The sequence below is a fragment of the Chenopodium album genome, chromosome 12 (assembly GCF_948465745.1).
Source record: "Chenopodium album chromosome 12, dcCheAlbu1.1, whole genome shotgun sequence".
Lineage (NCBI taxonomy): Eukaryota > Viridiplantae > Streptophyta > Magnoliopsida > Caryophyllales > Amaranthaceae > Chenopodium > Chenopodium album.
In genome coordinates this window covers 15,844,545-15,970,554 of record NC_137845.1, presented here as the reverse complement: position 1 = coordinate 15,970,554, position 126,010 = coordinate 15,844,545, and the positions used below count along the sequence as shown (strand labels likewise).

At 35.7% G+C, this 126,010-nt stretch overlaps 6 protein-coding genes, 1 long non-coding RNA gene and 1 pseudogene across 8 annotated transcripts; 2 read left to right on the top strand and 6 right to left on the bottom strand.

The window, feature by feature from the left end:
- The first annotated feature begins 4,617 nt into the window (after positions 1-4,617).
- Positions 4,618-6,341, top strand: LOC145570977 (uncharacterized). Its single transcript, XM_081630090.1, has 3 exons — positions 4,618-4,843; positions 4,953-5,113; positions 5,388-6,341. The coding sequence occupies exons 1-3, from the start codon at positions 4,618-4,620 to the stop codon at positions 6,339-6,341; spliced, it is 1,341 nt and encodes a 446-aa protein (XP_081486216.1).
- A 10,395-nt stretch (positions 6,342-16,736) lies between these two features.
- LOC145570415 (uncharacterized) lies at positions 16,737-18,752 on the bottom strand. The gene is made up of 3 exons (XR_014096458.1): positions 18,648-18,752; positions 17,879-18,055; positions 16,737-17,293 (listed from the first exon to the last, which is right to left on the bottom strand). It is a non-coding gene; the product is annotated as an uncharacterized LOC145570415 (long non-coding RNA).
- A 22,513-nt stretch (positions 18,753-41,265) lies between these two features.
- LOC145570976 (uncharacterized) lies at positions 41,266-42,421 on the top strand. Its single transcript, XM_081630089.1, has 2 exons — positions 41,266-41,850; positions 42,212-42,421. The coding sequence occupies exons 1-2, from the start codon at positions 41,266-41,268 to the stop codon at positions 42,419-42,421; spliced, it is 795 nt and encodes a 264-aa protein (XP_081486215.1).
- Positions 42,422-45,257: 2,836 nt separating this feature from the next.
- LOC145570414 (CBS domain-containing protein CBSX3, mitochondrial-like) lies at positions 45,258-50,598 on the bottom strand. Its single transcript, XM_081629490.1, has 6 exons — positions 50,479-50,598; positions 47,593-47,848; positions 47,405-47,486; positions 45,891-45,964; positions 45,719-45,779; positions 45,258-45,616 (listed from the first exon to the last, which is right to left on the bottom strand). The coding sequence occupies exons 2-6, from the start codon at positions 47,839-47,841 to the stop codon at positions 45,474-45,476; spliced, it is 609 nt and encodes a 202-aa protein (XP_081485616.1). The 5' UTR covers positions 47,842-47,848; positions 50,479-50,598; the 3' UTR covers positions 45,258-45,473.
- Positions 50,599-52,201: 1,603 nt separating this feature from the next.
- On the bottom strand, positions 52,202-57,995 carry LOC145572131 (uncharacterized). The gene is made up of 2 exons (XM_081631149.1): positions 57,060-57,995; positions 52,202-52,783 (listed from the first exon to the last, which is right to left on the bottom strand). The coding sequence occupies exons 1-2, from the start codon at positions 57,835-57,837 to the stop codon at positions 52,677-52,679; spliced, it is 885 nt and encodes a 294-aa protein (XP_081487275.1). The 5' UTR covers positions 57,838-57,995; the 3' UTR covers positions 52,202-52,676.
- Positions 57,996-81,236: 23,241 nt separating this feature from the next.
- On the bottom strand, positions 81,237-94,105 carry LOC145572129 (DExH-box ATP-dependent RNA helicase DExH8-like; annotated as a pseudogene). Its single transcript, XR_014096692.1, has 13 exons — positions 93,670-94,105; positions 92,075-92,273; positions 90,524-90,697; positions 89,880-90,027; positions 88,862-89,185; positions 86,571-86,717; positions 86,310-86,490; positions 84,346-84,626; positions 84,103-84,225; positions 83,863-84,007; positions 83,249-83,775; positions 82,147-82,676; positions 81,237-81,607 (listed from the first exon to the last, which is right to left on the bottom strand). The product of XR_014096692.1 is annotated as a DExH-box ATP-dependent RNA helicase DExH8-like (transcript).
- A 6,191-nt stretch (positions 94,106-100,296) lies between these two features.
- Positions 100,297-102,385, bottom strand: LOC145570975 (uncharacterized). Its single transcript, XM_081630088.1, has 4 exons — positions 102,156-102,385; positions 101,669-101,891; positions 100,434-100,444; positions 100,297-100,318 (listed from the first exon to the last, which is right to left on the bottom strand). The coding sequence occupies exons 1-4, from the start codon at positions 102,383-102,385 to the stop codon at positions 100,297-100,299; spliced, it is 486 nt and encodes a 161-aa protein (XP_081486214.1).
- A 10,684-nt stretch (positions 102,386-113,069) lies between these two features.
- Positions 113,070-113,771, bottom strand: LOC145570974 (uncharacterized). The gene has a single exon (XM_081630087.1). The coding sequence runs from the start codon at positions 113,769-113,771 to the stop codon at positions 113,070-113,072; it is 702 nt and encodes a 233-aa protein (XP_081486213.1).
- Between the last annotated feature and the right edge of the window lie 12,239 nt (positions 113,772-126,010).

The following is a 126,010-nucleotide window of genomic DNA, read 5'->3' as shown; positions in this document are numbered from 1 at the left end:
CTAGGGCGAAGGCAACTTCGAACTTGGCTAGGTGTGTCTAGAATTAATATATGAGGAATTTTGTAAGAGGGAAGGTTTAGAAAAAGAATAGAGAGAGGAAAGCTTCTAGCTTTTTAGCGAGAGAATAGAGAGAGATTATGGTTGTGAACTGATGATTATTGAATGATGATTCCAAACAGAGGAGATACGACCCCTATTTATAAGAAAAATATCACGGAATCAAATCAAGTCCTATTCGGAATAAAATTGGAATATGTCGCCAGGTGATAGACATCAGCGCCAGGCGACAGATGTTAGCGCCAGGCGACAAACTTTGTTGTTTGGCTCTAATTAAAAGATAAAACGCGCTTTTTACGGAATCCTCTTCTTAATATGATTAAGCAGCAAATTCCGCGTTAAGCAGATTAAAATCATATTTGTGCTAAATCACATATTTTATTCAAAATAAAACTCTTTAAAATATAATTATTAATCCTAATCTCACTAGAATTAAAAAGGAACCTTATAAATATTCTAGAATATTAAAATCAACCCTAATAACTTTAGGAATAATAATTAATAGGCCCTCCTCTAGATCATTGGGCCACATTTAAAATCACTGCGAGCCAATTTAATTTAATCCATAACTTCCTCATCATTCATCGGAATTGGGCTTATAATATATCGTTGGAAAGCTCTTTTCGAGCCCAATCCAACTACACTATTATTGGACCCTTACCATGGACCAAACCAAATTGGACTGGCTATTTTTCATAAATAGAGTAAGAGAAGAAATATTTTTGAAAACAGAAAGAGAAATATTTTAATAAAAACATCCTCATCACTAGACTTTTTGCACTTACTTTGTTTGATAATCAAATGACATGAAAGGTATTCATCACTGGGTTTGGTTTTGGGGAGACACTTTTGGGTGTCTACAGCTACCAACAACAATATATATATATAGCCACTTTTGTGTGTAACGGCTGGTTTTTTTTAACTATTTTGGAATTTGGTTATTTTTTGTTGTTACAGTCCTTTAGAATTAAATGCAGATCCCTTAAACTTCAAACTGCCATTTTTTTTTTCAAATGAAAATGTTCATGTAAGCATGCAGGTCCTTAATCTTTTGGCAAAAAAGAAGTGCAGTCCCTAAACTAATGCTGACTCAACGAGAGAAGTCCCAAAACTTTGGCTTAGTTGGCAATAAACATCCCTCAACTTTGCTGACTCAGATTTTCCTCCACTAGAAATGGTGAGCCAAGGGTGGCAGAGGGACTAATTTGCCTCATTTAAAAAATGAGGGACCAAAACTGCAACTAATGGTATAGTTTAGGGATCATATTTTAGCTTATCTCAACTATATACTATTTAGATATGGGTAATTTGGTAATTTTATGGGAAAAATAATTAACCCATATAACTTCACGAATTCAAGGCGATAATTAGGGGTGAGCATAACAGGGTACTGATGCGGTGTCGAAACGCACACAAATTAATAATAATTACCCTAAGACTACTAACTTGTAATTAGTGGAAGTAGGGGTCGATCCCACGAAGAATGTGCTTGCAAATAACTAAGAATAACAAAGACTCAAAACAGTAAAAGAATGATTGGGGGGTGTTAAGGATAAAGATAAACTAACAACTAGGAACTTAAACTAATAAGAACAAGAACAGATAAGGAACTTGAGATACTCAGCAACTACATATAGAAATCCACCATGCAAATGTATAATCACGGACTTATTACTTAACCCTTTAGAATAGCTTGACTTATGGAACAAGTTCCTCTGTTTTCCCTTAGTAATGGTTAGATCCCGTACGACTTTCACTAACCCTAACCAACAGATAACCCCTATACTACGAACAAGGAATTTAACCTGATGACAGCATTAAGAACTAGGAAAACATCAGGCCAAGACAACCACAACACTCCGGAACTTACGTGATTTGGCCTCGATCAAGAATTACTTTTCAATTAATAGAGTGGAACGTCCTCCTCTACAATTGTTTGCTACTCGATTAATGTTCCCAAGCAATTACGGACTTAGTAGTATTAATTAGCAAAAAAAATCAGACCCAAACAAATAGTTGTACACCTACTTATAAGAAATCATCATTCGTATGAACAAAACAATAATTCAAGAATACTCTAAAGCATTAATCATTAAAACCAACAATACTCGTCTCAAATACTTAATACATGGCTTCAAACTAATAGTTACTGAGCATAACAAGCTAAGGACTCATAATACAAAGATAATAAAAGAAAACGAAACAAGAACCCATCAAGTTTCTCATATTCGGATCTGAGTTCCTCTCAGGCAACTCCGAATTCCTTCGCTGCAATGTATCACGAACAATGACCAACAACTCCAAACCCTAGAAGGGTTTTGGAGTGAAGCCTCCCTTCTCTCTCGTGTCTTTTTCAGTGTCTGGCTTGTTTTCTCTATGATTTCGTGGCTTTAAATAGGCTAAGAGATAATTGGGAATCTTTCAAAGATAAGGAAAGTAATTAGATAAAATTGTGAAAAATATATCTCTTCCATATCTTAACCAATTGATAAGATCTTCTTTTCATTCATATTTATCTTTTCCAACAGCTGTAGATCTTGTGAATTATTCCCCAAGATTTCCCAAATTCGTGGATTCAATGAACCTAGACGAACAAAACGTGCCCAACAAGCTGTTTTCATCTCCGTCAGTTTCTCAAGTTCCTCGGCAGGAACTTCCAATTGTGCTCCGCATTGACTCCTTCATTTGGTTGATCTTTTTACCTTCTAAAACCACTCAATAACCTATCAAAACACACAAATGAGAAATAAGCCACAAAATATCAAAAACCTAAATAAAAACACTAAAATGCTAAAGGAACTTATCCAAAATCTAAGGAACATATATATAAAATAGTGTCAGAAATGACACTCATCAGGTACCCTGTTAAAATTCCTAGAACCGGAACCGGAACCGTAACCTATTGCAACAGGTTTTCCAAAATTCCAGTTTCGATTCAAGGTGCCCTGTCTTGTAATATACTTACTAACTTTTTGCAGATTTTTTTTAATAAAACTGGTTGATCACTAATTTATAATATTTACAACTCGCAAATAAAACAAACTAATGGTAGTTGTCTAACAAATTTAATACATATATTTATAATTGTAATTTATTATTTAAAAATTAAGTTAGAATTGGTGTATAATTTGAAATTATGTGATACTTTTATCAAGTTACAAGGTACCCTACAGGTTCCGGTTCCAAAAAATTGAGAACCTAAACCGGAACCTATTACAACAGGTTCTCCATTTTGCTACCCGGAACAGATTTCGGTTCCGATTCAGGATACCCTGATTTTTTGCTCACCCCTGGCAATAATGAAATATAGAAAAGCTTTAATGATTTGGAGAGAGAAGTGCTAGATTTGGGCCAAATAACAAGTTTGGGTAATGTTAAAATTTGAATTTGCATTGGGTTGAAATCCAGCCCTTAAAGAATTATACCCATTTTTTATCAAAATTTTAAATTCCATCCCAAAGCCAATCATTTTAAATTCTTACTTTTTTTTAGGAAAATTTTTAAATTACCACCCAAAAATGTATCAATTTTCGAAATAACCACGCGTTTAATTTTTTTATTTTTTTATTTTACCACCTATTAAATTATATAACTACTCAGATTACCACCCATTTCAAAATTTCGGCTGGAATTCTCTTTAGTGGGCCCCACCTACGTTATTTCAATGATAATAACTTTTTTTCCATTTAACCTTTGAGAAAAATAAAAAAAATTGAGTGTTATTAAAGAGAATTTCCCAAAAGTAAAACAAAATTTAAAAAATAACGATAAGTGATAGAGCTTGGATACGTGCTCTCTTCGTGACCTTGGTGTTAAGGGGAATATTTTCACTTGGGAAAGGGGCAATACTTTGGAGACGTTTGTTAGGGAGAGATTGGACATATTTCTTGCTGATGAGGAATAGTGTCTATTATTTCCGAATTATGAAGTGACTAATATGCCGATTTTCAAGATTAATTCGGATCATGCTCCCATAATTATGTCTTCTGTGAAAAAGAGTCCGGACTCATATAGTGGAAATGCTTTCAAGTTCGAATTGTTGTGGCTCTCCAATGAAAATTCTAGGTCGGTGATTGCGAAGGGATGGAGTGAGGGTGCGGGTTTGAGTATTATGCAGAGGCTGGCGGTTTGTAGTGGGGAGTTAGCATCATGGGCTGCCCTTACTTTCAGAGTTGCGAAAAAAGAATTAAAACCGTGGAGAAGAAAATTCGTGAACTAAAGAAGGGCCCTATGGATGGTGGGAAGCTCGAAAGGTGTAACGAGTTGGTAGTGGAACTTGAATCGTTACATAAGTTGGAAATGTCCTATTGGCATGCCAGAGCTCCTGCAAATGAGCTTAGAGATAGGGACAAAAATACAAAATACCTTCATCATAAGGCAAGCGAAAGAAAATCTCAAAACAGAATTGCTGGGTTACGAGGTGATGATGGGGTATGGTTTGAGCAGAGAGTTGATTTGGAGCGCCTTATATCAGCTTATTTCGAGAATCTTTTTGCTACAAGCTCTCCGACGGGTTTCATGGATGCATTGGAAGGGATAAATTGTGTTGTTACGTAGGATATGAATGCGGTGCTGGATTGTGAGCCGACAGATGAGGAGATTAAATCTGCACTTTTTCAGATGCACCCGAACAAGGCTCCAGGTCCCGATTGTATGAATGCTTTATTTTTTCAGAAATTTTGGCATATTGTTTTCCCTGATATTATTGCTTTTGTGAAGAGTTGGTGGAGAGATTATGTGGACTTGAGGGATATGAATAAAACTTGTATTGTTCTTATCCCAAAATGTACGTCTCCGTCACAGATTTCGGAATTTAGGCCGATTAGCTGTTGTAATGTGATATATAAAATTGTTTTGAAAACAATGGCTAATAAATTGAAGGGGTTTCTAGACAGGTGCATTTATACCAGGACGCCTCATCTCTGATAACGCACTTGTAGCATTTGAAAATTTTCATTCTATGAAGCGTGGAGGGGAAGGTAAGGAGGGTAACATTGCGATGAAGTTGGACATGAGTAAGGCCTATGATCGGGTGGAATTGGTGTTTTTGCAAAAGGTGATGGATAGAATGGGTTTCTAGAGTGCTTGGATTGGAAGAATCATGAGTTGTTTGCGGAGTGTAAATTTTGCTTGGGTTAAGTGAATCCTGCTAGGGGGCTCCGACAGGGGGATCCTATATCTCCGTATCTATTTTTGTTGTGTGCTGATGTATTCTCTACTATGCTTAGGAAGGCGGCTAGAGATAATCGTATCCATGGTGCTAGAATCTGTAAGGGTGTGCCTCGGGTGTCACATTTGTTTTTTGCTGATGACAGTATACTTTTTGTTAGGGAAAACATTCAAGAATGCTCGGTATACCTAATATTATTAGCCAATATGAGAGAGCTTCGGGCCAAAAAGTCAATCTCAATAAAACTGAAGTTGCTTTTAGTAAAAAAGTGTGCACTAACCGACGGAATGAAATTATTGATACTTTTGGGGTTCGTGAAGTTGCTAGACATGAGAAGTACCTTGGGTTACCGACAATCATTGGGAGTTCTAAGAGGGCAATTTTTGCGGGAGTTAAGGAGAGAATCTGGAACAAGTTGCAGGGGTGGAAGGAGAAACTGTTGTCACAACCGGGGAAGGAAGTCTTGATCAAAGCAGTAACTCAGGCTATCACGACTTATATGATGTATATTTTTAAAATTCCATATGGAATCATTGATGACATTCATATATTACTAGCTCAATTTTGGTGGGGTTCTACGGAGGAGGCAAGGAAATTACATTGGCAAAAATGGGAGGAATTGTGCAAACCGAAAAATCAAAGTGGTATGGGGTTCCGTGACTTGCGTGTTTTTAGTCAAGAATTGTTGGCAAAACAATGTTGGAGACTCCATCACAACCATGGTACACTTCTATACTCTATTTTGAAAGCAAAATATTTTAAGAATTGTGATGTGCTAGAGGCGAACAGAGGACATGACCTGAGCTACACATGGAGAAGCATGTGGGGCGCCAAATCACTCCTTTTGGAGGGGTTGAAGTGGCGAGTGGGGAATGGATGTGATATTTCAGTTTGGGACAATGCATGGTTGCCGAGGAACTCTGATGTATGTGTGCCTACTCCGCTACCCCATAGTAATCTGGAATTGAGAGTATCGGATTTAATCGATCATGTTAGTCGATCATGGCGTGTGGATGTGCTTCAGGATAATTTTTCTGCTGCTGATCAGGCTGCAATCTTATTACTTCCATTGTCTTACTGTTCTCCAAGGGATGTGATGTATTGGTGGCCTTAAAAAAATGGTGAATTCAATGTTCAATCGGCTTATTGACTTGGCAAACAAGGTCCTTCAATGTCGAATCCTTCTGATGATATTTGGAAGATTATATGGAGCATGAAAGGACCCCCTAAGCTAGCTCACTTCTTGTGGAGAGCTAGCAAAGGCATCTTGGCTATGCGTGAAAGACTCCACTATCTACATTTAATTAATGATAAAACTTGTGCGATTTGTGGGTTGGGAGAGGAGTCAATTATCCATGCTACTTTTGAGTGTATGGCAGCGAAGGAAATATGGGCAGCAAGCAGTTTTAATTCTGTGATTTCGCAGGCTCCATCTTCTGACTTTGGGACGAGACTGGCATGGCTAGCATCAAATGTGTCAAGTGGGGAATTGAGAGCAATGGCCACTCTAATGGGGGCAGCTTAGTGGTGTTGCAATAAGGCTATCTTTGAGAATGAAAATCTTTGTGCTGTTAGTGTGGCATCTAATTTGTCAAGATCAGTATGTGAATATGGTGAATATGCTACAAGAGTGTTTATGGGGAAAAATAATCAGAGCGTTACCTCAGTGAGTTCTTGGCAGCGTCCAATTGAAGGTGTGACTAAAATAAATTGTGATGCATATATTGGAAGGATGACTGGTTTGGGTGTGGTGCTGCGCAATGATGAGGGGCAAGTGTTGGTAGCTGCTATGCGGCGGGAGCAAGCTGGCTGGTCACCGGAGCTAGCGGAAGCGGCTGCGTGCAGATTCGGGCTCCAAGTTGCTCTTATGCTAGGGTATTCTAATGTGCAGTTGGAAAGCGATGTGTCGAACATTGTTCAAGGAATCAAAAAGAAGGCAGGAGGTTTTAATCCCTTATGTATGATTTTAGATGATATCTATAATACCCCGTATTTTGATATGTATTTTTCTAATTAATTATTATTTCCTAAAAAGGGTATTTTAGTAATTTATTTTACTATTTGAATTTTGGAGCCAAAATGATATTTGAATTTTGGCGCCAAAAATATTTTAAAACTTAATTATTATTTTGGATTTTGGATAAGATTTATTATCCATTTATTTTATTTAAAAACCTGATTATTTATATATATATTTCGGATATTTTAATTAAACAAAATTATATTTTATTATTTAATTAAAAGAGCCGAATTTCCTAAATAATTAAGTAGGAATTTTTGGATTTTCTTGGTAAAGAAAATCTGATTTTCTTAGTGAAATTAAATAGTGAATAATTGGTATTTTCCTAATTAATTATTTTATACAAAATATATTATTTACGCAATCATTTTTCATCCTTAAAATCCAGCAAATATTTCCCTAAAACTATAAGTGGAGGTCCGAAAATGTGATCATAGATATGCTCAATATTTTCGGCCACCATATGCTAATTTTGGGTTAATTATTTTGTTAGTTTTGTATTTTAATTATTTTCCTCAAATTCTTTATTTCCTTAATTTCTATTTCCATCTCTTAAAGATTTGATCATTTTATTTTCCTACATTATATCTTCCTTGATTATTCTCCAAGTAATCTCTTTTTCCATATTATATTTCATGACAACATACCTTCCTTAAATTAATTATTCTTAGTCACCTTAATATTAAACTTTCCATAATTCTTTAACTCTTTTCTCCAAGTAATTTCCTTAATTCTTTTTACCATAATTCTTTCTACATTCTCCTACCATAATTCTTTCATTCATGAGCCTATAAATACCCCCTTCATACCTCTCATATTCTTCACACCAAAACTCAATTCTCTTCTTCTCTCTTATTCTTCTTTTCCCTAAACCTTTTCATACTTTTCTTCTCCTCTTTTCATACAAATATTATCCCGTATACCTTTGAAGCCAGTTTTCGGGCACTTTTGGTCAGTTTTTGGGGTTTTGATGTTTCACGGAAGATTGTTTCTATCGGAAAATCCTTGAGGTTAGGCTTAAGAATCACCCAATTCGGTGTTATATTGAAGGAGTTATGGCCTCTGCAAGTTCTGCCTATTCTTTCCAACGAAAATTCAGTTCTCTTTAATCATATTCTTTTATCTTTTTCATGTTTAGTTTTCTAAAATACAAATACCTATTTCAAAGCTACAACTTTATATTAAAGTATTATTTTAAAAGAGTTTTATAGTCCATGCACATTAGATTTGAATTTATGTTGTAATAACCTTATGGTTACCTTATTTGCAAGGTGTATTCGTGATTGAACTTTGAAAGTGCGAAGTGTTGATTGATATTCGGAATCAAGGTACGTTTAGGTGGCTAGATCCTTTCGAAAGTGATTGATTTGAATAGCATGTTTCATATGATTTTATTAGTGATTGAATTGAATTGATTTGAGTTATGATTTATGAAATAAAGTATGGTTGGAGGAATTGATTTTAATATTTTTTTTAATAAAAGGATTTATTTTAAATATCATGTTTTGAATGGTTTGAAATTATTTATTATGTTCAAAGGAATTTGGATTTTTTAAAAGTATGTTGGATTTATTAAAGAGTTTTTAAAAAAGGGTTTTTGAAAGCTTGATTGAGTTAAATACAAAAGGAGTTTTGATTTAAACTATAATAAAGGTTGATTTTATTCAAAGAGGAATTTCATGAGAATTATTGAATTATTATTATAAAAGCTTTAAAAGCATGATTATTATATTAACCCCACTATGCGGATTCATTGAAGACTATGGACTTTGTATGACCTAGTCTTTCTCTTAGAATAGCCTTGAAATAGTAGGAGACTAGATTGAGGGGTGTGCACACTTAGAGATGAAATTGGGTTTTTGGAAAGAATTGATTTTAATAATCACTATTATTGAATTATTGAGTTATTGGTAATATTTTTGAGTATCTTGAGATCATTAGTTTTTAAAAAAAGAGAAATTGGTTTTATAAATCATTTCTATTGACTTATTGAGTTATTGGAATTATTTTGAGATTATTGAGGATTGGTTTTGAATCATGAGTTTTGGAATTATTGGATTAATCATTGAAATTGGTTTTAAAAGCATGTTTGCAAATGAATTGAGTTTACATTATCTTGCACTTATCGTACTTAGCATATTTTGCTAATCTGTATTTCCTATTTGTTTTGGTTCGCCCTGTTTATCGTAATGGTAAGCAGTATTGACTATTTTCAGGTGGAGTCATGAATGAGCATATGGGAGTCCTGGGATTGGCTTCACCTAGTTTAGGAATGTTGGTCTCGTCTTTATTTTAAGTACTCATAATAATGTTACTATTTTTATAAGTATTAATAAAAGAAAGTTGAGTTTTCCGCTGCAAGTTATGTTATTGAGTTAAGTATTTGAGTAGCCGTGCGTAATCACGTGGCGGTAATACTCCTAAGTCTATCTCTACGATATAATTATACTAGTATTTTCGTAGAGGGAGATTTGGGGGTGTTACAATATCTGTTCTCTCTCTCAATATTTTGCTAGTTGTTATGTTTCTCATGTTAAGCGTACGGGTAATACTCTAGCCCACAATATTGCTCGGTGGGACTCAAGAGGTTGTAATGAATTTGTCTGTTTTGGCCCGTTTCCGCAAAGTCTCTTAACTTTAGCAGAAATCATCCTCCTTTAATGAAATTTTCCCGCAGGTATTTCCTCAAAAAAAATAAATAAAAAATAAATAAAAAATAAATCTTGGGCACTAAGGAATTTAAGTAAGGAAAACTTGGAAAAAAATCAATCGAGAAAGAAATTGGAATTGGGTTTTTACAATTAAGTTGTTAGGACTAGAGCTGTCAATTCGGGTAAATGGGTCGGGTAAGAGTGGATCGGGTCAATTTGGGTTAATGCCGTAGCCTATGTGGGTTAGGTTCGGGTTGGGTCATGCTTGAGTCGGGTCACGTCGGGTCATACATCTTATCGGGGTTGGGTCGGGTTTAGGTCAGGTTAATAACAGGTCGGGTTATATTTGGGTCGGGTGAATAATAGGTCAGGTTTAATTCGGGTCTTCACCGGTTAAAATGGGTTAGGGTAATTCTCGGGTTCGGTTCAAGTCAATAATTTGCGGGTTAGAATTAGGTCAGGTCATTTCCATGTCGGGTCATTCTCGGGTTCAAGTCGGGTTCGGTTCAAGTCAATAATTTGTGGGTTAGAATCAAGTCGGGTCATTTCCAAGTCGAGTCATTCTCGGGTTTAAGTCGGGTTCGGTTCAAGTCAATAATTTGCGGGTTGCAATCAGGTCGGGTAATTTCCAAGTCGGGTCATGTTCAAGTCTTAAATCTGGGGCTAAACTCTAACTAACTATAAATAGATAATTATCATTTTTATCAAGCTAATTCCTTTGACTATACAACAATATATATGGCAACATACTAGGGAACTATAGCCTATAATTTAGGAAGATAATTATCTCCTTTAACCATACAACAAATATATACTATATTTAACTCTTAAATTTGGGGATGATGCTTATTTCTTTTGCTAGCCTGGACTGACTTGGTCTTCCTAGACAAAATGTTTTGATCAATAATAATAAAGGTGGTCTAAATTGAATTTAAGGTGATTTGAAATCGGGTCAGAAACAACTTGGGTTGAATTTAGGTTAAGTCAATAACAAGTCGTGTTGATTTCGGGTCGGGTTAGTAACAGATCGGGTTGAATTTTGAGTCGTGTTAGTAATAGGTCGGGTAAAATTCAGGTCGGGTCAATAACAAGTCGGGTTGAATTTGGGTCGGGTCAATAACAAGTCGGTTTGATTTCGGGTCGGGTTTGTAACAGGTCGGGTTGAATTTCGAGTCGGGTTAGTAATAGGTCGGGTTAAATTCGGGTTGGGTTAGTAACAGGTCGGGTTAAATTCAGGTTTTGACGGGTTAAAACGGGTTTGGGTCAATTTCGATTCAGGTCGGGTTCGGTTTAGGTCAATAATTTACGGGTTACATTCGGGTCGGGTAATCAGGTCGGTTCATGTTCGGGTTCGGGTCTCAAATACTCGGGTCAACTCGGGTCTAAGGTTGGTTTCAGGTCGGGTCAAGTCGAGTTCGGGTCACCATTTTTCCGAGTTCAGACGGGTCGGTTAATAATCGGGTTCGGGTCGGGTCAGATTTTGACAGCTCTAGTTAATAATTAGCTAATAATTTTTTTATTATTTTTTAATTTTTTTTTTTTGGTAAAATATGAATACAATCCTATTAAATACTATTTCCGTCTCATAATACTTAGAACGTTGGGGTGGATACATGTTTTAAGAAAAGTACAAATGAATTTAAAATATTTTTTTATTGTATAAAAGATTATCTTTTGTATTTTTATATTGTAAGAAAATAATAAAGTGGGGTGGAAGTAGGGTAAGTGAGGAGAGAGAAAATGTAGGGAAATATTTTTTTATTAATGGTCTCATTCCATTTTTAGTAACATGTCAAGTACTGTGAGACGGACAAAAATGAAAATTGTGTCAAGTATTAAGGGACGAAGGGAGTAGTACCTTACATAGTCAAAATGGGACTATAAAAAAGAAATGAAAGAAGTATTCAGTATTAAGAACATAGACAAGTATTTTGGGACAAGGGGAGTTACTTAGTTTGATAGTTTCAACTTAAACCTTTACAAAGTAGTTGATGATCTTTTGTCATAAGCATCTAATCCATTATCCGTCCCTAGATGTTGCAGATAGCCAGAAACTGGTTAATTTTATATAGCAAAGCATTTGGATTTGCTCACTTTTGTACTTTGCTCTAGTTAATGAAAATAGGTTTCCTTGTGTAGGAGGGTTAACTAATAAATATCCCACATAAAAAATTGTTGAATAAGGCCTACAGCTATAAATACAACAATTCTGAAATAATTTTCCAATATCAGAATTGAGAAGTTAACGAAATACAGCAAACAAATTAACAAAAATAATCGAGCAAGAGAGAGAGGGGGGGTGGTGGATTTTGGAGTTACGAGTAGAATACCCAGCTGGAAAGCCAAGGGTTGGGCAAGATACCTTCGTTGCTAGGAAGATTGAGCGGAGTTGGAGATGGACTTGGTATAAATGTCTTGACAAGTATCCATGTGGGAACTACAAGGTAGCTTTTTTTGTTGGCAATAAGGAACTATCCAACCCAGAGTGTAAGTTCTATGTAGAAATCTATTCTGTGCAGTGGTGGTTTCTCCACCAAGAGATCATCAGAACTACGGTCTTTCAAATTAGTGAGGACACCCCAGTCAATGCTACCTTCCACCAAGAACTACACTGTACGGGACTCGGCCAACCTCAAGTGCGGATCAAATTCAGACGGATCAAGGATTCCGGAGGAGGGCTAGCACACAATAAACGAAAGGCTAAATATTCTAATATATATATATATATATATATATATATATATATATATATAAAGGGGAGTTTTTCCCAGAGATTTTAGAGAGCCATGTAGGATTTTGTTATTTTAAAAAAAAAAAATAGAGTGCCACATAGGATGAAAACTATTCAATTATTAAATTATAAAAGTCAAGATGAAATAAAATAATAAAATGAAAAATTAAAATTATCATACTAATCTAATGATTTATCTAATTACTTCAAATAAAATATGTAGTATAATCTATGATTAAACACAAAAAATAAATTGATCCTACGTGTATATTAATGTTTATCATAATATTAAAAAACTTAAAAAAATTTGCACCAAAAAAAAAAAAAAAAGAATCTTAAAAAATTAATCCTTTTGAAAATTATTAATTCTATCCTACCATTATCTTTCTATGGTTCAAAGAACTATACAAATGCATTTTTTTTTTTTTTGAAAAATATATAAATGCATATTTTGAAACCTCCATAAATTGTTTATTTTTTTATTTTTATTTTTATAACTTCAAAAAATTAATCCTTTAAAAAAAATTCCTTATCATTATTCTTTAGACCGTTAGGAATTTTTAATGGTTACAATTTTAATAATGATAAAATTTAAGTTAGGAAAAAGATATGAATTGTTTTAATTAGCTTATGATTTGTTATTCTTATAAATAGGCATTAATTTAATTCACACACCACTAAAAAATCACACAATACTTCATACAAAGCAATTTAGGATTTTATATTGTGGTTTATTTAGGATTTTATATTGTGGTTTAAGAAAATGTACGTCTAATTCCTTAAATTCAATTTTTTTTTTTCAAATTGTAGTTACGGGTAATATTATTTTAACACCTTTTTTTCATTGCATTGTTTTCTTAGGTCTACTTCGTCGCTTCGATAACTTAATTCTTCCAAAGTTGATTGGAAAATTAAAGTACGCGTATCAAGGCTTTTTGATGTTTTGAACTTTCGGAAACATAATAGTTTGATTAGTTTGGACATGATTTTAATTGACGAAGAGTTATGCCTTTAACTTTATTTTTTTAATTTGATCATACTTTTCGATCTAAATTCATTGAATAATATATAATATTTTTTAAAAAATTTATTGTGTAACTTACAATATTATTTTAACTTATAATATTTTTTGCATATGTAGGGTGATTATGTACATGCTTCAATCAAAGAAAAATTTGTCCAACAATTTCGTTACACAATTCGATATTTTTCTGTTGTACCTAACAAGAATGAATATCGTGTTGTGAGCGATAACAAGATAATGATACAATTTTTTCAAAATACAATTGTCAAGGGCGTTGCAGATAATAATAAAATTCCGTTGCATAGATTAGATTTTGTTCAATTGCAACATTTAGATAAGTTCCGTAGTAATACAACACTCCCCGGCATATATTTTACATATTTTCAATTTTTATTTTAAAAAATATTCTATAGTGTTATCATTTGTTTAACTAATTTTTTTAATTTTTTATTTATTTTTTATTTTTTCGTATATCACTCTGTCCTACAAGATGTGGTTGGCATGGTTGTAAACGAAGTTGGAGATTCAATTGAAATAGAAGATAAATGGTAATAATTATTTTAATATATTTGTATAAATTATTATTATCAATTACGATAAACTAAGATTTATATTTGATTAATTTTATATTTATTACTAAATTATTTGTATTTTGATATCATGGTTAGGGGACAACGAATCCAATTAAAGATTTGTGATAATGTATTTCCTGATTATTCAAGACAAAAAGACCTACTTGCTGATTCTACTAAGCCTTTTGGTATAGTTGTTACATCAACAATGGTCAAATATTTTAATGGTAAGTATCATATATTAGTCATTATAATAACCTTTTTGTTAACCACCCTACAACGAATAACCTAATTTGCCATTGTCATTTTGTTTACAGGAAAAATTAATCTAAATACTTCTGCATCAACCAAAATTTATATTGATCTTCAAATTTCTAAGGTTGATGAATTGAAATCTTTATGGAGGTATGTTATTTCAATAATTTTAATTTTTATACTATTCTTTCTACATAAATATATCTCTTATATATGATCATTATAATGCAGTGAGAAGTTAGATAAGGCTACCATTGGAAAACATGAAATTCAGAGTATCAAGATTGGACTCGAAGAAATCAAATCTAAAAAAGTTGATATTTTAACGCTTATGAATCATGTACAAAAAACTTTAGAAAAGGTATTTTAATACATCACTTTATTATTCCTTCAAAAAAAAAAAAAACATCATTTTATTATACTTAATACAAAATATATGATAAATCTTAAATTCAAACCTATTTTTTTTTTAAAAAATCATATAGGATTTGATCTTTTATTGCATGGCTAAAGTGGATGCAATTATGAGTGAAAATAGTTGGTATTATATCTCATGCCCAGCATGTCAAAAACGCATCACTCCAAGAAAAACAGATTTTGGTGCATTCTTTGTGAAAAGCAAATTGAAAGGCCCATCCCAAGGTTTGTTTCAAATATCGATTCAACGAAAAAGGATCATGATTCATCCGACCAAATCACATCAAAGAAGATAAAGGTATATATTTTTTAGAATATATATAATTCATTTAAATATTTCTTACTAATTCTAATTTTATCTCATAGATTATTTAATAGTAACTAATATTAACACTTAATTTGTATACTTTGTGTATGATGCAGGTTTAGTTTTATGAATCAAGGATTCTCTCGAAACATAATAAAACTCCATGTTCAAGAAATAGAAATTTAGATGATAGTAACAAATAATACTAATGTTAGCTTTTTAATTTTTTATAATTATGTAACAACTTTCGAGATTCTAGATGATAGTTTTTCTTTTATATATGTTTTATTATTAACATCAAATCATATACTTAATACTTTTGTTTACCTTATTTTTGAATTGTTATATCAATTTTAATATTATTAAATACCCTTGATTTACTTATTTATAATTGCTTTTAATACAAATAGCTATTCCACACAGATTTACGTGTGCTAATAACTTGTCTTCCATTTGACAAGTTCTGAGATCAAAGCTTAATAATAAATACTCCTACGCAAAGATAACCAAGTTTACACATTTATCATCCAGAATAACAATATATAAAACAAATAGAAGTAACATTCTTCAATATGTAGCGTCTTTCATGCCCACATAGAATTATTCAATTATGAAAAGCAATAAAGTCAAGATCATGGGTGTCATTTATAAATAAAATTATCATTAATTATTTCGTTTAAAAGAAAAAAATAGGTAAAAAGAGATTTTTAGCATGCAGTGGGGTGGTGGAATTACAATATGGCAATACATAATTTTTTTTACCACGTGATTTCTACCCCACCATTATCTTTCTATGGTGCAAAGAATAAAGAACTAAACAAACGCATATTTTGAAACCTCCATAAATTGTTTTTTTAATTATTTTTTATTTTATTTTTAACAAAAAGATTAAAACAACAGTAATAATAACTCTAACAACAGTTTATCATAAGCTAAGTTAATTATAAACATACTTATTTATATTTTTTATAACATAAACTTATTGAATATAAGATAAAGTTTAGAAATTTACAAAGTTAGTCTTTATCCTTTTAATTTTGTTATGATAAATTCTACATACTTATTTATATTTTTATTATCATAATCTTATTGAATATAAGATAAACTTGAGAAATTTACAAAGTTAGTCTTCATCCTTTTAATTTTGTTATGATAAATTCTACAATTTGAGATAAGACTTTGATATTTCCACTTGCGTATATGAATTCATATAGCTAATAAGGTAATTTGGAATTTTTACTTCTTTATATTTTTAAATAAGCAAAACTTTGATACACAAAATACAAAACTTGCAACTTATTTACAAGAAACTCACAATGAACCCAGAAATCAACAAAATAGTTTGTCAAAGAGAAAGAAGAAAAAGGAGACGGATGATAATCAATGAAAAAAGACAACAAAGACGATTGGAAACAACATCAATTAACTTGCAATTTAATCACGGGACCTCCACAATGAACCAAGAAATTAATAGGAAAGATCCAGAAATCGACAAAAAAGATTTGCAAAGAGAAAGAAGAAAACGGAGACGGATGATAATCAATGAAAAAAGACAACGAAGACGGTTGGAAACAACATCAGGTTTTTCATCTAAAATCTAGCTAATTTCTAAACGTACGCATTGAACCAATCAAACAAATTTAATCAAGTATATGGAATTTTACATTAAAAGCAATAACATAATTAATATGCTACTAAATAAGAATCAAATACTCTCTACATATGCACTTGATTATAAATAGATTAGCAGAACATCACTACCTCAATTTAGGTCCACTATAAGGGTTAAGTAGCACCTTAGACTGTTGACACACAAAAAGTTTAGAGATTGCCATTGTGTCAGGCCAAGCATATCAGACGAACTCAAGGACTTGATTAGAGTTGTTCTTTAAGATACTAACTATCATCGATATATGCAATTGAACATCCTGCGAGGCAGACCAGCTTATACATCCTGGTTAGGAACAGGGACTGAACTGATAGTGACTTAGAGTTTAATCACTTTAATCTCTCCAAATTGTTTTTCCAAGCTAATCCAGTGCTCAACAGGCTGCTCCACGACCTTGAATCCATTGATCCCAGAAGGTAACTGTGTAAAGAAACATGAGAAAATCCATACAACAACAGAGAATATAAGGTGGTTGTGAAGTGTAAAAATGACTAATAAAAATGACTTAATTACTTTGAGGAAGCGATGCACAGTCAAACAAAAATTATTTGGTTTCAATAATGTGAGAAATAAAATGAAAGTTAACATAATAGGACAAAATAAGAGAGAAATATGACACAATAGTAGAAGAAAAGAATTGTTTCTGTATGCCAAACAATAGCAAAACTTATTGTGTGTATCAATACTTTTAATATCTATCTTAGCAATTAGACTATGCATGATACTTATTTAACATTTTTGCAGACTAGAAAAACTTATAATCTAATTTAATTTGCAAGATATCTGATTGTTTTTAACATGCAGGAACTAAAAACGAGAATAAGAAATACGTGAGTTTAGGACCACCTGAGTATGAATGCCTAGATTGTAAAGCACTAATGTGGTATGAAGAGAGGGTAAAGAAAGAGAGTAGCAAGAATTGCCCAACCTTTAACATGTGTTGTCGAGAAGGGAAAATACAATTGCCAAAATTAAAAGAACCTCCAAAGCTCTTAGCAAACTTACTAAATTACAAGGGAGATAGAAGCACTACAATGTTTAGACAGCTTATTCATCCTTACAATTCATGTTTTGCCTTCACTTCAATGGGGGCTAAGATCGATGCTTCAATAAACTCAACTCCAGGGCCGTATGTTTTCAGAGTAAGCGGCCAGAATTATCACCGCATAGGATCGCTGCTCCCTAATGATGACAAACAACCATCATTTGCTCAACTATATATATACGATGGAGCTGCTCTAGAGATCAATATGAGAACAAATGTTGTCTGCAAAAATGACAATAGCCCGGAATTAGATTCAAATTTACTTTCCAAATTGAAAATCATGCTAGACAAAGTGAACCCTCTAGCTCAAATCTTTCGTAAGGCACAAGAAAGAATAAAACAAATGACAGGAGAAAATTGGATCATCAAGCTATTAGGAACAAGGGACAACAAAAATAAGGTATACAATGCACCAACGTCATCTGAGATAGCCGCTCTAATAGTCGGAGATATTGGACACAACACTTGTGGAAGGGATAATAATTGAGCACAAATATGAAGGATTACAAAGAATCAGTGAACTGCATCCAAGTTTCATGGCTCTACAATACCCTCTACTTTTCCCATATGATGAAGATAGCTATCATCTTGGGATATTTTACAACAATAAAAAAGGATCCGAAAAAGGCAAAAGAGAGTGTGTAACAATGAGAGTGTATTATGCATATAGGCTGCAAACTAGAAAAACAGAAGCACAAACTCTAATTCGAGGAGGTCGACTATCCTCACAATTTATAGTTGACTGCCAATGCACAATCGAAGAAGAAAGGTTGTCATATATCTGAAACCACCAGCCACAACTTAGGTGTGAAATTTACAATAACCTTAGAGATGCAATGGTGAATGGAGATACAACCGGGGCCGGAGTGGGGAAAAGAATAATCCTGCCCGCATCATTCACGGGAGGCCCAAGATATATGTATCAAAACTACCAAGATGCAATGGCAATTTGTAGATAGTATGGTAGCCCATATTTGTTTATAACATTCACTGCAAACCCAAAATGGCCTGAAGTAGAAGAAATGATGAATCACATAGAAGGACAAAAGGACAAAAGGCAAAAGATCACCCCGATATCATGGCAAGAGTTTTTAAGCTCAAGTTGAAGCAACTAATGAAGTGTCTGAAGGAAGACCACTACTTTGGACCTGATGTGGCAGGTACATAATTAATGTTAAAAAAAACCATACAGAATATATATATATATCGAAATCTGTTGTTGATTATTTTATAACTACATTACATTAGTTTGACAATACATTTTTTTTTTTATCAAAATAGATGTCTGCACAATTGAGTTCCAAAAGAGGGGTTTGCCACATGCCGATATACTTCTATGGCTACAGCAAGACAGAGCACACATAACGCCACAGTACATAGATAACATCATTCAAGCATAAATCCCCGACAAAGAAACAAATCCAGATTTGTTTGAGACTGTATCTCGTTACATGGTTCATGGCCCTTGCGGTAATGCAAATCCAAATTGTGCATGCATGATAGATACGAAATGCAGCAAAAATTTCCCAAAATCATTTAATCAAGAGACTACTATCGACAGTAATGGTCAGCCCATATATAGAAGGAGGGAGAACGAGAGGTAACTACACATGATTGGTTTTTAATACTATTTAAAGCTATAATAATAATACATTAATGAAAATAGGACAAGTAAAAGTGGAAAAAGAATTAAAAGTGAATAGACTTACAATATACAGTGTAAATTACCAACTTGTAAAAAGAATATATATATATATATATATATATATATATATATATATATATATATATATATATATATATATATATATATTATTGATTAGTGTCCTAATCAGCTTATATACCAAAGATCAAATTTACCTCTGAAAAAATGTCATCTGAAAGTTCAGCTATGCTAATGACATCTGTCATGCCTAAAATTTGCACAAGCATAGAGGGCTTTGTTTCAGCAGCTGAAGTACCATCCTTGACACCTGTAACTTAATAAGTAAATCTATCTAATATACGAAATTTAAGCAATTCATCAACAAACCATGGCTTAGAGTCATGCCTTAATAATATAAAAGCTTTATATATAGCTTGACATCAACAGGAAAATAAACAACTCAAGCATTCATACATTATATGAAACTAATATTATCAGAATTTATAGCAGCTAAGCAGCTTTTCGAGTCTTCTGGAGTCTTTTTCTTAGACTGACCTGTATTATCAGAGGTCAAAATTTTTAGACTTTTAGGGACAAAATAACCATTTTCATCATGATTGGTTTTTATTTTTATTTAAAGCAATAAGATTTATACATGCTTATATACCAACATACATGACTGATGCTTATACAAATACAAATTATTGAAAACAGGTTTATAAAAAAGGTGATCATCTCATGGACAATCGGTCAATAGTGCCCTACAATGCAGGACTGTTAATGATGTTTAATTAGGGATGTCAACGGGGCGGGGCGGGGCGGGTTTTGGCATTTCCATCCCCATCCCCGCCTCCCATTTTCATCCCCATCCCCACCCCCATCCCCGCAGCGGGTCTGGAAACTTTCCCCATCCCCGCCCCGGCGGGTCTAACTTCAAAACCACCCCCGCCCCATCCCCATGTGGATATCCATCCCCGTTTTAGCCCCACATAATCCCCGCCCCATACCCACCAAATCCCCACCTGAAATCCACCACAAATAATATATTTAAATCAATTCCAAAAAAAAAAAAAAAAAAAAAAAATTCTATACTACAGCAGCGTACAACTCAAATACAAAGAATGCAGTACATACTTCACATATTGAAAAAAAAAAATAACAGTAACTCAAATTGTCCAAAGTCCAAAATTAAAAATACTACAAGTTTACAAATATTAAAATACATAATAAGAAATCCATTATTCGGTGCAAACTCCACTTGTTCCGGAATCGATATCCCATGTTTCAAATTCTTCCTCTAATTCACCCACTAATTTGGCATACTCATCATTCCTGAATTCTCCACAATCTGCAAATACAACAATGTGACTTAATTAAAAAATAATAATAATAATAATAATAATAATAATAATAATAATAATAATAATAATAATAATAATAATAATAATAATAGTAATAGTAGTAATTAAATAAAATGTTATTTTAGCTATCTACCTTTAAGAGTAGCCCATATCCAATTTTGAGTACACATTAAAGCTTCGACTGCTTCCGGTAAAAGCCGACTACGATAAGGATTAAGAACCCGACCACTTGTGCTAAATGCGGACTCCGATGCAACAGTAGAAACAGGAATGCTCAATATATCTCGTGCTATTTGCTGAAGAATGGGATATGTGCCTCCATTTGTCTTCCACCAATTAAGAATATCAAAATCTTGGACTAGAGGCACATTAGCAGCATCTAAATACTTATCCAATTCAGAAATTTCATTACTTGGATCCTTATCTTGTTGCAAAAATTCTGCAAATTCTTGCATAAAGGCCTCTTCATTGGCTTTGCTACTACTACCCAAATCAAAAGGTTGTTGGCTACTACTACCTTGAGTTTTACCGATCTTAGAGCCATATTCTTCAACCAATCTTCGTAGAAGATCACTAATTCTACCAACCTCAATTTCAAAGTCATGCTCATCAAAAATTTTTGCAAAATAAAACCGAATAAGAGCCATTTTGTATCTAGGATCTAGTATTGTTGCCACTCCCATTAAACCATTCACATTAGCCCAATATTTGTTATATTTCAGCAACATAATGTCAGCCATTTTCCTTACATAATCATGAGGAGATAAAAGCCAACCAGAAATAGCAATTCTCAAAGCACAAATTTTAGGAAAATAAAGATTGGCAGTGGGGTAATTTGTTCCTGAAAAGTTAAGGGTAGTTTTACTAAACACTTCTAAATGTTCACATATTTTCTCAACTTTTTCCCAATCTTCAGGTGTCGGTGGATTCTTATATAAATTATTTCTTGCACTTAAAACAACAAACACTTCTCTATAACAAATAGCAATAGAAAGCATTTCATAAGTAGAATTCCACCGAGTTTTGCAATCAAGTGCTAACTTTCTAGTACACTCAGGAGCTATTTGCTTAGCAACTTGTTCAAACTTTTGTACTCTCTTATCAGAAGCAGTCCAAAACACAACACTATCCCTAATCCTTTGAACACCATTTGATACCACAGCACTTAAACCATCTTGAACAATCAAATTTAAAATGTGAGCACAACAACGCATATGAAAAAAATCACCTCGCAATAAAAGTGAGCTATATGGAAACACTCCTTTCAAAATTTCCATCATTGCATCATTAGTCGAACAATTATCCACAGTTATAGAAGACAACCTAAGATCAAGATTCCATGATTGAATGCTTTCTTTCAATGCATCAGCAAGGACTTCGGCAGTATGAGGGGCAGGGACATATAAAAACCTATCAACACCATTGAAATTGACAAATAAAAACCTATCATCATCACTTATAATTACTATGATATTTTCCAGGGAACATCAGTATAAAGGTATGTTTTCATTTTAAATCTCACACAAAAAACTATAACAATACAAAGGCAACCAAAAAAATAAACAAGTTATAAGTAACTAGAAAACAATACCTTATGATCCGACTTTGCAACTTCCATGTATTATCAATGAAATGTGAGGTGACCGCCATATAACCTTTTCTCTGGTTGTCAGCAGTCCACATGTCAGTAGTTAAGGCAATCTTGCCCTTTGCTTTCCTCAACAAGGTTGCAACATTCTCCTTCTCAAGCTCATATCTTTTCATAATATCTTTTCTTGTTGTGTTGCGAGATGGCACTTTAAATCCAGGTTGGAGTGTCTTGCTATACTTTCTAAAACCCATATGTTCAACCATGCTAATTGGATACTCATGCAAAATAATCATCTCCGCCAAGTCTCTTCTTCCATCTTCTTGGTGGAATTCATAAGGGGCCAATGTCATCGTTTCATTCTTATCATTCAAGTTTTTTTGTGTACCAAACAATCTTGATTGTCGAATATCTTGACATACTCTCTTTGGACATATTTTTAAATGATCTTTCAAATGCGTAGTTCCTGCTTTCGACCCACCAGCAAGTAGCTTAGAGCAATGGTTGCACTCAGCTTTTACTGCATCACCAACCCTCTTTCTCTTAAAGTCAGACCACACTGCTGAAGTATGCCTACTAGTTATTGGTAGGACAGAAGGATCGGAATTAGTCTCCATGGGACTTTCATCGTCATCCAATGTAATTGGAGTATTACTAGCTGAAGTGGGAACACTAGCATTATTGTCATTCTTTGATGTCATTCTCCCCTAAAAACAAATTGCAGTAATTTAATGGTCAATTCATGAACAAATTAAACTACTACTTTCAACAAGTCAACACAAAACTTTTGTAAAAAAAAAAAAAAAAAAAAAAAAAAAAAAAAAAAAAAAAATTGACAATCACGCATCATCAAGTTAATCTTTTTTAATATCTATCCTATAATATCCATCCTAATATCTATATGACTTTCCTTTTTTACCAAGTTAATCTTGCATATAAATAAGACCATCACGCATCATCAAGGACATCAACCCCACAATTTTATTTTATTTTTTTTTAAATAATCTCCAAATTTTTTATTTTTAAAAAAATTGACAATCTCAATTCTCTTTCTCTTCTACAATGAAGAAGGACGCAGAGTTGAGTGTTTCCTGTAAAATTTCTGGTGCAAATGAAGAGAATGAAAGGGAAGATGATGATTGGAGTATCTAACCCTTGAACCTCCCAATTTCCCATACAAATACAAATTATCAACATATACTTTGAAATTATCAACATCTATGGTTAACAGTAGACATAATTGAACATACAAGTACAAATTATTCTATATCATGCAACTAGAAATACAAATTATCGTCATACAAATACAAATACAAAATAAAATGCAAATAGACACATGCAACTCAAAAAACAAGTAATCAAACATAATAGCAAATTATTCAAATTATTTTTCATAAAAAAAAAAATGTTTTTGTTACCTAGGAGTCTAGGACATACTCACAGACGCAAATCAATTTAATGAACTCATACATAATCAAACTAATGGCTTCTTAATTAATTTCTTAGTTGATTATTTAATTTATTTTTCATATGATAAAATGATAAGGGAAAAAATAATTGGGGGAAAAAAAAGAGAAAGAGTTAGAGAGATTACCTGGAAGAAATTCTGGTCAGATTCTTCGTTTACCGGCGACGAGATTCACAGCCTCAAAGGTGGAAGTAAGGTGACAGCCTGAGAGGAGTAGATCTGTTTTTTTTTTTTTTGACGGAAAGGAGTAGATCTGTAGATGATGGAGGAGAAAGTGAGAAATGGAGGAGAAAGTGAGCCTGAGTGTGTGACGGCTAGGGTTGAAAGTTTGAGAATGAGAAATTGAGAGTGTGTGGGCTTTTTCCAGAAACTTCATTAATTAGTTTTTTTTTTTTTTTTTATATACATAATAAATAAATTAATGATATATGTACATATGGGTCGGGTATAATGCGGGTATGGGGCGGGTATGAGATGGGTCAGGCGGGGCTGGGCCGGGTATGGGGTGGGTCAGGCGGGGCGGGGCGGGGATGGGGTGGGTCAGGCGGGGCGGGGCGGGGATGGGGCGGGTATTGCCTAAAATCCACCCCCGCCCCATCACCCATGGCGGGTATGGATTTTAGACCCATCCCCGCCCCGCGACCCGCCAAAGCTATACCCATCCCCGCCCCATCGGGGCGGGGATGGGGCGGGTCTCCTACTAGACCCGCCCCACTGACATCCCTATGTTTAATGCACATATCAATGTAGAATGGTGCAACACTGCAAGAGCAATCAAGTACCTTTTCAAGTATGTGTGTAAAGGACCAGATAGGACAACCATGATCATAACTGGTGAACAACAAGATGAGATAAAAACATACCTTGACTGTAGATACATCTCAGCATGTGAAGCTGCATGGAGAATCTTCGAGTTCGAAATTCAGGAAAGAAATCCAGCGGTAATGCGCCTGCCGGTACACTTAGAAGGAGAACAAGCAATAGTGATAAGAGACAGCGATAGTTTGAGCTTTGTGATAAATAAAGAAGACATTAATGACACTGTAGACACCCAAATGTGTCTCCCCAAAACCAAACCCAGTAATGAATACCTTTCACGTTATTTGATTATCGAACGAAGTGAAAGTGTGGAAAGTCTAGTGATGAGGATGTTTTTATCAAAATATTTCTCTTTCTGTTTTCAAAAATATTTCTTTTTTTACTCTATTTATATAAAAATAGCCAGTCCAATTTGGTTTGATCCATGATAAGGGTCCAATAATAGTGTAGTTGGATTGGGCTTGAAAAGAGCTTTCCAATGATATATTATAAGCCCAATTCCGATGAATTATGAGGAAGTTATGGATTAAATTAAATTAGGCCCAATGATTTTAAATGTGGCCCAATGATCTAGAGGAAGGCCTATTAATTATTATTCCTAAAGTAATTAGGATTGATTTTGATCTTCTAGGAATATCTAGAAGGTTCTTTTTGATTTTAATAAGGTTAGGATTGATAATTATATTTTTAAAAAGATGTTTTATTTTGAATAAAATATATTAAATCTAATTTTAAATCTGCTTGGACGCAGAATTACCTGTAACCGGTAAAAGGTGATTCCGCGTGTAAAAGCGCGTTGTACTTTTGAACCAGCGTGAGACGACAGAGTCGTCGCCTGGCGCTGACTCCTGTCGTTGGCGACATGAGGTATTTTATTCCGAATATGATTTTCTTTGATCCCGTGCTATTTTTCCTATAAATAAGGGACGAATTTCCCAGTTTTCGATCATCTACAATACACAATCATCAATCTCTTTCTCTTTCTAAAAGCTAGAAGCTTCTCTCCCTCTCTCAAAATTCCTCATACATTATATCTAGACGCACTTAGCCAAGTTCGAAGTTGCCTTCGCCCTAAACGTGAAAGGTTTATAATTTCTGAGGGTTTGGTCCCAAATCCCTGTTTCAATTTTTTAGTTTAATTGTTTGATTTATTATTTTTCCTTGAAGTTACTAACGTGTGTATTTTGTTATTAGAAAGAGATACGAGGCATCGAAGTAAGTACTTTAATGGCTTTATTGATATAGAAATCATGCATAGATTATTTTGTTGATTCCTAGTATCATGTTAGGATGTTTTATTGCTTCCTAGTATCATGTTTAGGGTTAATTAATATTTCTAATATCATGTATGACGCTTCATATTTATTTCCTAATATCATGTTAGTGTCATGTTAGGGCTTTGATCTTTATTGCTTAGTGACATGCTAGGGTTTGTTATTAATCTTGTTAGTATCATGCCTAGGGTCTTGCTATTAGTATTATGCTTTGAGATTGAGATTATCATGATTACGATGATGATTGTTGCTTGATAATATTTATTGTTATTGTTATTGCTTGATCACGCCCTCTCTTACAGGTTTAAAGGGAATTTGTACTTGTAATCACGCTTAATAAGATAATTAATAATCTTGTTTAGGCTAATATGATTATAATTCAAGTGATCACCAATAATAGTTTTGTTTGTGCATTAATATTCAATCAACATAGATAAACAGGTTTAGGGTAAACCTATTGATTGCATGTTAGTCAGAAAGCGCACATGAATACGAGAAGAATAAAGTAGAGGCCTATCTAGGGCAGGTTCAATCTCTTTTAGGTTGGATTTGTACCTTCATCCCCGAACTTCCAGTCACGGTTCCAGACCTATTGGAGTTAACGATCTCCTGAATCGTTAAGGGATGTAACCTTCACCCTGTGAACGTTTTACAAGTTCCTAAAACTTGTTGGCGACTCTTTTACTCTAGCTTCCTTCCCTTTGGACGCCACCATGCTTAAGTGTATGATCACAGTGGGGATCAAGTGTGGGATCCTTGAAACATTCCCTACAGTACTTCAAATTGCGCGTTCTTGCTCGTTTGTCCACCAAATGCGCTCAAACTTGTTGCAAATCAAAGCTTATCTCATCTATTTTCCCGATCCATGTAAGTTTTTTTCTCAAACTTATCTCGGTTTTTGCTGAATTCGGAGATGTTTATGCGCGGGTGTTCGAAAAAATCGAACCCAATTATGCTTAATTCGCTTCGTTCGTTGAATTTTATGCCTTGAAATTGCTTGATTATGTTTATATATCATGTTTAGAGCATTTTGAGACTTGTTTTACTCAATTTGGTGAAGAAATGAACAAATTGCCATTGTTGAACCCCTTGAGTTCGTGAGAACAATGTGACTTGTTCTTCGTGTTTTTGCTAGCCATTCTTGTCAAATTTGTCACAATACTTGCCATAGTATTGCAAGAAATTGTTTGATTGTTGAAAATTGCCATTTATGCTTGAATTGAAATCATGCTATGTTTTAGTACTACGTACTCTGTTTTTTTTTTTTCTTGCGAACATAGTATCATGCGGCTAGGCGAATCTTAGATACCATAGAACCTTAATTTTCTATTATCTTGCATAACATAGCATGGCTAGACGACGAGGTTCGAGTTCTCGTTCTAGGGAGGCTCATCGGGAGGACGATCCCGTTGACGCCGGCTAGGGGCCTCCTCTTCTCTAGGGAGGTTTCCAGAGTGGGACGAGCGCACTCTATATTTCGCGCCTGAGTTTCACATTTCAGAGCGCGTTTGTCGAGGGATTCACAGCGGGCGAGTCCGCAGCCATGGTTCTGGCAACATGACCATTGGCTCTTTATACGATAGATACTTCCGCGACCATAACGGTCTGTGCCTTCTATGGGAGTCATGTGGCTTGACACCTTTGTTGCGAGCCACTCAGGCTATGTACTCTTTCGGACAGAGCCACTACGTAGTCCGAGCTTTGGTGGAGTTCTTTTGGGACACCACCAACACCTTCCATTTTCCCTGGGGTGAGATGACTATTACCCCTACTGAATTCAGTCTTATCACGGGATTGGAGTTCACCTCGGTCCCGTTTCCTTTCGATAGCGAGATCTCTGTCTTTTCTCCGGAGGTACTGGAGCTGTTGGGCCCTATCACTATTCGGGCTCGTCCTGACGCTGATCCGACGCAGCTTAGCACTAGATGCATTCACCAGACCACGCTTGCGGCGGCCTTTCAGAACAATGCTACCACCCAAGAACAGCTGGTGCGCATCTTCGCACTCATCCTGTTGTCAGGGACCCTTTTCACTTGCCTGCTCTTCGTGACCTTCCTACGGTCGGGTCGTATGATTGGGCCAGCCTGGCCTACGCGGACTTCCTAGTCGGATTGCGATTTTCCAGTCGTCATAGTTCCTTCGAGGGAGATATCGCGCTTTCCAGCTTTTGGAGACTCGTAGAGGTATACTTTATTTCCCTTACTAAAGTTAGCTCTAGATCTGCATTAGCATTTATTGACACTTCTTTATCCCCGTAGATCTGGTTCTACGAGTACTTTCCGTCTCTTGCGCCGGCGAGACCTTCACCTCGTGAGCTTCCCGTTGCTGCTTGTTGGGGAGGCCGTCTCAATGACTAGGCTACTACTAGGCGCGTTTGAGAGTTGATCCTCTCGGTATGTCCCTCAAATAATTTCCTTCTTATACCTTTAGTAGGATTTTATCTTATGAGCATGCATTTTGTAGGAGCCGGCCGTAGTGTTTCGGCCGTGGGCCGATTTTGACATTCTTGCGCTTGCTGCGCAATACACCGCTCAGCGTCGGTACTTCCAAGGGACGTATGATGTTGCGGTGTATCTAGGCGAGAAAGTGGCTATTCAGCACTCCTCGGAGGCTTTTGTTGTCCCTGCTCGCCCTCCTCGGCAAATATTCGATAAGGCAAGGTTGAGGACCTTGGCGAGTAGGGCGCCAGAGGGCACACCTTGGCAGACTCACGCTCGTCCGGAGCTATGCTACATAGAGGCACTGTTGCAGCTCTTGGCTCCACCACCTGCTTTGCTAGAGGGAGTAGAGGAGGTATTCTTTATCTTGTGCATTTATCCCTTGTATAGCCCCCAAGTAGATACTAATAATTTGGATTTGTTTTTCCAGGATACTCGTGCAGAGTTCGTTCCTCCACCGGTATCCATTACCTATCAGGGGATGTATGGTCCGGTCGAGTAGATGATTCCACTGGCTCCTCTGGAACATCGTTTCATCGAGCAGTCTATACCTCGGCATCAGACTTGGGTGAGTCATTTGTTCATTGCGTACTAATATATCTTTGACTGTTACTGACTTTGTTCTCTTGATAGTTTACTCGCGAGGTGGTAACGAGGATGGCGAGGGGTTTGGACGCCTTTCGCTACCAGCTGGTGAGATTGCGGGACCGAGCCTCCTGTCGTCATGACGACACTGCTACAGAGGTATTTCTCTTATCCTTTTCACATGTTTTATTTGTTTATTTTTGCATCTGATTTGATTTATCTTTGCAGGGGCAGCCTATTCCTCCGCCACATACTCGGACGAGACCCGAAGCTAGTAGAGAGAGATCCAGGTCTGGCTCGAGACGTCATCGTACCTCTTTTGGTGGCCAGGGTGGCCGATCGGAGAAGGCTTCCACCGAGAGATCGGAGGGTTCAGGCTCTTCTTCTGAGGGTGCACCTGTTAGGCCGACAGGCCAAGGAGGCATGACATCGACTCCTATAGGGGGTGGTGGAACACACGAGGTTGGCTCGTCGTCGCAGCAGCCGTTAGCGATTCAGCGTCAGGGTGAGCCTGGATCTAGTGAGGAGCACACCCCACGATCTACATTGTTTTTTTATGCTTTGGGAATTCCTCCCCATTTGCGTCCTCCGGCACCGTAACTGTACCTGTGTTTATTTTATTTGACTTGTAGGACTTTGCCAATTTGTATTATATGACTTCTATATTAGACATATTGTATATACAAATTTATTATGTTTATTTTATATTTTATTTTTTATTTTATGTGCATGTGAGTGTGTGAAAAAAAAAATGGTGACTGATTTTTGCGCAAAAAATTTCCGTCATTTTTATTATTAATGGAGGGTATCCGACTTTCTCCCCTAAAAAGAAAAATGAAAAATAAAATTTTGAGTACCATAAGCCTAAAATTAATCAAGCTTAAATTAGTCGAAAAGCGTTTGAAAGGGATAAAAAGCGTAAAGTCAATGCAAAGAATTGAGTCTTAATAAAAAAACATATGATTTGCATAACGTGAGAAAGCTGTCGTCGAACCGACTCTCTGTGGCCAAACACTGACGTCGTCGCCAAATGTTGATCTAGTCGCCAGGCGACAGGCCTCGTCGCCAGACGCTGTCCTTGTCATCTAGCGACGCACTTTTTTCTCCGAATCCTTTCGGAAAACAAACTGTACTAGTTTTGTGCATAAATAGCCCCCAAATCTACCGAATTTTGTATATTTCGAACAGATTAAAATAATAGTTATAGCTTTAATTCTCTTTAAGCAATCATGTCTAAAAGTTTTAGTGATTTTACTCGTGAGTGGTGCCGATCTTTGACTGCTAAGGAGAGAAAAGAGCTTGATTTCTTTCATCTGGGAGGTATTTATCGTATCAAGGGGGTAGACATGGATATAGATTTTATTCATACCGCCTTAGAATATTGGGATCCAGACACTCATTGCTTTAGATTAGGCTGTGATGAAATTAGTCCTTTACCGGAAGAATTTAGTGCTATTCTAGGCTTTCCTTCCATGGATCTTGCGGTAATTCCTAATATGAGTGAATATTATTATAAACATTTTGAGCGTTTATTTAATCTTAAAGACAGGGATCTAACAAATATTGTAGATGGAACTGTAGTAAATCTGAAAGAATTTGCACGCCACTACTTTGATAGACCATATTCTAAGTCTTTTCATGTTTATATGAGGAGAGCTTTTCTCTTTTGCATGTTTAGCCAATATCTCCTCACTAGTGGAAATAATCGTGAGGGTCAAGCAATTTTAGTGTCTGTCATGGAACAAATTGAATCAGGGAGGAATTCAATGCCATTAATTGTTGGAGAAACTATGCTTAGTTTAGATGAATTAAAGAAAAATCCAAAAGCACCTTTTCGAGGCTCTCCAATTTTATTACAGGTAGAAAAATAATATTCTTAATTACGGAGATCAAAAATATATATTTTTGTATAGTAATACTAATTATTTGCATTGAATTTTGCAGATGTGGCTAATGGAGAGGCTAGAATTAATTAGTTATCTTGACAATATTGAAAAATATACACCAAATTGCTTTGTTAGGCGAAAGAAATGTTTTTCCATAAAGATGGTTCGCCAGGAGTGGAGTAAAATATTCGCTTCTTGTGATTTTGCTATCAAATGGATTATCCCTTGGTGGAGAATTGAGAAGATGGTTGGTGTCAACAAGCAACCCTTATGTCGTCTTCCAAGCTTATCCAAGTTGACTTTTTATTACCCCTGCAGGGTAAAAAGGCAGTATGGCCTTGCTCAAACCATTCCTTCTAGAGATCTTCGTCGTCCTTATAAATTTCCTGTGTCACAAGAAGTAGAGAGGTTTGATGCTTATTGGAGTGCTAGGCCTTTATGGAAAGTTATCACCCAAAAGGTTCCTCCTTCTTTGTCCAAGGATGTGAAGCTTTGGCTACTTGATAGGCCTAAAAAGGACAAAAAGAAAGATCATGTGAAGAAACGTCTAGGAGACAAGATAGCTCCTGTTAAGGAACGTTTAGGCGAAAAAGTTGAATTTAAAACTCCTATGATGCCTAAAAAGAAAGACAATACTAAAGGCAAAGAGAAAAGGAAGGCTAACTCTACAGAAAAGAAGATATGTGTAGAGAAGAAACATGGTGTAATGGCTAAGGGAGAAACTATTAACACCAAAATTGAATGTAGATCCTCTAAAGGATGCTTGCTAGCAAAAGTAATGGATGAGGAAGAAGAAGCTGACAAGAATTGGAAGAGAGCAAAGAAAGAGAAGAAAGATTAGATCATTACTTTACTTCAACTTATTAGACAAATTTAATTTTTTAAGTTAATTTATTTTTTAAGCTTTCATTTAAACTCCATCAATAATGTAATTTACTTTATTTTATTAATGCAATTTTTAGCTTTTTAAATTAAATCAACATTTACATTATAATCTCCATTAAAGCAATGAAAACACTTAATTATTTTTTCTGAAAATATTCGAGTACGGAAGTAGAAAATTTCCGAAATACACTGAAATTCGCCCAGTTTAATGCAGGAAAATTGGCGTCGCAATTTAGGTCTGTCGCCAGACGCTGGTGTTCTTCGCCAGATGCTGCTGCTGTTGGCCGACTCTGACATCTCTCGTCAGGTGACAGCTTTTCTGGGATGTGTTTGTAAATTTTCGCGCTAATTTCTCTGAGTTGATTTGCTGGAATGCGAGGTTTGTAAAAATTAAAGTGGCCGCACCCTATAAGGGTTGCCTACGTATCCTTTCCTAAGGAATCAGGCCAAACGTAGCTCTCTTGAGTGTCCTACTCAAGTAATTATGGGTAGTACTTCTTAAGTTGGTCAAGATTTGTCATGTTTGAGAACTCATTGCCGTCCATATCAGTCAGTTTTGCAGCTCCTCCTGATAGGATAGTTTTGACAGTATATGGCCCAGACCAATTGGGTCTAAACTTGCCTCTTTGGTCTAAATCATTTTTCCTTAATGCTTTTAACACCAAGTCTCCTACTTTAATATTTCTTGTCTTGACTTTCTTGTTGAAGTGTCTAGCCATACGAGTTTGATAGCATTGCGTATGATGTAGAGCTGCTAGTCGTTTTTCATCGAGTAGAATTAGCTCCTCATATCTTGCTCTAGTCCATTCAACTTCATCGAGTTTACTTTCCAACGCAATGCATCAGGACGGTATTTCTAGTTCTACAGGATGTACGGCGTCTATTCCATAGACCAAAGAAAATGGCGTATTTCCTGTTGATGACCGAATTGACATGCGATAACCCCACAGAGCAAAGTGGAGTTTGTCAGGCCAATCTTTGTAATTTTCTGTCATCTTCTTGATGATCGTCTTTAAATTTTTATTAGCTGCCTCAACTGCACCATTTGCCTAAGGTCTGTATGGAGAAGAATGATGGTGTTTAATGCCATACTTTTGTAACAATTCTTCACATTCTGCTTGAAAGTGAGTTCCATTGTCACTTATCATTTCATGTAGGACTCCATATCGACAAATAATGTTTCTTTCGATAAAGAATGCTACATGTTTTGCAGTGAGTTTAGCATATGATTTTGCTTCAACCCATTTAGTGAAGTAATCAATTGCTACTAGTATGTATTCATGGCCTCCTGTTCTTGGAGGAGTAATCCTTCCAATAATATCTATTCCCCATGTTGAAAATGGCCATGGTGATGTATAGGTGTAGAGGAGAGACGAAGAAACATGTTGCAAGTTAGCATATATTTGGCATTTGGGGCATCTTTTGACATATTGATGACATTCCCTATTCATGGTAGTCCAATAATACCCTTCGCGCATTATCTTTTGGACTAGCATTTTTCCATTTACGTGTGTTCCACATACCCCTTTGGGACTATTCTCATATCCCTTTGGGCTTCCTTTTTGCCTACACATAGAAGAGCTCGACCTTTAGGTACCCTTTTGTGTAACTCATCATTAATGAGCACATATTGGGAAGCCAAAAGTCTTAAGGCTCGTTTTGCTCTTTTGTCAGCATGGAGTGGATATTCTCCTTTTGTGACATAGTTGAGGATGTCTGTATACCAAGGTTCTTCCTCTTCTTCTTCTTCTTGGGTTACTTCGTCATCTTCTATTGCTTGGATATAAGCCGGTTTATGCCTTTATTCTATTGTTAAGGGCATTTGCTCGATTTCCGTAGGAAATCTAACCATTGAGGCTAGTCTTTCCAAGGCATCAGCAAATTGATTTTCCTCTCTAGGTAGATATGTGTATTCTACCTTTTCCAATTGGTTTTTAAGAGTTTCCAAGTAGGTTTGGTAAAGGGCCAAGCTTTCACTTCTTACTTTCCATCTCTTGGAAATTTGATTGATGATCAACGAAGAGTCCCCGAAAATTCAAAGTTCCTTTACTCCCAATGCCAATGCCGTTTCGAGGCCTACCACGCATGCTTCGTATTCTGCAGCGTTGTTGGTAACGTCGAAATCTAGCTTTATGGAGATTGGAACATGTTCTTCTTTAGGTGATACCAATAGTACTCCTACACCACGTCCCTTTTGGTTTGAGGCTTCGTCGAAGTAGAGAGTCCACGTATCATCTTCTGTGACCATCAAGTCTTCGTCTGGAAAATCATTCTCATGTATAGGCGTGGAATCTTCTATTGGGAAATCTGCTTAGAAATCTGAAACCACGGATCCTTTAATAGCCTTTTGGGGCATGAATCTTACATCGAATTGGGCTAAGTTGACTATCCATCTTGATATTTACCCATTTAGTGTAGATTTCTCGAAAAGATACCTGAGTGGATCCATTCGAGATACTACGAAGACTGTATGAACGAGCATATAATGTCTTAATTTGGTTATGGCCCACACTAATGCAAGGCACAATTTCTCAAGTGGTGTATAGCGTATTTCATACTCGAGCATCTTTTTACTTATATAGTAGATGGCTTTTTCCTTTCCTTCTACTTCTTGTGCGAGCATAGCCCCCATTGGCACTTTGGTGACTGTTAAGTACAACCTAAGAGGGATTCTTGAGAGTGCTGGTGCTAATACGGGAGGATTAGCGAGGTAGGCTTTGATCTTCTCAAAGGCCTTTTGACACTCATCGTCCCATATCACTGGTACATTCTTTTTAAGCTTCTTGAATATTGGTTCACATATTGTTGTCAATTTAGATGTGAACCTACTTATGTATTGCAACCGGCCAATGAATCCCCGAATTTGCTTCTCGATTTTAGGCGGTGGCATTGACATGATTGCCTTGATCTTGGTTCGATCTATCTCTATTCCTCTAGAGCTAATGACGTATCTCAAGAGTTTTCCTGAGGTGACTCCAAAAGCACACTTGGATGGGTTCAACCTCGTGTTGTATTTCCTTAACCTTTCATCGAACTCTGAATCAGACTCTGACTCAGACGATTCATCGAACATTGGTCCTTGTCCGATTGTTATGGAGATCTTTCTTCCACTTGGAGTAGTCACCTTCATAGTCTTTCGCCATCCTTGAACCAAACCCTCTACTGGAGTGATAAGTTTGGAGGGATCAAAGTTATCACTCTATAGTACTGTTTAAATAAGCAAAGAATTGTCTTCGATATGCGTTGGCTCATTCTTCTCATACCCAAAGAGAAGTCCCATGACATTAAACTCAAAGCATGGGGGTGCTTTCTCCTTATGAATGGGAGTTGGGACATCATCTAGAAAATTACAATCCAAAAATATTTCGAACCCAGGTTGTCTTATCCCATTCTTGACAAAGAGTTCAGGAAATTCATAGCATGGATAATCCTCTCCCTCTTTTATGAATTGTCCATTTAGGGTAAGAGGATAATGATCCATTAGGATTGCTTTCTTTTGGGTACGAGCATTCCTACGTGCATTTGCTTTTTCCCGGGCTCTCTTAAGATATTCCGGAGTCGGTTCAAAACCAAGTCCAAAAGTGTCCAATTTAGGGAGGCCGAGTAGTCCTATTTGCTTTTCTATCCCTTTCTTCTTTCCGAGGGTCATTCCAGGAAAGTGTCCCTGTTTCTTGAGGATAGCATTTACTGTCATGTTAGAGTGGAGGTTGTAGTGAAGAGGGGTCCTTTCATCCTCCTCAATTAAGGAGACTTCTTCGTTAAAGCCCCACAAGTCTTCGTCATCTTCATCGTGCTCCACATTTATGATAGGATTCTCGATAGCCTTGATTCTCATTGCTGAAGCATCAATTGTGATAGGGATTCCTCCAACTATAGCCTTCACTTGCTGATGAAGGGATGAAGGGACGGCCTTTAGGTCGTGAAGCCAAGGGCGTCCTAACAATAGGTTGAAAGATGCTTTAATATCTACCACTTGAAAAGTATGTAGCATGTTCTATGACTCCTGCCGTTACATTCATGGTGATAGTCCCAAGAGCTTGGCAGCGAGTGTTGTCATAGGCTCTTATTCCCTGTGTAGAAGGAGACAAGTCTTCATCTTTTATCCCTAACATTCTCGCAGTTCGGAGTGGACATACGTTAATCGCTGATCCATTATCTACAAGAGTCATTGGGACATTCATTCTCTTGCAGATTACTGTGAGATTTAATGCTTTGTTATGCTTATCACCCTCTGGAGGTAAGTCTTTGTCAGAAAAGGTGATCAAATTAACGTGACTAGGAAGATCACTCGTGAGAAAGTTAGCCAATCCCTCAAGAGTGGTTTCAGAATCTATTCCTATTTTGTCCAAAACATTCATTACTGCCAGCCTATATTGATGGGATGTAGCTAAGAGTTTCCATACATTAATATCAACTTTAGTCTTCTTTAATTGCTTGAAAACATCGTTGTCTTCTATAATGGGTATAGGAACTTGCTGAGTGGTAGGAATAGGTTGTTACACAGTAATGGGAGGTTGCATTCTCCAAGATCTTGTGAGGACATCTATGGGCGAATCTTCTTCATCCCAAATGTCGTCCACTGGATACATTGTGGAGAGTGGGGTCTTTTCCATATCCTTAAGGTAGACATCCTCATCGTCTGTCCCAAACTCCATTAACGGTAGTATCTTTCTCTTATGGAATTTGGACTAACTTTTTATTATCAATTAGTTTCTGAATTAAATCCTTAAATTTAAAACAGTGTTCTATTGTATGTCCTCCTGACTGATGATATGGACAGTATAACCTATCCGTCCTGTTTAGTGATTCAAATGGTCTTGGTTCGAGAGGTATAATCTTGCCACTCTCGGAGAGCATTTTGAACATATTCGCATAGGTGGTCCCAATTGGAGTGTTGGACTTATGGCTCCTTTTGGGTGTTTCGACTACTTGAAGAGAGAATGGTTTCCTTATATTAGTCTTTATAGGTGTTATTTCTTTATTGACATGTTTATTTTGTTCTTGTTCTGTGCGTTCAAGAATTCTTCTACACATGCCTATCATTCTCTCTACCGAATATACGAGGAGCAACATATCTTCTTTAGTGGGCGGTCATTGTATTGGGGACAATTCACTCATGGCATCGAAGAATACTTCTTCTTCTTCTTCAAGGGCATGAGTTTCTTCGACCGGTTTGATTAAAGATGAAGGATCAACACAACTTTCCTCATCGGAGATAGCCAAGGAGTCAGAAAGTGGCACACTGTTGATGCTTGGCTTCTTGCTTGCAGGAGGCACTGGGAGTTTATTGTTATTGATCAGGTCTTGGATAGCTTCCTTTAGCTTCCAGCAATTCTCAGTAAGATGGCCCCTACCTTGATAGTACTTGCAGTGTGCATTGGGGTTTCAATTAGCCGTTCTTTTTTCGACTGGTGGATCCCCAAATGGTCCGATAGGATTTATAAGACCTTTTGCATGAAGACGGTCAAATGCAGTGTCATAACTCATACCAATAGGAGTAAAGTTTCTCCTAAATGGTTTCCTTTGTCCTTGATTGTTCATAGCGAGGACTTCATTCATATTAAAGGTGCTAACATTGTTTGAGTAGGTGGTTTTGGAAGAAGGATTGTCGTTCTTCTTTCCTTTCCAGCCACTGTTTGAGTTAGTGTTAGCGGCTTTTTATTTTGCAAGGCCGTCTTCAATATTAATTCTAATGTCATAGACGGCCTTGAAAGTATTCAAATTGCTTTGATACTTGAGATGCTTAGAATATTTTTCCTGGAGATTCTTTATGAACAATCTCACAGATTCCTTTTCGGTAGGTACCTCAATCATCTTAGTAGAGGTTTCCCTCCACTTATTAAAGAAAGAAGTAAAACCTTCATTCTCTTTTTGTTTAAGTATCTCAAGTTCCCTATGATCAGTTTCAACTTGAATATTACACTTGTATCTATCAATAAAAGCATTTACAATGGCATCCCAAGTAGAGGTTTTCTCTTTGTCAAGGGAAAAGAACCATTGTTGACAAACGGTTTCGAGTGATAAAGAAAACAATGTATGAAAAATTTTCTTATCTATCCCCTTAATGTTCATTATTGTCTCGAACGCTCTTAAGTGGAAGTAAGGATAATCTGTTTCCTTGAACCTAGGGATGTCATGGCATTGAACTTCTGCGGAAGAAGTTCCATGTCCATTGAGACCCCTTGTGAGCTAATGCCCTGGAATCTATAGTCATTGGATATTTTGGTGAAGCTTTCTTGCATGAGCTCCATTTGTTGTTGCCTCACAGGGTCATTGACTTGAAGAGCTATACTCTTCATCAATTCAGTTAGGTTGGCTACATACTTTTTGAGTTCATTAACTTCTTCTTGAGACGCCATGATCTTCTTAGCTTTTCTTTTCCGAGTGATGGGTTTGGCAAAAAGGAGTATTTGAACAAATGTGTTATCTTTGATTAACCGCCCTTCCTTTCTTGACCAAGCGCTGTAAATTAAATCATTTATTTGTTTTAATGACTTGACTCGAATTTGACTTTGACTTTATTGATTTTTTTTAAAAAAAAAAAGCAAAAATAGGGTAAAAAAAAAAGCAAAAATAGGGTGTATTTTTGAGGATCAAGTAAGGGTTTAAACAAGTATGGTTTAATTAGAGGATTAATTTCCGACTTACCCCCCTAAAAAAAATGACGGAAAATACGCGCATACAAGACTCTCTAGACATGGTCAAAATGTGACATGTTATGTGTGTGCTTTAATAGTGAATGTGAGTGACATACTTTTACTCTTTTGTGAGACCATGAGACTATGTGCCTAGACTCAATTAAGGACTGAACATGATTACTGTCATTAATAAACCGATTAAACCGTTTTAGCAAATTAGTCAGACTCGTCGCGAAGACTCGAGAAAAAATACAGGCTGTCGTCAGACGACAGAACTGTCGCCAGGCGCTGAGGGTCAGCGCCAGACGACGGGATCGTCGCCTGGCGCTAATACCTAGCGCGTGGCGCCATAGTCCAAATCTCTGCGCCATTCTAGAACATCGATCTGGGACTGTTTCGAGTATTTTACTCTAAAGGGACAAGCCTAAAAGTCGTACTAAGTCAAGTTTGATCAATTTATTATACTTTAATCATTTATAATTAATTAATTAAATTAGCAAAGTCCTCTAGTCATTAATTAATTTATTTAACTCATTCATAAGTCAAACAAACGGTCAGGGGGAACACATAAAATATGCACAACAAATAATGCACAAGTAGTCAAGTAGTCATAACATGATGCAATGAGTTTGCAACCTAACCATGGCTCTAGTTCTCTAAAGTTCAGGATATGGGTTAGTCAAAGAGGGTCTATGGTTATGAGTCCGGATGCACCGCGCAGAAGCCTTACCTTTGGAAGGGTTGGCGCGTGTGGATGGGGGACCCCGCGAGTTAAACTCGCTTCCATGGTTTGGTGAATTTAACAAACTCGGATGTACCCTTCATTGCCAGGAGCGTTCGATTAGGTAGATGGAGCGTGAATTCCCAGAGGGTTATGGCCATATGTAGAACACATATGGGTTTCAGAAAAAAGGGAAAAACTCAATCAGGAAGTAAAACCGAGCAAACAGTACTAGAAAACTAGTCGAAACAAGAAGGTAGATTTCTGGCTCGGTATTGGAAGATTTCGGTGCGAGAAAAAAGCGTCTGTCGCCAGGCGACAGCGCCATCGTTTGGTGCTGACGCTGTTTTCTTAGCGCTAATTCCTACATGCCTCGACAGCTTTCTGTTATTGAATTTTCCAGTTTTTTCGTAGCATTATTTCAACTTTAGTTGTGAAAGATATTTCCCTAGATTCCAACGTGTAAAAATCCTATGTTTTTTACGCATTTCGGATGGTCTTTCCAATGCGGATTTTATGCTTATGCCAATAATGTCAATCAAAATTACGCACATGAAATACTTAGAACTTTTCGAGTCTCATCCACTCATTCTAAATCATTGCCAAAATAAATTTTAGGAATTAAAATAGAAATCCGTCCCCAGTGGAGTCGCCAAAAAACTGTAGGAAATGTTTTAAGCTTCCTTCCCTTTGGATGCCACCATGTTTAAGTGTATGATCACAGTGGGGCTCAAGTGTGGGATGCTTGAAACATTCCCTACAGACATAATGCTCACAGAATGGATGAAAACCAATGCCATCGATGAAAAAGCCAGGACATTAACATATGCATAGTTTCCCACGGAATTTATGTGGACAACCACTGAACAAATCGATGAAATTGGGAATAAAATAAAGAAAAAGTCGTGGGCAAGGCGGCAGGAACGTAAATGCATCGGAAGAATTGCATATGTTCATCCTACTGCAGGGGAGAGGTACTACCTTCGCCTACTACTCAACATTGTTAAGGGCCCTAAAACCTTTGCGGAGATTAGGAAGATTGATGGACAAGTGTATCCTACATACAAGGAAGCTTGCTACGTATTGGGCTTACTCAACAACGACAAAGAGTGGCATGATGCTATACAAGAAGCAAATCAGTGGGTAATGCCAGTGCAATTGAGGGAACTTTTCGTAACCCTACTATTGTTCTGCGAAGTAACTGATATATCAACACTATGGGAATGCAGCTTCAACGCCCTCTTAGAAGACATACAATGGAAAAAGTGAAGGTTGTTCAAACATCCAGAACTCATACTTACAGAGGATCAGATATAGACATACACACTACTTGAGATTGATAGGATTCTGGTGAAATTCGGAAAGTGCTTGGCAGATTTCAAAGACCTACCACAACCTGATTTTACAGAAGCAGAAACTACGGAAAACAAGCTTATTGTAGAAGAAAGACTTTAAGACATCAAACAACTCCAAGAAGATTGGTCCAAGAGAATAAAGAACTTGAATAAAGAGCAGTTAGATGTTTATGCCAAAGTGATGCAAGCAGTTGAACAAGACACAGGGGAGATATTTTTCTTATACGACCATGGAGGGACTGGAAAGACATATTTATACTGCACCATCACAGCAAGGCTTTGGGCAGATCAAAAAATAGTTCTGAATGTAGCATCATCAGGTAACACAATATTAGTTCAATTATTTTAAAAACATATTACATCCCCTCTATACATAAATTTAACTAAGTTTTGAAAATACAAGTATTTGAAAATACATATACATACATACATATACATATATATATATATATATATATAGATCGATAGATAGATAGATAGATAGATAGATAGATAGATAACTAACATATTTGGAATGACATATTAGGTATTGCGACACTGCTTCTCCCAGGAGGAAGAATAGCTCACAGTCGATTTGAGATACCAATAGACCTACTAGAAAATTCAACATGTAACATCAAACGCAACACCCAGTTAGCAGAACTCCTCCAACATACATAATTGATTATTTGGGATGAAGCACCAATGGACCACAGATACACATTTGAAGCACTTGATCGCACCATGAGAGATATAGTAGGACACAAAAAACCAGGGGCAGAAGCTAAGCTGTTTGGAGGAAAGGTTGTATTACTGGGTGGAGACTTTCGCCAAGTACTACCGATAGTCACAAAAGGAGGCAGACAAGATATCGTTCAGGCATCAATAAACAGATCCTACATATGGAATGCATGCAACGTGTTCATTCTTAAGCAAAGCATGAGAGTACGAGAAAGGGAAGCCAAGAACGAGAGCTACTATAAAAACAAACGGTTCAACGAGTGGCTTTTGGCTATGGGTGATGGAAGACTTGAAACAAAATCTGAGGACCACGAAGTTGAAGGTACTTGGATTGAAATACCAAATGAGTATTTGGCTGACGTTGGGGTATCTGAACTACATAAGGTAGTGGAAACAACTTACCTAGATTTTGAGCTAAGAAGATCTAACGATAACTATTTAAAGGAAAGGGCTATACTCACTCCCTTAAATGAAACCACAGACACCATAAACGAGTACATGATGAGCCTCTTGCCCATAGAAGAAAGGACCTACAAAAGTTGTGATGAAGTATGCTTATCTTCTACTGAATGTGACCAACAATTCTCATAATACCCAACTGAATATCTAAACAGCATAAAATTGCCAGGATTGCCGCACCACGAGCTTAAATTGAAGGTAGGAATGCCGGTCATGCTACTTCGAAATATAAACCCCCCCACAAGGGTTGTGTAATGGTACTAGACTGATTATAACCTACCTAAGGAAGTTTGTAATTGAAGGAAGGATCATAACGGGGTCGAAACAGGGTAACAAATTCCTAATTCCCTGAATTGTGATGACATCTACGGACCCGAAATTACCTTTCATCTTAAAAAGAAGACAATACCCATTAAAGCCTTGTTATGCTATGACAATAAATATGAGCCAGGGCCAATCACTCTCATATGTTGGTGTTTACTTGCGAAAGCCCGTGTTTAGTCATGGACAACTTTATGTGGCAGCATCAAGAACAACTTCCCCCGAGGGTCTAAAGTTCTTCATTGATGATTGCTACCAAAAATACAAAAGGCATACAAGGCACATTGTCTACAAGGAAGTATTCTCAAACTTGCCAAGCATGGTAGAGGATAGCCTCTAAAATCTTTTAAAACATTTGACATATCATAAGCTTTGTGATTTAGTTCCCATGACTGTTATTTTTTTTCAAAGACATCCAATGACTGTTATTAAAGTTAAAAAATTTAATTACTTTTCAAACAAAATATGTCAATTTAAAATCAGCGCTTTATGATAAATTACTGAATACAACTTAAAATGATTATAGAATTTACCAAAACTTTTAACTTAAAAAACTTAAAGAAAGAGTTCATTTAAGGTATATCATGTACAGTTACCTAAATCAATGAATCTTGACCAACTTTAAGGTATAAAACATTCAAGTTGTACTAATTTTGCCTTTTACCAACCTATTTCTTACCATTAACCTTTTTTAACAGCATTAACATCAGGTCTACCCAATTCATTAACTCACATAATCTCTAAACATAACTGACACACAATATATACCAAAAACATCAATATATATATATATATATATATATATATATATATATATATATCCATTCTATCACATGATTTACAAGAGTTGCAACAAAAATAATTAAATTTCATCCCAAAAAAAAAAAACCAATACTTACATTTTCGACCATTTCGTCAACAACATGCAACGCAGGACCTTCTCTAAGACCAATTTTATTTGTGTGCAACTCTAGCCTTTTGAACTTAAGAAAATCAAAGTAGCATCAAGGACCTTCAATTTCTCAATATAAAATAGCCTCACCTTCTTCTTTAGAAACCCCTTTCCTCACAAATGCAGGTGTTTTCTCAACCAAAGCATTTGCCTCCTTCAACCACAATTTAATCACCTTTCACTACGCCCCTGCATCAAACTACTCCAATTTTACATCAAACATCGCCTTCTCCTTGGTCTGAAATTAGACAAAATAGAATAACAATCGACAAGTTCAACGGGATTGAGGGGAAAAACCTCATTTGCGATTCAATCTAATTTTTGGGTTCCAATTCAATTGATGTTAACAGAGAGTGAAATGAAAGAGAAATTGATGAAATTAAGCGATTTACTGAGCCCATTTTTCAATTCTACAATTTTGGAAATGGAGGATAGCGTGATTGATTTCTAAGTTTGATTTGATTTGGTTAGGGTTTATCACAGAGGAAAAATGAAACAGCTCAAGATTGAACAAGATGTAAAAGGATGGTTTTTATTTTTTAACCCATATAAATTTTTTAAATAACCCAATACAATAAAAGTCCATGTCCTAAAAATAAAAGCCAAAGATATTTCATATTTTAAGATTAAAAATATGGAGTAATTTTTATGGTTAACGGAGTCTGTCTTTTACACTACTACAATATTTTATCGGGTTTTTTTTATATATTCAGTTGATGTATCAAAGAAAAATACATCAACTGAATATATAAAAAAGAAAAAAAACAAATTCAAAAAATAATTATTCTTATAGATAACAACTAAAAAAATGATAAAATTTTATATTAACAAGATAAATTCGTATTTGTATATAAAAAACTTTTATAATAATTAATACTATTAAAATCTAAAATTCTTAAACATAGTATGATATTAAAAATAAATAAATAAATAAATAAAAAACGAAGCTAAAAAAAATGATATGGATAACAATTAAAAAGGATTAGATTACAAAGAATGATAAAATTTATGTAGAGAAGATATAATGTATTGTATTTCCTTATAAATAGGACTTAATTTAATTCACTATACATAGAAAAATATTAATTGTTTCTTTTCATAGTCGGAGATCCCAAGATTCATGGCTACACAAAAGTGAAATTTACAATACCTTCGAGGATTCAATGGTAAACAAAGATACAACTAAGGTTGAAGATGGAAAAAAATTAATCTTATCATCGTCATTGATCGGAGGCACAAGAAATATGTACTAGAATTACAAAGAAACGATATACTCTACTCACTACATATTTACGGCTGAAAAAAGGAATAGAATAATCCTGTCAGCGTCATTCACATTCACAGGAGACCCAAGATACACAAACCAGAACTACAAAAAAAGAATAAAGTGCTCTGCATAGAGGTGTAGAAGAGAGAATTCTATTTCAACCTCACAAATTGTTTTTTTTTTTAAATTTTTGTTAATATCATAATAATAATAATAACAAATGTCTTTTAGTTTATGACTTTATCCATTTATTATTATTATTATTATTATTATTATTATTATTATTATTATTATTATTATTATATAATAAGACACAAATCTTAAACAATATTAAAAATAAAGTCGTGCAACGCACGGGCTTCACACCTAATTCATTCATAAAGGAGTGCTAGTATGATTAATTAATGTCACAATACTTTAGATTAAGGTCTAAACTAGACCATAATAATTTTGGAAACAACTCAAATTTACTGTAATTTTGTCATATATTCTTAAATTAACACCAAATTAACAAAGATATTAAATACTACACTTATTTTAAATTGTAAGGGCTACATAAGTACATATAGCATTATTCTTATTTCGTAAGACAAATTGCTCTAATGGTCCATAACCTTTCACAAACCAATATAATCCAACTTAATGGGCTAGATACTTCGAGAATAAGTCAAAAAGGGTAAGAGTACGAGAAAACCCACCTCAAAGTGCTGGATTGAACCCCAAATAACATTGGAAGATCTTTCCCCTACCAGGCCAACTCTATGACTGGTGTTGGTCTGTCTAGTAATTCAAATTGAGTAACCAAATTCAGGCTAGTTTAGCCAAATCTAGATCAAATGTTCCACCGGTCACATACTCCGATATAACCAACAAACAAATCCCTAAATCAGTGATCTCAGAACAAGCAATTGCAAATTGAACCAAGTAATTAAAAGCAATAAAAACTACAAGATCAGATTTTCTCCTAATGAAGCATATCATTAGTTTCACCCTATTATTAGCACAAAATCCATTACACATGTCCTGGTATTTCATACACTGGTCTGATATCCAGAAGGATGAACAACCATTAAACAAATGGAAACAACATATACATTCACAGGCCTGAAGCCTATAGTCAAAGGTTTTCTGAAACTTTATGACAGGCGTAAAACAAAGTATTATCGTCATCATCTAGTATCCCCCTTGAATAAATGCGTTCAAGCGGTCTAACTCATCTCGGTGCTCACTAACCACTGCACGGACTACGTCGCCAATAGACACCATACCTTTCATCCCTTTATCATCAATCACTGGGATGTGTCGAATGCGGTTATCTGCCACCCAAAACGTTGTAAGAGATCATTCAGGTTTAGCAGGTACTCCTAAATGACAAGGGAAAGAAAAAAAAAAAGAGCCAGCAATTTCAATCAACTAACCAGTCATCAATTGCATTGCCTTCAGAACCTTGGTATCAGGTGTAACAGTAATAAGCTTGTTCTGCACACAAACCAGGCATAATAAGACATGAGACATGAGAAAGTCCAATAAGTTTTAATACCAAGTAGCAACATATCTGTCCCAAGTAAGGTAGGGTAAGATGCGACATACCTCCTCAGTCATGATGTCACCAACCTTGGTACTCTTTGAGGATCTTCCTTGCACTATGATTTTCCTCAGATAATCTGGAATACCAAAAAGAAACTTTTATAAGTCCTGTCATTATGCTTGTGTTAGCAGCATTTAGCATGAAATGAATACGTATAAAAGTTTACAGAGAATCACTAAAGACTACAGAGCATTACGTATCAAAGTTTACAGAAAATCAGGTTCATAAGCCCTCAACTCAACAAACCTGCAATCAACAGATCCTATATGAGAATCACTCATCCATGAGTGAATTTGTCAACCCCACGAGACCTTATAGTGTTTATTAAATTAACCATTAGAGAACTTTGACTCTCCAATCAAACCTAAGAATGCCATGGATCAGTATATTCAGCACACAATAATCCTGCTGACAAAATTCAAACTTTTAACGAGAACTTATAATTCCAAACAATCCATCTAAAACTGATCAAAAACCCAAATTAATTTTAGATGAAATGCACTATTCTCAAATTGATGCAATCTTTAGAGTGCTTCCCAATTCCATTCCCAATCCACAATTCAAATTCTTACACTAGATTTAACTAAGCTCAGTCAATCATGGTACCTTACAATGCACCCTTAAACCATCAGATAGACCCTGATTACTATCAATTGCATCTCGTAACTTCCTGGTCCTCACATGTCTTGGAACCCTTATTTGATGATGAAATGGGATACCTAATTACCAAGTTGTATCAGTTTCTTTGCTGATACTTCTAACATCTATTACCTCTATAGTTTTATCTTACTAAATTTAGCAAAATTTTCTTCATGATTCTCACCCTTGATATCCATTATGGCCAAGGACGTCATCTTCACTATCAATAAATAGCATGAAAGATCAAGTAAGAGACATAAGTAGCTTACTAAATTATTTATCCTCAAAGTTAGCATAGCCTGACAGGCACGCAAAATTAGTTGCTTGAGGTGATCATGATCCATTATAACAAAAAAACTTCATGGTGCGCTAAAAGTGTTGACTCAAGGATTTGATGTGTGTCCTACAACATCTGCACATACGGGCTGATCAATCTTCCTTCATCAATCAAATATCAAGACCATACTTTTTGGAACAGTTCCTACAGAACTGGCGCCACTATGTGGAAAGCTATAGCTTTTCAAGGTCTAGAAGAATTACATTAGTTCCAAGACCGAGTGAAAATTTAGACAGAGATTCCAAGATTATTCATCCAAGAAGCAATGATTTAAAGTCAGTTAAACTTGAATGTATGATGTAACTGAACTCAGAAATAACAAACATAATTGAATTATATTATGATAATTTTTCGGCTACAAGTTTAAACACATAATTATTTCGTTCTGGTCCAAGTTAGGCTACACTACATAACTGGGTGATGAACATTGTTGATTTATACACTCCATCGATGAGTTCATGATAAAAAAGAAAATGGTTGATCTACATGTGGCAAAAATTCTCATAAAGAAAAGAGCCCAATATTTTCATGTTCATATACCTCTTTCTGTGATGATACCAGCAATCGACTTTTCCTCTTCAGGCTTCACAACCAACAATGCTCCCACATTGTGTTGTGTCATCTGTAAAGATAAAGATGATGTCCATGGCTGATGAGTTTGCCAAGCAACCAGACATGAAGAAATGAATTCAGTAGTACAAACAAAGAGGAAGATAAAAGTCGCATACCGACTTAACAGCATCGTAAACAGTGTCCTCAACTGTGCACCAAAGCCAGGAGCCATCAGCCCCTTTACCCTTTTCTTTCAAGATATCTGAAATGGTGGTTCTCTCAAAGCCATGCTCATCTATACGGGCAGACACAGTTGACTCAAACCTTGCACATGTAATGGGTCTCAGAAATTGATTTCCCAGGCGTACATGTTGCAAGACTGCATTCTTTCCATTTAAGAGAAGACCTCGAACTGCCCCTTGCATTATTTCCCTGCTAACCAAAATTTTAAGACTGATTAGCACTTAGCATACGAAATCCTATACATTAAAGACCAATAATATTGTAACTATAAAAACAAATAACCTACAATAAGATACTCTAAACGAAATATAGTGAGGAAACTTCAAACAAGACAGGCAAAAGGGCAAGAGATAATCAGAGAGTCAAGGAAAAACGGGAAGAGAGGAATGTAGGGGGAAATGGTTAGAGACCATTCAATTGTCTAGGAGAAATCAAAGGTGTAGCAAGATAGAGAGAGTTAAATATTTGCCCTCTCTTTTCAGGGATTAAGAAGTGGAGAGAGGGAACTAAGGAGGATGCTAAGCACTAATTAACTCATATCTTGTTAATCGTTCAAACTCCAAGTAGTTGTTTGGAATTAGTTTGATTTGAGAATATTATATCCATATAAAAAAATTTCGCTAGGACATATATAGGTCCCACTAGTGGAAGAAATAAATAGTGGAGAAAAATAGTAAGTTCTTCATATGTTTTCCTTGTATTGTGAATTGTGATAGCAAAATAACTTCATAAGCTGGCAAAACATATATTATTGGATACAAAAAACATTTTTTACTCTTGAAGCCGTATAAAGTAATGGTGACAGCATATATACAAGAATTCTCTTTTACATTTTCATTCGCGCAATCGTACATCATAATTAGTAAACATATCACCATGGAAATACAAGTTAATCATCCCTTTACAATATTATCCACTTCACAAATGCAATATTGCTCGTCACTTCAAAAAATTAAAAGTTCCTACCACAGAGAAGAGTTTTGTCAGTTTGACTACATATAATCACAAATGCGGTTCACAACTTCACATAAATCGAAAATCAATCATCAAATCCTAAATACTTAATCCGTCTTTTTCAAAGGAGTATAAATGTTCCAAGTAGTTGGGCGGAGTTTGTATCATTTGGGAATAATTTTATCGAAACAAAATTTAAATATGACAACAAACAACCCAATAAAGTTCATCTGATGTCTGTAAATTGTGAAGTTTAATAACAAAAGCACTACATTCCTGTAAACAAAAAAAGCAGCAAATTTCTTCAGTCACACATCGAGTATTGGTTGACAGAAAATGTACAAGCATGCCTCTACACATTCTTAATTTATTGAAAACTCATGGGCGCAATCATCAAATAGGTAATTACCAGGGAAGTCGATTACAAATCACAATCTAATTCATACACTCCACGCACATTACTCGTACCTTTAACCAACAATAACAACACTGATTTCACAATACTATTCACTTCACAAATGCAATGTCACTCATCGTATTAGGAATGATTCTCTGTTTTTATAGTCAGATCGTTTTAACTTTTACACTATTCAAACACTCTACTCAGACTAAAACTAACTCGGATGATTTATATATGAAAAAACGTAGTCACGTGGAAACTTGTTAGATCCATCCTAACTTACTTTTTCAAAATATCAACATTAAGTTAAACAAACGTAAAAGTCAACACGTCGCAACTCAATCAATCAATCAAAGCCTTAATCCCAAAAGTGGGGTCGGCTAACATGAACCAAATTTGATTATTCCGTGTAGTCATCAACATAAATCTTTCTCCTCCATCCCTTACGATCCAAAACTTCATCCTCACGTAAATCCATGCACTTCATATCCTTCCTCACTCCTTCCAACCAAGTCATCTTTGGTCTCCCTCTTCCTCGTTTAATCCCTCCATGGTCCCACTCTTCCACTCTTCGCACCGGTGCACCCTCGGGTCTCCGTCTTACATGTCCAAACCAACGCAGACGATTTTCCCTTAATTTATCTACAATGCCCGCCACACCTACTTTCTTGCGAATAACCTCATTTCTGATTCTATCTCTTAAAGTGTTTCCACACACCCACCTTAACATGCGCATTTCCGTAACCTCCATCTTTTTAATATGCTCTTTCTTAGAAGCCCAACATTCTGTACCATAGAGCAACACTGGTCTTATGGCAGTCCTGTAGAATTTTCCCTTCAACTTTAAGGGAATGCTGCGGTCGCATAACACTCCCGTGGCCGCTCTCCATTTAAGCCACCCTGACTTAATCCTGTGGGTCACGTCTTGATCAATGTCACCATTCTTCTGGATGATCGACCCTAGGTACTTAAAACATTCACTCATGGTCAAATCCTTTCCATCCAAACTCACCACTTCATTGCTTGTCCCCCTCTGAGTGCCAAAACGACATACCAAATATTCAGTCTTACTCCGACATACCACTTCAACACGTCGCAACTAAAAAATCGTAAATCGGTCATCCAATCCTAAAATACAGTCTATGCAACATCTGGTGGATTTGATGTGATCTATGCAACTTCAATATTATTACACTCATAATTTTCAAATAAAAAGACCAAGTTGACTATGGTCCAGCCTTGACTTCATAATATAAAGCCCTTTTTTGTTCATCAAAAAATTTCAACATCATAGTAATCACAAATAAATAATAACAACATCAATAAATATTTAGAAAATAACATTCAAATAAAGAGTTGATCAACTACAATAATAACAAGATCTAAGAAAAATGAAAAAAAAAACTAGTCAAAAACGAAATCAACAGAATCGGAAAAAAGCGTCGGAAAAGGGAGAATAAATTACCGGCGTTGAAAAGCGACGGCGATGGTCTAGGGTTAATGGGAGGAGAGAGAAAAAGTGGGTTTAAGGTTAGAGGTTTGAGAGAGGTGGAGTGGTGACTGTAATTGAAATTGAAGAGACAAAATGAGTCATTTTTATGGATAAGAGCTTGCAGCTTTATGTGGACCCCACCTCAATCCACCTGTCTAGATTAAATGGACAGTTACATTTTTCTATTACTAGATATTGTATACTCGTATGATATTTTTATAATTTTTATTTTTATGACAACCTTATTTTTATTACTCCAATTTTTCTAAGTTGATAAATTAGTAGGAGAGGGAAATACAAGGAATTATATGTTGTAAAAATGTTTTTTTTTTTTTTCCTAAAAAGTTAAAAGTGAGGTTAGTGAAAAAGGAAAATAGTTGCTCGTAAAATGTACTATTACCAAACAAAGAAATGTTATGCTCAACTAATTATAAATGGATGAAAATAAAAAGTTTGTAAAAATGGAGAAAGTAGTGAAACAAACGTCGTATTCCTTAATTTAATCTACCGCGTCCCAATTGTTGCCTTTAAAACAAATCATTATCAATAGTTGTGACTCAAAACAATATTTGCTCCATCTCTAGGTAAACTGGGTATCAATATAATTAGTTGTTCAGGTTTAATAAACCCCGTAACTTAGTCTTTACACATAATTATTTCTTACTTTATAGGAAGTGAAAAATATTGTTTGGTACAGCATGAGAACTGAGAAGTAAAATGGAGAGTTCGATTACGAGGTGGATTTAGTACAAGGGAATCTAACAGTTTAATGTTATACATAGTCCTTACTATATATAAGCATTAAATTTACACTTAAAAATCGTAAAAAGTTAAAAAATCATAAAAATATAAACACTAATTTCACTGATTTACGCGTGTTTTTGTCCTAAATTTCTATTTTATACAATTTTCAAGAGTGTATTTAATGTTTATATATAGCTCTTAAAGCTACATATAGCATTACCCTTTTTAAAATAACATCCAAAAATGATCCAAAAATCATTTACCTGATCCAGATTAACACAAGTTTCGACATAATTATACGTAGTATTTACGAAGTATTATATTTCAGTGGGCTGATTTAAAATGCAATAAGATCCAGTGGGCATATAACATACTTCGTAGTACATAAAAAGGGTGAATAGACAACAGTCCACTCTAATTATTCATTACTTCCTCCGTCCCTTTTTTACATTCCTATTTGTAAAATTACACGGAAATTAAAAAACTTGGAATAAAACAAAGATCAATAAAACAAAGTATAGTAAGAATTACAAGACATTAATTGATGTTTTAAGTAAAACAAAGATAAAATAATATTTAATGTTGTACATGTCATCAATCCTTTGAAAAGAAAAAAGACCAATAATATTTTTTAGTGGAAAAAAAAGAACCAATCATATTCATCTAAATTGATGCACATGAATTCTGAAAATAAGAGTAAGAATTAGAAAATAAGAGTGAAAAAATAGAAAAAAATAGAAAAAACATTAATTACAAAACAGAAAAATAGGGATATTTGGTAAAAATTTACTTACTAAAAAAGGAAGGTGGGAATATAATTTTGAAATACCCAAAAATGAAAGCATGAATGTAAAAAAGAGATGAAAAGAGTAGATTAGATTTAGATAAACAACAATATAATTACTTCAAAACATTTCCTCATTTACTCTGTAAGTCTAAAATTAGCCAAACATCAATGAATAAGTTTTCCGATTTTAAAGGCTACTTTTAATGAGGGTTCACATGACATGTTTTTACCCAAGACAAAAAGAGGGATGATAAGAATATTACAGAACCTTACCTTCTTTACTCCGTATTTCACAAGCTTAACGAGTAAGTTACAGTGTGACTTTACATGGAAGATTGACTAAAAAAAAATGCTTCCAAAATACAAACCTGATAAATTGTGAACATACATGGTTGTAAAACTACAGGCTTTCGGTTTTTGTGTCCCGTGTTGATTAATAGTTAGAGGTTTCCATCCAAAAGGAGAGACTGAATTGGAGCACTTGAAAGTTGAGGGACTAAACTGCCAGACTGGGTAAAGTTAAGGGATCTCCAGAGTTGAAACTCACCAAAAAAACACAACAAAACTATGTCGCATGCACAATGTTCGCAATGCATATGCCTCTACCATCTAATTTGCAGCTTGAAAAGACCTTGAATCGTCATCTCACAGAGGCCATCATTCTCCAGTCATGCTTCTTCCTGCGGCCTCTGTGATGGGCTTTCTGCTCTGAGAAAGTGTTTTCCCCAACCACTTCCAACTTAGTACCTATAACGACATTATCAAGAGAGTATAATTAGCAATGCCACAATTATTTCTATAGTCCACTGAAGCAATCGAACCATTGTTCCTTCAATCTCCCAACTTATTTGTCATGTAATATCCATATAGTTGAAGTATCAATCAATATGTGTATTTTGGATGTTGCTAATGGACAACTTTACAGAAGATGCTAAGCCTGTCAATTACAGTCAATTTTATATCCAACAACAAGCCTTGTAATCTCAGGAAACAGGAGACATAGTAAGCTAAACAAGCTTTGATCAATATTGTTTGAACTATCCAGTACAAAAATAAAGGAAAAACTATGTTTAAACTGTCAAGTGTCAACACTGCCAGTCAATAATCTATCCATCAGAAACTGGTAGAACCACCCATTACTGACAATGATGAAAGACACCACACAATCTCTATATGATCCATGAACAGCCAATCCAACTTTCTATGATTCCCATAAATGCTAAGCTTTGAAGTACACAATACTTCGTGATACATCCTGATCATCTTCAGTTTTAAATCGTTTAAGTTCTATCTCTTAATTTTAGTTTACATTTTACTTAAAAGTCACCAAGGAAAATGGTAATGTCCACAATTGAGTATAAACAAGAACCTTTTTACATTCTAAACCTCTTCCAAGCCATCCAAGGTGGTACTGACCCTCACAAACTGTTATGTGTTGCAAGTCGCACTATATCAAGTATGTTATAATTTTTTTTCTAAAATCATACTCCCTCCGTGTTGGTAACTACTCCCTCGGTCCCCTTTTTTTTTTGCACCATGGGCCCACTTTATAGAGAGCCTTATGAGCCATGGTGCAAAAAAGAAGGGAGAGAGGGAGTATAACTAAGTGACCAAACAGAGGGCCTGTTCCCATTGACTGAACTGAGCTGAACTTAACTTTACTGAACTTATTAGAGCTGAGCTGAACTGAACTTATTAGAGCTGAGCTGAATTGAAAATAATCTGATAAGAACAGGACCTGATCCTCCACTTTCTCTCCTCCTAGGTTATCCACAAAATAAGTATTCTGACCCATTTGAGTAAAAAAAAACATGGCACTGCAAGCCAGAAATTACAAGAGTAATGTTTTTGCAGTAAATGCTCTGAACCATTGTATCTCTTCTGTAGTATCTTAGCACATTTAGAGCAGATTATTGTTGTGAGGTAAGGTTTGAATCTTGACACTCCACAAAACTACAACAGTATGACTATGTCTTATGAAGACAGCATTAGAGTCAGACAGCTGAAGAGCAAGCTCAATTGAGCAACTGTAGATCATATCAAAGGCCAGCAGTCAAAGCTAATACCTAGGCTTCTCGCCTTGAAAAGCATTTAAGAAACAAGTCAACTCTTCCTTTACTACCACGGCAAAATATAAGTATCCATTTCAAAACTTATACAACTAAGACTTTCTAACGTATGAGAGCCTAAGAAGCTCCTGATGATGGATACTGAAGTAAGATCCAAAGCTAGATAAGGACTTTCAGAATGTGTGACCGTTTACTCAGCTTGGCAAATTGGATGCTTGTTCCTACAGGTGACTCACTTAGACCTACTCCTCACTACAATATCCAAAATTGGCAGAGGACAAGAGCAGTTGCAATAAAAAGAGACAGAGGACCTGGGGTATTGGTTCAATCCAGATTACACCACGATTTAAGGAAAAAAAAAAGTAAGAATAAAGGGATAGAACACGTGCAACTGGCAAATGTCACTTTATCTGAAGTTCTAAAGCATCATCATAGTATGATAGTTCAATTCTTCTTTTGAAAAAGGAAAACTTCCACAGCATAAAATCTAACAAGATTCCCATCACACATCAAATATTAGCCACATTCTCCTTCACTTTAAGTTTCTCACTAGATTGCTATCAAGTTTCAACCTAATAAAGTAGTCACTTGCTTCCCACAGCACTCGCCATCAAAATTACAGCATATCAAGCCATGTGTTAAGTTTACTACTTTTTTTTTAGTGATTGAGATTGTGGGGTTTTTATTTATTTATATATATATCATACAAACCAACCTATCAATTAAAGAAAATTTGCCAATTACAACAGGTAAAAGTACCCATTTTGCGGGTTACAACCATCATATTTTATTTTTGCAAATTACAACCAAAAAAGTCACTAAACATTTTAAACTACAACCAAAATTCGATTTTCAGCCACGTTACCGGAATATGACCTCATTATATCAATAAATGATTCCAATCTAGTATTGACTTGGGATTATTTTTTATATCGATAAATGATTAATAACGTCATATTCCAGCGAAAGTGACCAGAAGTCGGATTTTGGTCGTAGTTTAATATGTTTGGTGAATTATTTGGTTGTAATTTGCAAAACTAAACTTTGATGGTTATAACTCACAAAATGGGTACTTTTACCAGTAGTAATTGGCAAAATTGTCATCAAATAACTAGGTCTCTAGACACTCCCAAAAAGTTATTCATTCCGTTCTCCATTCCTTTGCCTTATACTCACATAACATCCTCAATATTTATTTTCACCCTCATCCATAAGCAATATAATAATTTAGAAGCTCCAATGGACAGCCCCTATACATTCACCAGTGTATACAAATGCTATTTTCTTCTTTCTCTGCATGCTCATACACCTTCGTTTACCTTCACATACCTCTCCCCTTACTTTCTAAATCCTACTGCACTTCAACTTCACAGCACTTAGCTTGCAAAGTTGCCGACGGTGCAGGACATAGATACGGCCATACAAAATGGGAATGAACAGTTATAAAATATGTATGTGTATTTGAGCCAAATTAATCAACAAAAGTTGACTCAAGTGGTAAGCAGCTTGATATCGCTTAAGGGAGGTCTCAAGTTCGAGCCTCACCGAATGCAGAAAACTCTTGTTGGGAGACTCACCCACCATAAGCCAGGTGTGCAACCCGGGTGAGATCCGGATATAATCGGAGCTAAGCCCCGGTGAACCGGATGGGGCAAACTCGGAAAGAGAAAAAAAAAAAAAAAAAAAAAAAAAAAAAAAAAAAAAAAAAAAGAAGAAAAAAAAGTATTTGAGCCAAATTGTGCTATCTAGAAAGCACTCCTCCCACCACCATACACACACAAAAGACAATTTTTCTCTCTATCTTAATCTTTTAAAACTTTTCCCACTTGACTTGCCCACCGCCCACAACCGACCACATGTATCAGCTGCAGGTGAATTCAGTTGCTATAAGGATAATTAATGGTTTCAATGCCACAGGAAGTTTCCAGTTCAAATGGTATTACTGAATGTGAAAAACAATGGTAAGTAGATTCAAGTAGTCTTTCTTATTTGGAGAAAAACCTCTTCACAGATCAATACAAAATCTGAATACTGTACCTCCCACATCTTAACCCACAGCCAGCCATCAACCCATTCTTTTCAATCAGTAGGCACATAAATCAACCGGCTTTACCTGGTTAGCTAAATAATATTGCAACCAGCTCCTATTCACTCATATGGAGTGTATGGACACATTCAATTGACTGGAGCTGAAGTACTACATTCTACTCTTGTATTATCAACCTTCTAAATAGATTGAACGTCTTCACCAACGAAGACAAAGGAGTATTGTCAATATTCTACAATACTCCATTGGGTTAATGCAACGACGACAAAGGAGTATTGTCAATATTCTACAAGTTGAAATTTCTGAAATTTTGCATGAACTTTCCTCAATCAGTGTATGGAAATGAAACAGGTCAAGCACAAACAAGAGACAAACTATTACAAAGTAGTATATGCATTGGGTTAATGCAACGTAGACAAGGGAGTATTGTCAATATTCTACAAGTTGAAATTTCTGAAGTTTTGCAAGAACTTTCGGCAACCAATCTATGGAAATAAGCAGGTCAAGCACAAACAAGAGACAAACTATTACGAAGTAGTACATAAATTGGGCTAATGCAACGAAGACAAGTGAGTATTGTCAATATTCTACAAGTTGAAATTTCTGAAGTTTTGCATGAACGTTTCACAATCAGTCTATGGAAATAAAACAGGTCAAGCACAAACAAGAGACAAACTATTACGAAGTACATACATTTACACTCACGCAACTTAACACACAAAACAATTAAGACTTGATAATGCACAACAAACACAATAAAACCAATGAAACTGAATCATTGCATATAGCATACTGTATATCCTAACTGAAGTCTACAAGAAATTTCATAAGCCAAAAGATCAAAAGAATGAAAGAAATGACCAATATCCAAATCCAAAAACCAGTAAAAGATAGTTAAACTATGTACCTCCAAATCTTTCACCCCACAAGAACAACCTGGTATCCTCTTCCTCATCATCAATCTCATCACCATACCCAAACTCCGCATCGCCACGATAACCAGGCTCACTCCCGTACCCGGATTCGCTCCCCTGCGCATCAAACCCGAACCCCAAATTCGAACCCTCCCTCTCCCTCTCCCCAACCCCATTCCCCCTATCTCTCTCCCTCTCCCTCTCTCTCCTAGCTTCACTCACATCAGAAGCCCAACCATTTGCATTCCCATTAGCTCCACCATTCACAAACAGCTCCCCACTCGAATCGGTCCCGCCTGCCGCCACCATAAAATCCGAGCAAGTAGCCGTTGCCGTAGCCCCAACTGAACAACCCCGCCCATTTCGGGTCCCACTACGATCACTGCTCCTCCCAGAAACCGACCGTGACCCACCTCGACGACGTCGTTTCTTTGCCATCCAACGAAACTTATCCTTCCTACTGTTATAGCTACGGGATTTATCACCACCATCGTCGAAAAGACTAAGCTTGGAGAAATCAATGGAGTCAATCGAAAGTGAAAACAAAGAAGTAACTCGATCTGCTAAACAAGGACGTTTTGGATGAAGCCCAGATGTTTTTTTATGATTAGGGTTTGAATTTAAATTGGAATTGGTTGAAATGTAAGAATCCGAATCTAGGGTTTTGGAATTGGAATTAGGGTTTGTGTAATTGTTAAAGGGTTTCCATGTATGGAGTTGCAATAAGCATGAATCAATCGAATTGCGAGATGTTAGGGATTTAGGTGACATATTTTACAGAAAATATCCAGAATTTGGTGAAGAAATTAAATTACAATTGGGGTAAAAGGGGCTGGATTTGAATTTGAGGAAGTTAGAGGAAAAAAAAATAAAAATAAAAATTGGAGGGAATTGTGAAGAGAGTCTACACAAAGTAGCAGTAAAAGTTGCAGAAGATTGAGGTTGAAGATGAAAGTGATGGCGATGGATAGATTCTAGAATAGAATACAAGTACTAGAATTGACAAATACGGAGTACTTTCAAAGAACCTGATGAATGGTGTACAAAATACAATAAATATCGTATTCCCTCCTTTTTTTTCAACGTCATATTCCTTCAGTAAAGTCCGCTACATGGATAGCACATGATTTAGAGTCTAATGTTGTAAAATGGCCACATCGTTGAATATGGAAATTGGACATCCCGCCTAAACTCCAAATCTTCTTATGGCAAATAATGTATAATAGTCTTGGTGTTAGAGATATCTTTTATAAAAGAAAGATTATTCCTTTCAATCATTGCACCTTTTGTTCCGTCTATCCGGAATCTCACAACCATTTATTTCTTACTTGTGATAAGGGTAAAGAAATTTGGAATAACAATTTAACCCAAAACTGGTTTCCTGGTACTCTTCTACCCATAAACTTGATAACGACATTATCTACGCTTCAGAAAAACAACTCCTCCCTCCGAAAATTTATTTTCCTTTTATGGAGTATCTGGAAAGAACGAAACTCTATTATTTTCAAGAATGAGATTTTTAGCATGTCTAGGACCTTCCACCGAGCGCAATTTGTGTTCGACGAGTGGAATTATCGCATTCTCATAGATACCTCTTTAAGCTTGGGGTTTCTAATGCAGAGATTCCAAACCCATCATCTACCTCACCCAAACCACCCCAACCCACAGTTGGTTGCATGGGAGGCTCCTCCTCTCAATTCTTTCAAACTCAACTTTGACAGTTCAATAAAAACAACTCAGCAGCAGCAGGAGTCATCATCCATTGCAGCACAAGCTTTCAACCTTGGAACCACCAATGTCTTCATAGCTGAAGCTTTTGGCCTCCACAAGGGAATCATCCTCGCCCTCCAACAAGGAATATAAAATCTTCACATTGAAGGAGACAACCTCCTAATTGTCAACGCAGTAAGCTACGAGATACAATATAGAAAATTTATTATTTTACTCATAATATTGTTATTTTAGATTGTTTTGAAAATCAATACTTACATAAAATTTTAAATTAAAGGTTTAAATTAAAGATCGAAAAAAAGTCAATAACACATTTACTCCACTTTTTGTACCTTAACCTTAAAAAATATTGTTGATTGTTGAGTTTTTTGTATAAAAGATTAAAGAATATATAGTAAACATCTACCGTAATACTACGTATATAGATTAGATAAATGTATTTTTTTTTTTTTTGAAACAAATATAAACGTGGTATATGTTGACTAAATTGGTTTTTTTTTTTTATGGAACTATATTGGTTTTAAATTTATTTATTTTAATAAAAATATGTACGCTTATCTTTTAACAAAGTTAACCGTGGTTCTTTTCAATAAAAATAAAAAAGGTAAGTATGGTTTGTGGGTAATAACTTTTTATTTATTTATTTATGAAAAGTACAGATAATTTTAGGTTGTGGGTAGTTAGTAGTTTTCATATTTTTTTTTTTTTTTTTTGTGAGTAGTTGTTATGAACTTTTTTTTAGAAAAAAAAAATAGTAAATAAGTAATTTTATAAATTGAGAAGGGAATTTTGGGAAAAGGCAAATTTATCACCCAAAAAGCCCTTTCTCTTTATATAGTACTATAGATATGTAACTATTATTATATTTGGTAACTAAGTATTAATTGCAACCAAAAAAATCTTATTTAGTTTTTTTTTTATATATACCAAAATGACCAACATACCCTCACTTAAAAATTATTAACACATATTACTACACATAATTACAAACCATCAAAACCCTAATCCAACTTAATTATCTCATCCCATCAAAAATCAGATTCATCCCCATTATCTTTCTCTCAATCTCCTTTTTCATTTCTCATTCCCCAATTATATTTCTCTCTCCTCCTTCACCCATTTTCATCAATTGAAGAAGAAGACCACCTTTCAGTTTTTCAATTTCAAATCTAAGCTAGGTTGCGAGGGTGATTCGTGGGTGGTGGTTTGGTGGGTGGATCATGGGTTAGGTGGTGGATTGTGGATTTTGCTTCGTGTAGGTTTTGATTTTGGTGGTGGTGGGTTTGCGTGGGTAAGCTAGGTGGTGTGGTTCCGCAACCAAACTATCGTGAGCTGTTTCATGATCTCTTGGCACAATTATCCTTCGCTTTCTTTGACGTTTATATATGTTACTCTTTGTACGGAAATACTGCATCTTTCATTACTTGTAATCGACAACTGTCATTGGTAAAATCCATAACCATGTGATCATATATATCATCATCTGAACTTGAAGATGAAAAACTTGAAGAATTAGAATCAAATTTCATATTGTGTTTTGCAAAGAGTATCTGAGATAGAGAATGTTGATAGTATCTGATGTAATGTTATAGTGAATAATATTATCTTCAGAATGACAATATCCTATTTTTGATAAGGATATGTCGTTACAAAACAAGGTTATTTGCAAGATATGATTTCTGGTAAGTTTTGTCAAAAGATAAGGTTTTCACAAGGTAATCAAAAGATATGAATAGTCAAAAGATAGGATTTTGGTTAGGATTACTTGCACTTTAGCACTTTGTTTGGTTAGAAGGAAATGGAAGGAAAAGAAAAGAAGAGAAATAGAGGGTGGGATGGGGGGCAAACTCTCTTGTTTAGGTAAAGGATTGGGGAAAGGAGAAGGGATCTATTTCCCTCTCTCTTTTAATAAGCATAATCCCTTCGAAATTGGAGAGATTTTGGGGGAAAATGAAGCTCGATCATCTCCCCCTCCCTTTCTATTCCCTTCCCTTCTTATCTCCCCCCCCCCTTCCTTTCCTTCCTTATTTACTATCCAACAAGCGTAAAAAGATTATGATTAAAAGATTTGCCTGAAATTGAGGATTACTCAAAAGATCTCGATTAAAAGGAGGATTATTTTGTATCTATTGAAAGTTTGAATTGTTTTAAAAACTTATATTTCTCCTGTAATCTAATATATATATATAAAGGGGAGTTTTTTCCCGAGTTTTTAGAGCGCCACGTAGGATTTTGTTATTTAAAAAAAATTATAGAGCGCCACATAAATGTGCGATGTAGGATTGAAATTAAATGATGTAGGATTGGAATTTAATGTGTGCCACATAGGTTAAAAGAATATTAAAATATTAAAATTACAAACGTAGGATAAAAACTAAATGGTAATTGGAATTTAATGTGTGCCACATAGGTCAAAAAAATATTAAAATATTAAAATTACAAACATAAGATAAAAACTATTAAAACGGTGATGCCTCAAAAAAAAAAATGATCCTACATGCATATTAATGTGTATCACAATTAATTAAAAGATTATCACAAGTCATGTTCTAGAAGATATGATTTTTTCATATTACAAACAAAGTCCATTAAATTCTATTCCACCGTATTTTTTAAGTACAAATTAACTTATTGACATTAGGAATAATATAATAAAACAAACGTAACTCAATGTTGATCCTACGTTATTTCTAAGAAAAAAAAAACTCAAAAAATTAATCCTTTTTTTAAAAAAATAATCCTTATCACCTATGTGCATATAATTATTATTTCTAAGGAAAAAAAAAACTTAATTGGGAAAAAGATAATAATGATTACAATTTTAATAATGATAAAATTTAAGTTAGGAAAAAGATATGAATTGTTTTAATTAGCTTATGCTTTGTTATTATTATAAATAGGCATTAATTTAATCCACGCACCACCAAAGAATCACACAATACTTCATACAAAGCAATTTAGGACTTTATATTGCGGTTTAAGAAAATGTACGTCTAATTCCTTAAACTCAAAATAATTTGTTAGCAACGTGTTATGATTTCTATATGGCATATATTATTGAGCTTTGGTGATTAGTTTAGAGTGATGTGATTGTGAATTTTGCCACGCCAAGGTCTATTTTGTTGATGGATCCTGTATAAACTACAAAGTGGTGTTGATTGCATGTTTAGTGGCGTCGGGTGTTCGGCCATTTGTGTAGTCTAGCTTAGTTTGTAGTGTACTCCTGTGTTTATGTTACTGTCATATTAGCAACGTGATATTTAGCAACAGCATCACTACAATTTTTTTAGTCTTCTGTTTTTATCATCATTGTTATTGTTGTTTTTTTTTTTTTTTTTTTTTTTTTTTTTTTTTTTTTTTTTTTTGCATCTACCAGAGAGATTGTGCTTTGATTATGTGGTAATATTAATTTTAACTATTTTTTTCATTGCATTGTTTTCTTAGGTCTACTTCGTCGATTCGAGAACTTAATTCTTCCAAAAATGATTGGAAAATTAAAGTACGCATATCAAGGCTTTTTGATGTTTTGAACTTTTGGAAACTGAATAGTTTGATTAGTTTTCTCTTTTCAGATGAAAGGGTTTTTTTTTATTTTTTATTTTTAAAAAAAAGACAAAATTGAGAGGGGTATTTTGGGAAAGTGAAATTTATCACCCAAAACCCCTTTCACTTTATATATAGAATATTTTACCGATTTTAATCAATTTGCAACCCACTATTTTTGGTGATTTGCCGATAATTAAAGAAATATACATCAACTAAATATGTAACGACTAGATTAAAGCATGTTATAGAATGAATATATTAAATTACTGTTTTATTAATTAAATATTGTTGAATATTATTAAAGCAATATACAAAGTAATAATATTGAATGAATATTGTTTATTAATAATAATAATAATAACAAATTTAAATAAGTAGTTTTTTAAAAAAATTAAGTAATTTAAATAAACAATAAAAAAATACAAACCAATGTATATCATAAACCATTAACATGTTTCATGGGCTTTCAAAAATATGATATTAAAAAAAATATATAATTACAAAAAAAATCATAATATATGATTATTGTTATACCTAATATCCACAATCACGTAAATATAGAATATATTAAAAAGAAAAAGAAAACAAAATCAAAATCAAAAAATTATTCTTATAGATAACAACTAAAAAAAATGATAAAATTTAATATTAACAAGAAAAAACGAACCTTAAAAAATGATATGAATAACAATTAACAAAGAGTTGATTATAAAGAAACAAAGATACAACTGAGGTTGGAGATGGAGATGGCAAAAAATTAACCTTATCACCGTTATTGATCGGAGGTACAAGAAATATGTACCAGAATTACAAAGAAACAATATACTCTACACATAGGAGACCCAAGATACCTAAATCATAACTACAAAAAAAGAATAGAGTACTCTGTACAGAGGTGTACAAGAGATAATTCTGTTTGAACATCACAAAAATTGTTTTTTTTAACATTTTTTTTATAATATCTTAAATAATCTTAAAAATAAATCCGTGCGTCGCACGGGCTTCACACCTAGTATATATATAAATGGGAGTTTTTTCCTGAGTTTTTAGAGAGGCACATAAGATTTAATTTTCTTAGCGCGCCATGTAGAATTATAAATTTTAGTTTTAGGACTTGTAGCCAATTAAATAAGAATTATTAATTTCTTTTAGAATTAAATAATTCAAATGTCACCGAAGTAAAATTGGCGAATGAGATTTTTAAGTTTAAACTAATTAAATATAAAAATATTATATTTTGATATTAGGGATTTTATCTAAATATATAACACAATAAAAAAAAAGTTTTAAAAAATGCAAACCAATTGTGCATCATACGGGTTTAAGCTAGTTTGAATTATTATGATCGATGTTGAAGAGTAATTGAAAGTGGAAGTTAAATGGGAAAATTTACTTGTTTATGAGTGAGAATAGAAATTTTGGAAAATAAACAGACTGATATGAAAAAATGCTAAAAATGAAAGTGCGTGAAAATATTATACTTATCTTATAGAGAAAAAAATTATGACTTGTAGACACCCAAGTGTGTCTCCCCAAAACCAAACCCAGTGATGAATACCTTTTGCGTCGAATCATAATCGAACAAGGTGAAAGTGTGAAAGGTCAAGTGTTGCGGTTGGTTTTTATTTAAAATTCTTTCTTTCTGTTTTCGAAAACAACTCTATTTTGTGAAAACAGCCAATCCAGTTTAGTTTGGTCCACGACAAGGGTCCAATAATAGCGTAGTTGGATGGGGCTTGCAAAGAGTTCTCCAACGATATATTATAAGCTCAATTCTGATGATTAATGAGGAAGTTATGGCCAAAATACTAAACTGGGCCCGGTTTGATCTTTATATGCGGCCCAATGATCTAGGGGAGGGCCCAATGATAATTATTATTCCTAAAGTTATTAGAATTGATTATAGTCTTCTAGAATTCTCTAGAAGGTTCTCTTTAATCCTAATAAGATTAGAATTAATAATTAGATTTTGATAAGTTTTATTTGGAATAAAATATTATTTTATGGAAAATACGATTTCAATTTTCATACGGACTTTACAAATCAATTTTGATTCATATGTGGACTCCGTGTTGAAAGCGCGTAGAAATCCAGGCTGTCGCCAAACGGCAGGCCTGTCGCCACGCGACATGCCCTGTCGCCTGGCGACAAAGTCGGTTTTGCGGCGACAGAGTGGAGTTTTATTCCTTATCAAATTCTACCTATTTTCGGACTGTTTTCTTATAAATAGGGTCCTGAACCTCCGTTTTAAAAATCAACAATCATCAATTCTCAATCATCATCTTCAATCAATCATCTCTCTCTAAACTCTCTCTAGCTTTTCACAAACAAAATTCCGCATTCACGAGATCTAGATACACCTAGCCGAGTTCGAAGTTGCCTTCGCCCTAGACGTGAAAGGTTATAATTTCTGAGGGTTTGATCCCTAATCTCTATTTCAATTATTTGATTTGATTGTTTGATTTTATATTTTCCTTGAAGTTACTAACGCGTGTATTTTGTTATTAGAAAGAGATACGAGGCATCAAAGTATGTAATCTTGTTGCTCTATTCTTGTAGAAAGCATGTTTAAATTTGTTTAATTCCTAGTATCATGTTAGGATGTTATTATTGCTTTCTAGTATCATGTTTAGGGTGCCTTTTACTCTTTTCTAATATCATGTTAGTACCATGTTAGGGTTAAAGCTTTGATTTTTAATGCTTAGTGACATGCTAGGGTTTGTTATTAATCTTGTTAGTATCATGCCTAGGATCTTGCTATTAATATTATGCTTTAACATTAACATGATTATTTTTATGATTATGATTATAATTATGATGATTGATTATTATGTTGCTTGATGCTTATTTATTGTTATTGCTTGATCACGCCTTTTATGCAGGTTTAAAGGGAATTTGTACTTGTAATCACGCTTAATAAGATAATTAATAATCTTGTTTAGGGATAATATGGTTATAATTCAAGTGATCGCCAATAATAGTTTTATTTGTGCATTAATAATCAACCAACATAGATAAACAGGTTTAGGGTAAATTTGATGTTTGCATGCTAGTCAGAAAGCGCACATGAATACGAGAAGAATAAAGTAGAGGCCTATTCAGGGCAGGTTCAATCTCTTTTAGGTTGGATTTGTACCTTCATCCCCGAACCCTATTTGGTTCAAGACCTTTTAGAGTTGACGATTTTCTGGATCGTTAAGGGGTGTAATCTTCACCTTGTGAACGGTTTACAAGTTCCTAAAACTTGTTGGCGACTCTTTTGCTCTAGCTTCTTTCCCTTTGGACGCCACCGTGCTTAAGTGTATGATCACAGTAGGGTTCAAGTTTGGGGTAATGCTTGAAATATTCCCTACATGACCATTGGTGTTTTTTTTTTTTTTTTTTTTTTTAAAAAAATATATGACTATTTGAGTAGTATTATTGTTATAAATTTATTTGCACTTTGAAAAATTTATGATTATAGTTAATGTGACTGTTGGGGCCCTTGGAGTATTGTTAAAAGCAATTTGCCACTGGAAAGTAGCTGACAACAACCTACTCGATTCTCGTTACCTTTTAAAAAAAAAAATTAAAATCCCATCGTGTTAGCAATTTTGGCACACAAGCCAATGTCTTCTTTCCTATCCACCAAGGAAATAGGTGTTCTCCTTTTGCTGAAAGGATACTTTTAGAAAATCCAACAATAATTAGGATGCTGAAATCCTCAACCCTTAGAATGTTTCACTTTTTCTCCTTATGAACAATGCCCAGTGCCCACATGTGTGGGGGACATGTGTGGCTGCTATTCTGATGTGGCAAGTTGTAGAAATCTTGATTGGCTGCTTTGCTGCCTTTTTTTGTTTTTGGGTAAACTCACACGGAGTCACGCCCGTGATTATTTCTCTGATGAGTTTCCTACTTTCCTCTCTCTGATTTCTCATCTCACTTTGTCTCTCTTGCAAGAGCTTTCTCACTTATCTCACAGTATAATTTCCAGCTTTCTCAAAGCTTCGAGAATGGGGATAATGCATGTGTTGCCAGTAAGAGCTTTGTGATCCTATCAATACTAAGGTACACTAAAGTTTTTTTTTTTTTTTCAATTCTAAACATTTGTTCTAGAATTTGAAAAAACCTAATTTTTCAAAAAAAAAAATCCCAAATTTGAAGAAATTGAGAGAAGATGAGGCCTTAGAGAAAGACGATTATGGCGTGGTTAAGAAGGCAGCCGCTGAATTGAAGGCGTTTCTTCTGGTTATCAAGTCGAAGAACACAATTGATGAAGGACGACGAATTTGCACTACCAAAGCTTGTGAAACTCCTACTTACAATGAAATTGGAGATTGTTGCAAGTTTCTCAATCTTCCTTAACATAAAGAGGTTTGATTAGAATAGGGGTTTTGAGATTTTGGAGTTGAATTAATCAATTTTTTTATTTGACTTTTTTAATTTAATTTTTTTCAAGAAGATTTGATATTTAATTGATATGAACTTAATTGAGGAAAATCTGGGTTTAAATGGATCTGGGGGAAAAAAAACTGATTTTTTTTTTTTTTGGTTAGAAATTTGAGAATTCCCAGACTTGTATTTTGTCAATTTGTTTGTAATTTTGGATTTTGTAACAATTTTGGGGTAAATTTTGTTAATTTCGTTGAATTTTGTTGGTTGATGTATGTGAGTTTGTGATTTCAGGTGGAGAAGGCTTATCCAAGGGATTCTATGCAAGAAGCGAGAGGTTTGATAATTTCAGATATGCACAAAGCGGATCCACATTCTAGTTTACAACCTCTCACCTAGAGTTAATCATTGGACGAGTCGGGCCGGGCCAAGGTCGAAAAATTCGGCCCGTTTCTCGGGTCGGGCCGGGCCGGGACATGACATACTTCAGACTAAAGAGTTCATGCCAAACCCGCCCAAAATGACCGGAACAAGCGGGCTTTTCAGGCCAAATTCAGGCCGCGTAAAAACAACTAAATTTGCATAAAAATGATTTTCCCAAGCCCACCCAAAGTTTTTGAAAAGTCGGGCCGGGCCAGAAAATTATGTCGAAAACCCGCCCAAAATCGGGCCGGGCCATATTTGATCAACTCTACTCTTACCCATTTTAAAGTATATTGAATTAGAGCTGTTAAAAGCTGACCCGACCCGAACCCAATTATTAACCGACCCATTTGAACCCGAAAAAATGGTAACCCGAACCTGATATGACCCGACTTGAAATAAACCCTAGACCCCAGCTAACCGAGTATTTGATATCAGAACCCGAACATGAACCGACCTAAAGATGACCAAACCTAAATATGACTGGTAAATTATTGACCTGAATCGAACCCGACCTAAACCGAAATCGAGCCAAATCCTTTTTAACCCGTCAAAACCCAAATGTAACCTGACCTGGTACTAACTTGTCCTGAATTTAACCCGACTTGGTACAAAATCGACCCGAATTTAACCCGACATATTACTAACCCGACCCGAATTTACCCAACCTATTACTAACCCGACCCCTTACTAGAATTAGGCCATTTTCCGACTGAAAATATCCGTCGGTGGAGGTTGAAAATCCGTCGGAAATCATCTTTCTGATAAAATTTTGTCGTTATGGTCCATTAGAAAACAGTTTGTAGGAAAAGGTGGATTTTTCGAGGAAAATTCTGTCGGAAACCACCCTTCCGACGGATACGATTCTGTCGTTAAGAATTCTGACTTTTATTCAAAATCCGTCGCTATTATCCGATTGATAAATTCCGTCGTTGATTTGCTTTTCCGACGGAATTTTCGGTTGTAAACCATTTTTTCCGACGGATATTTCGATCGCAAATAACATACATTGCTAAGGAAAAAAATTCCGTCGTAAATTTGCGATGGGATTTGATTCCCTCGCAATGTATGCCTTTTGCGACGGATTTTTCATCCAGTAATTCCTTCGCAAAGAGCTTATTTCCGACAGATTTTAGCCGCATAATTTCCGTCAGAAATAAGATTTCAATTCAACAAATTCAGATTTATTTTTTAAAAAAATTACCATCATTCAAAACCTATACTCCTGCACCTAATTCCTGTTATAATTAAAATCATAACCGAATTACGGAAATATTTTTATATATATTTCCACAAAAGCTATTGACAGGGTAAAGTCGTATCCCCTAATCAAAAGTAAATACCTAAGTCCTCTAACTAAAGTAGATAGGGAAGTAGGGTCGAACTCCACAGGGAAACAAGTCTTTCTACTCCTAATTAATTATTATAATCTAAATTATCTAAATAACCAATATTTTTGGGAATAAATTCTATACTACGAAGAGTAAAGTCGAAAGAAATAAAGTAGGGGAAAAATCAAATATTAAAAGACCTAGGGCATAGGTTCACTAATAAACAATATTCCAGGGCAAATCATAATAAGCAATCATCAAGCATTGATCAATCAGATTATAAAGGGCTTTCGCTACGTATTATAATCACAGAGTTAATTTACCGGTATTAAATCTCATCTGTCGAATCTCGACTTAACCATTTATAAATTAGTCCGCCTATTGAAACTAAGCCTAAACATCAATTCTCATATGTCGAATCTCGAATTAATATTACTAAACTCATACAATTAAATCTGGCCAAACCTAATTGCATAGCATTAAATCAATCAATAGGAAATTAACCAAGCATTGATAATTAACAATCACAAAATTACCCCTTCATATCATTTATTAGATCCCCATGAACCCTAGAAATAAAACTACTCAAGCATCATCATAACCAAACTAATCAAATGAATAAAGCAAAGCATAATCAAAGAAGTAAATAAAATAGCTGAAATTAAAAGAGAAGAAATTGTTACCAAAAGAAATCTGGATTAATGAAAGTAATTAAGAACAAAAGTTGAGAGAGAATTTAAGAGAGAGAAATATCCTAAGTAGAGAGAGAAAATCTAAAAGAAAAATCCCCGAAAAATTACGTACATAATTCCTACTTAAAACATCCCTCCAAACAAAAATTAAAACTAATCTAATCAGCTCTGAGAAAAACACGCGCCCGATCGGGCGAAGGGCCGCCCGATCGGGCCCGCCTTTTTTCCTTGCCCGCTGCTGGTATGCCGCGCCCGATCGAGCTTACACTCACCCGATCGGGCGCGTCTCTCCCTTGAGGGTCTTTATGCGCGCAGTCGCCCGATCGGGCGTATGCTTGCCCAATCGGGCCCGGCTTTCTTCTTCGAGGCTTGGATTTCGATTGGGCTAAATTCCTCGGCCCAATCTAAGTTTCCTCATCGGGTCTTGATTAATCGATCCAATAGCCCCGGTGTCTCATACCGAGCCCTTAATCATCGGCTCTTACCGATCTTGGGCTTCAAGAGTGGCCGTGTCCTTCTAGCCTCCGTAGTTGATCCATAAAAATCCGGGAAAATGCTCCAAAAGTGCAATTTCCTGTAAAATACAACTAAAACTACGCAAACAATAGAAAACACAAATTAGTAATAAAAGTGGCTCTAAAGAGCCAAAAACACCACTAATTATGATTGTGGGACGGGGGTAAAACACTATATAAATTGGATTTATTAGCTATGCTGAAGTGAACATAATGAAAAGCTACATAATATATAGTCATTTCCAATAAAGCGGGAACATAATCAAAAGCTACATAATTCAAATGAAGTACATGTCCATGCTACATAAACCAAAGCTAGGCTAAACAATCGTCGGGGTACCCTGGCCTGCTCCTCCACTACCCGTGTCATCCCTGGGGTCTCGATGCTAAGGCTGAATGGTGGAACATGTGTCGTTGCTGGCGAATCGAATCATGAACTCATCCCACCTCTCCTGGTTTCTCCTCTCTATTTTGGCCAATTCAGCTTGAATTTGGGTTTGCATCTCAGCTTCCATTTCACTCCAAATTTCACTGCGAAGAGCCTGCACCCTATGCTCCATCTGATCCTGCATCTGAGAAACAACGGACGGTGTGTACTGCTGCGAAGACCTGGAAACTCGACCCATCCGGTTTCCATAGTACAACTCTGCACTTTGGCCAAGTCCCCTTACACGACCCTTCTTGTTGCGACCACCCACAGTCTCCCAATACAACTCATTCGAACTCTTCTTAATCCCTTGAGTGGTTGCTTCTTCAACCTTCTTCTAGTAGGTCTCCTACAAGATATACATTATACAAACATATATTGTTTAAAAAAATTACCAACAACATAAGTTATAAGTATTTTAGGGTGTTTATGACTTGTAATCACATAAAAGAAGCTATTTTCTAGGTTTTAGGGATCATTTTCATCAAAATAGAGCCAAGTAAGGCAAAAAAGCCTTCTAATTTGCCTATTTTCTTCATTTATTAACTAATGAACTCATTCTTTCTCAAATCATACATATTTTAAGTATTTGAAGGTGTCTATGACTTGAAAACACACAACTAGACCAATTACTTAAGTTTAGGAACCATTTTACTCCAAACACATCCAAAAATGGCTTAAGTGACTTCTAGTTTGCCTATTTTCTTCATTTCTTAACTAATGAACTCATTCTTTCTCAAATCATGTCACTTTTAGACAGTTATAGGTTTCTATGACTTGTAATCACATAAAAGAAGTTATTTTCTAAGTTTTAAGGTTCATTTTCATCAAAATAGAGCCAAGTAAGGCAAAAAAGCCTTCTAATTTGCCTATTTTATTCATTAATTAACTAATGAACTCATTCTTTCTCAAATCATGTCACTTTTACATAGTTATAGGTGGTTATCGCTTGTAATCACATTAAAGTAGCTAGTTACTAAGTATATGGATCATTTTCATCAAAATAGAGCCAAGTAAAGTAAAAATGCCTTCTAATTTGCCTATTATCTTCATGTTACTAAAATAATAAGTTTAGATACTAAATTATATTGAAATTTTTACCACAATCTGCTTGTCTTTGGCATTGGGAGGCACTGGTCCTTTCCCAGGGACATCCTTGAAGTGCGTCTTCACGAAAAGCTCATGCGCAGTTGGTAACTGGCCTTTATTCTTCGCCGCCTTTGAATGTACATGCACCAAAACAAAACTAACTTGTCATTTCACTATAATACACAATTGACTTCTATTTCACTTGCCTATTAAACAAACTTACCATCCTTTTTGCATGTTGTACAGCTGAAATTGAACCCTGATAGTGGGTTGGTTCAACCACATTGTTCATGGATTTGCCTCTTCTGTTCTTCTTGTTTTGTTCAGACCGCTTCTTATAAGTCGGATCATTGGCAACAATGTCCATCATGTTCTTGTGGACATCCTCATTCAGCCAGTCTGGCTTGGCGTCTTTCATCTTGTGTGTGATTGTGTGGAACATGTCTTTTAGCCGATATGCGAACTTGAATTCGAAGGTTTTCTTCACATGGTCGTTCAACTCAGGTGCCCACGTGCATTGTTTCTGCAAATGACAAACTTTTAAAGTTATCAACCACAACTCCATCAATACATTTATTAATACATGTATAAAGTAGAAAATGTCATACGCTGAACAAGTTCCACCAATGCTCCTTCGTTGATGCATTAACCTCTCCGTAATTCCTCCAAGGCTATCGATAGTAGCCTATTAGGGTACTGGAGACACACTTTATCACCGGACCATCATCAAACCTACATTTAACGTGTAACAACGATGTTACATGATCATCAACAAAAATCAAATATGTAGAACATGTATGTTAGAGTAATACATAGGTCAGTGCTAGGAAAAATGGAATATAAGCGCAAGTAATCACATCTACATTCATACCATTGCGTAGCAGGGTCCAATACCAGCAACTCAGAAGACTGTGAGCCCTGTTGCCCCTGAAGCTGTTGCCCATGATTCTGTATCTGCATTTGAGTTTGGGTGAAGGCGGGATCCTCAATGTCACCCAAATCTTGGGCCTCCGCTTCCTCCATTTCCTCATCATCGTTATAGATCAAAACACGAGCTTTCTCCTTCCTCTTTTTTTTCTTCGACGTTTCTTCTTTTTTCCCACCCGCCATTACCACCTGAAATAATTGTTAGTAACATGACATGATATTATTAAAATTACAAAAATTTGAAGTATAATGCGATGTAACAAAATTAAACATTGTACGACAAACTCATCTATTGATTTTACAATAACAACCAAATTCTCCTATTGATTTTACAAAAACAAGCAAATTCTCCTATTCATTACTTTCATCACTACTATCACTAATGGTATCATCACTACAATCATCTAAAAACACATCGATGTCATCATCCTCGTCACTATCACTAGAGTCGACGCTAGATTCATCATCTTCATTGCTTGAGATAATTAAGTCGTCATCATCATCTTCATCGTCATCCTCAACTAGGTCGTAGTCAGGAATGTCATTCGGTGGACAAAGCGTTGCATGTACTTGTGGGGATGGTGCCTGCAAAAACTCTAGGTCCACCGGAGCATCAACCACTGACCTTGCTTGTGTTTTAAACACAACCCACCATTGAACTCGATCCCGTTTTAGGCTAGGGTAGGATGCGTAGTACACTTGGGTCACTTGATAAGATAATACAAAGGGATCATACTTGGGGTATTTCTTAGTAAGATTTATTTCGACAAGCTTGTATTGTTCATGTATGTTCATACCCCTACCACAATCCATCCAACTACACTTAAACAAATTCGTCTTGCACTCTTTTTCTGGACCAATGTAAACAAGTTCAATTATGTCATCTAGAATGCCAAAGTACTCTCCACCGTCCTCACTAGACACATACACACACCATAATTCATCGTAGACTTGTGTTTACCATGGGAATGTGTGTGGAAATTAAATCCACCAACAAAAATCTGCCTCCAAGTTTGAACACGCTTGAAAGGGCGCATGTACGATGCTTGCAGGACATCCGAATTTGGTTTCTCTTCAACCACATATTAACGTCACAATTCATGAATTAAATAAACTGAATTGCAAGATCTATAATTCATATTTAAAGAACAGCTAGAACGTTTCTATCACCTTGTGATGAAACCAATCAGAGAATTCAGCTTCATATTTCTCCATAACTTCTTCTCTATGTAGATAAGGTCGAGTACTAAGAACGTAGTCCTCAAAATTTCTATTAGGTCAATGACACAAGAGAATTTAGTATTTCAACCATTTTAATTGTTCAGAACTTTGAATTCAATTCATTCCTAAACATGTATACCTTTCGTATTCACCAAGAATGTCGTTGTTTCGTAACACAAACAAATGAGCACACTCGAGTTCTTTTTCATCTAAATACCGAGTTTTAACCTCAGTTGAGACACGACCGCTATCCACCGAGAACAACTTTAGTAATTCATCGTTTGTCCAATGTGGATTCCACGACGACATTCACGTTTCGACCGAGATCTCGTGTTTTTGTGTCAACTGACACCTGAAATTAATTTGAGCAGAAGTTTGCTATATCTTCGGTGAGATAAGCATTGCATATGGAACCTTCAACTCGAGCCTTGTTCCCAATTTTTTGTTTCAAGTGATTGAGGAACCTGCAATTATATTTATATAAATAAATGTGTAAATAGGTCATGACAATGAATAATTTGTAAGAAAGAGGATGTGCAAGGGTCTTTGATTTACCTTTCGAAGGGATACATCCATCTATATTAAACAGGACCACATAACTTGCCCTCATATGGCAAATGAATAGGTAAATGCTCCATGGAGTTGAAGAATGCAGGAGGGAAAACCTTCTCAAGCTTGCAAAGGATTTCAACTATGTTTTTCTCCAATTGCTCCATGTCACTAACTGTGATTGTGTAGCAACACAAATCGCGGAAGAATTGAATGATCTCTATAACTGCATTCCAAATATGGACAGGGAGCAATTCCCTCAAAGCAGTGGGCAACAACCTCTCCATGAACACGCGATAGTCGTGGCTTTTCATTCCGTGAATCTTACATGCTTGCAAATCTACGCATCTGCTCAAATTGAAGGCGTATCCATTAGGAAAACGCAACTGTTTAACCCACTCACACAACACTATTCTCTGAGCCTTGTCAAGAGCGAATGGGGCTTTTGGCATGAACTCTTTTCCTCTGTCGTCCTCCTGAAGATGAAGTTGTGGCCGTTTACAATATTTGGCAATGCCATTTCGAGCCGATGGTGAGTCACATGTATGCTTTTTCACATCCATTATAGTGTGAATTAACTGATCAAAGAAGTTCTTTTCAGTGTGCATGACATCCAAGTTGTGACGGATGAGCTGATGCTTTCAATAAGGAAGCTCTCAGAGCGAGCTTTGCTTGAACCACCCTTTTTTTGACTTTTTTGAGGCGTTTTAGTGCTCCGGCCCATCTATTTCCCTTGGAAGGTCTCTCACACATTCCCACAGTTCCTCTCCTGACATGATGTGTGGTGGTGAACCTTTTTCGACTTTGTTTTTACAAAATGCAGTTTTACTATTTCAAAAAGGGTGATCTGTTGGAAGGAATTGGCGATGGCAATCAAACCAAGAAACTTTGCCACCGTGTTCAAGCCAAAATGCTTTGCTTTTCTCCATGCAATAAGGATAAACCTTCTTACCAGCTGTGGTCCAACCAAACAACATACCGTAAGCCGGGGAGTCACTAACGGTCCAAAGGATGGTTGCTCAAAGATTGAAATTTTGTTTCCTCGAAATGTCATAAGTATTTGCGCCAACTTCCTATAATTGTTTCAACTCTTCTACCAACGGTTGCATATACACATCCAAGTTGTCCTTTGGGTTTTTAGGACCAGGAACGAGCAACGAAAGGAACATGAATTATCTTTTCATACACATTGAGGGAGGCAAGTTATAAGGGGTCAAAATGACGGACAACAAGAATATTGTCCCCCAAACTTACCATGAGGAGCAAAACCATCTGTACACAAGCCAAGTCGAACATTACGAGGCTCATTGGCAAAATCTAGAAAGCAACTATCGAGGTGTTTCCAAGCTTCACTATCACTAGGGTGCGCCATAGTGCCTTGAACTCGAGGATTTTTCGAATGCCATGTCATTTCCTCCGAAATTTTCTTGGTTGCATAGAGCCTTTGCAACCTGGGTGTGATCGGGAAATGAAACAAAACATTCAAAGGCACTAAGCTACCTTTAGAAGTCTTCTTGTATCAGTCGCTACCACACACCCCACATGTAGATAACTAAGCATCATCTTTCCAAAACAGCATACATCCTTTCAGGCATGCATGAATCTTTTCATGAGGCAACTCCAACCCCTTCACAATCTTCTTCACCTCATAGAATGTACCGGCCATATGATTGTTGTTAGGAATCGCTTCATTGACCAAAGAAGCAAACCCATCAACACATCTGTGGGGCAAATTATACTCGCACTTAAGACTAGTAATTCTGGCAGCCATCTCTAACACAGACAATGAACTCCCTTCTTATAATGGTTGTTCGGAAGCCTTCAAAAAATCCAGAAAATGCTTAGCTTGTGCATTAGGCTCCTCCTCTGAGGAACCCCTAGCCTCTTTGGAATGCCCTTGATCTTCATTATGACCAAAAGCATCGAAAACCATTTCACGGTATTCATTTGACTGTCGTTCAAGAACTCCTGGAAACCCTTCCCCATGACACATCCACTCATAGTAATCAGGTACAAAACCCTTGCAATACAAATGAATTTTAACCGTTTTTGCATCCCAAAGCCGTTTGTTCTTACATTAAAAACATGGACACCTAACTTCATTCAGGTTGCTGCTCTCGGGATGATCTTCCATGTATTTAAGGAATTCATCTACCCCTTTCACAAGTTCAGATTAATAGAATGCCCAACCTTCATTTCATACATCTAGCTACGTTCTCTTCGTTTCATGATTACAACTTCCACACAACTCACGCATATGTATAATCACATTAGTCACAAAGCGTATTGAATATTTATTATCCATCAAAATGTTATGGAAATGAAAATGAGATTGTAAATGATGTCCAAAGGTCCTTATCACTCCAACCTAACCCATCCTTAGACGTTTAATCTCACTAGTGAATGTATGTTAGGTTTTCAAATCTATTGAAAATCCGACAGCATTTCCCTTTAGTTCTCCAAGTACACAATGTAGGCGATTAGATAACCCGCCATATGTACCTAGAGAACATTGTAGAGAAATGACAAGCCAGAATATTCCCTAGAATCAATAACAAGACATACATTCACCACCTAAGTGAGAATAAACGTACAAGAACAGTCCCTACCGGGGACTATTCAAGACATACTCCTAATGTGTATGCCTTGAACGGGTATCTAGGCATATGTTTATGCAAATGACTCATTTAAAAATATAAAAATTAATAACACATCCATTATATTAAACAAATATATCATAATCATAATTAAATTGATATAAACAAATATATAAAAAATTAGTTTTCATAATTAAATTGATATAAACAATTATTAATCATTACATTAAACATTATATAAAACAAATATATTTAACTAAATTAACTAACATACATTGTATTAAACTAAACTAAACTAACATACATTATTATAATAAACTAAACTAACATATCATGCCATACATTATTATAATAAAATATCAAATTAAACTAACATATCATGCCATACATTATTATAATATACCAAACTAAACTAACATATCATGCCATACATTATTATAATAAAATATCAAACTAAACTAACATATCATACTGTAGACACCTAAAAATGTCTTCCCAAAACCAAACCTGATGATGAACAACCTTTCATCGCCATTATTGGTCGGGTTGAGTATTTAATCTTTGGAGTTCTTAAATCCATATTCATTCCCAATACATTTCATAAACCAATCCAATTTCTAGCTCATTTCCCTAAACCATAACTTACTTTCCACTTTTCGTGTCCACATCACAAAGCCGAGAGAAACTAATTTTGTGGCCTATAATTTTGATCCAATTATTATTTAGTTGGATAGTCCTTTCAATAATCTTTCCAACGATATATCATAAGCCCAATTCCGATTTAAAACGAAGAAGATATGAGCAAAATACTAAACTCGGCCCAAAACAGACACACTTTCACTAAAACGGCCATATCTTAAAATCTACAAATGATTTTGACCTGATTCTAATTGGGTTAAAAAGTGGACTTCATAATCTTTCCAGTGATATTATATGCCTTATTCTGAGTTACGGATCAAAAGTTATCATAGTTTAAAAAACTCGTAAAAAACTGAAATTACCGTGCAATAACTGAATTGCCGCGTCCCAGCAATTGCTGACGTGTCACGGTGCCTGGTACCATGACACGGTATTCTGCATAGCGTTGCGTTACACATACCGTGACACTGTGCTTTCCCACGCGCTTATGAACTTGGGCGCAAATCTGGAAAAATTGTACATCGTGACACGGCGCCACGTGCCGCGCCACGGTGGACATTGTCGCGTCGTGGCATCCTTTGCCGTCTCACGGCACACATGTCATGACACGAGATTTTTCCGTGTTTTCTCCGCGTACACAACTGCACGTGATTTATTATTTTAAGGCAAAATAGTGCACCGCGACACAGTAATCTGTATCGTGTCACGGCACCCTTCGATCGTGTCACGGCGCCCCAAATTAGGGTTTTATCTTTTCTAGGGTTCCATGTGATCCCCTACTTATTTCCTCTATAAATACGAGCCTCCTTTCTGCTGTTCAGGGCAACAAATCATTCTCTCTTCCTCTCTTCTACACCAAAAATCATTCTCTTCTCTATTTCTCATATTCTAAGCCTTAAACCTATATTCTTAACTACATCCTTCCTTCCTTAAGCACTCCAAGGAGTCCATACTTGACCCGAGGTTCTTTACTTAAACCAAGGCGTGAAAGGTATAATTAACTGAGGGTTTGGACCAAATCAACTCTACTTTTTATTTAATTTAATTTCCTTTTGATTTATTTTTTTATTGAAGTTACTAACAATTTATTCATGATGTAGCAATTCAAGGAAATGCGGAAAGTGAGTAATTAATTACTTAATTACTCTTATTTTTATTCTTGTTGCTAGTATCATGATTAGGGTTTATTATTATTTGATTTGACTAACGTTATTATTGTTAAATTTCTTCCAATATTAATGTTTATTCTATTATATATTTTTATGATCACCATATTGCATGTTTAAATGGAATATGTAATTGAAAAATCACGCCTAATAAGATAATTTGGATAACCGATTTAGGTTCCTTTTTAATCTTGTTGTTTAATCAAAGTGATCACTAATAATTGGAATTATGTGTTGCATTAATATTCAACTAATTTAGCATAATTATAGTTTGGAGAAAATTGAATATTTGTTTGTATGCCATTGAGATCGCATGAATCACTTTTCACTATAAGAATCGAGTAGAGGCTAATACGGGCAAATGTGACTCCATGACTCACTTCGTACCATCATCCCCGATCCTCCTTTCGTGGTTCCGAACCATATGGAGTTAGTAATCTCATAGATTATGAATGGGGTGTGACCTTCACGGGTCAATTGTTGTTGCCTATCGTTGTCCCTTTATTCGTGGTTACCTTTTATGATCCGTGAACGGTTTACAAGTTCCTTAAAAACTTGTTGGTGGCTCCGTCCTTTCCTTGTCCCTAATCGTATCATGTCAATTCCTACTACCTAAGAGTGCCAAGCATATCCACACATGTTTAACATAGGTGCACTTCAAACGACGCCTACACATACCATATATTATTATAATAAAATATCAAACTAAACTAACATATCATGCCATACATTATTATAATAAACCAAACTAAACTAACATATCATGTCATACATTATTATAATAAACCAAACTAAACTAACATATCATGTCATACATTATTATAATAAACTAAACCAAACTAAATAGCATATAAAATAAAAAACAATAATAAACTAACATATATCTAAGTCACTAACATGCCAAATCTAAACTAAACTAAGAATTTTAGGTCACTAACCTCTAGATCAGTACTTTTTATTGAGATTCAAAGCAAGTAAATGTACAAATCCTAAAAATAATTATAATTAAACCTTATTTAGGGTGTATAATTTCAATTTTTATAAAAAAAAATTAAAAAAAAACAGCAACAGTTACCGGCAGCAGAACGGCGGGAGGATGAAGGTGGTGGTGGTTCTAGTCGCAGCAACGACGGAGAAAAGGAGGAACCTGTAGAAAAAGGTATGGTGGTTAGGGTTTAAACAAAAAAAAACGCAATTAAAAGAAAAATACCAAGCGGTGGCTGCTGTGGCTGTTGACAAGGTGGTGGTGCTTAGGGTTTACCAAAAATTTTAAATTAAAAAAAAATACAGTACATTTACCCATCGTCGGCCGAGAAAAACACGAGGAAGAATGCAGGTGGGGGCGGCAGATCGATGGTGGGCGGCGGTGGCGGCGATTTTCTCCCTTTCTTTTTCACTTTCTTTCTCTTTCTCCCTTTCTTTCGTTCTCTTTCTTCCCCCTTTTTTCTGTTTCAGAATCGAGGCCTAAACTCTAAAACCCCTCTGTTTTTTTAATATAGTTTCCTACGGAAATAATTTCGATCGGAAACTAACTTTTCCGATGGAATATTCCGTCGAAAAAAATTTTCCTACGGAAAATTTCGTCGGAAAAGTTAGTTTCCGACCGAATTTATTTCCATCAAAAAGTTTTCGAGGGACATTCCGTCGGAAATTCATTTTTCCGACAAATTTGATTTCCTCAAAAAATTCAAATTTTACGACGAAAATAAGGGTTCGTCGGAAATTAGCCTATTTCTAGTAGTGACCCGAAATGCAACCCGATCTGTTACTAACCCGACCCGAAATCAACACGACTTGTTATTCACCCGACCGAAAATCAACCCGAATTGTTCCTGACCCATTTCGAACTCAGTCTAACCTGTTATTGACTTGATTCGATTTCAAATCACCTAAAATTCAATTTAGACCACCAAATTAATATTGATCAAAGTATAATTATATAGTTACGTTGTCACTCGTGTAGTTGTGTGTTTGTGCAAACGAATTACTATGATAAGTTCAATAGTCATTAGTTCAAAACATATGACTCCTTACATAGACTAATTATAGCTATTTGTTCATTCTAATTGTTAGAATATATTAACCCAATATTTGAGACCCAAACCCGGACATCACTCGACTTGGAAATGACCCTACCTGATTGTAACCCGCAAATTATTGACTTGAACCCAAGAATGACCCGACCTGATTATAACCCGCAAATTTTTGACTTGAACCGAACCCAAGTATGACCCAACCTGATTATAACCCGCAAATTATTAACTTGAACCAAACCCGACTCGAACCCAAGAATGACCCTAACTCACTTTAACCCGTGAAAATCCAAATTGAACCCGACCTATTATTCACCCGACTCGAATATAACCCAACCTGTTATTGATTCGACCTAAACCCGATAAGATGTATGGTCCGACGTGACCCAACTCAAGCACGACCCACTCGACCCGCATAGGTTACGACATTAACCCGAATTGACCCCATCCGAGTTGACCCGACACACACTTACCCGACTCAAACCTGGCCCGTTTACCCGAATTGACAGCTTTATATTAAACCATGTTAACCCAACTTTCCTTAAATACCATGAAAAAGCGTGTAGTACAACTATTAAAAAACGGAGTTAGTACATCATACTGTAACTTATTAGCCATTATACGAACTTATTAGACACAACATAGTACTGATTGTCCTTCCCTCCAATTTTTAGATGCTTTTCATATTTATACCTAAAAACAACTATATCAATGAATGAAAGCAGGACAGGGAGGATGAGTAAACCTTTGTTGATCAAGAACATAAAGAGGATTTTGTTATAAAACACAAGGGATGGAAGAACAAAATGATAAAGAGGAAGCAAGAGAGAGCCACAGAATGCCCAGAGATTCAGTTATCAAAATCACTTTCGGCATATAATCATATTCCAATATGCAATTTCAAGTTGGCTGGTTAGTTACAGTTCTTCCCATACTAAGTACTACAGATCATATTATGCTTCAGATAGTTACAGTGACACAAAAACACTACAGAACCTGCACAGATTGACCCATTTGAAGCCCACAAATCTATATTTACAAGTTGTAAGTAGCCAGTCTAATGATTTACTGGTTGCTGTGTAGACGATCATGCAAGGCAGAAGCATAATCTCCAAACTGCAGGTCAGAAGGTGGATGCAAGGTGAAAACATAGGAAATGGGACTGGATGTTACTAGAGGCTTTTTTGTATTGACAGCATCTGGTACAACTCCAAAGGTAGTTTCATCGAACTGGAAAGACTCCTTGAGAAAGAAAAAGCACTCTCCACCCAACTTCTCCACCTGAGACACCATTAAAAGATAATAGGAGTATGTCAAATATTCAACATAGACAGAGAAATGACTTGCATTGTGCCTAGAATCATCAACCAAGGAGAAAATATAGAATGAACATGGGATAATCATTTCATATTGATCTGAAACAAAAACAATCCATACACTCCCAAATTTCTTGATTCTTTCGGTGTGTGATACATCAACCAACTTCCATGGTTTAAACATATAATGGTAGGAGGGGGATTGAGGTCAACAAAAGAGGGACATTTGACTTTCTAGGCAACATCCTTTGGGTACCACTCCTAATAAACCTTGTACTCCGTATATACTTAAGCCTGCTGTGCTGGACAGGCATGGATGCAATGTAAAATCAGGAATAACTGGCTAGTGACTATCCCTAATTCAAGCATCACGAAGTATCAAAGCTGTCCAACACATATTCTCAAGCATAAAATTTCATATGACAGCCTATTAACTAGGTCAGAGTCACAGCATTTAAACACATCAAACAAGATAATGAAGGTTAAATTAATTAACAGCTGTACCTGTAGGCGTGAGAACCTGACATTGTTCATGGTAACGATGACATGAACTTCAAACAGCATATCAGCCAAAATGCAGATAGCCAAATGCTCAAAAAAGTCTTGTACAAGATGCTTTTGTTTTTCTGCAATTTCTTCACAACTATCAAAATTAGGAAACCAGAAAATACGCTTCACTTTGTCCCAAGATATTGCATTTTCAACTGCTCCAGATTTAAAAATCTCAAAAGGTTGACTTATGTCCCACAAAATTTGAACACCAGACAGAGATGGATCAAATATAGTGGTCTGCGAGAGAGAGGTTGTGGCTATAATCTTTGATGATTCATAATGCAGAGAGAACGTTGACGAAAAATGCAAGTCTGTGTCATCCAATAACAATAGACAGCCATCGGAAGATGTGGGAAATAATTTAATAAATGCAGCAGCATCACCAGCCTCATCTTCTGGAATGCATAAACTTTTGATCCAGCAGACACAAATTGAGCACCATGCTCATGAGAAAAGACACATGCGTCACCATTTCGACAACCCTGCATAAGCACTAAACAGTTAAACAAAAGAAGAAACTAGTAGCAGAAGAATGTGTGGAAGACTATTAAAAAGCGTAACAATGATAATGAAAAAGGCAGCAAATAACATAAGGGCAGAGAGGTGTGGCTATCCATTTCCTTCATGCCTGATCATGATGATTAAGTAAATATCAAGAAAAGAGCTACAAGGGCTAAATTCAATTTCCCATTATTACTAATACTTGTATATATATGGGCACTAGTTGACTCTCTTTATAGTTTATGACTAATGTTTGTGTTCATTTGCAAAGAACTACTAGAGAGGACTAAAAACTGCAAGTTAAATTTCTAAGGATGTTAACCTTGCTCATTGCTCCTGATATAAAAAGAAGAATTAATAACAAAGCAACCTCGTTACCTTTTCTGCTTCTCATCACAAACAACAAAAGCAATGGACTTAAAGTTTATAATCAATTCAAAGCACCAATGAGCAATGATACATCATTTGCGACATCTGCAAAATGCTGCTTTGTACAGCTATTCGGCATCTGATACAATGCAACACAAACAAAAGTGTCAACAGAGATTGATACCTGCAAAGATGCAAAAAATTTGCACACAGGTTTTTTGGCTTGTTGTGAATGGGAGAATAGACAATCACTGCCTCTCTTACAATACCCTTGGACAAAAAACCTACACATTGATACTTCCCCATTAAAATGTGATTCCCTCTCAATAACATACTGGTGAGGGTCCTCATTCAAGGCTTCGGCATGCTGAACTCGGATCTGAGAAGCAAATTTTACTAGACAAATGAGATTGCATATAATCAAACAAAGTGGGAGGGGGGAAGAGAGTGCGACAGATGCTACCTCTTTGATAACAGTTGCAAACTTCTCTGCCATGCTTTGACTTTGAAAGTGGTGAGGGAACACAAATGGTGTAGCAAGGCATTTCTTTGTTTCATCATCCTCAAGAAGAGCATCTGAATTGTCAATTGGCTGACATTCTAAAAGGCACGTGTGTCTAAATTCATAAGGATCATAGTAAGAGGGCAAGCCAGAAGATGTGGCAAGAAACTTAGGCCTATATTGATGCAACGAGGATAAAATTTCATTGTCTGCATAGGAAAGTGCAGCAACATATTAAACCAGATTTTAATGAAGAGTTTCAACTTCAAGGGGTCTAAAGGAGCATAATAACATACATATTTCAGAAATCTGATGCATCGATGACTGCAACAGATTATGGAAGAAGCACCATTCTTCTTCGATTCTTGAGAGCAACACCTGCGGTGCTTTTATCTCCTCGACATTTAAAAGTTGTTTCAAATGCTGCAACCGTTGCTTATCCTTCATAGCAGTTAAAAAGGTAGAGAGCAATCATATATAGCAAGAAAACATAAACCTTTGAGTCTAGAGATACGCGGAAGGAACATCACTATTACCTTACATACTCGCTGCCAAAATTGATAAGCACACAGATTTGCCATGCAAACTACCTCTTTCCTTCCAGCCAGAGAAGGATTCTCTCCGTTTACAGCAAAGTAGGAATCAGTATATTCCATAAACTGCAGATGGTAGCCAATACTTAGAAAGACAAATGCACACCAAAACTACGTCAAATATAGTTGTTACAAACATACTCTGGATGCCAAATAAATGTATGAATAGTACATGCTTTATTATACCCGATTTTCCTGACCAAAGGGACGAATAATGGGCTGTGGCTGCAAATCCATCAATATGCCAAGTAAAATGCCCTCACGTAACATCCCAGCACCACCTAATCTAAGGATCAGCACAGAAGCGTCAAAAGATAAGGAGAAACTGGCGAGCAATCGTCCATAAAAGGTGGGTTCATATCGACCCCTAGGATGAGCTTTGTGAAGGGCCTTAATATGCACTAGTAAGTTCAGTGCATCCTCTATAATCTCAAGATCAGGTGGGTCCAAAGCCTTCTGGGACAAAGCTGGAAATCAAAATCAACATTTAAAACCTCTACTTTCAAAGTTATATATATATATATAGCAAAAAACATATTAGAACCGCAGTCAGGCCAGAAGCACACATTGTACTTGAGATATAGCGCTATGACTTATAATATGACTAGTAAATGCACTAATGTATCCCAAGGAAAAGTGTGACTAGTTTGACTACCCAACCCAAAGTAATTTGAAGAATATTAGACTGCACCTACGCGTGTTTTTCATATGACACTATTAGGGGAGGTGGGGGACAACTAGCATACTCCAGGGAAAGTAGGACTCCAACAAGAAAGAGAGGAAATAGTAGATCCATTTTGATAGAGGGGATTAGGCATGGATAAAAAGAAAGAAAATGACTTGTATCAATTTCCCATGGTTGGTTCCAATAATAATATGGAATCGTATAGAAAAAGGAATGGAAGTGATGAGAAAGCCCCTTCATAAAGTTTACTTTCCCTTCCTCCCAATATTGGAGGAATTTGCAAAGAATAAGAAGATTAAAGTATGTCAAAATGAACTTTTTTCTTTTTCCTTCAAAAAACAAACACAAGGAAACAGAGTTTCTTTCTCTTCCCTTCTCCTGAAAATCTGTTTACTATTACACCAAACAAAGTGCTCTGTTAACCAAGCCCAAAAAGAATCAATTTACTTTTTTATAAGGATTTTTTTGTTCATCCGTTAATGAACAAATACCAGAAAATACAATTATGTTGTCCTCACAACAGCTCTGTTGAATTTTCCCCATTAACTCTAAGTTCCCCCACCACCTCAGCCCACAAAGAAGCTAAATAAGATGTCCTATCCGGCTATCCCACAACATATCAGCAGTGAAAAGCAGTTCCCTTAAAAAACCAAGCATCCCATTCTAATCAGTAATTACAATATTCACAAATACCACAAAATAACTTATCATCATTTCACCACAATAATTTCTTCTCCTTTTCTTTTCCAAAGTCCAAAAAGCAGATTTGCAAAAAGATCCAATGAAGTACATGCCTGGTACTCCCCATGCACAGAAAAGAACTTCCTACAAATATTTCTAGCCATCTCACAATGAAAGAAGAAATGTGAGCATGCCCCACTGCAGGCACAGAAAAGCATACACAAATCTGGCATAGTAGCCATCCGTAGTTTCTTCTTTGGTGCATATCATTAGTGTTGATTCTCCCAGCACCTAAGTCCACACAAATGCTCTTACCTTAAGTGGAACTATGGTCATCCAAACAAATCTACATACCAGGAAGAGGGGGGGGGGGGGTACCTCATTGGTAGTGAAAGGCAGACCACCAAAAAAAAATTGCAAGAAAAGGTGCCCATTGTATCCCACAACCACTTCCTAGAATCTATATCCTGCATTAGTTGAGGATACAGAACCTCAAAAATAACAGTGGACGCATCTATTTATCTATCTTGAAGATGGCATCATTAATGAGGATCCAAAACATTGCTAGAATGGAATGCGGAAATGGGAGCTTAAGACTCTAATCAGAACATACTGCCTTACAAAAAGGTGACAGCAACTAGTGGTAAATAAATAATCCCGTACAAAGAAACTACAAACTTTTGGATTACATCCACATTGTGAAAAGAAAGGCCCTTGATCCAAAGGAGGCAAATTAATAAAATAAAAAAAATGAAGAGAGCAGCAATAGCAGGGAAGTACCTACCTTTTGGGTCATTAATAAGTTTTGATTCAGCACAGCAAATGAAGAGCACCTGTAGTCTTAGTGATAGCTTGAGAATTGCAGGGGACTCAAATTCTGGCAGCTTATTAAAAAATGATCCTGTAACCAACCTATAAATCTGGCCATCGCACGTTCTGCCAGTTCTTCCTTTACGCTGGTCAGACTACAGGACAATCCTCTGTTCAATTAAACTTCATATGTTTGACAATTTAAATTATACTTATAATGATACTCTAGCAATACCTGAGATTTAGAAACCCAAGCAAGCTCAGATGTATCCATTTTTCGATTGTCATCCCAGTAAACTTGTAGTGACCGGCAAGAATCAATGACATATGCAACATCAGGAATTGTCACTGATGACTCTGCAATATTGGTAGCTAATATAACCTGCATCATGTGAGTAGTAGCATAAATCAGACAAAAACTCAAAAGCAGCTCAGGATCCAGAACAAAGTGTCAATTTCCTAATGGTTTTCCATAACATTTCAATGATTGCCCACATCATTAATGAGATGCGATATGTCGCTATTTAAGTCAGAATATATATTAAAAAAATTAAGGACCAATTACAAGGTTTAGAGAAACAAACCAATGAAAACCTCATCAATTAAACAGAAGAATGTTTTGTGAGAACAAGGTGACAAAGGGGGTAAAGAATAAAGATAAAAATTATATGCTCTTCATGTCACAATGTTACATACTCCCTCCACTTCCAAAAGATATTCCCATAAACCGTTTTGAGGTGTGTTTTTTAATGATTTACACATTTCTACTTTAATGTAAGATAAGCCAACTTTACTATCTTACCCCCCCTACACTCATTTTTTAACACACTCTTACTTTGCTCACCTTACTCTTACACCCATCAACCTTTTTACCCTCTCTCTCTGAATATATCTAGCTTTTTCTTACACCCACTTAACTCTCCCAGAACCAAGAGTATAATAGTATCCAAAGGGAAAGGCTGCTTACATTTAAGTATTTGACCCCTATATCCCACCTAGAGTGAGAGCCATTTTTAAGGCATAAATAACTTCAACGTTACTGCTTATGCACCCCAGAAAAATTTTATTTTCTATTTCTTTAAGGAATCATGATAGCTTGATAGTAATCCATGCAAGTGTAACAACAAACAATGACAAATTTCAAATCAGAAGTCTTTATTGACTCCATTCCTAGAGTGTTGATTAGTGGCTCCATCCTAAATGCTTACAATTTTTTACCCTCACTAGTTATTACTACCTCCGTTTTCCTAAGTCTTACTCACTTTCCGCTTAAATCCATTTTTCTAAGTTTTACTCACTTTTACTTTATTCCTTTTATGGCAGATTTTTATTCATTTTTTTCATCCACAACCCCATTTTGTGGGGCCCAACTTTATATAATACTTCCTCTGTTTTTTTATAGTTACAACAGTTTGACTTTTACACTATTCATGTGTTTCACTTTGATTAGCTTTGATGATTTATACATAAATAAAAATAAAGTCATGTGGGATCTTGTTAGATTCGTCTCAATTTGTACAATCTTAATATCTAAAATTTATAATTTTTATATATTGGTAATCAAAGATATTAATGATTCAAAACATGCATCGGCAAGCGTGAAAAGAGAAGTGTTGCAACTATAAAAAAACAGAGGAGGTATATCTCTTACTCTCTATCACTCTCATCTTTAATACAAAAGTATCCACATGTATATTCCCTGTTTTTACTTTTCCTTGGTTTGTGTAGCTGAGTAACACACGACAAAACGGATGTAGTTATAGTATAATACAAATGCTGGTATGTATTGTGCATGGCTAGAAAATTTATTCGCTAATGTGTAAACTCATAAAGACTATTTCTCTAGCTTTATATCATAATGACTACCCAAAAGAACCAACTTATATTAACTATGGCCAACAACTTTTTCTTCAATGTGAACTCATGATAACATTAAATATACAATAGGGGCACATTTGATTGAAGATAATTTTCAAGGAATGGGGTTGAAACTTGAAATTCCACAATTATTCTTCTGTATGTATGTTTTAACATCCTCATCATGCCATAGGTTACTCTTTCCTTAGTTAAAATAATTAATGTTAAACAAATTATAATTTTAAAATTAATTTTAGAAAGTGGAATTATTTTGGGACAATACAAAGAAATATGGCCTAAATTTAGGGATGGAGAGAGTAATAATCAAGGAAACTTTAGAAGTTGACAAATTCATTATATATTCATCTTAGAAAGGATGAAAAAAGAGAAAAGAGACAGAAATATAAAGCTGCAAAGAGTATCAAGTAGGGAGAAAGCACTACAAAAATAACCCCTTTCACTTAGATCCCCTTTAAATTTTCTTCTTTACTCATTCATATATGTTCCATCTATATTATCACTGAAGTTATAACTTAAAAGAGATCAAATCAGTAATTGATAATTTGATATACCTCGGTGCCAGCACTAATTGTATCTGCAACACTCATGACGATAAAAGAGACCAACAAATTAACCACCAATATAGAAAAAGAGAAAATCCAAATGCACCTTACGATGGGACTTTGATATCTTCATAGCCTTCAGAGCTTGGTTTGTATCCACACTGCTGTGTAAAATATGGACCTTGAAATCTGAACTTAAGGGTTTTAAGAGGAACCATTGCTGCTCTAAGGAATAGTATGTTGGAAGGAAAACCAAAATACTCTTTTCAATGTCTGGCTCACTTGTATGTATGTACAACACAAGTTTATGAATAAGACTGTGCACATCACGTTTGATTTCAGCCTTAGCCATGGATGGGGCTGTACCACAACAGTATTTTACACACAACGAGTCTGAAGACTCTGAACTCTCATCAAGAAGTTCAGCAACCTCCCATCAAACAGAAGTCAGTAATATAATACTTCTTATTGTAAGTAGAGAATCTGATAACAAATCATGAAAATATAAATTTTAAAAAATAAAAAAAAAACCTTTTTTTCATCAGTTAGCTCAGTATATATAGACTCAATCAGTATAAAGATGAACAAATTTTAAAAAGTAACAGTAAACCGAAAAAAAAAAAAAGAAAAGAAAAAACCCAATGTGAAAATTCATATATATGCTAAACAAGACGTTAAAAGCTAATATCAAACACCAAAATTAGGAAACGCAAACAATTCTACGTAATTCCTCCTAATATATACTAAAACATTTATGTAATTCTTCAAAAAAAAAAAGGTAAAATGCAGTTTCTATCAGATGCTCCCAAAAACAAGAGTCCCAAAAGTGTTTCCAGTAGGTGTGTCAGCTTTCAGTAAATCAGGTACTAAGAAGTAAGAACATGTAAACTTGATGATGCCTCCAAATAGTTTGGTAGTTAAGCCCTATGTGCCCTTAAGTGCACTATTGAAATAAAATGCCTAGAAAGTAAAAATAAAATAACAGTAAAAATAAAAATAACAATAATAATAATTTTTTTTTTAAAAAAAATAGTATAACTAAAAAATATAGAAAAAACTGCACTGACAAGTAAGCTTCAATGAATACCAAAACAGGATCCAAGAGAAAAGATATGGATGTTTACCTGTTCAAGATAAAGGACCTTCCGCTGAAAATTGATGTGCTGACTAGAACTGGGAATAGCAAGGACTTCCACTCGCTCATCCCTGCCAAGATCCTTAAAGTAATCCCGATATCTCGAAATATCAGCAGTTGCAGACATCAACACCAGCCTATACAAAATTTGATTTCTATCAGGCAGCTAAAAGCAAAAGCAGCATGAAAGTCTCAACTATGTGCTAGAAATCATAGCACAAAAATCAAATATAGTTTCTTAGATACAGAAATCTTTTAGCATATACTTCCTACAATAGCTATGCTGTAAGTTTAGATAAAAAAAAACTAGCATATGTCACCATAAAGCAATAAGAGAATATGAAATCAGACTGAAGATTGAAGAAAATCAACATGCACTTAACCGTTTGCTAGTTTCCCTCAGATGCTCTGTCAACTTTCTATGTAAGCTCAAATTATGATGATTATCATTTTTATAATTGTAAAATGATTAAATGAAAAAGCACTTTAGTTTCCACGACTTCTAATATGGATCAAGGCAAGTCGCACAGATGACTAAGACATGGGAGCTATAAACACTTGCAGTCAGTGGTAAAGATGGATAGAAGGAAGGAACAATAAATTGAAGCAAGCAGATATGTGAATAAGGAAAACCTTATATCTTTGTTTCTGAGAAGAAACTGTTTCACACAGACAAGAACAAGATCAGATTCTACTGATCTCTCGTGCACTTCATCTAGAATGATAGCCTTGTACTTGAGTGCATGTATCCCCTTTTCTCTTATTTCCTCCAGCAGTACACCAGCAGTTTTAAAGATGATTTTTGAGCTGCATTGATACAAGTTAATTTTTGCATAGAGAAACTGCCCCATGGTTTTCTCCACAGTATGCAATAAATCAGTTAACAATACAGATGCCGAATATTATACACAGAGCTACTAGCAAAATCGCATATACATACCATATAACGAACCCTAACTAGACAAAATGCATACAAAGAGACAATTTAAAAACTGAAGTTCATGTTAACTAGTGAGGATGGGTGTCTTTTACGACAAACACCCATTATCATGAGTCATGACACTGGAATATGAGTAAGCTATAGAAATATTCAAACATAGTATAAAAGAGATGCTGTCTTTTTCAAAAAATAATAGTCGGGAACAGACATTCAGGAAAATAAGTGTGTGCCAATACCTGGATGACATGCAGTGGCGGATCTAGCCTTGGTCCTGCTAGGTCACGTGACCTAGCAGGAAAAAAAAAAAAACATTTTTTTTTTTTTTTTTTAAATGGCACCTATTGGAAAATAGGATATAAGCATTATTTTTGGTTATAAGTTAGCAATACAATCTTGTAGCTTAGTGGTTGGAGGGATTGGGATAAAGCCCAATTAGCAAGGCCCTAGCCACACAAGTCTTGAGTTCGAGCCCTATTACTTGTAATTTTTGTATTCCTTTTATCTTTTTGTTTTTTTGTTTTTGTTTTTGTTTTTTTTTTTTTTTTTTTGGAATTCCTTTTATCTTTTTGTGAGCCCTATTACTTGTAATTTTTGTATTCCTTTTATCTTTTTGTTTTTTTGTTTTTGTTTTTTTATTTTTTTTTTTTTTTTTGGAATTCCTTTTATCTTTTTTTTTTTTGCTTTTTTTTTTTTTCCTTCCTATGTTATGGTTATGTGATTTATTGATTTTCATGTGATTATTTCAATTTTTTCCTTCTTTTTTCATTTAATTCATTGTAGTAGCATTAGCTAGAAATAGAATATTTTTTTTTTTTGGTTTTCCTTTTGAAATGATGATGAACTTATGATATTTGATTATCATGTGATTAATTTGATTATCCTTCAATGTTGTTATGTTTTGTGTTGTTGAGACATTACATTAAGTGGTTTTTCTAATTTGTGTTGTATATATTATGTTTGTATAATTAAATTGGGTATTGTGACTTAATTGGCTATAATATTCTAAAACCACTTGGGTAGAATAGATAAGTTGCAAAAAGATTGAATTAATCTATTTTTGACAATATTGGATTTTGTAATTAAATTGAAATTGTGACTTAATTTTCATAAAAAACATATGATATAACAAGTTTCTTTAGTCCCAAGCATCCTCCTCCACAAACTCATCGTCTATCACAAAATTCATCCACCTCCGATATGCGGTCGATGAGTGATGATCGATATAGGTGACAGTGACCCAGCACCTTAAAAATCCTGGATCCGCCACTGATGACATGACCTTAGAGTGCCCAATGTGATATCCAACCTCGTCTCCCACTTCACATTGAACAACACTTGCAACCATTTTAGCAACAGCTACAACGGCAAACCTCCGAGGCTGTGTACAAATAACTGGGGTCATGTTTGCTTCACGGAGAAACAGCGGAACTTGTGAGCTTTTCCCTTCAATGCCCAATTAAACACGTTAAAGTTTTAATTATTTTAAGATTGATATTACTGTTAAAGTAAGATAACAAGAAAATCTTAAAATAATTAAAACTTTAACGTGTTAAATAAGATAACAAGAAAATCTTGTTTTAACCCTGAAAGGTATAAAACAATCCAAACCCAATTAATCATAAGGTGGAATCTTATATAGCTACAGCCAACGATGGTTGTTGTGTTACAGGGATTGGAATGATACTTCAAATGCCTGTAATAACACCTTAGGAGGCAGTGGTTGTAGAGACATGCAAAATTTGTTACCTTATGAGATGAACATATTTATTCATTATTCGCCATAACATCGTACCATTTAAGGTAATGTTCTTGGTACCTTGGTAAGGAGATTTATTACTACACTTCTTTTTATTAAATACACACCAACTCAAATCAAACAACAGTAAAACGAATCTAAATAAACCCCAATTGATATGTTTTTTCTCACTTATTAGTGTACTACTGTACAAATAAGGTCAAAGTACAACTTTAAAAAAATCATTTTACTACCATCCTCTTCCCTCACCTTCAATAATCCTCGTATCATCTAACCACATCACACAGGCCTAATATTGAAAGACCAAAATAAAGTAAAACACTAGACTCATAATCCAAAATTGTACGGAACATTCACAAGGTCCCTCCGACCCTCCCTATAGCATTAACACTCCCTTTTTTTTTCTTTTTTTTTTTTTTGTGCTTTTTGTATATTTTTCATTGTAATATGGTAATCAAAATATCTCACTAATACATATTAGAAAAAATTAGAAGATTTATATTTGAAAACTAAAATCAAGATGAACCTTACAAGTTCCACACAAGACTTTTTTGAAATATAAAAAATCATTAAATCCAAAAATTCCATTTTCCATGAAATCTTAAGAGATTCAAAGTTTCTAAATGTGACAAATAAAAACCAAATGAAGGAGAAGTCATATAACTAGTTCATTTTACACTATCAACAACTAAATTCCTTCCTTCCAGAACTAATTCACATTACCAGTTAAGGTCACACCATAACACGACAACTTATTCCTTCCCGGAATTGTCACATTAGTAGTTCAAATTACACTGCCAACACGACAACTAATTCCATCCCGGAATTGTCACGTTACTAGTTCAAATAACACTGGCAACATGCCAACACCACAACTAATTCCTTCCCGGAATTATCACATTACTAGTTCAAATTACACCGGCAATAACGACAACTACAACCTCACATAATTATCCAACAACACAACTTTTGCTACTTGATCAAAAGAAAAATTCTAAAAAAAATAGGAAACTCATACTTGATTTTATCAAACACATTACCAACAATGTAGAAATTGAGAAGAAAAAAGTACAAAATTTATACCACAACCAGTTTCGCCGACGATGAGAGTAACTCGATTCTCCATAATCTTATCAACAATCTTCTCCTTCATAGCCGTAATCGGAAGAGAAGCGAATTTCTCAGAAGAAAACGGAGACGGATACGACGAACTACACGACGAAGACGACGGCGATGACGGCGACTCCATTGAAACTCCGGCGAATTTAGGAGAGAGAAAATGACTCAATAATCAAAATCAAAGACCAAAACACTCTTTTTGCTCTTGATTTTGAAGTCGTCTTTGTTAATTGTGTTATTATAGTGTATGAACTGCTAATGCTGCTGCGCCCTTTTTTGCTTTTAGTCTCTCGCGCCTTGAGAGAGTGATTCGGTGTGACGCGGGTGTACGGAAGTGATGATGTGTAATGGGGTTTGATTTGATGAGAGTGGGTTTAGGGGTGGGATTTGTGACGTGGAGTGATCAGAGAGGGGAGTGTAGGGAGGTATGGTGTAGTGCTGTTGTAGGGGATTGGTGCTTTTACATGTCAAGGGGTAGTTTTAGGGTCTACTTGGTTGAAGATGTGTAGACTCTTGAAATGGTATTGTGGAGAATTATACGTAGTACATTGTTGCGCCGTTGCGGAGCTATGGGGTTTGCCGTTGGATTTTATAGTACAAGAGGTCATTTTTGGAATAAAGTATGCGGGATTTAAAATACGTGAAAGTTAAGGTCTGGTCTCTTATGAGTTTTAATTTTGAAAGATTATTAACACTAATTAACAATTGTTTGTATGATATCATCCGTATACTAGATGATATGATTAATTGTTTGGATGATATGACCAATTAGTAAGATGATATCAATATCTATTTAGATGATAGTCCGTATGTGTAACTGTTTAGAATATAATAAGGTCTTGTTTGGTTCACCTTATTTTTGTTGATCTGATCTGGTCTGATGTGGTTTGGTCTGATCTGATCTAATTATCTAATTTGACCAAACTTTGACCTTAAGTGTACGATAATCTATAAGGAAAAAATGTATCAAGTGAGATCTTGATAGATTCGTAATAATGTGTAGTTTATTAATATGTAATTTTCACAATTTATTTCAATACGAAATTAAAGAAATTTAGCAATAAAAAACCGCACATAAAACGATGTTCTGATTTGAACTTATTTTTTCTGATCTGATCTGAACTTATTTTTTCTAAAATAAGTAAAAATAAGGTGAACTAAACAAGGCCTAAATAAGTATCGACTTAGATTATACCTTTAAGTGTTTAGGTTGGAGATATGATTTATTGGTAAATGATATTATTTATTGTCTGGATGATATAATTAAATGTATTGATGAGATTATTTACTATTTGGCTAGATGATATTTTTATATTCTTTTTGTTTAGGTTGAATGATATCATATGTTTATTGGATAATACGATTAATTGTCTAGATGATGTTATCCCACATACAACCCACATTTATTTTCAAAAAAATTAAAATCAACATTATATTTGAATTACTCTTGCATAATCACTCAAATATCTTTATTCTTGCGAGGAATCATACAACCCTCATCTCGGTAATCACTATTTTCACAACCCAAACTTTACAAAATTACAAATTAAAATTTGAACTCCTTAAATTGTAATTAAATAAAAGAGGTAAACATAGATTACTTGAGAAAGTCGTCTTCATCCTCATCAACTTCTTCGAGGTTTAACCCTAATGATTTCAGGATCAACGATCGACCTCGTCAGTGTCAAGATAGTCGAAGGTGATGGTGATGTTGGGAGGAAGCTAATCGTTGGGTCCGACGGAGGTGATAACCATCGCTTAATTACATGATTTATTTACACTTGACCACTAAGTCATGTTTGATATCGTTAGACAATTCTAATTGGTTATTTATTGCATCATTTTTGGGCCATATGGGACAATTCCTTAGCTAAATTTATGATCACCAATCATATCATTTTTCTTTTTTCCCTACGTATACGTGGAACTACTACTCATACCTAGGGTGTTGTTTATAGTCTTTGCATTTCATCATACCTATATTTCCTTCTAGGGTTTTATATTTAAAATATTAATAAAGTTATTAAAGGAAATTTAAAAGATTTATTTTACAATTAGATAATTCTTAAATGCAAATATATGGCCTTTTAAAACCCACGCAATGAGTTCAAATAAAGAAGTCGGAACGAATAATAAGGTGTGCACAACTGCACATAGGCACTGAGAGATCCTAAGAAAGCAACGAAATAATCAGAAAAAAGAAGGCTTAGGACAAATAACCTTTTTTTGGAGTTAACTCCTACTTCGCAGCTAGACAAAGTTAGGGTAAAAGAAGGTTTGAAGAGGGCCATGAGTTATCAGAAAAGGCAACAAAAACGATAGAGACCAACATGGAGAAAGACATGCACCATGATGTTGCTGCTTTTGATTATGATGTCGTAGGGTTGTATCAGGTTACTTAGGATGGTTGGATGGGTCGTGGAAGGAGAAAAGCGGGTAAAGGTGGTAACTCCCACACCATGAATTTGATGAGAAAGACATGTACCTATGAGAAGTTAAAAATATTCAAGTTGACATGCTTTCATGTCCTAACATTTTGTCAGCATCGAAGCCTATCACACTCAGACTTTGTGGCTTCTTTTTTTAGGACTGCCACCGGTTTCTGATCCTTGCCATTAGTCCACGTACTTACAGTGGGCCTAATATTGTAGCCAACTCGGATTAGAAAAAAGGCCTAGCCTAACGTTCCACTAGAATTCACAATGAAATGAATGGGTGCCCCTATCGTGTCAAGAAGGCATGTAGTGTTTGTCGGCGACCTAAGCATAACAAGAAGACATGTCCTATTATTAGTGGTGGTGTTGGATCATCTGGGTAATGACCATTAGTTATTACTAAAATGCCTAATTCGTGTTTTAAGAAAGGAAAACTTATTAATTTTTTTTTTTTTGGTGTTTTAATGATAGTTTTTACCTTATGCATGCTTAAAATTAATTACATGTTCTTCTTAAATGCAAGTCCCATGGATTCGGTGATTTGACCAGGCCCAATTGATTCATCTATTCTACGGTTGTTACAACTTCCCATAGGAGTCATGATATTTAGAGTAGCGTAGCTGATAGAGTTTTGTCAGTTCGAGAGCATGTGGTGAGCTTGGGATGTGATTAGGGCAGAGGATGGAGTACTAGACTATGTGAAGCATGTTGAGCTTTATGATATGTGTGCATAGATTAGCGGGTGGAGGGTTTTGCTTGACCGTTCTCTTCTCACTGCGTTGGTTGAGAGATGGAGGAAGGAGACACATATTTTCCATCTTGTGGTGAGAGAGGACACTAATACTTTTTGCAAGACGCCGCTGTTCTCTTAGGCTTGAGAGTTCACGGCCCACCTGTCATTAGTCCTCTATGTGAGGGGTGACATGAACTTGTTGAGGAGTTGCTTGGAGTTCGACTTAGCTTTGATGAGAAGGGAAAGCTTTTTTTAGAGGGATGTTTTTTGAAGTTGACGTGGCTTAGACGACACTTCTCACAAATTCCGAAGAGAGTTGATGACGTTACTATTCAACGACATAGCTGCGCTTACATTCTTACTCTCATGGGATCCATTCTCTTTGCTGATAAGAGTGGTGATGCTGTGTCACTCTATTATTTGTTGGTACTAAGAGATTGAGATACAACTTCGATTTACATTTGGGGGAGTGCGACTCTTTCTTTTTGTACCGTTAGTTTTGTCGAGCATGTCAGATTGGAGGTCCATTCATCTTAGTGCAGTTGTGGTCGTGGAAGCACATTTGCATTATTGGTTAATCCTACGTAAGGAGGCCTTGAGATTTGTCTCAAAAGGAGGAGGAGGACATTTTAGGGACCCAACATGAGTGAAAGGTTGACTCCTTGGGGTGCAAGTATTGTATTACTTAAAAGTTTTGGTTCATAAATTGTCTTTACTCAATAACTAAGAATAATTATTAAATAATATTTACAGTTGGCTTTGTGTACAGCTTTTGTGTGCGCAAACTGCTTTTGGACTCTCATATTATCGAGATGTGTTTGACCATCAACATGAGGACTAGGTATAATTAAGGGTGTTCATGAATCGGTCTGAATCGAAAAAATGGACCGGACCACCCTGGACCGAATAAATTGGTCCGGTCTTCGGGTCTTGAAATATATTTCTCCGGTCTTCGGTCCGGTCCAAAACCCTATAAAAACCGATCTTGGAACGGACCAATTTTTTGATTAAAAATATGCGTGAAACCTTAAATAACGGTTAAGATTATCGTTAATAAGCTTAGAAAACTTTAATTTTATAAGCTTTTTTGTACTAAACATAAGAAAAAAGACAATAAAATATAGTTTTTCCATTACTTTTTTCGTGTTTTCCATAACTTTATCAAAAATTTAGAATTCTTTTTAAAAAAATTCTTAAATCGATATAAAGCGGTTTGGTCCGGGTTTTGGACCGGTTCTTTCGGTCCGGTCCGGGTTCGGTCCCAACTTAATCGGTCTGATCTTTGGTCCGGTCCGGTCTTGGACCGATGAACAACCCTAGGTATAATCGGTGGATTACTTTTTCTTCATGCAATGGCACAATATACGTTCATTATAATAGTTATTATTAAGTGATTAACTTATACAAATAACAATCCTATTTTGGGAATTACATGATTTAGTAGCCATATAGCGAGGCGGTGATGGAGCGATTTCTAGAAATTAGTCGCTTTGACATTCACGTACGCGAGCCCCTCTGATTTGCTTTAATGTCTTGAGTTCCACCTCCCAAATCAAGTCATGCGTCAGCTCGGGTTAGAGCAACTGATCCCATAGGAAGTTGACACAAACATCGCTCTACACAAGAAGGATCGAAGAGGACAACATAACTGGGAGACTCGACATTCGACGCATGTGCATGAGTGGAGTCGACGAGAGGCATTGGTAGTACATGTAGCCCGTTCACTGGTACTTCTTCATTAATCGTATCACGAGGCTGATCATTACTTTACCTGACTTGGTACCGTCGAATCATGAGGTTGATCATTGCTTTACCTTCGCAGCCACGCCCCCCAAGTCATTACCAGCAATCTTGTTCTAACCTAGTACTTGTATGAACTTCATTTGTGTAACACCCTAGAAATTCCTTCCCTTTAAAATACCTATTTAACTCTTTTTAAAATACGAGTTAGGAAAATCTAAGACATTACCGCCACCGTGAAAACGGCTAAGGAAAATATCAAAGACACACAACAAAAGACTATATTTAAAAAAACCATTTAAAACTAGTCAACTTCCAAGTCAAAACCCAACGAAAGTAAAGTAAAACTAAAGTCAAACAAAATCAAACATAGTCAAACAAAGTCAACTTACAACTTGGAACCATTGTAGACCCTTATTAAAACCGAGTAATACCAAAACCTTTGTGTTAGTTGCAATCATAATAATAATAATAAAATAATAATAAAAATAATAATAATAATAATAATAATAATAATAATAATAATAATAATAATAATAATAATAATAATAATAATAATAATAATAAACACATCATATTCTTATGAGAACTAAACATGATTCGCTTTTCACTCATGCCCATCATGAATATGCTTCATCACCTAAAAAGAGCTTCTCTCTACTTGTCCCCACTACTCGCCATTAGAAATGGGTCGTCGTAGGGCCAAGGTAAAGACAAGGCCAAACAAACAACAAACATACAATCACCAAAGCTGAGTACATAAGCGTAACGAAACACACTAACATGCTTTCATCCTATTAATCACACAACTTACCTTGTTGCACCTGTAACAAGCATTCAAGACACTCAACATTTAACTAGAAAAATATAGATGTCCATTTAATTTGATTACACATCGAACGGGTTTCCAACCAAATCCCTGCCCCAAATAGATTGAAGTAAACCACACTGAGAGCTAACCGGGTAGGCAAATGTCACATGAAGTGACGAACATCCTACACATAATAATAATAAAAGGAAAATACAACGTCATGTACTCCCAGTGGAAGTCATGGTTAAATATAAAACCCCATAACTCCCCCCATATGTTCATACTCGAGGTATATTCGTTCCAAGAGTTTTGGTGCGTAATATCTTTCACTTTATGTTGTTTTACATATTAATCAATTTGGTGATGACTCTCAAACCATAACACAATCAAACATTATAGTCATACAAGCAATCAATTATACCAAATTAATTCTTGAATAATTAGTAACTACATCACTTTTAATGTTGAATCCTTTTTAATCTACCTCGGTACACCTTAAATGCATAATGCGCCGCAAATCTTATCCATCGGTGTTAGAAACACCTTAAGTGCACATAGGCACCGCAATATAATTTATTCCTGTGTACTAAGACACTTGATGCTCAATTCCCATGCTCAAAGCATCAATAAAAATTATATGAACAATAATAAAATTCCCTTTCAATATTCCAAGCCAAATCAAACATTTAGTTTAATTAAATATGCTTCCAATCTTGCTAATAATAAAAGTGTGGTTCATGTGCAACATCCCAACATAATTATTTTCAATCACCAATCCATCACAAATAATCCATGATTCATAATTCAATTACCAACATCAACCAAATAACAAATCCCAATCAATACCTATCATGATACTACTTGAAATTAATTCAATTACCAACATCATGATACCTATCATGAACATCAACAAATAATTCAATTACCAACATCAACAAATGATTACCAAGTACGCGAACGTACCTTGAATACAATCTCAAAATCGCCACGACTACACAAAATCACTCACTTGAAAATCTCCTACAATCCAAAATAACAAAGAGGCATTAATACCTATTCCATCCAAATTTCCAGCAATATAAACACCCCTTAAATCACTCATAAATCATTTAAAATAAGCTAAAATTTAATTTAAAACTCCTTACTTTAATCCCAATTAATGGGTAGTCAAAAATCCTTTCAAGAAAACTTGATTATGCTTACTAACAAAATTTCCAGCTTTATTAAATCATTAAAACTTGCTGTAAATATGTTTTAAAACACCTATTTCGATAATTTAAACCACTCATAATCAATTTCCATCAATATACAATAATTTAGAAACTTAGGGCTTTTAATTTAGGGTTCTTTTAACTCAAAACCAAATATGAAAATTTATATACATCATACTTATAATCAAACATCATAAAAATCATCACAAAACCCAAAATTAATAATTAGATTAAGGATTAAAACAATTTTTTTTTGTTTGTGCATGAAAAAAGGAGAAGAAGGGGGAGGGTGGTCAGCGCCACCTCCCCCGCGGCTGCTGCTGCCGCGCCATGCTGGCGGCATGTGGTGGCAGCCGGCCACTGGTGGTGGTGTGTGTGGTGATGTAAAAAAAAAGGGATAGGGAAAAATAAGAAAGAAAAGGAGAAAATAAGAGGAGAGAGAGAGAGTTACCTTTGGGTATTTTTCTACCTTGGACAAAGTTTGATTTTTGCTCATATGATGGGTATTTATACCCTCTCTCAAAAACCCTCCTACCTAAAATTCCTTTTCTACCTTTAATGACCCCTTTCTTATTCCAACTATAATTTGACTTTCCTTTAAATACCGTTGACTTTATAAATTACCTTTTATAAAATCATATGCCCTAATATTTTTAAATTATAAAATAAAGTATTTCAAAATTATTAAATAAATAAATTGGATCTTTAATAAAACTCTTTAAATATATAAAACCTCATAAATAATTAATTTCAACTTCTTTAAATATTTCAAGAAATACTATTTAAATTAAAAATACGTATAAAATACGGGGTAACGAAATTCAAACTTTTTCCTCACTTTGTATAATATTGTTGTACTCTTTTGTCATACTTTTACCTTTCATGTCTCTTTGACATCAAATTTACTCAAGATACTCATTAAAATTGTGCAAAAAGCACAAAAATAACTAAAAATGTAGGGAAAAAGCGCGAAATTCTACTGAATTCTACCCCCCTTAAAGAAAATGAGTTACGTCTCTGTAACTCAACATACCTCAAACAACTCGGGATATTTCTTTTTCATCTCATCCTCGGTTTCCCAAGTGGCTTCCTCATACTCTTGGTTAGACCATATCACTTTAACAATCTTAAAATCCTTATTGCGTGTACTACGCACTTTACTGTCAAGGATCTTGACAGGTCTTTCTTCATAGGTTAAGCTTTGATCTAACTCAATGGTTTCAGATTGTAGCACATGTGACTTATCAGGGATATACCTTCTTAATTGAGATACATGAAATACATCATGTACTTTACTTAGCTTCATAGGTAAGACCAACCTATAAGCTACTTTGCCTATCATTTGCAGTATTTCATATGGACCAATATAATTTGGACTAAGCTTTCCTTTCTTTCCAAACCTCATTACTCCTTTCATTATTGACACTTTCAACAACACTTACGGAAGCCGGCTCGAAATATTTGATCTTAGGTGCATTTTCTTCTGGAATATTATTGTTTGGGTACGACCGGACAACTACCGATATCCATTAATATCTTTTTTACCAACCTCAAATTCTTCCTCTCTACGCTTCAAATCGGCGTAGCTCTTTTGCCAATCCTGTGCTGCTTGAATCTTAGCTTGAATCTCCCTAACTTGTTTAATTGTATCCTCAATCATTTGAGGCCCTAAGATCATTATTTCACTTATGTAGTTCCAACAGATCGGGTTACGACATTTTCTTCCATATAATGCCTCAAATGGAGCCATGTCAATGCTTGCATGGTAACTATTATTATAGAAAAATTCAATTAAGTCCAAGTTATCTTCCCATCCTCCTTGGAAATCTATAACACAAGCCTCAACGTGTCTTCCAAGGTTTGCATGGTTCTTTTAGTTTGACCATCTGTGGTAGGGTGAAATGCTGTACTTATCTTTAGTGTTGTACCGAAAGTTTCCTGCACACTTTTCCAAAATTTTGAAAGAAACCTAGAATCTCTACCAGACACAATGTCTTTTGGAACTCCTTGTAATCTCACAACATTCTTGATGTAAGCTTTTGCAAGTTGCTCCATCTTCCAGGTCTCCTTCATTGGTATGAACACTGCAGATTTTGTAAGTCTATCCACCACTACCCAAATGGTGTCATTTCCACTCTTTGACTTTGGGAGGCAAGTCACAAAGTCCACTGAAATACAATTCCATTTTCCATTCAGGAATCTCCAATGATTCTAAAGTTGAATGTTAATGTTCTAGCTTCACCTTTTGACAAGTCAAACACTTTGCTACAAATTATGTAACCTCATTCTTCATTCTAGACCACCAATACACTCTTTTCAAGTCCTTATATAGCTTGTTTCCTCCTGGGTGTACTGAGTATGGTGTATTGTGACCTTCTTCCATTAATTTTCTTTTAACTTCCTCACATTTCTATGGTACACAGTAACGACCTTTGTACCTTAAGCTTCCACCTTCATAAATTTTGAAATCTGTAGCCTTTCCTTGCTTTATCTTCTCGCGAATCCTATCCAACTTTACATCTCCTGCTTGGTTTTCCCTTTATCTCATCCAATATTGTTGGTTGAATACTTAGGTTCGCAATTATGCCTGTCGGCATTCCCCATTCTACAACTTCAAGATTCATTTTTCCCTACATAACTCGTCGGCCACTATTAAAGTCACTAGTGGAAAAATTGCTATCCGTAACGGGCAAAAACCACCTATCCGTAACGGGTAGTGGCCGTTACATATGCGGCCGTTACGGATAGACAATGTTATTTGTAACGGACAGTGCCCGTTACAAATAAGTAGTTATTTGTGACGGGCAAAATAAGGGCCTGTTACAAATAACCCATTATTTGTAACGGGCAAAATAAGTACCCATTACAAATAACCCATTAGTGTAACGGGCACTTGTTTGCCCGTTACAAATAGTGTGTGATCGGATTAAAAAAAAAAAAACCATCGTATGCTGGACAACTTGCTTTCACATGCTTTTATCAAACAAAAAGATAAATTTATATAAAAACTTAATATATATTGGTTTTCATGCCAAATAACATAAATTCAAATGTAACACATACACTAAATACAATTTGATATTTCCAGAACTACTTATAAACCCAACACATTGTAGGGTTAAAAATGTTAATTATTTTAAAAAAAAATAGTAGCATGGACCACCACGAGCAGCACTGCAGCAACACCCAAAAGTATCAGTAGCAACCAAGAGTCCAGCAGCTAAGAGCAACAGAAATAACAGCAACAGCAACCAAATCACTTTAAAAACGTCGATCAAAGCCTAAATTTACTTGTGCTTCCAGAGTTCCATTCAAATTTCTTCTAGCATTAATCCTACATAAATCCATAGTTTCATTAAAATTTCTTTTAGCAACTATGATTATATGATAAATCATAAACGTCACTAAAAGTTTCCGTAACTAAGGTATAAAAAATGAATAGAGCAACATGCAGCGTCTACAAGGAAGCCTCTCTGAAAATAACGACACATGAACCAGATAGTCCAGAAAAGAGGGCAAAGATGTCCAAATTAAGCCATTAACCTAGCATTTTGTCCAATTTTTTCAGCTTTAAGTTCAGAAAAATACTGACACTACTATTACTTGAAATACTGCATACTTGATTTTCATTAACCCAATGGCTAAATTACATGAGAAATAATTACACAAAAACTGAACAGCTATGTCAATTCCCTATGCATCAACTCTCAAGTTGTTCCATATGTATTAGCATGATTCAACAGGCCAAAAAGATAACAAGCCTAAAAAAAGCGTTTACAAATATGACACTGAATGCCAAGGGTGTGCTGAGACAAGGTAAGTATTCAGGAACCAAACGAGTAATGCTATAAATAACCGAAACAAAAGACAACAGGTAAGAAAATTGTCTTACCAGTTTTTATTCACCTAAATGAACATTACATGTCTTGAAATAAGAGTCCAATCTTCGCCATCTTGTTGTTAACATCTTTTCTCTAAGCTCACACATTCCTTAATCTCAAGTCGTAAAGAATTTTTAGTATCTGTTACACATTTCTCAACATTTTATACATACCTAATTAAACGATCCTCATTGAAAAAAGCAAGTCCAGTACTAGTAATTAATCCTGTCAAATTAAAATTTAACAATAGAAAATCAATGTTTATTGTCCAAGTACATACTCAAAGAATTTTTGGGAAGAATTGGGGCAGAAAGAGAACGGTAGATTAACAGGCCACTAACAAATAGCTAAAAACAAATGCAACAAAGATAGACATTCCAAGTGCAACTTCTGGACGAAGATATTGACCCCAATTATCATGAAACAACAGCCAACTATAGCAAGAATGTTTCCAAATAACAACATAAATGCAGTGGCTTGGTCACAAAGTTTCTACCCTATCACTCTATTTTGGTGAGTGTGAGGAATTATTCAAACACTGCACAACATGCCTGTATTATTTATTTAAGTTTAAAAAGTAATGGATACAAGGAGCTAAGCCCAAGACTAGTCAATTCCATACCAAGTCAGCTCTCAGTTTGATGTAAGACATTAGAATTTGGAGTATAAGAGTATAACCTTATAAGTCATTACAAAATAGCAAAACAGAGATGAACAAAATAGCAAAGCAGAGATAAGGAAAGAAAATAGAAGCTCACTTTCTCCCTCCCCTTCCTTTCCTTCTCCTTTATACTTCCCTTCTCTCCATTTCCTTTCACAATTGCTATCCAAATTCCAAACATAGCGTTGATATTAGGATAGAGTTTTTTTCTTTTTTTTTTTTCCAATATTCAGCCAAAAGTCTATGTTTCCTACATTGTAATATTGTATAGCCAAAATTCAAACCAGAATGGTGCTAACAGAATCGAATGTGACCATGATGAGTTTTCTTTTTTTTTTTTTTTTTTTTTTTGAAAAAAAGGGATAACATAATTAATGCCTATCACAATACAATCTAGCATATGATGAAGTATCAAAGAGTTGAAGGGTTTCTTCGTGAAACTTTAGACAGACGATACTACAAAGGGAAAAATTTTGGAGAAATTGTTTGACTAGAGAAAAGTAAAAAAGCAAATGTTTAAGATGGCTGAATAGTAATGAAAGAAATCATTTTAATTAAAAAGGGGCTGATACTAATTCCAGAAATATTTTTTTATTGCTTCCAGATCTTACCTTTTCCCTCGATTTCAAGTCTACCAGGAAACATCAGATAGATTAATCAACAACAACAACAAAGAGTAAAACACAGTCTTGAGCCTTACTTCCAGAAATCCCCTGTATCTGGACTGAATGTCCTCTATAACAACTTACCTAAACCAATCCAACATTGTAAATCAGCTCATATAAATTAATATCAGAATATCAGTCACATTAAAAAAATTCCAACATCAAATATTCCTCAAACCAACCACCCAAATTCAACCTCAACCAAAGAATGAATTAAAATCATATAATTCTGACAAAAGAGTTCATAGATACATATATTTAGCAAATAGCTTATCAACACAGTAACCAAAAAATTCAATAGAATACTTCTATACAGCAGTTTAAAGTCAGTAAAATTCACAAAAACCAAATTCCATTTCATAAGCACATTTTGTAGGATCTCAAGTATAAATCAAGTTTTATAATTATTCAACTCATTTTTCAGATTAGCAAGTAACTAATATATTAGTAATCAACACTCAGCTACAAAAGAACCATTAAATTTCTTAGCTTTATAATTTCATTCATAAATTCAATGTAAAAAAAAAAAAAAACAAGGTTTAACCAATTATATACCTCCGAGAAGCTTGTAACGAAGAGAATCGCACAATTAAATTTCTTTTGCACAATCGAGCTCAGCTCCCTAATCCTTCTTCCCTTCTTACCTAATCACCTCCAAACAATAAAAATTCAATATGAAAATAGCAAAAACTCAAAAAAAAAAAAGAAAAAGAATCAAATAAAAAATCGAAGAAATTAAAGGGGATATTACCAAGAACATTTTGGGTACGAGTAGCCTTAATGATATTAGCAAAGATCTCTAATGAAAACTTCGTTGAGTTCAGCGTAGAAGACACTAGAACCTCCGCCGCATCATCGTCTTCACTAATACAAAATTGAGTTTATGTAACACGATTTGGTAACACTTTTTGAAATGCAAATTTGTTAGATATATAAGTAACACTTTGGTAACATTTTTTTAAAATGTAACATTTAATGTAACACTTTTAACATAAGTAACATTATTAAGTAACACTTTTAAAATATGTAACATTTTATAGTAACACTAAGAGGTGGTACCTTTTTTTTTTTTAAAAAAAAAAAAAAATTATGAATTTGCAATTTAAGAAACAAGTAAGCGCTACTCCCCAAACAAATTACCAATTCATCGAAAAAGCCTATTTGGCCAATGTGAATTCTGGAACCAGCAGAGTAAGAAAACCAAAAAAAAAAAAAAAAAAAAAAAAAAAAAAATCAATCTCTCAAAAGTGTTATTCTCCCACCAACGATAATCCCTTAGGTTTAAAGTTTAAAGCAGTTCGTTGTGTCGCGCAATTTCATCAGAAAATCAGTCGCCGAGCGTGATCTTGGGTTTTATCGAATTCGCGCTTCCAATTCAGGTATCATCCGATTTGTGGTGTTTTTTTTTATTTTTTATTTTTTATTTTTAGGTTATGTAATCATTAATTTTCAAGTATATATTTTTTGGATTCTGAACGGTTATTGCCTTTGTTATTGATGTAGTGTTAATTTTCTTTTTTTTTTTAGAGTTCTTCATTCGGTATTTCAAGTTTGGTTTGTTGATAATAAGAAGCTGTTGTGTTCTGTAATTTCTCGTAAATAAAACTGTTAAGGCATAATTGTTATGAGAAAAGTGAAGGTAAGTCCAGAGAATTTAAGTTTTCTTGCAATCAAAAAGCTTGTATGGCAATTTTATAGCAAATAGTCAGTGACCAGGTAATGATTTCTTCCGGCTGTGATTATGTAGAAGGTTTAGGAAGTTTATTATTAAATTGTTGCAAGTCGTGATGTTTCAGGTGCTGCAATCTTCTGCCATATTTTCTCTAAGTCCTCGACACACGCATTTTGTTTCCGGTTTCCCTCACAAATTCTAGAACAATGTTTGCAGAATTTAGGATGTTGGGGGAGGGGGAGTGGGGGGGGGGGGGGGGGGGGGGAATGGGTGGTTGAAAGGTTTGGTTGGAGGGAATGATGGCTGCAAGGGTAGTGGTGGTGGTTGGGTGATGGGAATATGGGATGTCAAAGAGAGGTAGTCTTTGTTTTCCTTGCCTTAATTTTTAATTTCACATCGAAGATATAATCTGTTTATGACAATGATATCATTGGGAATAATTTGAATTGAGCTCCTTTTACTTGTTGATATCCTTACTCTGATTATTGGAGTGAACATGCTCGAAGGCATTTGTGATTTTTGGTTGGAAGATTCATCTTTAATGTCAAATAACAAAATGCATCATAGAGGTGAGTTGTAATTGTAAGTTGATTTAATTGCTAGATTTCTCTTATACAACATCCAATTTAATATTTCATAATCCATATCATATCATGCCATGATATTGATATGTTAGTGAAGTAAAGCCTTATTTATTAATTTATGTTTTGTTTATAGTTTTAATCATTACTATAGAAGTATAGAAATCATTGTTAAAAAAAAAAATGTATTAAATATCATCATATTTTGGGGAAGTAAACATGAGTAGAAGACTGGGGGTCCTCAAATTGGAAAATAGGATTGTGCTAGTCATGTCGTATAACATAGATGTCAAATTCAAGATTGCCTCTGTCACATGACACCAAAAAAGGACACTATATTGATCATGAATTTAAGAATCTTTCAACATCTATTTATTTTATATATAAATTTCCAATTAAAGTTTAAAATCGTTAATGTGTTTGATTATACAAAATCAAGAGTATTACTAACTGTAGGGAATATTTCAAGCATCCCACACTTGAGCCCTACTGTGATCATACACTTAAGCATGGTGGTGTCCAAAGGGAAGGAAGCTAGAGTAAAAGAGTCGCCAACAAGTTTTAGGAACTTGTTAACCGTTCACAAGGTGAAGGTTACACCCCTTCGCGATCCATGAGATCGCTAACTCCATAGTGGTCTGGAACCATGACTGGATATTCAGGGATGAAGGTACAAATCCAACCTAAAAGAGATTGAACCCGCCCTAATAATAGGCCTCTACTTTATTCTTCTCATATTCATGTGCGCTTTCTGACTAACATACAATCAATATATTAATCCTAAACCTGTTTATCTATGTTGGTTGAATATTAATGCACAAACAAAACTGTTATTGGTGATCACTTGAATTATAATCATATTAGCCTAAACAAGATTATTAATTATCTTATTAAGCGTGATTACAAGTACAAATTCCCTTTAAACATGCATAAAAGGCGTGATCAAGCAATAACAATAGCAATATCAAGTAACATAATAACAATCATCATCATCATCATAATAATATTATCAATAAAGCATAATAATAATAGCAAGATACTAGGCATGATATTAACAAGATTAATAACAAATCCTAGCATGTCACTAAACATTAAAGATCAAAGCTTTACCCATAACATGATACTAACATGATATAAAGAAAGAATAGAAAGCATCATAGAAACATGCACGATATTAGAAATCTTAGTTATTACCCTAAACATGATACTAGGAAGCAATAAAACATCCTAACATAATACTAGGGATCAAAAATAATCAAAGCATGATTTCTATATGAAAATAACAATTAAATTACTTACTTGGATGCCTCGTATCTCTTTCTAATAATAAAATACACGCGTTAGTAACTTCAAGGAAAATATTTAATCAAATAATTAAATAATTGAAATATAGAGATTTGGGACTAAATCCTCAGAAATTATCAACCTTTCACGTCTAGGGCGAAGGAAACTTCGAACTTGGCTAGGTGTGTCTAAGACTTGTGAATGTGGAATTTTGTAAAAGGGAAGGTTTAGAAAAAGAAGAGAGAGAGAGAAAGCTCCTAGCTTTTAGAGAGAGAAAGAATAGAATTAGGTGATTGTTGATAATTGTTAATAATAAAAACGAGGAGATACGACCCCTATTTATAAGAAAACAGTCCGGAAACGATCAAAAGCTAATCAAATCCCATTCGGATTAAAATACCTCCTGTCGCGAAGGACAAGAGTTAGCGCCAGACGACAGGCATTAGCGCCAGCGCGACAGCTGTTAGCGACAGGCTTGTCGTCTTGCGCTGAGTCAGAAATAAAACGCGCTTTGCACGCGGAATCCTTTTCTTAATATGATTAAGCAGCAAATTTCGCGTTTATCAAATTAAAATCGGGTTTATCATAAAACACTTATTTTATTCCAAATAAAACTCTTTAAAATAATAATTATCAATCCTAATTCCATTAGAATTTAAAAGAACCTTCTAAATATTTCAGAAGATTAAAATCAATCCTAACAACTTTAGAAATAATAATTAATAGGCCCTCCTCTAGATCATTGGGCCACATATAAAATTCATTTCGAGCCCAATTTAATATTTTGACCATAACTTCCTCATTACTCATCGGAATTGGGTTTATAATATATCGCTGGAAAGCTCTTTTCGAGCCTGATCTAACTACACTATTATTGGACCCTTATCATGGACTAAACTAAATTGGACAGGCTACTTTCATAAATATAGTAAGAAAAGAAATGTTTTCAAAAACAGAAAGAAAGATATTTTAAAAAACAACCGCATCACTAGACTTTTCACACTTTCACATCGTTCGATAATCAAGTGACGTGAAAGGTATTCATCACTGGGTTTGGTTTTGGGGAGACACATTTGGGTGTCTACACTAACAAAGGAAAAAAAAAAGAAGTTTATACTTTATACATTAGTAATTGAAATCACTAATTGAAATGGATTAATTGGTTTCTAATGCTTTTTTTTCTCCCTCCTGTTTCGGGGTATTTTTACCCCCTTTTATAGACAAACGAGAGTCCAACAAGTGGCCCAATTATAAGCCGACACGTGGCATCCTGCTCAGCTAAATAAAGGCCAATAAGAGCATGACACGTGGCCTAAAGAGAGATATCAGAAAATAAAGGGCTCAAAGCCCATTAAGGAAACATGCCTAGCATGAAGGAAACCCTAATACACGTGTCAACTACGTATAGGGCAGCCGATCTTCCTAGGTTGTGAAGCCCTAGGAGCATGATCTCCCACTTCCTTATAAATACCCAATCATTTCATGATGTAAGGGAGTAACACACAATTCCCAAAAGCACTATGGCCAAAATATGCTCTCACTTCTCTCTACTTTCTCTCACTAAAATTCCGTTTTCCGGTCACTAACTTGATCGTCGAAGGCGGATCTTCGGTAAACCGGAGTTCCCTTGTTTTGCAGGTGTCCAGGTCGTACGAGTGTAGAGTTCCAGATCTGTCTCCCGAGGGAATCCATACCCCTCTTCAGGTTAGACCCTCTCCAATGGTGAAACTCAAGTGAGTATTTTTAGGGGAAAGAGAGAGTATTTTTTGCAATATATACCAATAAGTTAGTATCTAAACTTAGCAACTCTAAAAGAAAGTTGCTAAGTTTAGATACTCAACTTTGAGTCTCATTTGACAGAAAGTGTGGGCCCCTTGTCAATATTCTAATATATTTTGTAATTTATTTAAGTTTTACCTTTTTTATTTTTTATTTTTTAATCTTACATTATTTGATGGGCCATAAATTGAAAATGATATTTGTATATTTTAGAAAGTCTCACCATTGGAAAATTAGACTTCACATGAGTTGCTAAATTGAGAAGTGGGTATGGTATCACCATTGAAGGTAAAAAATAACTCATTTTGTATTTTAATACTCAAACTTGAGTCTCACCATTGGAGATGGTCTTATCCAAAAAATCCCTGAAACATTTGGCGCCGTCTGTGGGGAGACACATCTGGAATGACACTTAGCCAAATCCGAACACCAAATCATGAAGTAGAACTCTTCGTTATAATTGTAACCCAATGTGAGGGCAGAGATGTAATTCTTCTAGATCTTTGTCATTCTTAAGAAAATGAGACGAACTCTTGTATGAAGATAGGCACTACAACCCAAAGTCATGATCATTATTATGATTATCAAAAAAAAAAAAAAATTCAAATAAAATTTTCGTCAAGCTACATTGTTTGATGTGTGCCCGCGAGCTAGTCGAACGACTTGTCAAATGGATGAGGAAAAGCGTCCGAGCAAAAGCAAGAAGCTCGTGGACGAGCATAGCTACTCGTACACGGCAGCCAAGCAGCCTGTACGAGCCAAATTGGGAAGCTCGTGGACATGAGCATAGCTACTCGTACAAGGCAGCCAAATAGCCTGTTTGACTCAAATTGAGAAGCTCGTGGACACGAGCATAGCTACTCGTACAGGGCGCCCAAGCAGCCTGTACGAGCCAAATTGAGAAGCTTGTGGACACGAGCATAGCTACTCGTACGGGGTAGCCAAGCAGCCTGTACGAGCCAAATTGAGAAGCTCGTGGACACGAGCATAGCTACTCGTACAGGGCAGCCAAGCAGCCTGTACGAGCCAAATTAAAAAGCTTGCTTACACAAGCATAGTTACTCATACAGGCCGAATAGAATGTCAAGTAGGGGCATTCCCTAGATAAATTACTCGACCATGAAGACCACACGGTCAATGAATCCATCCGGCCTTATAGGGACGGACAGATGAACATCAGGAAGTCCTAAAAATCGCCCAAGGTATTTTTACCCAAGCGGGGCAAGGGCATGCTTAGGCGTACGAGCCTTTAGAAATTTACAAGTTGAGAAATACTTGAAATTTCATGAGTACGTCCGAGAGATAGTGTCAAAGGACGACTCAATACCAAAAAAAAAAAGTGTATGAAAGTATATAGCATGTTGAATGGCGTGTATATATAGCTGACATGCATATCATTTGCATACACATGTGAGGGGCATGACTAAGAGCATGGGCATTGGTGAGGTTACTCACCATTCTCCACCTCACTTTCAACTATCTTTTTTATTTATCTTTTTTCCAAATCATCTTCCACCTCACCTTCCACTATCTTAAGCTACTAGTGTGAGTCACCTTATTTATTTATCTACAATGGTGAGGTTACTCACCATTCTCTCTCCTAACTACCCCATCATTTTATCTTTCTCACTCTTGTTTTATTTTATATTTTTTAAAACATGTATTAATCTCTATTATTTATTTGTAATTTTTGAACTTACATAATTAATTAAAAAAAGTTAGACATTTTTAATTTTTTTTCTTTTTAATTAGAGCATTATAAATAGTACAATATTAATAAAAAAAATTTTCTAATTTTTGAAATGAAAAGTACAAAAATAATACAATATATTAATAACATAGTTTATTTAGCAAAGACATCCATTAAAATTTAAAATACAATATTCATTAACAGCGACTTTTGTCATCTCTTCATTCGTTGCCGAAACGTCCCCATATATGTTCAACCAAGTCATTCTTTAGTGCAATATGGGTCTCCCTATCACGAACATTATTTCTATTTTCCATATAACCATTTAGATTGAGCCTATCCAATCGTCCACTTCTCACAGTAAATGGTTGGTTGTTGTTACTAGTTGATGATTCAGCTACATTTTGCGGTTGATCATTGATAAATTCAGTTGCATCATAATGCAAATATCCATCTCGCTCATCTTCAACAATCATATTATGCATGATAATACAAGCCATTACAATTTTCCATAAAATTTCGGTCGACCATGCTAGACTTGGTTGACGTATTATTGCAAATCGAGCTTGTAACACTCCAAAGGCACGTTCAACGTCCTTTCGATAACTCTCTTGCTTCTTGGTAAATAATTTGTGCTTACCAGTTTGTGGATGTTTGATTGCTGGGATAAATGTTGCCCATTTCGGATAGATATCGTTTGTAAGATAATAACCCATATTGTATGTATTTCCGTTGACATTGAAGGTAACCTCTGGAGCTTTTCCCTCACATATATCAGAGAACACCGGCGACCGTTGGAGGACATTTATATCATTACAAGAACCCGGGGTTCCAAAAAAAGCGTGCCATATCCACAAGTCTTGCGAAGCAACAACCTCCAAGATCACCGTTGCTGTTTTACTTCTTGATACATTCCTTTCCATGCACGCAGACAATTTTTCCACTCCCAATGCATGCAATCAATGCTTCCCATCATACCAGGAAATCCACGAGCATAACTTTCACGGAGGAGCCGTTAAGTATCCATAGTATTTGCCCTCCTCAAGTACTCTGGTCCAAATTGAGCTACGACCCCTTCAACAAAGTGAGCCAGACCTTCTCTTGCAGTACTTGACGCGATTTTAAGATACTCGTCAACTGCATCGGCAGATGTACCGTATGCTAACATTCGAATTGCTGCAGTGCATTTTTGGAGGGGGGATGCACCTAGTCTTCCGGTGGCATCCGGCCTTTGTTGAAAGTAAACATCACTTTCGCTTAGTTGATTAACAATGCGTGTGAACACATTCTTACGCATGCGAAACCGTCGACGAAACATATTAGCAGGGTACAATGGTTGGGGACTAAAGTAATCGTTATATAACTGAATATCAGCATATTCTCGATCTCTTGGTACATACCACCTTTGGTACGTAGGTTCAAGAGTGAAAGGGGTCTGATAAGTTGATGTTACAAAGGGAACAACAGCTGTATTGATCGCTTCCTCGATCAATTCATCTTCTTTTCGCCTTTGGGTAATTGATTCATGCCATTCTACATAGTCGTTCACCATGTAATCAAATAACCCAGAACTAGATGAACTAGAAGAATTTGAATCAGAGTTCATTTTGTAATATTTTTTGGTAGAGAGGAAGAGAGAGTTATTTTTTTTTTTTTTTTTTTTGTAGAAATAATACTTATATTTATGTATTGAAATATGAAGTGTAGCCCCCTTATTTATAACTTCTAAAATTATTCAAAAAAATGGCTGGTAATTATTATGATATATGGGCACACAAGTATATGAGATATGATTTTCGATAAGGTTTACAGATTTTTTTACATTGGTAATTCATTGAATGGATAAACAACTCAAAAAGATTACATTTCTGATAAGGTTTGTAGATTTCTTTTGTATGACAATTCAATGTATGGGTACGCAAAACAGTAAAAGATGAGATTCTCTGATATTATTGCTTACAGATTTCTTGTCAACATGTGACATTTCAATGTAGCATTGCATGTCGGTCATATTTTACAACATTTCTCATTATTGAGCTAATTTTATATTATTATTATTTACAAGATATAATTTATTGGGTAATAAACAAAGAGCATCATGTAGTTTGACTACCTTAATTGATATTTAAACTAGCCTAGAAGATGTGCAAATTCTTGCTTTAATTTTAGATATATTTCTTTTTCTTCTTCAGATAGAATTGGTTTTGCAAGAAGGACACTAAATAGCTTGAACCTTTTTTCTTCTTGTTTCTTCCGAGCTTTGATGGCATCTCGCTCCTTCTGATACTCTAGCATACGTTCTGCTACATCAATTCGCCTTTCATCAACATCTTTGTGTTGACCTTTCATTACATTCATCTCTGATAGGGCTTGAGTAAACGACTCTAAATTTTTAATTTCAGAACTACCCCCAATTTGAATTCCAGAATTGACAACAGATTTACCTTTTCTTTTAGATGCTTTCACCCCGTCAGGACGGCGGCGACGAGTATGAGTTTTTGGACCTTCATCAGTTGGAGTATCTGGTTCTGATCTTTTCGAATTGCCACCATCACTAGAAGGTAAATCCAGGTCCATTGGCTTCCATTTGTCTAACTCTCTCAACATCTCCCAACAACCAATTAAACCAAAGCGTGAACCATTACACGTACCTCTATATATTTCATGAGCTTCGGTCATTTCATCATGAGTGTTGGTACCACTCCTATACCTTTTTTTCGCTTCACTATAGCAACCAACCCATATACTCACATCTTTATTTATTCTTGCCCACCGACTTTTAATAGATCTTAAAGTTCTAGGGCGCATGGTGGATGGATTTTCTTCTCTGGCTTGATCATAAAGGGATTTTATGTTCCTCCACATTACGGCCAAACTTTGATCAGTTGTCGTCTCTGGATCTTCAACTGCACATTCTACCAAAGCCAAAACGAGGGCATCATCTTCTTTTGCACCCCATTTTTCTGCCCTAACATTAGTGTTGCTCCCGTGGGGACCTTGAACAACATCATCATCACCAACACCATCAGCATCATCATTGGCTTGTTGTGGAACCCTTGGATCATCGGGTGGGGTTAAGTTACTGCTTCTTTCTCCCTCGGGAGTTGCTGGACTGTTTTGAATTATTTGGTTCACACCATAATGTTGCGACATTGGGAACATAAAACCGGAAGGATAATTTTGGGGAATTTGTTGCAAATTTTGGTTTAAAAATTGGTTTGAGAATTGTTGGGTGTAATTTTGGTTTGGAAATTGATTTGGGAATTGTTGTACAAATTGTTGGTTTGGATGCGTTGGTTGGTTAGGAATGTTATAAAATAACATCCTTTGAGCATTTGGATTATTAAGGTTATTTGGATCAAAATGAAAATTACTTTGAAAATTTGGAGAATTGGAAGATTGGTTAATTGGATTATTTTGAGAGGAACCACTTCCGTAATTAGGATTATTAAGATCCATAATCACAAAATATTTTTATAATGAAAAAAAGAAGAGTGAAATTTTAAGGGTGAAAAACTATATCAATATTAGGCTCTATTTATAGATAAAATTATAATTATACCGTTGGTGAAATTATTTTTTGGAAATATGTTTAAATGAAGTGAAAAATTACCGTTAGAGTAATAATATCAACACGAAAGGCTCCAAATAATAGAGCCGTTGGAGAGCTGTTGGACTAAAACAACATCTCATGCAAATGTTCAGCAATTTGGATGAGTTGTCATGTGGTAATTGGACCAACAAATAAATATGAGATTCCTTTATAAAAGAGTTAGCAAAGCCCATGCATATGTCAGTTACTCATCAGAGCATCAGCAGACGTTGCTTCCCCTCTTTGTGAGTATGTAACGAGTCACCGTATGCAATGGTAAGGTAGCTCAGAAGAAGAGAGATAGTGTTGTGAGTAGGCTTGTGACTCACCAATGCCCATGCTCTAAATGTCCCCCACTTATTTTATATATATATATATAAAAAAGGAAAAAGCTGCCCAACTACTATGCTACCATTTTGTATAAATATACAATTTTGGTAGATGAAATCATGAAATGCATACAGCACTAAAGTTTAGCTATATATGCTCACATTATCACGTGTTAATACATACCAAAGCAAAAAAATAAAGTTGTCATGATTATACGGCCGACAGTGGTGAGCAAACCAGCTCATTGTTCAAGCCTATTTGCTTGATGCTCTGAAGCCCATTTATAGTTGCTCGGCAACAAGCTTATTTGATTGAAAAAGGAATGAAAGTATACATCGAGAAAGTAAGCGGCCTTCATGCTAAGTTGAAAATCAAAGGTCACCAATCGCAACTGATGGTGAGTAAAAAATCAAAGCTTGAAAAGCTGAGCTCCATTACAACAAAGGCTCATCTCTGTCTCAAGCCAAGCAACTTGCCAAAATAAGCAACCTGGTCGAGCCGAATCGAGAAGCTCGTTCAAGTAAATTGTCTAAGCTCTCCCTTCACACCATAGGTGGTCGGCAAACTATAAGGCATGATTGACAATATGGCCGAATAATAAAGCTGAGCATTCAAGTCGAGTAAGTATGTTGGCCGTGCTGCTCTCACACTAAGCCCCATGTTCTTGGTTCAATACGGCCAAGAGCAGGCCGAGCATTACTGGCCGAATAAATATACGAAGCATACCCTTCCAAGCATAGTTACTCGGCCAAGGCATCCTGACCGAACATAGCAGCAAGCTACCTGGCCGAGTTGCAACTCAAAGACGCATCATGTTCTTGATTTTAGGCGGTCAACTATCTGTCCAAGCTGCTTGTCCGAGTAGATACGGAAACCTCACTATTGCAAACATAGCAACTCGACCAAGGTAGTCTGACCGAGTTGCCTACCAAGTAGCCTGGCTGAGCGGCTACCTGACTAAGTAGCTGCCTGGACAAGCAGCAGTCTGGCCGAGCAGACTCGGTAGCAGCAGCGTACAACAACAGCAAGTAGGTGGCCGAGCAACAAGCAGCTTGACCAAGTTGCCCTGTCCTAGTGAAAAGGGAAAACATGCCTTCCCATGCATAGCAGGTCGGCCCATTGCTAAGTGTCCGACCTGCCTTTGAGCAAGGAGCCTCCCTTGCACTTTAATGCGGCCAAGCAGCCTGTCCGAGCTACCCAAGAGGCCGAGTAAAAACTTGAAGATGGTCCTCGCTAGAATAGGTGGTCGGACGGGAGCCGAGTTGGGTGTCCGACCTACCTTTGAGAAAGGGATTATGTAATAAATTTCAGGCGGACAACTAAAATAGAAGCTCATCGTTCATCTACTTGGCGACGAAGAAAATTGTCATTTTACTAGTCGGGCTCACGGTGTCCGAACGTTTCATAAAATACCTTTTCGAAAATGGAAATGGGCTAATAAGTCAAATACACCGCTGTGTTGTGATTGACAGGCTTTTTTAGTCAACTGAGTTCGTTTAGGGCCCGAAAATGGCCTTCAAACATTTTTTCAAGACAAAAAAGATGAAAAAAATTGAATGGTGGCCGAGTAAAAAGGTAGAGTATACCATCCTCTGCATAGCAAGTCGGCCGATAGCAGCATCACCCTGCCCAAGCAGCCCTTCTCCTGGCCGAGCTGCCATCACGCAAGCCACCAAGTTCTTGCTTCCATACGGCCTGCAACTTGGCCGAGTTGCTCTCAAGCTGCACCCTATGTGTTCATTTTCATGCGGCTAGCTGTAGCATAGCAAGCTCGGCAACAATAACACAACAGTCAGGCCGAACTTATGGTCAAAGCTGGAGGTTTGGGATGGCAAAGCAGCATAATTGGCCGAGCAAAAGTACGACGCATGCTCTTTGAAGCACAACAACTTGGTATAGTTGCTATGCGTGAATGCCGAATTCAATATAATGATTCCATAGTGAGCTGCTGCAGTGGCCTTTATATATATATATATATATATATATATATATATATATATATATATATATATATATATAGCAAGTAAAGGGAAATTTTAAAAATAAGAGGTTATCCAGCGAGATACTAAGTAGTTGGGCATCTAAAATGTATATATGTATTATGTATATGCATAAATGATGTGTATTATATACATATCTTTTTCAAGAGAAAAGCTACTCAAATGTTTAAATTTCTACAGCCACAAGCATGTCCAAGCAAATATCAAAAGTTAGCTAACATGAGCATAGAAGCTCAGCCAAGAGCAGCCATATTCCGGCTGATCGAGCAGCTTGGCCGAGCTGCTATGTAGCAATGGTTCTCCCCTTCACTTCTAGGCGGCAATATAGCTGCTAGGGGAAGACGCATTGCTGGCCGAGTAAAATTGTAAGGCATGGCCATGAAGGAATAGTTGGTCGGCTGAGCAATCTGACCAAGCAAGCTGGTCGAGCTGCTACTTAGCAAAGGTCGTCTTCCCTTTCATTTTTAGTCGACAGAAGCAACCAACCTGAGCTGCTACCTGACCGAGCGGCCCCTGGCCTGTCCGAGCTCCATTTCCTCATAAGTATAAACTCTACCAAGGCACCCGAGCTAATGTCTGAGCAAAGGTGTCCGAGTTGCCATCTCGCAAAGCACCGTGTTCTTACTTTCATATGGCCAGCTACATGGCCGAGCAAAAATAAAAAGATACTCGGCCGAACAGCCAGTAGCATGGCCGAGTTGGACAACAGCGTTTTTGCCGAGTAAAATGCGAGAGCTTGCCCTTGCAGGCATAGCTAGTCAGCCATGGCTTGGTGTCCGACCTGCCTTTGAGCAAAGAACCACCTAGGCACTTTTAGGCGGCAAGGTGGGCGTAGAAATGGCTGAATGATCCATTAAAGAGTCATGAGCTGCTCAACTCCCTTTTAACTTGAGCATGATTATTATTATGCTTGTGTGATATTATGATAATAATAATAATAATAATATTATATATTATTTTTATAATATTATACAATTATTGATGTGTACAAAGTTTGCTCGGCATTTTCATGAAATATACAAGCTGACAAGCTATAAAGAGCAGCAAGCCAAGTGCCATGTTATATTCCCATGTCCAACCAGCTATCTTGCACTACCATTTGCATGAATATAATTGGGAAACCTCGGAAGCGCAGATGGTCGGCCAGCACTAGGTGTCCAAGTTGCCTCTAAGTAAGGCACATGCCTTCGAGCGATGAAGAAATTCGGCAAAACATGAGCCTTTGATTTGGCACATGCCTTTGATTTCGGTGGCAAATTCAAACATCATTATTATGATTTAGCATATTAATCCAAAAAAAAAAAATTGTCTGAGCTTCCTGGCCGAGTGAGTAGTTGGTCGGCACGGCTAGGTGTCCGAGTTGCTATTGAGCAAGGGACCTCCTAACCAATTTAAGGCGGACAGGTACTAAGTTGTCCATGGCTAAATATCCGACCTTTTATTTGGCAAAGGACATCCTAACCTCTTTGAGGCGTACATGGAATGAATTGGCTATAATGTGCCAAATGAAGTTAGGTGGTGGTGGCCGAGTTGCTACTTAGCAAAGGACCACCTTCTCATTTCTAGGCGGCCTTTGCCTTGTCGAGCTAGGTGGCCGAGAAGCTATTGAGCAAAAGTTCCTTCTCATTTCCATGCGGCCTTTGCAAAAGAGGTTAATTAACACAATTAATTCGGCACCAAGGTAGAATAGCTAGCTACTGATCCCCTTGATGAATATGGATATGAAGCCGAGCTGGCCATAAAAATGAAGCTGGCTTTGAGAAAATAGGCGGCATGAATGATATTGCCAAGCATATGGCACAACTATTGCCAAGTGGGCAAGAGCTAAGGCCGACCAACATCTTATCCAAGCAGACGTTGCGTGTCATCTCTTGAAGATGGGCATGCAAGACAACCCTAAGCCAAGATCATAGCTACTTAGTAAGATGGTCGAGCTTCCCTTTAGTGAAGCCTACCTATATCACATTCAAAAGGCAATATTGCTAAGTGACGTGCACATTGCTAGTGGACGACCCTCTTCAAAAGACTAAGCGGTCGGCATCTAACCAAGTTGCAGGTAGCCGATTGTTGAAGAATGAGCAGGGGCTAGGCGGCACACATGGCGAGCTACCAAATGTAGAGTCCTAAGGCTTGTACAAGGGGCAAGGGGCATCAAAAGAGTCGTCCAGACTTAGTATGCTCCAACCGAATGGCATCGATGCCGAGTATCTAGCAACTTCAAGGGCAAGGTATTAAGGTCTTAGTCAAATCATGCAGTCTGCTGTATGTCGACATGCAATATCTGAAGTTGGGCCTCTTGAGAGTCGTCCAACAACAAAGTGAAATCGAGCACCAAGATCAGGCCTGTCCGAAAACAATCAAACGGATATGAGGCTAACCAAGCGTAAAGTCCTAATGGATAGGGGCTAGTACGCAAAAGATAGCAAAGCAACTGATTGAACTTGCCGACGCATGAGCCAAAAGGGCTAGCTTGTGCAAGCAATCTTCCTTTTGGAAGATAAGTTAGAAAAGTCAAAGTGCCGACGAGCTAATAAGCAAACAACCTTCCTTTAGGAAAATGAGCAGCACTTGTGAGAAGCCAAGTAGACGAGGACCATTAGGCCTTGACTTATTACTAAAGACCGCAACACGGCAACAAATTTCTAAAGCCTAATAGGCCGAGTAAGCCCTCCATGAATTTAAGATGCCTACTAAGTGTCCGACCATCTACGCAAGCATTCATTGCTCACAAGATAGCTTCAAGGTCGGGTATCGTTACAATATAATCAGGTTGATAATCGAAAATAGAAGAAAGCCTATCAAAGATAAGATATGGCAGCTCCTTCTAGTTTTTGAACGGCCTAATTACTATACCAAATGCTAGCCGTCACATTTTATTCAAGTCTTTGAAAGACAAGACACCCCATTGGGGCAATAAGAAGAGACTAAGGTCCAAAAATTCCTTATTGGGTAGCCACTTCATGAAATTAAGGACAAAATGTCCCCTAGTATAAGGCTTCGGCCCAATAAACATATTAATACCTTCGGATAAGCCTCCCTCAATACGGCAATGTACAAATCTCTATATGGTCCGAGCGTATATTGAATGGCTCCTTCATCCGAACAAGTACACATTAAAAAAAAAAAAAAAAAAAAAAAAAAAAAAAAAGGATAGAAGAGGTTGAGCTATTCATACAGCACCCTTCTAAGTCCGAGTAAGACTTGTCATAAAAAAAGAGCAAAACGGCACATGTGCCAAGCTCCTATGAAAATAGTAAGCCAAGATGAAAGATACATACGGCATCATTGCCAAGTATAATCTCCAATACAATGGTAAAACACCGAGTATAATCCCGAAGATTTACTCGGCAAAACACATTATATAGCTTAAACTCCCAAAGTACAAGGATTCTAAGAGGCAAAAATGTCAAATAGAGATCTCAAAGGTACTCCAAAATGCAGGAATTCTAAGCCTATGCGCCAAATAGAATTCCAAAGGCAAGGCCAAGAAGTGACAGATGGTCATCTTTCGCCCCAACTAAGTCCGAGCCCTATTGAGTCATAAGTGACAAGGGCATAGGATGAAACTTCTTGTTAATAAGAACTTGAAGTTATTGAGAGGGCCAAAAAGATAATGTCAATTGACCTCTCAAAGGTTAGTCCAAACGACTAAAAAATCGTTGGACGCTAAAAGACAAAGGAAAATTCATCCCACGTGGCATAGAGACGAGACTGAGAATCTCAGCAAGTGCTATATCTAATTCGGCACAGTCACGAGGCAAAATTCCTCGGCAAGTGTTAAATGTTTCTCAGCATTTGCCTAGTCTAAGTTAATCAAAACCTTCTAGACTAGACCAAATACCGAACGAATGCAAAAGAAGCATCTAAACCTAATTGGCCATTAAAGAAAGAATTGTTTCAGTGACAATATCTTTTACCAAGCCTAGGTCCAAAGATAATCCTTAAAGGGATAGACCAAATAGGGCAAACCTCATTCAAATGAAAAAGAGGAATTGAAAAAAGCTTAATAGCTAATCAAACCTTGTAATAAAGTACTTTAAGTAACCCATTAGACACAAGACAATCAAAGTGGGGCTTAAAAGCATAATGATCGACATCTGTCTAGTTCAAGGGCAATCATTTTTATGATTGATTAACTTAGAAAATATCATACCGGCCAAGGTATAAAAATTTTCCAAGTTAATCAAACCTTTTTTAATTGAACTAGACATGATGTCGAACCCAAAGAAGTTATAAATCCATTATCGAGAGGTATAATCCCTCTTGAGAAGAGAAATTACCCCTCTTGAGGGGCTTATGTTTCGGGGTATTTTTACCCCCTTTAATAGACAAATGAGAGGCCCAAAAGTGGCCCAATTATAAGCCGACACGTGGCATCTTGCTCAGCTAAATAAAGGCCAATAAGAGCATGACACGTGGCCTAAAGAGAGATATCAGAAAATAAAGGGCTCAAAGCCCATTAAGGAAACATGCCTAGCATGAAGGAAACCCTAATACACGTGTCAACCACGTATAGGGTAGCCGATCTTCCTAGGTTGTGAAACCCTAGGAGCATGATCTCCCACTTCCCTATAAATAGCCAATCATTTCATGATGTAAAGGAGTAACACACAATTCCCAAAGGCACTCTGGCCAAAATATGCTCTCACTTCTCTCTACTTTCTCTCTCTAAAATTCCGTTTTTCGGTCATTAACTTGATCGTCGGAGGCGGATCTCCGGTAAACCGGAGTTCCGTTGTTTTGCAGGTGTCCAGGCCGTACGAGTGTAGCGTTCCAGATTTGTCTCCCGAAGGAATCCATACCCCCCTTCAGGTTATCCAAAAAATCCCTGAAACACCTCCTACTTTTGTTCTACCCTATTTTACATTGTGCCATTGTGGTCAAACTTAATTACCTCTGATTTTTTTTATTTCCAAAGGTTCTTATGATATAAAGACAAAGAATAATTGCTTGTAAATATCTTTGTAGAGTTGAGTTGTCTTTCCACTGCAACATTCATTGTTTTAGTTTTGGAAATGATTGTGTAGAGTGACACTATGTTACTCGGACTCTTCATTTTACCTCAAGTACCCGTGTCGGACCCTCGACCCTCGGACATGGGTATGACACATGGACACTTCATTTTAGTTGAAAATCATAGAATTTTTCAGAACCAGGGATGTGAGAAATCAATGATCTAAATTTGATATATGTCTGAATGCTGCCACCTTGCTCCAAATTTTTAAACTGCTAAATAGCTTAAAATTATGAGTTTCAATTCTTTTTGTATTTTATTATAATCAATATCTCTTTTAGGGAAGGGGGTTACCTATGCTATGAGGAAAGATACCGAGAAATTAGTTTATTGTTTAGATTTCTTGTTCGAAGTGGAAGGTACATATTCAAGCTTGGAACTCAAAGTTGGTCTGAAGGTAAGAATTCTTGACTGAATAACTTTTTTTTTTTTAGTTGGACAATTACTTTTTTACACCAATTTTCAGCAATATCTCTCTTGAGCTAAGTGTCCTTTTATGTTTTTTTACACCAAATTATCCGACCAGTCCTTGAGTATTTTTCACTTTCCAAGTGAGACGATGATTTTAATAAATCTGAAAAAGGCACAGGGGATATTATGATATCAGATTTGCTCTTTCATGTTTACAAAGCAATGAATAATGGATAAAAGTGGGTTGATAGTAGATATTAGATAATAATAAGAAAAGCTTGAAGCTTTAATTTGATTGCAAGACTCAATAATTGAATATCATTTCAGAGTTTTTTAGTTGAGCATTAGTGCACGAATTTTTCTACCTTTGGTTCAAACAGTTAATATTGTTAATGTATATCAGATACTTTTTGAATCATAGACTCGTTTTGTTCTTTTTCCTTGGATTTTTTTAAATTAATTGAGTTTCACGAGAAGGTAAAAAAACTAGAGGCATTTCCAACTTTAAGTGCCCTGCATTTCTTCTACAATCTTTATGAGTTCAATATTCTTCTTTTATGAAAACTTTATATGTGGTTTTGTTCTATTCAAAAGGGGTTCGTTTGATGGTGTTTGTTATTCTAATTATATGCAAGTTCACCTAGCTGAGATTATTCAATCCTTATTAATATCATCCTAGCTATGAAATCACACAAGTGCTTGCATGGCTTTTTAATGCAAGCTTTTGGGTCTACAAATCTACTATTTGCTTCTTCACAAAACAAGCCTACAACTCTCAACTTAGATGTTACTTCTTGCTGTTATCGTTGCTGATGTCACTGTCACTATTACCGGTAACACTACTGCTGATGTTACTGTTGTCTGCTGCCACTGGTGTTCGGTGCTACTGATGTCTGCTGCTACTGGTGTCCGTTGTTAGACTTGCTACTGATATCTGCTAGCTGCTGTCTATTTGCTTGCTACTGCGCTGACTATTATTTTGCCTTTTCTGCTTTGTGATTTGGTGGTGTACAGTAGATACCAAAGTTGACTTTCTTTTTGTTTCAATTATTAGATTATTTATCCAAACAAAAAAAAATTGTGTTAAGAGTTAATTAAATTAGTCAAGGTGTGAATGTCCACACTCCAATTCTTCATTGCATTTAATGTAGTAGCCAACCCTAATTGTCACCCTCTAAGGTTATAGCCCACAATGTAATAGTGGTTCTTACTACTATAAATAGCCATGTAATTTCACTTGTATGATGCACAAAAATATTACCAAGAGTAATACATAAAAGTAGTAATACTTCTCTTATTACCTTCTTCTCTTAATCCTCTAATTTCTATATATTTCATAACACGTTATCAGCACCATCTTCAATCAGGTATACTTATACCGATTATCCAATTTTTACAAAGATTCAATTTCCTTCACAAAATATATTTTGAGGAGTATGCTCTATAGTTGCCCATATGGGATCCTCTATACCAGAAACTCACAATATATTTCTCCACAAAATTACTCCACATTATTAGCCATGTTGATTAAAAATGAGGATATCAATACATACCTTATTTATGATACTTAGTTTGGTAACTCTCATGCATGGTTATAGAAAGTAATATATAATTACTTTTGCATGTGGAAATATTTGTTGTATGCATGTTAATAGAGTAAATTTCATGGTCACACAAATCATGTTTATACTTACTTACTTGTGCATAATTACTAAAATGAAAAAAATGATGCAGCCTTTATATTTATTTAATTTTTTAGATTACACACTTTTATGTTTCTTTCAGTTTTCGAACCCTTGACCTCATGAATAGATT

Excerpts from the sequence above, each read along its gene's own strand:
- LOC145570977 (XM_081630090.1), top strand. The coding sequence starts at position 4,618 with ATGAATGCGGTGCTGGATTGTGAGCCGACAGATGAGGAGATTAAATCT. Across the intron at positions 4,844-4,952 it reads TATTGTTCTTATCCCAAAAT|GTGCATTTATACCAGGACGC; the intron begins GTACGTCTCCGT and ends GTTTCTAGACAG. Across the intron at positions 5,114-5,387 it reads AATTGGTGTTTTTGCAAAAG|GGAAAACATTCAAGAATGCT; the intron begins GTGATGGATAGA and ends ACTTTTTGTTAG.
- LOC145570976 (XM_081630089.1), top strand. The coding sequence starts at position 41,266 with ATGGACCACAGATACACATTTGAAGCACTTGATCGCACCATGAGAGAT. Across the intron at positions 41,851-42,211 it reads CCTACAAAAGTTGTGATGAA|GGCCAATCACTCTCATATGT; the intron begins GTATGCTTATCT and ends AATATGAGCCAG.
- LOC145570414 (XM_081629490.1), bottom strand. The coding sequence starts at position 47,841 with ATGCAAGGGGCAGTTCGAGGTCTTCTCTTAAATGGAAAGAATGCAGTC. Across the intron at positions 45,965-47,404 it reads TGGTATCATCACAGAAAGAG|ATTATCTGAGGAAAATCATA; the intron begins GTATATGAACAT and ends TTGGTATTCCAG. Across the intron at positions 45,780-45,890 it reads GTGACATCATGACTGAGGAG|AACAAGCTTATTACTGTTAC; the intron begins GTATGTCGCATC and ends GTTTGTGTGCAG.
- LOC145572131 (XM_081631149.1), bottom strand. The coding sequence starts at position 57,837 with ATGTCACCTAAATCCCTAACATCTCGCAATTCGATTGATTCATGCTTA. Across the intron at positions 52,784-57,059 it reads GTGGGGTGAAAGATTTGGAG|GTACTAAGTTGGAAGTGGTT; the intron begins GTACATAGTTTA and ends ATGTCGTTATAG.
- LOC145570975 (XM_081630088.1), bottom strand. The coding sequence starts at position 102,385 with ATGGCTCCATTTGAGGCATTATATGGAAGAAAATGTCGTAACCCGATC. Across the intron at positions 101,892-102,155 it reads AAAGATATTAATGGATATCG|GTATATCCCTGATAAGTCAC; the intron begins GTAGTTGTCCGG and ends TCAATTAAGAAG.
- LOC145570974 (XM_081630087.1), bottom strand. The coding sequence starts at position 113,771 with ATGGAAAGGAATGTATCAAGAAGTAAAACAGCAACGGTGATCTTGGAG.